The 101825-nt window shown below is 46.6% G+C and overlaps 2 protein-coding genes and 1 pseudogene across 2 annotated transcripts; all 3 read left to right on the forward strand.

The window, feature by feature from the left end:
* The first annotated feature begins 20336 nt into the window (after positions 1-20336).
* Positions 20337-50483, forward strand: LOC142576003 (Na(+)/citrate cotransporter-like). The gene is made up of 14 exons (XM_075685873.1): positions 20337-20686; positions 26097-26215; positions 27630-27779; positions 29203-29318; positions 33037-33167; positions 34849-34951; positions 39091-39222; positions 39312-39431; positions 42935-43015; positions 43742-43849; positions 45953-46133; positions 46918-47079; positions 48307-48444; positions 50032-50483. Exons 2-14 carry the CDS (start codon positions 26117-26119, stop codon positions 50248-50250), a joined length of 1740 nt encoding a protein of 579 aa, XP_075541988.1. The 5' UTR covers positions 20337-20686; positions 26097-26116; the 3' UTR covers positions 50251-50483.
* A 48-nt stretch (positions 50484-50531) lies between these two features.
* LOC142574597 (Na(+)/H(+) exchange regulatory cofactor NHE-RF2-like) lies at positions 50532-81747 on the forward strand. The gene is made up of 3 exons (XM_075683643.1): positions 50532-51409; positions 71957-72229; positions 81502-81747. The coding sequence occupies exons 1-3, from the start codon at positions 51380-51382 to the stop codon at positions 81745-81747; spliced, it is 549 nt and encodes a 182-aa protein (XP_075539758.1). The 5' UTR covers positions 50532-51379.
* LOC142576956 (U2 spliceosomal RNA) lies at positions 76282-76461 on the forward strand (annotated as a pseudogene).
* Positions 81748-101825: the final 20078 nt, after the last annotated feature.

The following is a 101825-nucleotide window of genomic DNA, read 5'->3' on the forward strand; positions in this document are numbered from 1 at the left end:
TCATTTCCCTAACACAGATTGATAAAAAGAAGACACATGACATCGTTTTTCGCGTGCCTTCTCATTGTCATTGTTAGCGCTGTGTTAGGGAAATACGAAAGACGGGTTAGCAAGGCACGGTGCCTTCTTACGAAAGTTTATGTGCAACAACGTTTCAGTTATCTGTGAGTGGCCTCGTTCACTTATATGTGAACATTTTAACGGCACAGCACGTATGCCAACAACGCAAACAAAAATTTGGAGGACGCTTAAGCTTCACCTTCAAGAGTGGAACGCGATAGCAAAGATCCCTGACTGCTTCTCACGCTTTCCTGCAACTGCAGCTTCATCATCATCATCATCATCAGCCTGGTTACGCCCACTGCAGGGCAAAGGCCTCTCCCATACTTCTCCAACAACCCCGGTCATGTACTAATTGTGGCCATGCCGTCCCTGCAAACTTCTTAATCTGATCCGCCCACCTAACTTTCTGCCGCCCCCTGCTACGCTTCCCTTCCCTTGGGATCCAGTCCGTAACCCTTAATGACCATCGGTTATCTTCCCTCCTCATTACATGTCCTGCCCATGCCCATTTCTTTTTCTTGATTTCAACTAAGATGTCATTAACTCGCGTTTGTTCCCTCACCCAATCAGCTCTTTTCTTATCCCTTAACGTTACACCTATCATTCTTCTTTCCATAGCTCGTTGTGTCGTCCTCAATTTGAGCAGAACCCTTTTCGTAAGCCTCCAGGTTTCTGCCCCGTAGGTGAGTACTGGTAAGACACAGCTATTATATACTTTTCTCTTGAGGGATAACGGCAACCTGCTGTTCATGATTTGGGAATGCCTGCCAAACGCACTCCAGCCCATTTTTATTCTTCTGATTATTTCCGTCTCATGATCCGGATCCGCCGTCACTACCTGCCCTAAGTAGATGTATTCCCTTACGACTTCCAGTTCCTCGCTGCCTATTGTAAATTGCTGTTCTCTCCCGAGACTGTTAAGCATTACTTTAGTTTTCTGCATATTAATTTTTAGACCCACTCTTCTGCTTTGCCTCTCCAGGTCAGTGAGCATGCATTGCAATTGGTCCCCTGAGTTACTAAGCAAGGCAATATCATCAGCGAATCGCAAGTTACTAAGGTATTCTCCATTAACTTCTATCCCCAATTCTTCCCAATCCAGGTCTCTGAATACCTCCTGTAAACACGCTGTGAATAGCATTGGAGATATCGTATCTCCCTGCCTGACGCCTTTCTTTATTGGGATTTTGTTGCTTGCTTTATGGAGGACTACGGTGGCTGTGGAGCCGCTATAGATATCTTCCAGTATTTTTACATATGGCTCATCTACACCCTGATTCCGTAATGCCTCCATGACTGCTGAGGTTTCGACTGAATCAAACGCTTTCTCGTAATCAATGAAAGCTATATATAACGGTTGCTTATATTCTGCACATTTCTCTATCACTTGATTGATAGTGTGAATATGGTCTATTGTTGAGTAGCCTTTACGGAATCCTGCCTGGTCCTTTGGTTGACAGAAGTCTAAGGTGTTCCTGATTTTATTTGCAATTACCTTAGTAAATACTTTGTAGGCAACAGACAGTAAGCTGATCGGTCTATAATTTTTCAAGTCTTTGGCGTCCCCTTTCTTATGGATTAGGATTATGTTAGCGTTCTTCCAAGATTCCGGTACGCTCGAGGTCATGAGGCATTGCGTATACAGGGTGGCCAGTTTCTCTAGAACAATCTGTCCACCATCCTTCAACAAATCTGCTGTTACCTGATCCTCCCCAGCTGCCTTCCCCCTTTGCATATCTCCTAAGGCTTTCTTTACTTCTTCCGGCGTTACCTTCGGGATTTCGTATTCCTCTAGACTATTTTCTCTTCGATTATCGTCGTGGGTGCCACTGTTACTGTATAAATCTCTATAGAACTCCTCAGCCAGTTGAACTATCTCATCCATATTAGTAATGATATTGCCGGCTTTGTCTCTTAACGCATACATCTGATTCTTGCCAATTCCTAGTTTCTTCTTCACTGTTTTTAGGCTTCCTCCGTTCCTGAGAGCCTGTTCAATTCTATCCATATTATACTTCCTTATGTCAGCTGTCTTACGCTTGTTGATTAACTTCGAAAGTTCTGTCAGTTCTATTCTAGCTGTAGGGTTAGATGCCTTCATACATTGGCGTTTCTTGATCAGATCTTTCGTCTCCTGGGATAGTTTGCTGGTATCCTGCCTAACGGAGTTACCACCGACTTCCATTGCGCACTCCTTAATGATGCCCACAAGATTGTCGTTCATTGCTTCAACACTAAGGTCCTCTTCCTGAGTTAAATCTGAATACCTGTTCTGTAGCTTGATCTGGAATTCCTCTATTTTCCCTCTTACCGCTAACTCATTGATCGGCTTCTTATGTACCAGTTTCTTCCGTTCCCTCCTCAGGTCTAGGCTAATTCGAGTTCTTACCATCCTGTGGTCACTGCAGCGCACCTTGCCGAGCACGTCCACATCTTGTATGATGCCAGGGTTAGCGCAGAGTACGAAGTCTATTTCATTTCTAGTCTCGCCGTTCGGGCTCCTCCACGTCCACTTTCGGCTTTCGCGCTTGCGGAAGAAGGTATTCATTATCCTCATATTATTCTGTTCCGCAAACTCTACTAATAACTCTCCCCTGCTGTTCCTAGTGCCTATGCCATATTCCCCCACTGCCTTGTCTCCAGCCTGCTTCTTGCCTACTTTGGCATTAAAGTCGCCCATTAGTATAGTGTATTTAGTTTTCACTTTACCCACCGCCGATTCCACGTCTTCATAGAAGCTTTCGACTTCCTGGTCATCATGACTGGATGTAGGGGCGTAGACCTGTACAATCTTCATTTTGTACCTCTTATTAAGTTTCACAACAAGGCCTGCCACCCTCTCGTTAATGCTATAGAATTCCTGTATGTTACCAGCTATATTCTTATTAACCAGGAATCCGACTCCTAGTTCTCTTCTATCCGCTAAGCCCCGGTAGCACAGGACGTGCCCGCTATTTAGCACTGTATATGCTTCTTTTGGCCTCCTAACTTCACTGAGCCCTATTATATCCCATTTACTGCCCTCTAATTCCTCCAATAGCACTGCTAGACTCGCCTCACTAGATAACGTTCTAGCGTTAAACGTTGCCAGGTTCATATTCCAATGGCGGCCTGTCCGGCGGCCTGACCTCCTATGAACACAACAAACTGCAGCTTATGTAACCGTAATGTTTACCGGGAAACGCCGGCACCGGACGCTATGCACGAAGGCGAGCTTCCCGGTAGAAACGTGGTCTCCTACGTGGTAGCGCCACCTGGAGGTGTTGCAATGAACCGGGCGCCGCTCTGTGGCCTCCAAGATTTGCGTGCACTGGCGTGCGCATATGGCGGACGCCGTGGCCGGTCTATGCATCGTAGAAACGCTGGAAAAAGGGTTTGTTTTAGTTTCCGCGTAAGAGAATGGTGTTTTGTCGTATATTCAAATTACAATTCGACGCTATCATGCCTGTATGTTGTGTGTAAGTCGTACTTTACGATTTTTTTTACTTATTTTACTTTGAGAAACTTAATTAATTCAATAACTTATTTGCGCTACATGGAGGGTCTGCGTGGTTGGGTATGCGTGGCTTGGTTGGCATCGTTCGGAACGATTTCAGCCGAATCAACGGCCAGCGCTGGACGCCTACGCGGGACACCGACGCCGGATTTCCTGCAACATGGAGCCCTTAAGGCTAACGAGTTAATAACTCCTTCTCCACCAGCAGTCCAGAAAAAAAAAGTGTTCCACTCGTTACTGGCTCTCACATATTCTTGAAGTTACTGTATATCAATAGAACTTGTTGCTGCGCTGGTTGTCATTGTCTGTCGAATGAAAGATGCAATGCAATAGGTGGTGTCGAAAACATGGCAGCCATGACGTGTTTCCGCCTTCGCAATCACTTCTTAAACATGCTGTTTGCAAGTGCCTTCGATATAAGTTTTTGTTATTCAGAGGTAAGGAGTTCAACAGTCGGTGGGGCGTAGATTTGGACACCACCTTTATAGACAAGGAGAAATGAACAGACTTGGACTGGCGCCAATTTTCAGCTACGTTATTTCCTTCAGAAGCAGTAAAATAAAAAATTTTCGTACATGCTCAGCGATGCAGGATATAATCATTGCGGTGCGAACGAAAACAAGAAAATCAAAGTGAAATATGCATGATATCGATGCATCACTGCATCATGCCGTGCAAGAATCTCTCCTCGCCAATGTGCAACTATTTTTGAAGCAGAGGTTTCTTTACCTCTTCCTTCAACTTTTTCACTGCAGCGGTCGCTACCTTGTACAACGCGCCTGGAAATGGTTCATAGCGTGCTTACAACTTGCAAGACCATGGCAGCGAGGAAAGGCGACGCGAGAAACTTGTTTAAGCCTTCCCATCGCGTCGCTACAGTGCCTTCTCGAGCTCCCTGGGCGTCACTACAATACACTCTTGGCGGCTCTAACTATCCTTGAATGTCCGAAAAGCATTGCAGAAACTGCAACGTTTACCTTTCTACTAACGTGCGGCAGTCCAAAGTGGGGGTAGATGGAATGGCAGAGAGGAGGTAGGGAGAGGCGGCAGAGAATGGGTATAACCGACGCAGATACGAAACGAGTGAATACCTGCCTTACCATGCCACGTAAAGCAACCTTGCCACGTATCGCTCAACGCTCCCATACATGGGGAGAGTGCGAGAGAGGGAAAAGGAGACGTGAGAAGGCAAGGAAATGCTACTACTATAGATACGACAGCAGTTGTGGGCAACCTGAATGTGCGACCATGGTACGCTTCTGCTATTTCTCAAAAAATAAACGCCGTGCAGATTTGTCAAGTGGACAACTGACGCAAGGTGTGCAGACGCAACGCCGCATTAAAGCAGTGTAGGGTCCAGAAGACACTACGGAAGTGGTCGCCCGTCAAATCAACGCTTCTGCGCCCGCCGGGATGGCTTTGCCGCAGTGGCATTGCTCGAGGTCGCAGGTTCGATCCCGAACCGCGGATCCCGCCTTTCGGCGGGAATGACATAGAGAAATGCTCGTGCACTTATATTAAGGTACAGGTTAAAGAATCCAAGGGTGTCAAAAGTTAATCCGGAGTCCGCCGCTACGGCGTGCCTCATAATCCGATTGTAATTTCGGTAAGCACAGCCCCATAATTCAAAAGTTTCGCCCTACTGTCATGACGCGATGCATGATGCAATGTGCAATGTGAGGCAATGACAATTCCAACGTTATAGTAAATTACGAACAATGGCGCCTCGCTCAAACACGTCTCGCTGTGTGTTCTGTGTGCTACGCACACAAGTAGCAGGGGTGCACTTAGGTTAACGTTTACCATAAGCTCATCACTCTGGCATTGCACTAAACGCATAATTAATTAAACACTGGCCGTCAACATCACTGCTGATTATCGTCAATCAAAGCGGGCAGCCCAGAAAGCTTCGCTTACATTGATTCCCATAGTGCGTGGGGTCTTTATTGTTACTTTTTGTGAATAAATGGCCAGAAAACTCGGAAGCTAGCATTTAAAACTAAAAAATGTTCTTGCGTCGTTTCGATGAGCTGTAAAAGAAAACAACTGCCCGAAATAAGGAAATTATTTGGACGCTGAGAACTCAATGCATAAGAATAACGTGAGCACACGCGCCAGGCCCGTAGCAGTTTCATTCGTTCTCGCTTCGCCCATGAGCATTTTCAAGCAATCCATTGATTGCATCATCAGTTCTTTGTTGAATTAGATCCGCTTTTCTTTACTTAACGCATCATAAATACAAAGTTTAGTGTTACAACAATGATAAGTTGTCAAACATATAAACTAGGTGTTACAACAGTAGAGAGAGAGAGAATCAACTTTTGTGCTAAGCCCTTAGTGACGGTTAGTGCGCGCTGGCACCAGATGGGGTGGAACCTTCTTCTCAGGTCCCATATGCGTCCAGCAGTTCCTGGCCCCTAGCCGCCAGCGCGAGCTGGGTCGGTAGGTCGGGGCTGGACAACAAGGTCTCCCATCGCTCGGGGGGGTTGGGACTGGGGAGGGTGGGGGGTAGGGATGGTGGGGGGTTCTTGAGCTTAGTGCACTCTGCAAGGATGTGTGCTAGAGTGCCTTTTGACCGTCTGCAAAAAGGGCATGAAGTGTCATGCTCTGTTGGGAACATCTTGTGCAAGAGCACGGGATGCGCTAGCGACCCCGCTTGCGTGCGTCGCACGATCGTTTGCTGCATTCGGTTGAGTTGCGGATGCGGACGGGGAAGCCTACATCTGCCGCTTCTGTACATTTGCGTGATTTCTTTGTAGCTTGTCACGGGGTGCGGTAGCTCTGGCTCGTCCTCGGCCCGGATTGAAAGTTCTCGGGCATAGTGGTCGGCGAGTGCGTTGCCTTCCACGTGCGAGTGAGCCGAGACCCACACGAGCTCAATGGCCCGTCCCGGTGATTTGCATTTGGTGAGGATCGCTAGTGCCGCGGGAGAGATGTTCTCCTTGCGGTAGCTTGCGTAGGCGGTCTGGGAGTCTGTGACCATGGTCCTCACTCCCGGTTGTGCGAGTGCGAGGGTCACGGCCACTTCCTCTGCTTCGGCTGTATTCGTCGTCCGTATCGACGCGCCTGTGACCAGTTTATCAATGGTGGTGACGACCGCCGTTACTCTGGTTCCGTGCTTGGGAAGCGAGGCGTCCGCGTAGAGTACCTCGGGGTCCTCTTCCAGCTGTCGAGCCAGTGCCTTGCCCCGCGCAGAGCGTCTCTCGTTGTTCCTCCCCGGCTGCATGTTCCTGGGGAGTGGCTTGGTTTTAATAATGTCTCTCCACGTTGTGGGGAGCGGCTCCGTTGCCGGTAGCTGTTCAATTTGCCATCCTATCTTGCGTAGGACGGCCCGACCGTGCTCTGTCCGGCTCAGCCTTACTCTCTGCTGGGATAGGTGTGCTTCCACCAGCTCTTCCACCGTGTTGTGGGCACCCATTTCCAGCAGCTTCTGCGTTGACGAGTAGACTGGGATGCCCATGGCGAGTTTGACTGCTTTCCTTATCGTCGTGTTCAGCGTCTCCCGGTTCACCTTCGCAAGTTGGAGGTACGGGGCGGAGTACGTTACGCGTGACACGACGAATGCCTGCACCAGGCGCAGTGCGTCTTCTTCTTTGATTCCTCTGTTCCGGTTGGTGACTCTCCGGATCATGCTCAGGACTTGCTCAGATGTGGTCTTGATTTTGTTGACGGCTGCGTGCGCCTTGCCGTCGCTGCGCAACAGCAGGCCCAGTATCCGGATCTGCTGCGTTGGTTTGATCTCTGTGCCGTCGATGGTGATGATTATGTTCGGCGGCGGCTCTTTCTTTGGTCTTCCGGGCTGTACCATGAGCAGCTCCGATTTCTGTGGAGCGCAGCTCAGGCCGCAGGTCCTGGCATACTCGTGGACGGTCGTTGCCGCTCTCTGCAGGGCTTCCTCCGCCCAGGCATCGGATCCCGCGCGGTTCGTCCACACCGTTATATCGTCGGCATAGAACGCGTGGTCCATGCCCTCGATCTGATTGAGTAGTTCGGGCAGGGGCAGGAGTGCTAGGTTGAAAAGCAGAGGCGACAGGACAGACCCCTGTGGGGTACCTCTGTCTCCGAGCTCCACAGGCTCTGACCGTTCATTTCCTATCCGGATAGTTGCTGTTCTATTGGTTAGGAAATCTTTAATATAGCCGTAGGTCTTGCGGCCACACCCCGTCTTGCGCAAGTGCTCGAGCACGCTGCCGTGAGACACATTGTCGAAGGCCCCTTTGAGGTCCAAAGCCAGTATACCCCGGGGCGCGTGCCTCGTTGCTCTTTTAAACACTAGTTCGTGTAATTGGATCAGGACGTCTTGGGTGCTCAGGTGCTGGCGGAATCCATACATGGTCGCCGGCATCTGACTTGTCTCGTCCAAGTGTGCTTGAAGCCTTCTGAGAACCATGCGTTCCATGACCTTGCCCACACAGGACGTGAGCGAGATGGGGCGCATGTTCTCGATGGTCAGGAGTTTGCCGCGTTTAGGTATGAACCGTACCTCGGCCCCTTTCCATTCTGCGGGCAACTTCGAGCTTTCCCAGGTTCTGTTGATGTGACCCAGGAGCCCGCGTGCCGCCGCATCACTCATGTTATGGAGCAGCTTGTATGTAATGGCGTCCGTTCCGGGTGCGCTCGTCTTATTACTCTCGTCTATGGCTGTTAATAACTCCGTGATGGTGAACGGTTCATCCAATGCCGGATTTTCCGGTCCCCCGTACTCCTCCGGTATCGGAAATCGCCCTCTCTCCGTCTTGAGGTAGATCGCCTTGAGGTCTTCAATGAGCCTTTGGCCGTTGCCATCGTACGCATTCAGAACTTTGGTGAGGTTGCGGTTGGTTGCGGTCTTGCTGCTCAACGGGTCGATCAGGTGTCGGAGCAGGCACCAGGTCTTGCGCGCCGACAGCTTCCCCTGCAGCCCGTCGCACGTACTCATCCAGTTCTCTCGGCACAGCTTGGTTGCGTATTCAGCGATCTGTTTGTTGAGGAGCGCGATGCGTTTGACGAGCTTCTTGTTTCGTCGTTGACGCTTCCATCTTCGCGTGAGCGAGTGCCGCGCCTCCCACATGTGGGCTAGTTTGGCGTCGACGAAGGGCGTCGGCATCGTTGTCACAACTTCTTGAGTAAATCTGTCGAGCGCGATCTTTTGTTCTCGCGCCCAATCTGCGTACGTTTGATGTCTGCCATCCTCCGTGTTTTCTCCAGAGGTCTGGTTTTCTTCGTCCGTGTGCTTGCGCATTCGGTCCCAGTCGGTGATCCGGGCTTTGCCGAGGGCTGCCCGGTACCTTGGTCCCTTGATCGTTACACTTATGAAGCTGTGGTCGGAGCCCAGGTCTACGTCTTCGTTCCGCCAGGCCACTTCTAGGGAGCCCGCCATCCACGACAGGTCCGGGGTGGTGTCCCTGTTGACGCTGTTTCCCTTTCGGGTGACGACGCCCGGTTCATTAAGGAGCGCCATTTCTTGGTCCTCCATTGCCTTTGCCAGAGCCTTGCCTCGTTTAGATTGGTATTTGTAACCCCATGTAGTGTGAGGGGCGTTGAAGTCGCCTAGGACCAGGAGCGGCCTGTTCCCCGCCAACCTCTTCGCCTGGCTCACTGTTGTTTCAAAGTCGTACTGCCTTTGTGACGGCCTGCAGTATGCGCTCATCACAAACAGGTTTCCGGCACTGTCCTTGTGTGAACCTCGACCAGCGTGTGTTCGCAGCCCTTTTGCGCCGTGAGGTGCTGGGTGGCTGCTATGTTGGTGCGCACCAGTAACGCCGTTCCGCCTTCCGTCGGATCCGTGTAGGTCACGTAACCCGGGAGTCTGGGTCTGCCGTGTGTCTCTTGTAACGCGATCATATCCAGTTTCTGGTCGAGCCCATCTATGTGAAGTTGTAACTCGGCTTCCTTGGTGCGGATGCCCCTGCAATTCCATTGGTAAATGATCGTTGTTTCCCCCCCGCGGATTTGCTTTTTACTGTTCGGCGTCTGCGCCATCTTCCTTTGACGTTTTGATGCGACCGCGCCTGTACGCGATCGATTCCTTGACTTTATTGGCGCGTTCTTTCCTTAGCGCTGCGAACTTGTTCTTCACGGTTATCGTCGCTGTCTTCGCCGCCAGTCGTTCGTGCTTGACTGACAGGATCTTTATTTGACCCTCGAAGACCTCTAACCTGGCATTCATATTGTCGAGATTCTCGTTAATTTGATTGATGGCTGCGAGTATCGCTGCCAGTTTGCCCTCTTGCGGCGGTTGCTGTTGTTGTGACGTCTGCGGTGCCGCTGCTGCCGTCTTGCAGTCAGCTGTGGTTTCAGCGTCCATCGCTTCTTGAACATTCAATGCTTGTGGCATGGGCTGCGCCTCTCCTCTCCGCTCTTGGCGGGGCGAGAGGGGGTCCCTCCGCGGCACCTTGCGTTTCTCGTTGGCGTCCTCGCGCGCCGTGCTCGTTTTGGTTATTTTAGTCGCTGAGCTGCCGCTAGCTAGCGCATCTATTTTACTCATGAGTGCTCTTATCTGCACATTCTGTTCCTGAATCTGGGCGTTTTGCCTTTCGATTAGTCTTTTAAGCTCTGTACATTCGCCGCACTCTTGGCATGTTGCGGCGTTTTGGCTAGAGGGGGGAGGTGGGGTAGGGTTGAGGGGTGGGAACTCTCTGTCGTTCCCTAGAGCGACGGAAGACCTGTTGGTCCAGCCCACCTTTTTCTCGGCGAGTATCCCTCGTTGGTTGGACTCGACCCGGGTTCTTGACCTGGTCCGGGACCTCGAACGGGATCCCCGGCGTCTTCCGCTCGAGCTACGACTGCCTCCTTTTCCCATCGTCTCCCAGCGGCGGCCGTCCTTGGAGCCAGCCGATGGCGCCTGGTCGGCCCTGTTTGGGCCATCCCGGTAACGGGATCTCGATCGTTGGCGGCTTTGGTGGCTGCCCTTGCTGGCCGACGTTCTCGAACGGCTCCGCGAAGAGGTGCTGCGTTGGGCACGGCCTGCAGGACCTCTATCTTCTTTGCTACTGTCGTCGATTGCCCGGCGCCGCTCCCAGCGCCGGCGCCGCACCACGTACGGCGTCTTGAATTTTGCCTTACAGGCCCGGTCGGCGGTGAGATGCTTGCCGCCGCACAGGCCGCACTTGGGCACGCACGCGTGCTCTTTGTCCGGGTTGGCGATGCCGCACCCCCGGCAGATGCGATTTTGGGGATTGGGGCACACGTCCATTCGGTGTCCGACGCGGCCGCACTGGTAGCAGACGTCGATCTGCTTGCGGTGCAGTGAACATTCAACGAGCAGGTTCCCGTAACGCACGTAATTGGGAACCTTGGGTCCCTCGAAGGCGATCACCACGGATCTGGTCTTGCCAATTCGTTTCGCCTGCAACGCCGTCGGGTTGTGCTTGTGCACCACCAGGTCTTGAATTTCTTGGGCGGTGTCTTCTAGCGGGATGCCTCGTATCACTCCTTTAACTGTTCCGTGAGGCGCCGATTCGTAAGTGCTCACCTCGTGTGCCGTTCCTCGAATGTCGATGCTTTTCACCATGGCGTACTTGTCGGCGTGCTCCCTCTTCGAAGTACTCACGACGATTATGTTCTGTTGATGGTTTGGACAAATAATATCTTCTCTTGCTGCAATTGCATCGACTTGGGCCGCCCCAGTAATGGCTCGCCTGATTTCGACCCGGGCCACATCGCTCACTTGAAGCCCGCCGCGTGGCCGCATGATGATCTTCACGTCTTCGCGCGGGAGGTCCGGCATCCTCGCGCCCTTGAGCAGTTTGCCCTTGTTTACTCGCTTCATCCTGTGACTGAGGCTCTTGTCGGTGGTGCCATAGACGTCATCGCCACGTCTGTTGCTGACGTCAACTGTGGCTTCGGCGCCATCTTGGCTTGCGTGGCTCCTTTGCTTCAACTTCTCGCCGGCGGTTTTCCACCCCTCGGCTCTCGTGAGCTGATCCGGCGAACTTTCTTCGCCATCGACCTCAATTCTCATAGCGGTCGACATATTGGGTCACTGTCCGCTTGCCAAATTAGCGATTGGTCGGTAATTGGCTGCGGCTCGATGCGGCCTGAGAGTAGGCCTACCGCTTCCCTCGGCCGAAGCCGAGGCCGGTGGGCGCTCTTCGTGGGTCACAAAATCGGCTCTAATTACCGAAGAAATGGATGCCTACCTCGGAATTGGGTATCCCGGTGGTCCACGTAGGTTCATACATCCGATCGATGCACTTTCATGAAGATCCGAGTTGAATAATCGGCGCAATTAGAGAAAATTCAGAGAGCTGACGTGGAACACGTTCATTCAGCAACGCAATGGCTCATACCCCCCTTACAACAGTAAATTACATCAAATAAGTGTCGCTCATAGAAAACGGGTAAAAGTCATAATTTGAGCAGTAGTTAAAAATTACAGTTAAAAATTACGAACTGGGTGTTACAACAGTAAACTATATAATCGAAGTGCCACTCATAGAAAATAGACATACTAACAAATTTTACAATAGTAGAACAGTCCTCCAATTAATTTCGAAATTATATCAATTACGGCACAGTGATAGAAAACAGATGAACGAATAGTTTTAACACTAATATAGCACTTTGGCAATCAGTTTTCTAATCTATAAAGAAGGCTGGAATTCATAAAGCATACGATAGCTGGTATATGTACTAGTTGATAAAAAAATTTAAAATAATTTATATATGTTCAAGAATAGAAGCAAACATAAGTTTGTTCTTTTGTTCATTTATCTTCATTTTGCAGTTTTCACAAATTTCAATAGCAGCGAAAGCATCACTCAGCGAATTTCGATCACTTACGTCCTTAATTCCTCGATAAAGCAGACAATCTTCTTGTACGAACGTGATCTCTTCACTAATAACGGAACTAATATTATAAATGTATGCCAAAAATAAAACAGGACCTAAAACAGACCCCTGCGGTACGCCTGAGCTGACAGTTAGGGTTGTCTATTTCATGTCATTGACTTCCACATACTGCGTTCTACCGGACAGATATGCGTGGATCCATTCCATCAAATTGCGATTAATACCCATTTGTGCCAATTTACTGATTAATAGAGAGTGAACGACTCTGTCAAAGGCTTCAGAAAAGTCTAAAGAAATCGCGTCAAATTTTTTGTTATGCGAACCGTTAGAATAATTGTTCATGGTTTCCATCAGCTGCGTGGTGGTAGAAAGGCATTGACTAAAATCGTATTGATTCGGAAAAAAAAAGGTTTGTTATGTTCAAAATAAGTTTATATGGATTTCGATATAATATGTTCGAGTAGCTTGCAGCAAACGCAGGTCAAAGATATGGGACAATAATTTTCAATTTGCTGTATGTTACCTGTTTTATGTATTGGGATTAGTTTCACCACTGGCCAATTGTCTGGAAATGGCTTTTGAGCGATTGATGCGGTAAATATTATACCCAGGTATTGGGATACACATGCCGCGTATCTTCGTAAAAATGCGTTTCGTATTTTGTGCGGGCCAACAGATTTTTTTTATTCATGTCTAAAATAAGAGGCGGAATTCTTTGGTACGTTACTGTTATGTCAGGCATTGGTGCGCAGTGGTACTGATATCGAGGAAGGGGAAATGAACCAACTTCATCTGAAGCTGTAAAAACAGACCAAAAATATGAACTAAAGCATGACGATGTCGCCGCGGGGTCAGTCACAAGCGCATTGTTTACGATTACGCGGTAAGATTTGCTGTCACTTCCTGATAAGTAGCGCCAAAAACGTTGTGGGGAGGATTACATAAGGTTCGTCACAGTTTCTGGGTGATATTTATTTTTGGTTATGCTGGCATGTTTCGTAGTATAGTGCAGACATGTTTGATATTTTGTGACGATTCCTCTCTACTTTCTGTCTTTGGTGACTGATCGTTCGCTTACCGTGGATGATCTCGTGGGTAATCCGTGGGTTCCGTTTGTCTTTCTTATTGTAACTGGTATGAAGGTGTGAATGCAATGGAAGGTAATAGCTTTAAATTTAATCCCACATAACCTTGACGTCAGAATCAGTGCTGAAGTGATCTAAGGAGTATGAGAGATAATCATTTATAATAGTGTCATTTGCTTTACAGAAATTACGCACACATATGGCGTGTTCTTCGAGTTTGTTGCGCCCAGTATCGTGCTTTATTTGAAAGAATACTAATTTGTAACTCGTTATTCTCTTGTCAACTCTTATTTCGTAATGCTCGAAGTACCCGTCGAGAAGTACTAAACCTAGGATAGATTCCGCTGCGCCTGCCGTGCGCGTACTTTCCTGAACTATTTGCAATAAGTCTTGGGAACGAGCTATATCAATGAGTGAGACACACTCTGAGCGCTCTTGTGAACCTATAATCAGAGACCCCCAGTCGATATTTGGTAAATTAATATCCCCTGAAAGAATGATACGGCCATTATGCGGTTTTTATTCATCTAAGTAATTCTTGATATCCTTTAGATACGGAGCCCACTTATTAGGTGCTCTGTAAATTGCGCCGAGAAGGACTAAGGCATTGTGAATCCTAACGTTGCACCACACACTCTCGTGGTTATGGATACGCTGCAAACGTATGCATTCAACACCTTCTTTAAGAATTATGGCAACGCCACCTCCTCATGATTCACGGTCATTCTGCATTATTTTATAATCAGGCGGTAGTAACTCATTGTCTTGTATGTAAGGATGTAGCCTGTAATTGTCAGTAACTATGACAATGTGTGGGTCATAGCTGGCAAGAATGCATTCCAGGTCGCCAATATTATTTGCCAAGCTTTTACCGTTTACATTGACAAGCCGAAACTCGTCTTTTTTGTTGTGCGCACACCTTCTGTCCTGGCTTCCTTGCGCTGGTGGATGTGGACTACCATTAACCTTGACTCGGCGGTTTCTTGAGGGGTCCCAATAAAACGCCTCTTTATTGATGTCTAGCTTACCGTGTCAAGACGTACACGCTTTGAGGCGTTTATCGGAGCAACTTCTTTAACAGTGATAACATTTATGGGTGCAATTCTCTGGTCATGTGGTGTCCATCAGAGCGACTGGTGTCCCACTGGGAAGCATCATAAGAAACACGGAGAACTTTGAAAAAAACGTTCAGGACAAGAGCAAGTCGCAGTGCCCTGAAAATATTCTAACACAGTACCCACATATTGCCAGTCGCAGATTCCGCCTCTCGGCTTCACCGCCGATACTGCTGTAGAGAACTACAGCATCGCTTAGCGAACGTTAGCGTCGCTGAGCACACACCAGGACCCTAGAGAAAATGCGCTCGAGTCGCCACCTATTACGGTTGGCTGACAACCTATCGAATTATCTTCTCTCCGCTGGAGGTCGATGGCATCGGCGCTTTGCTGTTCCCGACCTAGGATGCCAGCGTGGCGGAGGCTGACATCGAAGCACCGTATCTCGACTGGCCCCGCAGTTCCACCTTTAGGCACCTTCTCACGTTCCTGTAGGGCATGGAGCTGTCGTGTAGCTTGGGAACGCGCCGCCTCGCTACCGCCCACAGCCAAGGACTCCGAACGCCTCGACCTTCTTTACCTTCTTACTTCTTTATGACCCCCTTCCTCTTCCCCAAGGTGCTGAGTTGGGCTGCCTAAAGGGTTGCTGGAAATGGCGCCCCTTCCTCTTCACAATCACTTTATGTCGTCCTCTTTTAGCTCGCTGTCGTCCCAGTTACGGAAGTCACCTTAAGTGGTTTTTTTTTTCTTTTATCGAAAATACATTGCTCAGGTGGATCTGCGAGTGTCTACTGCAAGCGATACCGCACGAAGTGCTGCGAGGCTTACCAGCTGTCGCATCATTGGTCCGCATTAAACAGTAAACTGCACTTTCTTTATATAGGTTGTGGCGGAATATGAAATTGAAAAAAAAAGGTTGCATACGTGCCATCAACAACTAACGTAATCTTCAAACAAGTTCACGTTCACTTGCGCATTGCTTTAAACGAACGTATACGTATTAAGGGTGTGCGAATATTCCAAATTTGAAATATGAGTCGAATAGGACATGTTATTCAATTCTTATTTGATTAAAGATTGTACTATTCGAAATTGTAGAATATCCTTTACTGTTCAATTATTAGGGGCAAACACGCGCATCGGAAGCTTGAGGAACAGCAAATCTGACAATTTTTACAGCTGATTCTATTGAAGGAGAGCCACTGTTCCTTGCACGCAGCGGCTCTCATTTCTAAGCGAAAGCACGGAGCCGATAATTTCTAGGCAACAATTAACAGTCATTCAATAGAAGAACGCCCTCGCATTTCGGCAGTCTATAACAAATTTTCTGTTGGCATTTATGGAAAACAATTTACTACTCAACCAGTAGCACCACAATCGCATCTGTTAATTTAAAGCAATCTACAAGAATATGGTGTGGCACTTTTCTTTTTCAACGAAGACAAGAAAGGCAGCTGGTGACATGCTCCCCGTTTTTTCATTGTCCTCCTAGCTGCGGTGTGCCTATATATCAAACGAGTTATTTCTCATTTACAACTCTTACATGCATATTTCAAGCAGGGTAAACAGCGCATCATTATTTTACCAAACAGACTTGCGAATAACCTCATATATTGCTGGAAAATTTGAAAATATTCAATATTCGACGGTGATATAACAAATATTCGCCTTCGATTTATTATTTTACGGTTCGAGCATCCATAACACGCATACACGTCTACGTTGAGGCAATATCGCTTCGTGACCACCTCCTAAATGCCACATGACCAGCACACAAACGTTTCCGACCATACTATACAACCAGAGTAGGCTCCATCCTTCAAGGAAAATTAAAAAAATTCAATGCGCTTACAAGAAACGCTACCATGCCCTGCCATTCTTGTTTTAATAAAACGGGCCTCCTTTTTACTTAGAAAATGTAGACATTCGTGTAGCTGAGCAAATCAGAAAGCTGCACTCTGTGTAGTACATCGCCAAATATACTTATAGTAAGTGGCTCGAGAGCTTACGGACCGAGCCTCGGTAAGCTCCGCCTCATCAACCGCCGACGAGTGGGATTGGGAAGATCGAATGACCACATTTCACGAAATCACACAACACCGCAGATTGCAGAGGCGCAAATGCCCACCGCTGCAGGCAAAATTAGGCAAAAAAAAAGTCTATCGAATGGTGGCAGTTACAAACCAGATCCTATCCGTGTACAGCTATCATGCACCTAATACACCCAGATTTATACAAGACGGACGAGTGCAGACAATGCGACTCTAGAGCCACCCTAGAGTATATGCTCTAGGAAATAATGTACGCGTATAATACGCAATAACGTTGATTCAGCCTCAAACAGCGACAGCCTCCGTGCACGCTGGTAGTCTGCGTTGCTCAGCTCGTACCTGCAACACCAACTCTGGGCCGTCCAGCGAGCCGAGGAAGCCGCCAAAGGCCAACAACCCTTGGCCGAAACCTAGGCGGGGTCCAGGTCCACCACGCCAAATTGCAGGGCATTCAATCAAGTTATCTGAATGAGTAACACTTCTTTAATAACATTGTTATGAGACTGCATTTTTTTTTCGAAAACCGTATGATCCGGGTAGACATAACAGCTGATTGCGCTTGCGGCAGTACTAATGATTATACAAAATATTACTGCCACGAAAAACATTACCTGATGTGCAATATATTAGGAAGCCATCAAAATGGTGAAAATTATTTCAGTATAACTTGTTCTCGCAGCGTGGCAGTTAGAAAATGACGTAGTCGGCGATCCAGCCGCTTGACATCTAACGCAGTGACAGCGTAGGTGAATGAAGGAGACTGGCCATGGATGTCGGGAGGCCATAGAAGCTGGGCAGTGACGAGATGCAGTTTTGGAAAGCTTACCAATTTCTTACATCATGAAGATCTGAACCGAGAAACGGCCAGTCCAATAAACGGCGGGACTGCCAACTAAACAGCTTTTGTATGCCCCCCAAATGCCTTTAAATCGCTAGACAGGGAACTCGCATTATCCTCGGGAGCTTCGTCCTTTCGATTGCACGTACGATGATACGGGCCAATGCCAGCTCAAGCAAAGTGGCGCACAACATCCAGCTGGGTGCAGGCAAGGTCCATCCTAAACGCTCAGGCCACTGGAAGCACTCATAATCATCGTCGTTGGGCGAGTCGTACCACCTCCAGCTGGGGCTGTCTAAGGCCACTCTTCCCGACTTGAAATGCCAGGTTGACCGGAATCACTTAATTTTAGTACAAATGTTGGGGCGACGAATGCACTTGGCTTTGTTCAACGTTGATGTCTTCACGGTTAGAGAAAGCCCGGAAAAGGACGCACTATGAATAAATTACTACAAACGTGCATCACGCATCCCAAGCGTTGTCATCAGCAATTAGGTGGAATCGCAACAAACCTTAAAAACATTTTTCCAGTGGTCGTAGACGTGAATAACGCAAATTAACCTCCTAATTTCCATCTGGCGCTTCTATCTGATCATCGACAATAACAAGTTGCTTTCGAGCACTCACAGCCTTGCTTTCCTTTCTTTTCTCTCTCTTTCTTTTTTTTTACTCTCTTCCGATATTCGGTGTACAAAGCAAAATAGGCAGCTAAGCGAACAGCGGCCATGTTAAGTACCGTTCTGATTCTCATGAAGCCGTCTAAGAAGACAGCTTTGCGAAGACAGCATCAATTAAAAACGATGCCGACTACTTTGCTGTCCAAACAAAATGGCGGCAGAGCAGAAGGCTTGAAAACACTGCGGCAAGCTGATCTGCTCACAGGAGAGAGTAGTCAGGTTTCCTTACGCGCCTAATATAAGCTACGTGTTGTTTTTCTCAGGTTCGCACACTCAATGATTTAAAATACAGAGATAATATGTTCTTCTTTGCTTTTTCTTCTCACCGCGAGGTGGCGCCAGGTCACCACACGGTTCCAGACGGTTCAAGATGCTTTCCATTAATTTGGCTCGTCTTGTCTGTCTCGTTAATCTGTCTACGCAAACTGTGTGCGACGCTTCGCAGAATTGGAACAGAACCTATGTTTCCGATCAACCTGCACAGCTCAAAGTTTCGAAAGTCACAAGGCCGCGTCCGCGAACGTGGGTTGCAAAGCGACCCTTTGTGCCTTCGCCCTCCTACTCTTGGCTTCCGACTTCGTAAGCCAGGCTGAGATCGGCGACCAGCCACAATCTGATCACGGTGAAGGGGATCCAACTGCGTTTCGGGACTAGTTTAGCGAAGTGACCATTTGCAGCGGCGACATGCCAGCTCAGCATACGTGCCACCACCTGCCGATGCCGTGCCATTGGTACACCATCGTAGTGTTTAGACCTAGCAAACGGGATTGGAAGCGAAACAGACTTACGCCACTACACATAACCCTATGGAAACTAAACAGAACCGGTGCTTCAGAGGGTCGTATCCGGAAAATCTTAACCATTAGGACCCTATTACCGATGTTCTACGGTATATTTGATTGAGTTTTACGATTGCTTAGCTGTGAGCATTGAATGAAAAAGAAAATGTCATACTTAACTTTTAACGAAAATTCAGAAATCTCACACAAAATATAAGACTGCCATCGGGGATCACTGCACTTTAGCTTTAAGTTTAAGTACAATATACGTCAATCTTTTAGCAGGGTAAGGTTGTAGGCCAGTTGGTGAGACATTGTGAATAAAACTGCTACAGACACGGGACGGAGAGAGACGGCAACACAGGGTGGTACTTGCAACTGAATGCAATTAGTTGCAAGTACTGCCCTCCGTTTTCCTCTCCCTTCGTCTCGTGTATTCAGCGGTTTTATTCACAATACGTCAACCTATATGCCAAGCGCAAGTGCATGGTAGGCGGCACGGAGCATGCTAGCTTAGACATTCCTACATCATTAGTGTACACGGGCAAAAGCTTTCGCCTGACAGCAGGAGTACACGTGCGTTGTCAAGGCAGCGAACAAAAGCCAACTGCCCCCGTAAAAGCGCAAGGACGCTCCCTGGTCGCTGGAGTAATTAGCCTCGATTAGCTGATTGTGAATGACATGTTTGACTGCTCTCTGCTTTTGCTCGGGTGTCCACGAGCTGTTTTCTGGGTCGTTTCGTTGCCTCTATATTTTCCCCTGCCCCATGAATCTGTATGAGAAGCAGGATGCGGAATCGAGAATGACCGTCCTTTTCGGACCTGGAAGTGGTTGATAATCATGAAAAACATTACAAGTTCAACATGAGCACTACGCAATGTTTTCTACTTTCTTCTAGAGCATAGCGGCCGAGATCGGCTATGATACGAGCTGAGATGTGCTGCGCTATAGCTGGGCACGGAAATTTTACCTTTAGTGGCATCTAACGATGTAATTGGCGAATGACTCTTGTTTATGAATGCCCGAAGCGTCAAGGAGAACATTACATCCGTACGACTCATGCATCAATTTAATTCCACAAAGAATTGCTTGCCGTTTCAAGGGAATGTGCCCGCATCAAGCTGTTGCGACTCGGAGGAGAAAGAGAGCCGACGGTCGGAGTCTGTTCAGTAGTCACTGCCATCGCATGTCGCGCTTGCACTTCGTCTTCGTCGCTCTTTACAACTTAGGTAAATCCTGTACCTTTCAGCTCGAATACGTTTCGAGTGTTGATGACGTGTGAATTTTTCGTTCATGTGTACTACTACCCGAGTCAATGAACTGCTGTGACTAACTGTATGAGCAAGAACAACCCTTTTCTTTAGGGGGGGGGGAGGGGGGGAGGTTGTACCTTATACAGAAGCAGCTTAAATCTCTGCTCAAGTTCACGCCAGTGTGGGTCGATAAGCGCACTATTCAAGCCTTTCATACTATCAGTACCTTTGCGTAGAAGCCATCTCTTTATTTCTATCGTTCGCTGGAGGCACTACAGCAGCCATCAGTGCCTTCCTACGATGTCCTACAACCTATGCAGGTCGGCTACGCTTCGTTTCCGACAAGGATATCACACCAACGCCCCCTTAACAGAACGCACTTGTCCTGTGCTTGAGCAGGCTGCGTCGACCAGGCTGTACAAGTGAGCGATAAGAAACGCGATCGCGAGAGAGAGAACATGTAAACGCTCGACAGCTAGGCAGCGTAAAGGCACTGTTTCCTTAGTGCAGTGTGACAGGTCTACTACAGAAGACACACGCTTCGCCAACTGACCGTCTAATCTTCGGTGGCCTCCGAGAGCGGCTCTCGCGGCAACTTTCAAGCGAGGTTTGGCGAGGTAAGTAGCAACCCCATCTCCGCGAATCAACCTTGAGATACGCATATGTCTCGTGCTTTCAGTGCTAATAATTTTTTGGAGTTAACTACTGATGACTCAATTGGCCAAGCATCAATGTGAGAGATAAAATGGAGGTGTGCAGCGGAATCTTGACGAGAGTTGCCATGCGGGCTTGTTGGTATGGCATCGTAGGGCGTTCTAGTGGCACGGGCAGGAAACCAAACTCAAGACGACACAAATTCACGCGCACTGCGCCATGTGTTTGTGTGTTTGTATCTTCTTGTTCGCGCGCTTCTGCTGGCGCTACTAGAACACCCTACGAAACTTTACGGATTTCTTTCGACATTAGGCAGAAGATTTCACTTGCTGCTCCTGTATAAAAGCGCGGGAACGGAAAACTTATTTTTTTTCTCAGCAACAACGTTATCAAATTTGATGAGCTTTGCTGCAATTGAAAGAAAACGTTCAGTTACGATGACTGTAGCAAGCAGATTTGTTTATTTAGGCTATCAAGTGTTTATTAAATTTGTTGAAAATTGCAAAATTTAAAAAAAAAACATAGAATTATGATGTTTACCACTCTGTAACTCACAAAAAAAAACGATATGACAAATTTGTAAACTGTTCCACATATCCCACCTGAAAGGGGATAAAATAGATGTATTATGAATACCTCTCATATGTGCTACTATAGTGTGAGTGGAGCTTTTTCACAACCCTTCTAAACTTCCTAACAAATCCACGGAAACTGTTAATTTATATATCATGTTTTCCCGCTTCAGATGCTCTTAACAGATGCTGTTTACAAAACTGCGATATCTGTTTGTTCTGCAGTGTCGTATTTGTTCACACTGTGCTAAAAAAATTCTTTGCTAACTAATTTTGGCAATATTCGTGAGAAAAGTCAAGGCGCTCAATCAAAATTTCTACTTCATAGAGTGAATCAAATTTAGCTTGTTCTCTAAAACGCAATCAACTTCATTCGAATGAGCCTGGCGGTTGTCTCATAAAAGGCATTCCTGCGTTTTACACGTACTTGAATAAGGAAATCCGAAATTAGAGTTGGCCCCGAGCTAAAGCTTCCTCCGTTGAGGAAAGATAAAGGACACTTAATAAAGAGAAAATTAGACATCCACACAATCGTCGAAATTCCTAAAAAGTAAACCCATACGGGTTCCTTAAAAGAGAAGCCTCGCAGTTGAAGAAAAATTCGTCCTGGTCCGCCACTCGAATCCGCGACCGCCTTTCCGGAGCACCCGTTCTACCATCTGAGCTAACTAAGGGGCTAGCATATGGCAGGGTGAAGTCGAATTCATCAACAATTCGAAGCAAAGGCAACAGTTTGGTGTAATAGTTCTGCTGAAAACCCGCCAAACTATTGCTTTCGTTGCCTGTATTTTCCCTTTATTAATTACTTCTCTCCCCCTTGCCGGTTTCCGCAGAACTATTACGCCATAAAGGAGAATCGGCACTCTAGGCCAATGCTATTCGCTTTAAAGCCAAGCTAAACGGGCCTCTTCCAAGGAAGAGAGCATTTGATCAAGAAACGTTGCGAGTCTCCGCCCACGCTTGCGACGGTGTTTGCGTAAATGTCACGTCAATTGACAGGAATAAAATAACAATGGAATTGTTTTATGTTATAACCCGCCGTGGTTGCTCAGTGGCTATGGTGTTGGGCTGCTGAGCACGAGGTCGCGGGATCGAATCCCGGCCACGGCGGCCGCATTTCGATGGGGGCGAAAACACCCGTGTACTTAGATTTAGGTGCACGTTAAAGAACCCCAGGTGGTCGAAATTTCCGGAGTCTTCCACTACGGCGTGCCTCATAATCAGAAAGCGGTTTTGGCACGTAAAACCTCATATTTCATTTTTTTGTTATGTTATAGCGCCCTTGTGGTCTTCTCAGGCGTCTTTCTTTTCTTATTTTTTTTTAGATCGGCTTGCTTCTACGCGTAGCCATCTAGGTGAACTGGGCGCTCAATTATTGACCATGTGCAGTTCTGTACAAATAAAAAAATAAAAAGGTGGCAATAAAAAAACGAAGGAAATCATTGCCTATTCTGCGGAACCAATAAAATATATCGCACCTTGTATGGTCGCAGAGGTGATGGCCTCTGTGCTTTCGAGGCCTTAAATTTATCTTGTCTAGATTAAAAATTTAAATTATCTAGATCCTACGTACTCTAGGAATCACGCCCATGCGAAGCAATTTGCAGGTAACCGCAGCTTATCCTGCCTTTGGAGCAATTTTGATTTGGGCTTACCCCAAATTGTTACCAGATGACGCAACTCGTCTGTGTCAGGCCCGATACAAAGGGCACATCCACATGTAGTAGTAGTACTAGTAGTAGTGGTAGTGGTAGTAGTGGTGGTGGTAGGGGTGGTAGTGGTGGTGGTGGTAGGGGTGGTAGTAGTGGTAGTGGTGGTAGTAATAATAATCAGCATCATGGTCACTATGCGAGAAATTGTATATATCTCTGACGCGAGTGTGAGCGTTTCTGATGATGATGATGGCATGATCACTGATTTATTGTGCTGAAAACTAAACGATGCAGCCCGTTCCGTTGCAACTTGGGCAGTCTCAGGACATAATGCAGGCAAGCTGGGCCCATATCGAAGCCGATTCAATGTCACAAAGCATCTCAAAACACTAGCTGCCACGAGGGAAATATGGTAGAACTGTAGCGCTCTGAAACGTAGAAAGTAAATTGTTGCTATGCGACGCGACACTTCTCCTGAACGGAAGGCTCTTGAACATTTAAGTCTGTGCAACAAACTGGCTGAAGAGGCAATGACAACCCAGCGTTCTGGCACAGACGTCAAGGGCGTCCCGGCCTGCATTGCATGGCAAGGAATATCCGCACTACCTGCCTCGTTTGCGGTCATGCCCTAACACAGTCATCGTATAATGAAAAGGTATCCTAACTACGCCCCGGGGGTCACACTTGGCCTGCGGAGACCTCTTGATGGTATAGCCGCCGGCCGCGCTTCTTCCAATGGCTTCTTTACAAATCATTTCGCTATGGGCTTCTTCCTGGAAGCACGCTTCTCTGCGGTTGCAAGATCCCACCCCCTCGTCTGACACACCAGCTATCAATCAGCAGGCTCATGCGACTGTCGCGTTGATGATAGCGCGACTATTCATTTGACCGGTTCCGGCCACCCCGTCACCAGACGCGCCTCAGCTCCCTCAACTTCAACAAGGCGCGCTGGGCCCCCGAAATGTCTTTGTCGGCTTTTTTCACCCGCCCAACTACGGTATGTAAATAGCTGTGCCAGTATAAAACCTCTTTTTTCTTTCGTCGTCGCCTCACTCCTGGGCCTGTGTCCTCGGTGCAGCAGTGAACGTGGTCAGCCCCGGTCACGCAGCCCGAAGTCCCGACACCAGCTAGAGCTCCTCGTTAGAGCAGAAACGGCGCAATACAGTCACGGAGGAACCTTTAATGCCTCATACGACGACATAATAGATGATCGCCATCCCGAAACAAGCCTCGTAGGCCTAAGTGCTTCGTTTCTAAAGCGAATATACGTACAACTTTGCGCCGCATTAGTGGTCTGCGGTTGATGGTGAACGCACTTTCACTGAGGTCACGTATAGGTGATATGCTCTCGCACAACCGAGTTGCAGTGCGCGCTATCTTTCATATGCCAGTGGCCGAAGGTGGCCGCTGAACAGCACTATATTACTGGGCGTGTTCATCGCCAAACGCCAACTATAATATGCGTCTCGCGTAAGTTGCGCTAAAATTTAAAAAAATGTGCATGTTCCACGTAGCTGGACAGAACCAAAGTATGTTGTTTTTTGCTGTAGGTTGGATCAAGTCAAATTATTTTTACAGAGAAGATGTTAAGGGCTAGTTCCCCCAGGATTGTGTCCGTGTGTAGACACAAAACTTTCCATACGTGGGCCGATGTCGAAGATAGTGCAATGCCGGCCCCATCCGCAGCGGAGGTGCAGTTCGCCATTAAAGGGCCAACATACACAGCTTCGATTGTTATCTTTCTTCACAGAGTGGAAGGGAACTGCGTTTTTTGTTGTATTTCGCGTAAGTATATCATTATTTATTATTTATTAAGAAACTTCTTGAATATTAGATTCACAGGAAAACTGTCAATGAGAAAAATGCAGACCATCTTGAAAAAGTCCCCATGCAGTTTTCTATTCTTCAATATATGCCACATAGAAGCTTTCTTTTTTTTCCGAAGCCTAAAAAAGTCTTCAAAATACGGAAAAGTTATGCGAGACTATCTACAATATGCCACTGAATATGTTTTCCTTCTACGATGACGAAAAAGATCTCTTGAATTTCTCCCACATAGAGCGCAATCGATCCGACTTCATAATGTTTCCACAAGGGCAGCAGCCCGATGTCTTTCGCGCCATCGCCTTAGCGAGCTGCGCTATGAATCCGCTGGGTATGTGCCGCTGTTAAATGAACCTCTCGCGAACTTCGGTCACACATAGTATCCGACAATGAGGGAGCGGCAAGCGAGGGAACAATTCTCGGCTTCGCCCGGCACCAGCGCGCCCCGCTTCTGGTATCGAAGGCCACGCGCGGACTTATCGGCAGCGCGACTGCATGGCACGGGGTGTCCGGAATGAAGTGCGAGAGAGGAGCCAGGGTGCCGCATGACGCATCTCAGTGCTCCCGAGCACTGGCTCGCCATGAATTTCGGAGGCCACGCACAGGCTTCGTGGCGGCGGTGCTATAAATGGCGCCGAGTGTTCTTATATAGAAAACATACCGGATCAAATATCCTACCGGATCAGCAAATCCTAGTGCAATGCGAAGGGATTCACCTAGTGAGAGCCGTAGGTAACTTACACCTTCCAGAAGCCGCTTGGATTAAAAGTGGGTGGAAGCGTCAGCCCGGCAGCAGCCGAGATAAGCAAGATGCGCTTGGAGTATTTGCCGGGGAAAGCAGGGAAGAGATTGATACGACCGGATCCGTTACAGGCATAGGTAGCGATACATGGTAAATGGAGAAGTTTTGATGAAGATAAATAAAATTAAGATGTACCCAAATTGTAGAATGAAAAGCCTGTAAGGCAAATCTGATTAACTTAAGCGGGCTAGATGCCTATTTTTCAGCACCCAGTTTTAAAGGCGATGCCAATAAATCATCGTCGTCGGCATCATCATCATCGACCCGCGAAAGAGAAATTTCGCTGCCGTACACGCCTCATGCGTAACTCTCTTCGACGGTGGCATTACGTTGCGTCAGTAAATTGCTTTATTCACAAACTCAACAACGTCGACAGTCATCGAGAGATGGGTTGTACCGCAATTTTCCTCTAATGGCGCAGATTTATATTTTTGGCTTTGTCGAACAGGAAAATTATGATAGCGCTTAGGAAGTGCTTATACACCGTGTGCCAATGATCGCGTATGCCTTTCACACGTTTCAGGTGCCGGTCTTCTTGGTGTCATGTCCGTCATCCAAACAGCTCGGTTTCGCTGGAGATTCTTCTCTATATTCGCAGCGCCCGTGCTCTTCCTTCCATTGGCATTCATCATCGGAGGGAAGGTATGCATCTGTAATCTAACCCTTAAACATTATGATTGCTGTTCAATGGAGCCTAGAACGCGGAGTCGGTACAGTCTTCTTGGTCTACCTATTAATGAAGGCGGAGCTATTACGTAAAGTAGCGCCCACCACTTTTTCGGCCCTCATCCCAGCATCTGCAAGAACGTGGCGCAACTCAACGCTTATTGACTTCGATCTTATGCTACCCTTTCCCTCACCTCCGGAGGAAAAATTGGAAACAAAACGCGTTCTATAAATCATCCACATAGTTGCAGGAAAAATTTTAACATAAAGGCATGCCGTTTTCCTGTACGCATATTTGTCTGAAGAAAGAGCGATAAAAGGGCAGGCTGTCGCCATTTTTCCGTGCGCTCCTGGATCACTGTCACGGCTAACGAACGGCCAGGAGTGACTGAGAGGTATGGACTCGATCGCCTCACCAGCAGTCGTGCAACCACGATGTGCGCCTATTATTTGATGTCTCTTACTTGCGATAGCTAATAAGAGTTACCCTTATAGTAGTAACAGTAGTAAGAGTTACAGTCAGCGCACACCTAGAGCGTGCGCTACCTGTAAGTAGGAGCCTTAGTAAGTTGATGTACTAAGCAGTAAATACCTTAGTGTTTGCACTATACCGTATGTGCCTGTGATATGTGTAGTGCTGCATAATTTCAGTTTTGCTCAAACTATGCGTAGTGTTCACACTGTTTAGCGTCGTTTGCCTAAAACGTCTTTTGTGTCATGTGATTATTTGCGATAAAGAAAAAAAAAGAACAGAAAAAGATACAAAGGAAGACGAACATGTACGCACCGCAATGTTTGAGACATCAGCCGTGACTCAACGAGTGCATGCTAGACGGCACCATCATAGCACATAGCAACAAACTCGCAGGCTTGACAGAAACAACAGCGCTTCAAGACAGGACACAAGGGAGGAACCGCACACACACACAGTGTTGACCCAAGCGCGTAGTATTATAAGTGCCGTGCGAATGCAACTTTGTCGTCTTCGGCTTATGCAGTCCTAGATGAAGAAGAGCGTGTAAGACGGCGGCGCCATGTGGAAGAAAGACGTGAACTGTGGCAAGTCCTTTCAGACACAGTTTTTGGGTGGATGTTTTTGTTTGTTTGTTTACATTCTTGTTCGTTTGTGCTAAAATAGAGCTTGCTGATTGTTGCGCTAAGTTACTATTCCGGTATACGTAGTGTCGCGCGACACTACATATACCGGAATACTAACTTAGCGCGATAAAAATCACGGAGGCTAGAAAAGTGGACAAAGACAAGCGCTAGTTGGAAAACCAACTGTAGCCCAACAATAAACTCTACATATACCGGCTCCCCGAAGATTTTCGCATGGGTACTGCGCAACCTTTCCGCATTTGTAATGATGCACTTATTCTTTTTCTTCAAGGCGGGTTGGTGTGCCTACGTAATCCTGTGGATGGCGTTCTACTGGACCGCAGAAGTTGTCCCTCTCGCAATCACGTCGCTCATGCCTATCGTGCTCTTTCCTCTGCTCGGCATTCTTTCATCGCAGCGGGTATCATCGTTCTATTTTAACGTAAGCTATTTACTTTTCCTTTACCCTTTCGTGTTCGACCAAATACCAGTGTTTGTCACACGTATACCTAGGAATCAAAAGGGCAGGGCGAGAGCTTGAGCGTGTGACGCTGTGCATAAAACATAGGCGTTGGTAGACGACCTTTTCGCTCGTGCCTTTTATTTATTCACATGTAGCGAGCACAGGGAGACTTGGCAGGAAAGTTTCCACATGTGTGCCGGCTACGGGAGTAAGCACGCTATCGGGCTAGAAAGACATTCGTTTACCGAACGTGCACGTGTTTCGTGCGGTAAACGTGCGGTAACATTCGTTTTTCGCACGTGCTTCGAACTGCACAGCCCAGGTCGGACGCCCTTCCCGGCAGACGAGGCTCCCGACGAACTCGTCACCTGCCAGTCGTCGCGGCTGTCCTTGTGAAGCTAAGGGGCAGAAAAGGGTCGCGTTTCTCAGCCGGGCTTGGTGTTATGCAGCAGCGAGCCGACCGTTTAATGAGCTATTACATGGCGCGTTCTCCTGTGTGCAGCTTGCTCGAGTGCACGAGGCGGGTAACGAAGAGGATTCTCAAACTCGAGTGGAAATGCTTTTCCTTGTTTTGTTTGTGTACTTTATTCTTGCTGTTTCTTTTTCATGGGTTGTCTATCTTTGGTTGTATTATTTGTGAAGCCAGCTTGTGAGGAGTAGCCAGTGGAAAACGCGAAAGAGCGAACGGAACCAATAGGGGGTGCAGAACGAAAACGTTTTGGTTGATATGTTCTATGCCATTGGTTCGGGTGATAGCTGTGTGCTTTTCAAAATAGCTAGTGAATGCTAGAGTTCTCCGGCTCTACGCTACCGAGGGGTGGAGAAGTGGAATTCTTGTGTGAATCGAATTCCTAAAAAACAGGTGATTCCTTCTTTATGAATGGGGAGTGCAGTGAGAGCTTTTGGAGCTCGGCAGCTCGGCTAGTCGCTGCTGGCACGCATATGTGTAAGTAAACCTGCACATACGGAGTAGTTGTTACGAGTGCTCTATGCAGCGTGCAGCCTGACAACGAACGGAAAATCGACACCCAGGAGCCCATATCAACAGTGGTACCATCGGAACGAATGGCCATGCAAAGACCCTTCAAATAATTACGTCATCTATATGAGACCTTATTCTGTTGCTCCTTCTCAATCGTGCTTTTTATTACGTTTTGTCTTGCAATTGCACGAACTAAATGGATATCGATTCTTCTTGCGGTGTCGTAAATATTGTAAGTGCATTATCATTTGCTTTCTTTTTTTACTTGCTCCAATTACAAGTCAGGTGCATAAGACGTGGCTTTTAAAGCCTTCGAAATGACATCTCATTCAGATATACTAACGAAAAAAAAAACACAGCTACGTCTAGTTATTATTCACTCGCAACTACATCATGCGATTGGAGTGCGCGTTTGTGCAGGAGGTTGGAATCATCTTGGTGTGCGCCATGATGCTGGGAGTTGCCGTCGAAACAAGCAACTTGCACAAAAGGATCGCGCTCAAGTCCTTACTCGCCATTGGGACAAGTAATCGCAGGTGAGCGTGCTCGCTGTCGGAAGTTCACGTGCCGAGTGAAATCGCACGCCGGTGAGCTGTCGACTGCAAGCGGTAAACACGGTCACGCGGTATTCTGTGTCTCCACCGTGCTGACATCGCACCGGTAGGCTGTGCGTATACGGGAGCTACCGACGAGGGTACTTTTGTTACGCTTACACCATAGTACGAAGCACTAAGGTTAGACGCCGTTATTATGTAGCATATGTCCTTGAATGCTCGCAAGAACCGATTGCTATTTGCCAAGGCTCCTTATTATTATTATTTTTCACTTGCGGTGACCTGTTGTAGACGCGATTCACTCAGTTCGCACTTGCACGCGCATGTTCCGCACACTCTGTGTGGAGAGTTTTCGTTTTCTCTTTCTGTTTCCTTATTCTAATATTTCGAGCTCTTATTTCTCGTGTGACTGTGCAATGGAAGACTGTTTAGAGGCCAAATTCGGCATTTTGCGTCAGCTTATTAACAACAACATCCTCTCAGGTATGTCAAGAAGAAAATTGGCATACCTCTTCGGTTACTATATATGTATATATATATATATATGACATCAAAGCAACAAAAACGCCGGCCTAATTCGAAACTGCATAGGTAGAGCCCAACATTAAACATTTATGAAAGGTGTTCACATTCCAGCGTCTAGGAGGTTTGTCCTTTGCGCGTTTACTATTCGCTTGCGACGATATCCCATCGATGCAATGGGTGCTGCAATAAAAAAAAGGAAGCATAGGGTTGACTGGGCGTAAGCTGCGTCCGTATGTCGAGTATATGTCAAGTTCTCAGTTTTAAAACGCCAAAACAGGCCCGAGAGCCGGCTCAACCAATTTCTCCGAGAATGCAGTCCCGAACCCCGCACTCTTAATGTGGTGCGCAACACTGGAAAAACAGTACATCGCTAAATACGACCTGAGCTTCTATGGCTGCATAATAAAGATTATCGGCGTGTAACGTCAGCAAACGCACTCTAACGTAGGCCGTCGTCTCACTGTCATCGTCAGTGATAACAGCGCACTGTCCCATACCGCCAGCACCCACGTTATGACCCGTTCTGCGCGATAAGAAATACGCTGATATCGTCGTTTTCTTATCGTGCCATGTTCTCGCAATGCGTGGTCACGCAAAACATCGGTATGCCTTCAGACTCTATATTGCCCGAGTGGCTTTCAAGCTGACCACCTTGTCTTGCTGCTTTAGTAGCAACGCCTTCAGAAAGTAGCAACTTTATTGGCCGAACCCGTAAACCTCCAGTCCTAAACTCTTGCTCATTCATTCTCCCATAAGGCAGTGCAGAGTAGCAAGGTGGATTTGACTCTCACTCGCAACAAGTTAACTTCCCTACCTTTCATCGCCGTGTCCCTCTCGCTCATGAATAACGGCATTCAGTGAAGAGCACACTGTTCGTGGCTCTCTGTCCTTAAGGCAAGGCCTTTTCCAAAATATATACCGGGCCTTCCTACGAAGACTTTAAGCAATACTTATAAATAGCCGTTTCGAAATGAAAAGACGGTTCCTTCGGAGACATGATGTTAGTGGTGGCGACCATGGGGTGGTGGCAAATGACACGTGATGATTAGCCGCTAATTAGCGCAAATAATTGATTAACTTTTCTCACATTTAGCGGCAGCGGGCTCATAGTAATTGGAAAGTTGAAGCGAGCTCTGCGTACAAGCCATATCAACTTTTGGAACTGAGTAAATGCCCTTACCCGCGGAATTGTGGCCCGACGAGTTTCGGCCGTCACGGCATGCGAAACCGAAACTGGGAGGCTGCAGCGAGCGGAAAGCCGCGCTCCTCGAAGCGACGGTCTGGTTACGTCATCCAGCAGGGCGCAGTGAGCGCGCTACCACAGCGAAGAGCACGGAACCGCAGCTTGTGGCTGCCCGTTGCTGGATGGCGTAAGTGTTGACGTAAGCACATACACGCGTCACCTCCGGACGAACGAAGAAGAAACAACATTTAAAAGGAAGCTTTAGGTCGCGGACTTCTATATATATATGTATATATATATATATCTATATATATATATATATATATATATATATATATGTATATATGGGAGACCAATCGTTTTCCTAGGCAACCACTGCTCCTGATTTGATGAGTTTTGTTGCATTTCCAAAAAATTTGAAAATATAGTGACTGTTGCATATGGATTTCCTATTTGGGCCATTGATTTCTGTTATATAAGGTACTCAAAATTGCACGTTTTCAGGAAATCAAACTTGGATGTTTATAACACTGGTAACTCAGCAACCAAAAATTATATCACAATTTTTCAAAATGCACCTGACAGTAAATCTAAAGTGGAAAAAAGAATTACTGCATTATGCATGGCTGTTAAATGCCCCACTAGTACGTGAGTCGCACATTTGCAGTAGCCTTTTAAAGAAAGTAACAAATCCAGGTAAGATGTAAATTATCAGATGAAATTTCGGAACTTTGAATGTTCTAACGGAAGCCGTTTACAGAACTTCGATATCTGTCTTTGGTGCAGAGTTACGGAGTTGCAAACATTGTGCTTCTATTTTTATAAAGCTTATCAATTCTCTGCAAGGTTTGTAAAACAATTCAGGGCCACACTCAAAATCCCGCTTCCAATAGGCACTATAATTTATCTTCCTCGCATAAATGCAACGAATTTCATTAAAAGCGGCCAAGGGTTATCTCAGAAAAGCGTTTCTGCGTTTTACATACATTTAAATAGGCGCGTCGGAGTTGTGGCCCAGCTAAAGCTTCCTCTCAATACAGTATGACAGTATAACTGTCACACTAAAGGGCAGACAAATAACTCGTACAAATGCAAATATGACCTAGAAACAAAAAAGTACGATGTAACAAATTACTAAACTAACGGTGTAAATAAATAAGTGCACTTCTCGTGCGCGATTTGGCAATACTAGTACAGTAAGAGCATCGTGCTGAATTACGTCTGAGTGAACGATGGAAACGACACAGGAGCGCGATGCAGAGGCAAGTATAATGAAAGTACCGTATAGATTGTGTAAGGGCCGCATCCCTGCAAGGGCCGCGCCCCTAACTTGGCAGCCCATAATTTAGGAAACAAATTTCTAGCGGAGATGCTATCGCGTACGTTGTCCTAATGACACGCGCGTGCATCGGCGAAGTTTCGCGCGCTGCGTACTTCCGCGTGCCACTACTAGATGGCGAGACGCATCTAGTAGCGACATATACTATCTAGAGCCATCTAGTGGCGAGCCATTTAGTAGCGACCCTTAGACGGGACAGAATCAAATGGTTCGCTCCCGCGTAAGGGTTGCACCTCGTCAAAATTGGGGGGTGAGTAGTGCGGCCCTTACACGAGTCTATACGGTATTGTTCTACGTGTTAAGAAAATTGGGTAAGTCAGTCTAGTTTGTATTGGCGCATTAACATAGAGCCATCTAGTGGCGAGCCATTTAGTAGCGACCCTTAGACGGGACAGAATCAAATGGTTCGCTCCCGCGTAAGGGTTGCACCTCGTCAAAATTGGGGGGTGAGTAGTGCGGCCCTTACACGAGTCTATACGGTATTGTTCTACGTGTTAAGAAAATTGGGTAAGTCAGTCTAGTTTGTATTGGCGCACTAACATACGGAAGTTAACGGGTGGTCTGATGGAATTAGCAAAGCTCTAACTTAAATACGCGGCTAGTCGTAGATATAGGGCGGCATTTTTGATGGGGAATATTTTTCTTTCATTTAGGCTACTGCTGGGATTAATGCTGGTGACGATGTTCCTGTCCATGTGGATCCCCAACATTGCCGCCGCATCCATCATGATTCCGATCGCCATGGCCGTTGTGGACCAGATAGGGGACCGCTCGGCGACAAAGAGTGCGTGGGGTGGGCCCAAATCTTCCGCAAGTATATACTATGTGCAAAAAATGGAACGGGATAGTCAGAGTGTGCCAACGCACCTTTTGGTAGCGCGACGAGAAGCTTTTCTAATCAAGCGAAGTTCGAAGCGAAAGTGGTGAGTGCGTATGCCTCACACGCGAGCATACTGCTGGTGCAAGTCTTATGTCTACTCTGCGTGGAAGCACAAATTGTGCCACTGCCTGTACGAGCTATAGACTGATCGCGTTCTTGTTTGCTTTCAAATGATCTTGCAAGGTCCAGTGACACTGTAGCACTGCTGCTGCATACCATACGCAGTCATTCTGCAGGAGTGATTGCGAGGAAGTAGAGAAGTGCCAAATAATGTCAAATGAAGCGTTTCTTCCCACCTAATTGCCGAAACAGGCTGCGTTAGGATCCGTTGACAGACTTATGCCGAGCCTAAATCAGGAAGTTCGATTGAAGCTACAGATGTACAGAAGCTACAGAACTCCAAAGAATACACTCCCTGGATTCCCGACATGGTTTTATGCAGGCAGGCGTTTTGTTCACATATCCATCAGAGAGGAAGAATGACTAGTCGAAAGCTACTTTTTTCAGACATTTCCGAAAATTGCCTACTTACTGCTGCTTAAGTATGCTCAAAGTACTCTGTCTTATTCTTTTTATTTTTTTTATTTTGTTGCTTCCGTAAGCCATCTCTTGTATGGAAAATTTTAATACTATGTGTCGTGTCCTATTTCAGGGAGTTCTGTGTTGCATATAATATAAGAACGAGCATGTCGCCGTTTCCCAGGTTAACAACTTCAGTAACGTTGCTCTACTCACACTGATGTCAGATTTTTATTTGTTCGTCACTTCACTCGTCCTTAAAAGTTGCAATTTATTTATGAGCCTTTCCCATGGCGCTGCTGTAGAATCAATATGAAAGATACTTTTTATGCTTCGTATGACGGGATTCGTAGGCCCCACTAACAAAGAGAACTGCTCACCTGCTGAACATTCTAATGAGCATCGACTAACAGGACTAGCTGCTAGACGCATAATGACATAGAAACATTGGAGGCTGCAGGCTGTGAATTGCCCATTATTTTAGTGATCCCCTCGTCCCTAAACGTCATCAAAACCTTTCGCCACAAAAGCGCACATGATGTATACAATGTTGAATGTCAATCAGTAGGGGACTGTCAATAAATATTTCTAGCGCTAAGTGCGATCAGTCAATGGAACTTCATTGCACCGATTTCAGCTGCAAAATATGCCTGTCTTTCGGAAAAAATAAATATAGCTCAACTGGGAACTACGTGGAAAGGTAAGTTGGTTCAAATCCGGACATCCGCTCGTGTAGTGTGTTTCCAGTATTTAATGAAATGCTCGGACATGCCGCACCTCGTGAGGACCTCACGTCCTCTTCGTGCCTCAATTTGCGCCTGCTGTACTTAGTTTGTGACCTTTTTATTCTGCCATTATGTTAATCTTCTTTCGCCGCCGAAAGAAAATAAGTAGCTCTGCGACTTTACCAATTTGTTTTCTTCAATTACACTTTAATAAAATGAACAATAGCTGTGCTTCTTTGAACATTGCGCTTGAGATTTTCAACGTGCATTTGCGTTCCGATGGCTCTGTTCACATGGCTACATACGTTAAAATAAAGTTATTTCTCTATTCTCTCCTTCAGTCCCCATCGGAGTACGTGGCCAGCAGATAGGTTCCGATGAAAAACGGCTAATAGAAGACCGCGAATGTACTGTTTCACTTGTGCAAGAAAATGAAACACCAAGGTACGACTGCTGATGTTTTGATTTTCTCACCTTATGCTATCCGGCTTGTTCTATTCGCATATCCCGTTCAGAGCACAAATGTGGCCATTTGAAGAATGAAAACAGAAACAAGAGCTTAACTACGGGGCACGGGGGAAATATATATATTTGAATTTAGAACACATATGCTTCAATTCGCCACATAGACACTTCGAAACTAATTATTACACTTAAGCGAAGATTTCTTTGCTTAGGAGGAGCTATTGTTGGCCTCGACCGCCAAGCTAAACCCACCTGTTGCTACAACTAACCAACCACTACCACCACCAAGATCTTTTTTCGCTTGCAAATGAAGCTGGCTCACTGCCCTAAAATTTCCATTGACAGGAAATAAAAAAGAACCACTCGTAATGTCGGACAAGGAACCAGATGTAATTGTAAAATGCTATTTACGTTGTAAGTATGCAACCTGATTCGTTTTTTCAGTTCCGCCTTCGCTTTCCGTCTAAGGCGCGCAGCTGAATTTTTAGGACTGAAGCTCTCATAGCTTGAGTTGTACCATGAGTGAAGGCGAAGCCGGACACCCGCGCGCGTCCCAGGCCTCATGATAACGAGGCGCCGCCCTCTTTTTTTTTTTTTTCCTCTTCTAAACCATTCCTCGAACGGTTTACAGGGATCGACGCTCATCTGCCCACGCACTTCCACCTACAAGAATTATTTTTCCCCTTCACACAATCAGTCATTGAAATCTGCTCCCAAGTGGTGCCACAGAAATCGCCGTTCGCCCTCGGTTTCCCGATGCTCTTAGGCATTATTTACAAGCCTGACCAGATCCAGTACTGGTTTGCTGTTTTATTTCCCTCTTAATTTCTTTCCTTTTTTTTTCTTTTTTTGCTGACGCCTTGTGATGTCAGCTTTCCTGACATCACCTTACTCTGGCGATATTGGCACTGCTACAGTCGTTGCTCCCACTGCTGCGAGCGTTATTTCCCGATGATGTCGTTCGCTACTGATGCTAGTGTTACTGAAATTGTTGTTAATCGCAGTCGTTGCTCATCGTTATTTTATTACGCTTTCAGTTATGTTTTTGGTTGTGTTCTTGTGCCATTACAGCGGAGACATTTGTTTCTGTGCTATTACGTACTTCTATATATTAGGCCTATCGAAACACTTTTGGTGTCACGTAATCTGGACCTGGTTGCGCTAAGTTACATTTTTGCTTGTTTCATTCTTGTCTTCTTTTTTGCATTTGTGCGTGCGCGCATAGGCAATGTACCTCGCAATGTTTTGATTCCCTCCCCCCTTAATGTAATGCACACCGGGCGATGCTTATGTATGTAAATAAATAAACAAATAAAAGTGTACTTCTTTGTATAGCTACTTATTTACGTGGAAAAGCTCAGAATTAGGCACGCCACACCCTTTGTTCCGGCTGCCTTATTTTATCGTTTTCCTTCCTGTTCTAACTAAATCTGGGGTGTGGGACTGCTATAATTTTTATGTATGGAACTTGTTCTCCAGCTGTCTGAAGCTTTAGCTCGGGAGCTCCGATCTGAATACATGGGAACGAATACATTGTTTTTCGTGCATCCATTGCACCGATTTTAAGGAGGCTGGTTGCATTCAAATGTAAAAGTCCGAGTCTAGTAAGTTTATACTTCTGTAATTCAGCAATAAAAAATTAAATCACAATTCTGTACACAGCAGCTAATAATACATCTAAATGGGACAAAATTGTACAGTATACCACTTCGAAAATAACGTTAATTTGTGAGCAGGAGCTTTGCGAAACCCTAACAAACATTGTAGCAATTTTATATAGACTGTTGACTCACATCTCAACTTTTCCCGCTTCGAATACTCTATGATATGCAGTTTAGAGAACTGCAACATCTGTAGTCGTTACGGAGTTACGAATCTCTGTACAGTGCGCTTCAACGTTTTTCTACTTACTAGCTTTCGATAATTTTTGTTCAGAAGTGCATTTCGTAAATAAGAATTTTGCTTCTTAGAGTCACTAAAATTTACTTTTATCTCTCAAGTGCAATAAAGTTCGTTTAAGTACATCCAGCGATTGCCTCAATAAAGGATTTCTGCGTTTTGTGTGTATTTGAATAGGCGGAATTGTGGTTCTCCTCGAACTAAAGCTTCCTCTTAATGGTAAATCAAATTGCATGACGTATCTCGGTATCTTATTTACATACATGTCGCAGAAACGTTTTCCTAAACCTCCTTGACGACGCACTACTTTTCGGTCGCGGATGCGAGCCGTAAGAGAAGTCTTTTTTGCTTTCGTAGCATTGCCTGCTATGTCGGAAACGGACCGTACTTTCTTTGACACATGGCATCGGTATAAAATTTCTAACGGCGCCACTGTACTGTTGCACAACTGACTGACAAACTCACTCACAACTCACTATTTATAGAAATGTAAGAACATTCAAGTACTGGAAGTAGTATTGTGGCCGGTGCAGCCAAGGCTATTTCGGTTCTACAGTGAAGATGTATATGGGGGGGGGAGGGGGGGGGGGGGGCTCGCCAATTCGTTCGTGCGTCCGTCCATCCATGTGTCGCCTGTATGCCGAAAACTCCTCCGGTGCAACCCCATGTGCATGTGCAAAAAAAAAAAAAAGTCGTGGCGGTGGCCCTGAATGTTATCAGCTTCTGCCTACGCATAAAGTGCATTACCATTTCCGCGTGATGTTCTCACGCGCCGCAGTTGCTCTGAATGTTATCATCTTATCCGTGTTATGACCGTCTTATGACGCGTAACCGTAATGGCCATATAGAAAACGTGGGATGGCAGCACTCCTTTGCTCCCATTGGATCGTCTAAATGCGTAATAAAACGCAATTGTGCGCCCACCAATCGTCGGCTTGAACGTCGACATAGCGAGCCCCGACGGCAAGTAGATTGTATCCTTCGTGTTGGAACAATTAGGAGTTGAGTGCTACATGGAAGTCAATGGGCTGACCACGCGACACCGGTCGTCTATAGATTTAACCTTTGGCAAGAACTTGTCTAGCATAGCAGTACAACCGATCGCGGCGTACGACAGCGACCACAAAGCTATGGTCACTGTGTTAACGAATGAGACAAAATAAAGACTATAAGTACCACGAAGTTATGTACCACACGTGTTTTCAATCAATCAATATAGCAATCCGATAGTGATCAACATAAATAAATGTAGTTGTCGATATAGTCATCCAAATACAGCTTCGCTGGTTATCTTTCTTCACAGAGTGGAAGAGCACTAATTTTTCTTTTTCGCTTCATTTCCTCAAGATTTCCTATTCTGCCATGAAACACATATTGGCTCTAGCCGTGGCCAATTAAAGCAAGGGTACTCCACTAGAGGTAGGACTCTCGCAACTGGAACTAAATATGTACTGAATCAATCACTGCTGCAAAACAATTTTTTTTACCTTACACAATGCCACGTGTAGTGCCCCATGCTTTCGCTCTGTCCTTTCCAGTCTGCACAGTCAATTGTGCCGCACCACGAAGCACAAGTTTCAGCCCCCGTGACAGGGATCGCCTTGTTCTTAAAATGAATTGCTAGAGGTTCCGAAGTGAGATACAGTGGCGTTACGAACTTGTGATCCGAGTAATCGGCTGCCTGCGTGTTCTCCACGCTTCATTTAAGCTCCCGATTCCACAGCACCTCTCCCACTGCGATGCAACCTTTTTTACGTCGCTTTTGGCTGAAATTTGGCATTCACAAAGACGTTTTCGTTCCTCATAAGGATGGGTGACACCGTTGCGCGTGTGATGATTCCATCAAATACCTGCGCGTCTTCCCCGATACGACGACCGGAACAATCTACGATGCATCCCATTAGATAACCTGTATTCACAATCATACACGGCGACAATGGTATTTGAAACCTGCCCACATACCTCACAAGTCCAGAAAGCGACATGTGCATTACGGCACGTATCCTGCAATTCTTGAAGTCCACAAGCCTCAGAGAGCGGCTGTTGTTTCTACGTGGATCTACAGACGAAGAGACACCCTCAGTACCTTCTTTACTTTCTTTCTGTGTCATAATGTAACACTCTTCCTACTGTGTAAGGCAGGGAACTAAACGTACGTCCCGTGGAACTCCCTGCGTGAAAGCGCTTTTTGCTTCGGTTTTCCTTCGTCCTCTTGCCAGAACTGAAGACAGGCGCACCAGGCTGCTCCGAACTACGCTGGTGCTCGGCGTGTCTTACGCAACCAGCATAGGTGGTACAGGTTCACTCATTGGAACTGGGCCCAACGTTCTCCTTAAGGGAATCATCGAAGAGTGAGTGCTAGCAGCTCTACATATTCCGACGATAAGATACACGATTTTTTTTGCGCTTTCGCTCACACTGCTTGTGCACAAAAATCTAGCATGTTTCCAGGTTCCACGGAAATCACTTTCGTCACGTGGATCCTGTACAACGGACCCACGATGCTCCTCTGCACTCTGCTGAGCTGGGCGTACATGCAGTGGAACGCCAGGGAGGCCATGTGAGTCATGAAAGCGAACATGTTCGCTCTCAAAGTCATTCAGCGGTTATGTTTCCTTGTCTCAAACAGATGCAATGTACGCAAGTTACTGTCGCGACAACCAGCAGTATGGGCATTAATACAGAACGCGACAAATTATTTCAGAATTACAGCCTCACGCGAAGTCGCAAGATGTTCTGCCTTGATTTGTCCCTATAGGGGCGCGGCTTGTGTTCACATTATTGAGGTATCCACTTTGACACGCTTGACCGAATGTTTGGACTCCGAAAGCGGGCCCGCGAGTGACATTTGCCGCCATTCTGTGCGGCGGAGCCCAGTCGGGCTCGGCACTAAAGACGAAGAACGCATTGCGTTCCAAACTGATGGCACTTGGCTCATAATGCTCTTCTGTAAGGCTGTGCTGCGTTCAACTGCGTATTCTCACGATAAAAATACCAAATAAAGAATTGAGGTGGCGCTTCACTGCCACAAAAGTTCGGTGAAGCCATCGTCACCTAAACGGAATATACAGTTCTATATAAAATAATACGTTGATAGGGCGCAAGAGTTCCTTCACGAGAAGTGGAAAGCTCTGCTCGAATATCGCGCCTAATTTACTTGTTGCGTTAGAGCCTTCGTCATAGCTGCCCCAATCACCTAAATGTTCGCGCTGGAATTGCCACTGTTTAATTGTCATTACGTTTCCACACAGTGCACAATAACGTGTCCAATGGTAAGGCCACGAAGCTCAATATCTTGCATTTAAATTTCGAAGCGTCAGTGTTGTTACATTGGGTAAAATTTTGGAACACTCACTTTCAACGTTTCAGGATATTGTTGTAAGTTTTTCCTTTATTTCATAGCGATAGCTGTTGTGAGTTCACTCCCCTAGTTGTGCTGATATCCACTGGTGTAGAATCCCCAAAATTCTTCGCGAGAAAATTGCTAAGAATGAAAAATTATTACTGTATCGCGAGTATCCGAATTTACACCCAAAAGATTAGCAGTCGAGGACCCTACCACTCGGCCACCCTGCCGATACTACAACAGTGGAGAATACTGACTCTGCAGAGCGTGATCTTGCAAGCAGCTACCACGATTGGCTAACGCCCGCTCAATATCTGCGTGCAAGATAGAGCTGGTGTCGGCGCCTTGTTCTTGTACTAGCACGTCGCCTTCCCAGTTGCGCAGGCGGTCCCAAATTAACTTTTCTGCTTTACACGCAATTGAAACGATAGAGAATGGGCCACGCATGTCATGGGCCATGGAACTTGAGACACGCGTGTCAACACGATTTGTGCGAAAGCTTCAAGGGCACTGGGATATCTGCGCCGGAACCTGCGGAATTCTCCTAACAATGTTCGAAAACTGGCCTGTCTAACACTTGTGCGGCCACAGCTAGAACATGCAGCATCTATATGGTCCGCATATCAAAACTACTTAATAAACTTGCTAGAATCCCCGTGCCACCGTTCTTTGGAATGATCTTCGCGATAATATTGCATCCATATGCAACCATCAATCATTCCATGATCAGCTGCGCGAATACTTTCAAGTCACATCGTGACGTTAAACCTTCTCTTGTATAAAATATCGCACTTTTTGGCTATTGTTTTTTTGTAAACCGCTGCTTTATTATTTTTTACTTGAGTCATGTGTCAGACATCTGTGCTGTATTTGTATACTTCAATTATTTCTTGTACATTGCTCTTATGTTTGTTGCTGCTTTTTAGTACTAGCCCTGTGCAATGCTTTCCCTTTCCCTTTTTTGAACTGTATATTTTGCATTTCTTATAATATCCTTTTTCGTCCCCCTTACTCAATGGCTTCTGGGCCCTGTAAAGTATTGTGAATAAGCACATCTGCTTTGTATTTATCAGCCTTCTCTTATTAGCCCTCGGCTTCTAATGTTTCCTGGGTGGCACTGACGTCCCCTTGTTATTATTAGTTTTCTTCCAAGAAAACCATGAAGTGCACTAATGGGGTAGACCAAACATTAATTTTAAGAAAGCTGAACAAATTCAGCAGCAAGAAGCTAAAGCGTCGTTTTAATAACGACCAGTGGCTAATTCAGGATAGGTACGAAAAGACGAGCCTTTCCACTTTCCCACTAGACGGCGCAGCTTCCACAAACGAATACACCTCGCACTTCTTAAAAGGAGATTGTGAACTCGAACCTGCGAATGTTTACTTCAACAAACACCATTAGCGAAACAGTCTATAACGCCTGACACGCGGCCACTCGAAAGTCTTTTGGACTTAGGAACATTTACCGGAAATGTGCTCACGTGGGGTGGCACACGGCAGGGGAGGCGCGAGAGCGTTAAGGAGCCTATGTCGCAGAAATTTCGGCGTCGGACATCATCTCGGCAAAAATATTTCTTGAACCACACATACCCAGGGCATTCATGAGACGCAAGAAATGCACTGAATTAATTGAATTTCTCAAGCTAAAATAAGTAGAAAAATCGTAAAGTGCGACTTACAGACAGCCTACAGACATGATAGCTCTCGGATTGTAATTCGAATGTACGAGAAAACATGATTTGGTTACTCAGAAACACAAACAAACTCCTTTCCAGCGTTTGTACAATGCACAGACCGGAGACGGCGTCCGCCATTTGCGCACGCCGGCGCGTAAATATCTCAGAGTCCACAGAGTGGCGCGTCCGCTTCCTTGAAACACTTGCAGATGGCGCTCGCCTTCGTCGCATCGCGGCCCATGCAAGAGGCCACGTTTCGGCCAGAAAGCCCGCCTTCGTGCGTGGCGTTCGCCGCGAGCGTTTACCGGTAAACATTACGGCTACATACCCTGCAGTTTCCGGGAAGCGTGAGGGGCAGCCAGGGATCTTTGAATGCTATCGTGTTCCACTCTTAAAGGCGAAGTTTGTGCGCCCTCCAAATTTTTCGGTGAAGGTCCTTTGCGGAAGAAGTGATATCCGCATTCCTTCAGGGTCCTAAAGAGGTAGCCTCCTGCGCAGTTCTTCAACAACATGAAACCTGACGAAGCACAGTGGTCACTTGTTAGGAATTGTCTTAGCAAGTGACGGAAATTTGACAGATACGCCTTTTTTTTACGTTTTGTGAAATTCAGTTTTGCGAAGCAGCGCCATGTGCTTTTCTGCATTGCTTGCTGACAGCATACAAAGAAGACCGTGCCGTGTCGTGTGTAAGCAGCGAAACTCCTGTTAATAAGGGGCCCTTCAGCGTGAAACAAAGTTTACTTGAAAGTACAATAGTTGGCCCGTGTGTCGTGAGCATAAGGCTTCCAGGGCAATACATTTCACCAGCCATCACGTCACTGGTTCGCGTTACGTGCAAAACTGTAATCTTTTCCTTGTAAACTGTGTCACATGGGGCACGGTGGGGCAGTTCAGAGTGCTAAATTGATCGCGGAATATTTTGTGACGGAAGTAACGCAATCTTATCCCTGCTGGGGCTCATCTTTCACAACGTGACGCGTCTTTGACGCTATTCATGGTTTAATAAAAATACTACACTTACCTTTATGTTGACCTCAACAGGAGAAGCGAAGCGGACGAGTCTACAAAAGAAAAAGTCCGGGAAGAGATTGCCTGGCGGTATAAAGAGCTGGGAAAGATCAGGCGAGTGCTAGAGTTTTGTGTCAATATTTCCTGCGAACCTGCTTAGGTGACGGGAGCTTGCTTCTTTTTTGCCTCACATAGCCTTAATAGTAATAGACAGGCTCAAAGTGGGCGGATCTAAATTCCTCAGTGGAGGATCGAGTATCGGTGCGCGCGCATTACTCTCCTGGCTGTAAATGCCTAAAGCGGAATTAAACGTAAGTGTGAAAATCTTTCGACCACCGGCATCGTGTTCTAAAGTAAGTTCTATATATACTTAGCAAAATTTCGAACAATATCGCAGTTTATTTGCTTTCAGCATGCCCTGGTTTATGGCCGCTTGAATAAACACACACGCCGTATTTGCCACAGCACCGCGAGCTAAAACACGGTCGACAAGCAGTCTGAATTGATAAAATTATCCAAGAGAGCTGTCTAGGGAGCGCCACTTGCGGTCTATAAAACTGTGACCGAAAATACGCACGACATGGACGTGCGTAAAAAATTCGCAAATAGCCACGTCACTAGTGTCCCGAATAGAAAATTACATCGAATAGTTTCATTATATTGATATAGCCTAAAGGTGCTGGCAATCCAGAGACAGGCATGTATATCGTGGCAGGGGTATCGGGCTGTTTGTGACTCGAAGCGTGTATCAAAGGAGTGGTAGTCATGCTGAGTAAAGTCAAAGTCGTTCTAATAAAATTCAGAACCATATATGTATATATGTTTTCGTTACTTTCACAGCTTTGCAGAGATCTGTGTCGCCGCATTGATCGGTACAATGATCATTGCCTGGTTCGCGATGAAGCCGCAAATGTTTCCGGGATGGGTCGACGCTATTCCTCACGGAGAGTAAGTACCACAGGAAGAATGTTGTCTTATCTCGACTGACTCAACAGTTGGTCGAATAACGAATAGAAGCATTTATTTATCAATTCTGATCGTACGTAGCTCGAAACGTAAGGTGATTTTGGCAGCATCTCGAGAAGAGCCAGCACTGACCGCGATGGCAATTTCACGCAGAGTTCCCAAAAGACGTTCGGTTAAGCCCTCTGGAACAATATAAATTATCATAGCCTATAAAGATATAAAAGACTCAAACTGACAGCTTAGCTTCAGGGTTGTAATGTTTCATAAATGAATTTTTACCGGAATGTACTTGTTGTATATTCCGGCAAAAATTCATTTATGAAACGTTACAACCCTGAAGCTAGGCCGCCAGTTTGAGTCTTCTATATCTTTATAGGCTATGGTAATTTGTATTGTAGAATGCTTAGCGATTGAAACGGGATACTTGGAGCACGTGCTGGCTGGCACTGTTGGCCATACTGCTGGGCGCTGAGGATACCGACCTCGAGCTTGTTCCGTATAACATGAAGGCGAGAGACTCTGCGATGCATTCTGAATGCATTTTGCCCCCTCAGGAATCCCTCAGCGCTGACGGCGGTGGCAAAGAAGTGCTCGCCCCCACGCGGTCTGAGTCTTGCGTTTCATTCACTGAGCACTCTAGCACATATACATGAGCTCCATGCATGGGCACGTTCCTTATGTTTGAGCACATCAAGAACACGTGCCTGTGGCCATGTACCAAATTACGGGACGGAATAGTTATTTTTCTTCGTCTAACTCGGCGGACAGACACGCATTACCGCAAGCTTTCTGGGGCCATGAGCACACTGCTGCCAGCGCGTGGATGAATGGGAGCGACATTCTGACGTGACGCTACAAGCAAATCAGGTCCTTCTAGGCAGAGAGAACAGCGTCCTTCTGGCAGCTACCAGGCGGCTCACGACGTTCGCGTGATTGGAGCGGCCAGTGACAGGCGTCGCACCTCGATGCTGGCGCACGATATGGGACCGACGGGAGACCGTCAGCGTTCGTCAGCGCAAGGTGAAATATTAAATGAAGTTAGCTCGACGTCTTCTGCTCATGGCCCATCATACACTGGGCAGCTCAGCAGGAAGGCTATATAGCGTGCTTATAGCCTGTGCGCGCAAAATGCTCGTGGCAACAGCAGAAGGCCCAACGCTGCGCTGGCTCCGCCACCAAGGCGATTTAGCTTATCGACGGTGCGCCCATTTCGCTTAGTTGTGTTTGCAGCTAAACGCTTTCATTGTCTACGAAGACTAACCTCGCGCGAATCGAGCACGAACCGTGCACGCGCTGTCTCGGAGACAGCACGACAATGGCGGTGGCAGTGCCGATGGTGCGAATGCGTCTCGAGCTTCCGCGTAATTGCCGTCGCAGTAAAACATATGCTATTACAAGTGACGAAAGTGCGTGAAGTACGGGGAACAATGCGGCTCACAAAATATATTCTCTATCATTATGATAATGACTACTGTTTTCTTTAAAGAAGCATTTGAGAAGTGTGTAAGAATAAAAATAAAACCTATGGAGGCGCTGTGTTGTCACCTGATTGTTGAAATATTTACTTATCCTCCCGGCATTTGCATTCTAGAAAGTTCAGAGAGTTCAGAACGAACGCGTTGCAGTCGTTGAATGTAGCTTGGCAGAACATTGGCAATGTCTATGTTGGTACTCCATATTGCAGACCAGCGCACTATACAAGGACAGCGCAATTATTGATCCGAACACATCGCGTTTCTGCTAACCCTTTGTTGGAAGACGCGTAAATCTTTCAATTATGCACGCAAAAGTGCACGTAAATATTTGTGCATGCAAATGTACACGTAAATCTTTGGGCACGTAAATATGTACGTAAATCATCTTTCGCGTAAATGTACACATAAGTTTCGTACGTAAGTCCTTCGCGGTGCTTATACTATTGTGCGCTCCTCTGCGACAATGACGAGGAAACAAAAAGTCCCGCTTTCTGCCGTAGGATACATTCAACAGAACTCCCGTTCATGCTGTGATTTGGACGATGCGCGTGGATCATCTGCAAGCATATTCTTGACCTTGTGTCAGCCATCGTTGGTTTTCTGCTTGCAGGCTCGTGAAGCCCAGCGCCTTGGTCGCCTTCATGGCGCTGCTGCTATTTGTAATACCGAAGGATCCCGGAAACCCGTGGCAGTCGCAGCCACTTCTCACGTGGGAGGAGGCGGTCCACGGCGTCAAGTGGGGCGTCATGATCCTCGTGGGAGGAGGCATGACTCTGTCGGAGGCCTGCAAGGTTTCGTAAAATCGAAGAGAGAGTCTCTTTGACGGACAGTGCTGATGTATCATTGTTGAGCTGAGACATAGTCGGAGCCGGGAACCCCAATGATGACTCAAAGAGAGTTTAGCTTTAATAACAAGCCGAAAAGAAGAACAATAACTAACACTTGAAGTCAGGCGACATAGATGAAAGCAGTTCACGAAGGAGACCTAAAAAAAAATACACACGAACATTAAGTCAGTTCGCGTAAATGGAGAAAAGACAACTCACAAAAAATGTGACCTAATGTAAGCTAGCATATAAACTAAGGATGCATAAATACGCAAAAGAGGTCGAATAAAAAATCCTGGAACGTTACGTAAGGTCACATAGATACACAAAACACAAAAAAAAGCCTATGAGCTCTTCTGTGATACGGACTGGAATGGTCACCCATGTATATGCTGAAAAAACAATAGAATAAAAAGATCACGCTATAAGTAAAGAAATGCCAGCGCGAACAGGGAAAACAGGGCAAAAGCAGATGCACAGAGGTCAAATGAAACGCACTCCGTGACCAGCATTCGCGATTTCTTTTTCAAGATAAGTCAAGTAACAGACAGCTCAAGGGAATATAGTCCTACACTATAACCAAGGCAATGACAAGTACGAACGGTTCCTGCGAAGGAGAGGCTTCGTTAATGGAGTCTCTTATTCCTGTTCTAAGAGCGAGCTAAAATCATCCAGTAACTTTGGGCGCCATGTTGTTCACAGCATCTGTAATCATGAGAGTGACGCATTTGATCATTGTAATCTTCAGCAATCTGGACTTTCTTCAATGCTGGTGGACAACGTAAAGGGCATGAACGTGCTGCCACCGGCTCTCACCGCCTTGCTCTTCTGCTTCGCTGCGTCCATGTTTACGGAGATAACAAGCAACACGGCCACGAGCTCCCTGCTACTGCCCCTTGTCTGCGACATGGTAAACGGCTGATCCCTATGATTAACGAATTATTACTCTGATAGCGTACCCTCGCCCTGAGGCTGATAAAGCATTAGAACGTCGACGACCTTCACATTTGGCGTCACCACAATTACGATTCGACTAGTTCGAGCTGCTTCGCTTGCTCTTCTGCATACATCTACATTCATATTTTTCGTACGAGGGCCGCGAGAGATGAATAAGTAACAAGCTAGGAAAAGGCGACCCGCAAGGCCACAGAGGCTCGTGTTGCACACAAACGTTTGCGCGAGTGCGTGGCACGCACGAAATTTCTGTGATGGACTCGCCTGTTATACTTTGCTATTTGGAACCGCGCGAATTTGATTCAGTGTCCACGGAGTCCTCCTGTTGAGCACGGGGTCACGATCGAGTTTACTTTCCGGCAGCCGCGGCACTATCGTCATGTGTACGTGATTCAAATAAATAACAACGAAAGAAAGAAAGAAAGAAAGAAAGAAAGAAAGAAAGAAAGAAAGAAAGAAAGAAAGAAAGAAAGAAAGAAAGAAAGAAAGAAAGAAAGAAAGATCAGGCCGACTCGAGCATGGTTGACATCTACGTAATGCGGAGCATCGGGCGAATCGTCGTAGCACGAGGCCCCCACGCGCTGCCGATGCACGTCGAGCTGATGCTGCCCTACAGCAGCACGAAACGCGCTTTGTCGTTTTGCTTGACGCTTGTTTGCGTCCCCCTCGTGGCCATCACGCTCGCACACCTGGCAGAACGAGTGACCCCGACGGGGTGCAATATAACCTGGGTCGCGGCAATGTTGATCAGCCCAAATGTCTGTGTTTGGCGGATGAGGGAAGCGTCGTCGCACGTGCGCTATCAGTTCGCTATCAAACGCATCCAAAACGCTTGGCTAGTTCTCCTAAACACCGTTCCCAGCGGTCCCGGCCACCAACGGAAGCCTCAGCTACTTGCCACCCTTGACTGCAGATGGCGGAAGTTGGGTGCTCGTTGACCCACGAAAACGGTGAGATAAAGAGAGGCACCACAAGAACTGGCGTGATTCGGAGAAGAATGCTTCGCAATGAAAATACCATCGTGTTCCGAGTCCGAGGTTTCTGTGCACTGTAACGTGCAAAACGCCAAGGTTAATCTAGACCGCACCACCTGATAGTTCCAATTGTAGCTTCGGGTAGTTGAACCTCGTCAATCATTAACTATGACGTGTTTTAGTATATTGCAATGCTGTCCATGGCGCAGGCTGTCGCGCTGAGGCTGCACCCCATCTACCTGGGCATGCCTGTAGCAGTCGCCTGCTCATTCTCCTTCATCATACCCGCCGGTACACCACCGAACGCCATCGCCTACGACCTGGCCAAGCTCCGCATACCTGATATGGTAAGAGCCGAGCACACATGTATAGCCTAGGTTTGTTGTTGTTGTTGTTGTTGTTGTTGTTGTCCTGAGTGGCTGTGGCACATACCCACAGTGGGGGATTGGCCATGAATCAGGCGATTAAATTAGGTGTATAAAAATAAAACAAGGGAGTTAGCCTAGGGTAGCGGCATGTTGGGACAAGCGCTGACCCGTCTTTCTTCTGTGTCGTCTTTTAATGTGCCCTGTTATCATGGGTAAGACCGATTCTCTCCTGCACGTGGCTTTTCGATGAGTTTATGCCAGCGAAAAATTTATCGTCGTCGTATTTAGCAGTGTGCCGGCAAACGAGCCATTATTATGAGCGACTGTACTTAGCGAAAGTGTTCATAAGAGGAAAGAAAGTGAATTGTGTTGACTTCCAGTGATCCTTGATGGAGACCGAGACAGGCTTTCTTCTTGTCGCCTTGAGTCGACGGCTCAGGGATAAGTTCCAGGCATGCACATAGCATGACATCACGTTGAGAGAGACGATGACACCTTTCGTGCAAACGTCGCTGTGTAAAAAAGATGAACACACCAAGCTTAAACACACCAAAGCACCACTTTGAATACATGGGCAGCCAATGTTTCTGATGCGAGGTCATGTTACAGGATGAGGAGGAGAGTAACTTATATAACATATTGGACTAGTATACCACATAGCCAGTGAAGTAATTGAAGTAATTCTACTGGCGTTTGAACAGACTGAGGACTCCTAAACAAACAAAAATCTACATATGACAGCAAGCCACTTCCTTCATGGCAAGTATACGTGGACTCGTTCTCGAATGTTTATGCAACATGACCGTCATTTTGTCGCACGCTGCTTCTCCACTTAACAGCAGCTTGTTCCCGTGGCGAAATCAGTAGCGCAAAAGTCGCCTACGTGCGCAATAGTGATTGCGCTTAGGAAGCATATTTTATGACCTTGGGGTTCTAGTATGCGGGATCTGGTATTATTTGGCTTTCTTGTGGGCATATGATCCCTGATGAAATTTCGTCCCTGTGATTTATGCTGGAACAGTAATGCTAGCATTCTTTATATCAGTCCCAATAAGCCAATGGAGAAATTTTTATGAAATTGACTCAATTCTTATTAAAAGAACTCAGGAAACACGCAATCAAAGACTGAGAATAGCTAAAAATACGTCAAGAATGTATCGCCCGCAACAATTTATGGGATGCTATTTCCAAGCTTATCTGCGAAATCAATCCTTTTCTCGGTGATTCTTTCTGCGTTCTTAAATGTTCACGTTGTAGTCTCACATTGTATTTTACATTATTGCGCACATATAGCAGATTACCACACTCTACTTTTACAATATATGTTATCGAACAGCCAGCTCAGCACAAACTATTTAGGTCACCTTCTAAAGGAAGAGGCATTTAGTTCAAATATGTTCGGCAACTATGTTTACGGTCGAGTTTCGCAACTATAGTGATGTCGTTTTCTTTTACGGCCCATCATGTTACTTAACCTTATCCTGCTTCTCCTCCTCCATGCAATCCTCATGCAATCTAAACATAAAAGAACTAATGACTATTTATTATAATTTATTTTTGTTACAGGCGAAACCAGGATTTTTCGTCAACTTAATATGCGTGGCGATCGAAGTGGTCATGATACACACCTTGGGTTTTCCCATCTTTGGCCTTTCAACCTTCCCGGAATGGGCGGAACCCTACAGGCACTCTCTAAATGGAAGCATACTCATCGATGCCACTTCGGGATCACCCACAGAAAACACGACGATCACTATAAGTGCAGGCAGGGCGACTTCCTGGTGAACTTCGGCTACTTGGAAGGCGACAATATGGACAGCTGCACTATGTCCGTGGACTGCAATGCATTGCGTGAAGGACGGCTACGCTTGCCAATGGCCAACGTGCAAAAAAGCAAAAAGAAGAGGGAATATTTGTATACTGTTGCTTTTGCCTGCAAATGCAGTGCGATTGCCCCTTTAGTCATTTAGTCAACACTACTAGCTCATAAGCTCTCGTGGTGCTTGTAGTAAGTAGCTTCGACGTGGGGGGGGGGGGGGGGGGGGTTGAGGGGTCCGACGCGGGATTTCCGGCTTGAGGCCTAACGGCCTGGCGCGAAGCGCCGCAAGGAAGAGCCTGACTGCTCGACTCGGGGACCAGACAAAGAATGACTTTATTCCAGCGAGGGGAAACGCAGTAGGTATACTTACAGCGTTTGGCGCTGAGTGGCGCACTGACGTAAACGATTCGAAACCGAAACTGGAAGCCGACACAATATATTACAGTGCTGCCACAGGACCATGACAGCTTTTTTTAAACACGCCGGATAATATACCAAATGCGTTTAACGACGCCCTGCTTGCGTATACAAGTTTTGCGCCACAGTTGGTTGACCAAAGTTGGTTTGAAGTTTCACCGAACAACCCGTGTATCGTACCACGTCCATTATAAAGTTTCGGGAAGTAAAAAAATTGTGGTGTGTCAGTGTTCGTGAACATTCAAAGACGACTCGGGAACATGGATACTTCAAGTGATCAACGAAAGTCGAAAAACGGGCGTATTTGGAGTTAACGTTTCAAAGAGGGGCCTTTTCTTCGTCAGATTTGTCTTCACATTGACGAAGACAATCTCTGCTTGTCAAAACGTTGGCTTCAAAGACATTCCTTGTTCGACCCCTGTTGACCCACTACGCATGTTGTATTGATTTGAAAACACAACTTCGTTCAAAAACATTTTTTTTGTACAATTGGCTTGCTGAGTAACAACACTTTGCGGTTATCCTAAAGGATGGCCTTCCCATTCGAAGCCGCGTGGTCTCCCACCGGCGTCAGAGAAAGGTGAAGACGAAGTTCCATCGTTTTTCTCCAAGCGAGTTTTGTACTTTCCATTGCTCTACGTGTTTTGAAGCAACAACAGCAGCGTCCACATCTGCGTCATGGAACCGCCTTCTGTGCTCCCAGATAAGGTAAGGATCACACTGATCGCGACAGCTGTAACGCCATGGCGCCTTGCCAAAATTTTTTTTTTATATTGAGCAACTGCAGGCAATGAGTTCAGAAGATAACGCCAGCGGTTTTGATGCTGCTACGCTAAACTGCGACTTAGTTGTACCTCATGTATATGCGAATGTAATAGACACGAAGAGAAGGGACAACATTAGCGGTTTCTTCCAACCAAGGTTGTAATACAGACACGTGGCACTATATACAAAACGAAACACGCCAAAACACGCCAAACGGAAAAAAAACACCAAACACTTTTCAAATAGCATATATACACGAAACGCGTGTGAATAAATGAAGCTGATATTTTTTTACGTGACATTAAAAACATAACTTGTAGGACAGGCACGCTTGGGCAGCAGCAATCTTAATGCATTCCCTTTAGTTTTGTTGTGTTTTGAGTTGACACTTGCATTTCAATCTGGTCTTTACCCTCTATATACACGTGGCACTAATAAACCAGTTGCGAGTTTGCACATGGTTCGTTTGCGCGTTTTTTTTTGTTTGTATGCGTCTGTTCGTCTTTTAAGTTTGTACATGGCCGTAAGAAGACAGTAAGAATAAATATAGTTCAGACACACATATATATGATTCCTTGGTGTTTGGTGTAGAGACATTATTGTAAACTTCTTTATTGTTTTTATCTACATATATTTGTCGCGTGTCTGTATCAAGCATTTACATGAGAGACAGCACTCGTGTCATGTACTTATTTTAGCGTCCGTGCCCGGTCTTTTCGGGCTGATGCGTAATGTACGCAATCCCTCTCTCTACTTATTATCGTACGTCGCGATCTCGATACGAAAAAAAAAAAATTCCGGTACATCTAGGTTCCAAATGAACGCAGTTGGAGTGTACGAATATTCGAAATTTCCAATACGCGCTTAATCATCTTTTGCTGCGAGATTGAACTATGCGAAATTTTTGAGCACTCATTAAAAGCTGGACAGCAAGTAAGAATTACGATTACTGGAACCTTTAGGATGAGGCCCCTCTGCAAGCCATGACGGAACAGCCACCGACTCGGATGTTCTTTCGCTATGCCGAACTCGACTTTAGTTCTTGTGAAATTCTGAAATGTTATGCTGCGAATGCAATTGGTGCAGCGCCAAAAAAAACTTTGCTGAACGCGCATAGAAAGGGCAGCTGAGAAGACTGTGTTTAGCGTCCTCATTGCATGTGTTAGCACCATAGTCTCAACGACGACGCTAGATTGTTCACTGTTCTCGGCTATAGCGCATACGTCGTAATGAAGAGCTACAGCAGTCAATCCATAATGTAAGCTGCATGTACACAAACTAAATCTCATGAAGTGAAGATAAATTACAAAATGTTGAATAATATATATATATATATATATATATATATATATATATATATATATATATATATTTCATCCTAAGGGCCCGAGCGCATTACATAAGGGATGGGCGTACATTCGTGGTTGACTTGGCATACAACAGTAATAAAAGAAAGAAAGAAAAACAGATGGATCAATGGCAAACGATAGACACTGAGGTCTGACATGATAATCAGCAATAAAGTAAAAAAAAAGGTAAAAGAAGAAACATAACTGTAGCATAGCCACGGCACTCGGCCCAAACAGTTAGGAGGCGCAGACCGCTCGAACATAGAAGACATTTATTTAGGGGCGCGTGATAGCTTTTATTCCCTGAAGTGGGAAGGGAAGTGGGAGCGGAAAGAAGGAACAGAAGTATACTGCGCATGCGCAGAACTCTAGCATGCGGAAGACACAACAATAACCGATAAAGAAAATAACATAGAAAGTAAAATCACTGTTTGTTGGCCATTTTTTGCGCGCCGGTTGGTTATCAATGGCTATGAAAAATAAGCTGTCGGTTTTTCGCGAGAAATTCTGCGATCAGTGCACGAGGCTATGTAATCTAGGCAAAGCGTTCCGGTGTTTTATTGCTTGTGGAAGAAAGGAAGGGCTAAATGTTGAAGTGTAAACGCCTATGTTTGCAATCGGATGACTACGATATAAGCGGGAAGACACCTTCTGAGGAACTTTGACCAATGCCTGTCATGATATGGGACTAACGTAAAAGGAATGCCGAAAACAGAGGCGCGATATTATGCGGCGAGATGTCCGAGCTTGCACACTCGTTCGTTTTCAGTATGGCGAAGGGATAAATCGCGCAACGCGGTTCTGGATGGCTTCGGCATCCTCCGCGAGATATGTTTGTGAGGGGATGCCAGATCGAAGATGCGTACTTGAGTTTCGGCCTGACGTATGTCTGATACGCCAGTTTTTCAACGTCGGATGAGGCACATCTTTAAAGTGCGTTTAAGATACCCAAGTATTCTATAGAGGCATCTGCACGAATGGTTTCCATATGCGTAGCCCGTGATAGCGACGGTGTTGGGTGCAAGCCGAGATGTCTATAGGTAAGAGTTCTGCTAATCGAAGTTGAATCTGTGCAGTAGGTATGAGGGATAATAGTGTATCTTCAGGTAAATGAGGTGCACTTGCATTTGCTTAGATTAAGCGGCATGTACCATTTTCGGCACCACGTTTTGATAGTGTTAATGTCGTTTTGTTGGGTGATGCAGTCGTCCCGGTTACAGTCCTCGCGATGTGGTTGTAGATGACGCAGTCGTCAGCAAAAAAGTTTCAGTTTGTTCTTAGATCATTAACGTAAATTAAAAATAACAGGGTAGACAATCCAGCCCCTTGAGGAACTCCAGAAGTCAGGCTGCTGAAGTTAGAGTTGTGGTTGGTAATATAGAGGCATAAACTGTACGTGCCCTGTAAGAAAATATTTGATCCACCGGATTAGACCAGAGGGCAGACCGAGTGCGGACAGTTTCATTAGTGGGTGATTATGCGATTCATGGTCGAAAGCTTTTGAGAAACATAAAAACACTCCATCGATCTGCTGGTTAGTTTCCGTGCACATCGGTATGTCGTGGGTAAATTAGGTCAGCTGGCTCTCGCACGAAAGGCGTTTACGAAAGCCGTGTTGATGGGGATAGAAGAAGTTCAGTGATTCTTAGATGAGTCCTTATGTTCTTTGATATGATTCCCCCGAGTAGTTTAGAAGGGATGCTGCTGAGGTAAATTACAGGCAAGTGTTCGGTTACCTGGTCTAAAGATAGGGATAAATTGGGCTTTTTTTCCAAATGAAAGGAACGAATTCCGTTGCCAAGGGCTGCGTGATTGTAAGGTATATTATCCGGCTGGGCAATGAGATCGTGTCTTTGAGCAACATAGCGTTAATTACGTCGTAACCAGCTGATGTCGAAAGCCTGAGAGAAGTCATTGAATTGTATATGCTTTCATTGCTTATCTGGATTTTGGCACTCATGGCCATTGCGGAAACTTCCGGTAAAGAATAAATATTCTAATCATTAATCATTCGAACTAATGTCAAGCAGTCGTTTAATGCAGTCACGCATTCCTGCGTGCCGATCGCTTAACCCTCGGTTTTAGTAAGCTCTATTTGATTGGATTGATTGGAGAGACAGTTGCCAAAATTTGCTAGGGTTTGCTTTAAGGACGGCTAGAAGGTCACAAGAAAATTATTTATCTTTGGCTTCAGATAGTTCTTTAGAGTATTCTTCTACGCAAGTATTTTCTAGATGTATCGGGGTTGTTAGTTTCGCTTTTCTGTATAGATGCTTCTTTTTAATTACAAGATAGTTAAGGCGCTTGGTGAAACACAGGTTATTCTAATCCGATTTGACGATGATGCGAGGAACGTACCTTTTAAGTTTAGCGATTCGCTTTTAAGTATCTCCCAGTTTGCGTTCACTCAGTCGGTATTATAAAAAATTGTAAAGCTTTCGTAGAAACGTATTGGTTCTTTATTTTTTTTTTATTCCACTCTCGTTTAATGTCTAATTATTTAGCTTTCGGTACCTTGGCAGCAAGAAATAAATACACGCATACCGCATGGATAAATACTGGCCTTTCTCTAAATCTAGTATCGATTCGAGGTGGTTTTATGACTTGCATAATTTAGAGGCACCAGCCAGCGACTGCTCCATAATGAGAAGGAGAACATGTGTTGGAAAGACGACAAGACATTCTTTTTCAGTACATCATCAACATAAGATGAAAGGTAGCCTATCCAATGCCTTTATTATTGTGGGCGTTAGATGAGATAAATGCGAAAACTCTACGAAAAACGAGATAAGAGAGACACGCAGTATGGCGTCTGTCTCACTTGTACGATTGTCTGCGCTGTTTTCGTTTTTAACACCACGTACTCAATAGCCCAACACCAAACTCTCCTGGAGTTAAATGCCTACAGTGGTTCAAGCTATTCCCTTTGAACATTAACCCTCCTCTTTTCACCTTGTCCAATGCAAAGCTGAAGCTCTGCTTTTTACAGAGCGTGAACGCGAAATAACAAAACTGTATTGCCAAACTGCGTCACGGGACTCCCCGTCACGTGTGGACAACTGTTGCGAGCTCCTCTTCCACGAATGCGAAATTAAGCACCCAAATGACGAGCTATTTCTCGCATCGGCATTCTGCAGGTCGAGCCCCACTCATTTAAGCTAAACTACTTCGTGCGTCTGTAACAACACGCGGGCTCATTTTGCGAATAGGACTTGAGTGCTTTGAACCGGCACTAAACAGAAAAATATTGTTTTGCTGCGCGGTGAAGCCGAAGATGAACAGACGGAAGAACTGCGCGTGGGGTAGAAAATGGTCGACTGCCTGCGATCTCGTCTCTACACCCCCTAGATCATATTGTAAATAGATCCATCCCATCTGTGACAACTTTGATGGGCGGTGCGGGTAATCGCTCTGGACAACCTTCTTCTATGCACTCTCCGATGAAGCCGGCGCTTGCTCAGACTGCCACCTGAAGACATAGACATGAATGAATCCCAAGCAGCTGGCGGCAGCCATGACACAAGCATGCAAGATGAGAGTGAGCGCCCAAGGCAACTCATCTGGTGTATCCCTCCGAAAGAACCGCGTACCTTTTCTGGCAAGGCTGATGAGGATGTCGACGATTGGCTGAAGTATTATCAAAGGGTAAGCGGTCGCAATGGTTGGAACTCAACGGCGCGAATTGCTAACGTCGTTTTCTTTCTCACCGGGACCGCACTTGTCTGGTTCGATAATAACTAAAGCACGATGACAACGTGGGACAGGTTCTCTAAGGAAATCAAGAGCTAACTGCTTCGGAGACTCACTATCAAAAAGAAGGCTGAGTATACACTTTCGCGTAGAGAATATTTGCCTGGAGAAACATGCACAACCTACACTGAAGAAGTATTGAAACTGTGCAGAATTGTGAAATATCTTGAATTGTGTTACTAAGTCACTCTTCCACAATACTAAAGAAAATGAAAATGCCCTCACCTTGACAACAGGCGTGGTAAGCCAGAAGAGACCTAGAAATTAGAAACGGGGGGTTAGGGAGGGGGCCACGCCACCTTGAAGTTCCCGCATCAACTTGCCATGGTGATGGAATTTGACGACGTGGGCTCGGGCCTAGTTAACTTATTATCAGTAAACATGTACTTCGTTGTATTATAAAAGAGCCAAAAGATTGAACCTAGCTTGTAAGAACAGTTACGAAACCATAATAACCCCCCAACCCCCAAGAAAAAAAAATTTGACATCCCAATGGCGTACCGACGCTGGGGTTTACCTGCGAAACTTAAGAACAAATGGAATATACCCCCATTTTCTCTTTTCAATGTCAACCTCTTACCGCGAAATATAGGAATGTATAATTTTGAATGGACACCGTATGAGACTGAACTGACTTAATTTTTCCTCTTTAGTGTGCCTTTAACAAGACTGCGTGCGAGGAAAAAACTGTCGTCGTCGTCCAACTAAATAACGATCGCGGCCAACCGTCGTTTGTTTGGGACATCCCTCTTGACGCAAGACCCTGGTTTTAAAGAAGGCGGCCGCCAGGAGATGGAAGAAGCGACCATAAAAAAAGTCGGTTCCCTTACACTCTGTGGAGAACGATGACCAGGGAACCTACGTATGTGGGCCCCTTAATGGCGAACTGCACCTCCACCGCGTGTCGGCCCGGCATTGCTCTACCTTCGGGATCGTCCCATGTATTAAATATTGTTGGTATACGTGCTAAAGCGATCCGCCAGATCCTAGCCATAGACAGCGTTGCTGTGAAAAAACAAGAAAGGTTGAACGCGGTTAAACCAAGTTTGTCGAACCATAGCACGGTTTTGCTTGCTTTGGGAAAGGGGACAGACGCTACTCCGCTCCGTCATCAACTACCGCATCTGCGATTGCACCCACAGACCACACACAGGCGCTGCTCGGCGCGGCAGCCGCAGTGAGCGAATTGACTTTCATGCTGCGTCTAGATTCAACGCGAACTGAGTGTCGAAAGCACAGTGCACACGAAGCTACCAGCCCTCGGGGCACTTTTTACACATCGCAGATGGCTTTTAAGATGTGGGCACCCACACGGCGTGCGCTGCAGCTGTGCAGTAGTGGCAGGCTAAGACCCAGTTTGACCTTCCTTAGCTGAGCGTGAAGGTCAGATTTACGGAACCAGTTGGTTTCCGGGTTTGTTCCTGGAGTGGTATTGCTATTGCTCTAACAGTTGGAAGGAGATTCAACTATTCATTGAGAGGCTTATTATACTCTGCGAATTTCTCGATTACCTGATTAATGACATGGATGCGATCCATTGTAGAGTATCGCTTCCTGAAGCCAGCCTGTTCCCTTGGTTGACTAAAGTCCAGTGTTTCCCTTATTCTATTAGAGATCATTTGGTAAATATTTTATATAATACTGCGGGTAAGCTAATGAGCCTATAATTGTTCATTTCTTTAACGTCTCCCTTTTTGTGAATTAGTATAATGTTTGCATTCTTCCAGTTTTCTGGAACCCTTGCAGTCGATAGACGCTTCGTATAAAGAGTCGCCAGTTTTCCAAGCGTTATGTCTCCTCCATCTTTGACTAAGTCGACTGTTATTCCATCTTCTCCTGCCGCTCTCCCTCGTTTCATGTCTTGTAGGGCCCTTCTGACCTCATTGCTAGTTATAGGAAAAGGAGTTTCCTTATCCTGTTCATTACTGTTTGAAATTGAGGTATCCTGACTCATCTGGCTACTGTACAGGTTAGTATAAAATTCTTCCGCTGCTTTTACTATATCTTCGAGATTAATGATGATATTGTTACGTAGGAAGACACCGACGAAAAGCTATTTACAAGTATATTTACAAGGCAATACGCTGCGCTTGGCCAAGAGGCAAGAGCCCGCGCTAGCTTCTAATCGTCGTCGTCGTCTTCACAATGCTCGCCTTTCGTGATCGCACATATTGTGCCGTAGCACGACCCCCGGCGGCAAAAGCGCCGTCCCGGAGCGACTAAAGATCGGACTCGGAAGCAGTGTAGTAGGCCTTGAGCCTACTGACGTGTACGACATCACTAGATGCCAGAGGAGAGGACGAGGTTGAACCCACAGGAGCAATTTCGTAAGTCACAGGCGTCACCTGGCGCAGCACGCGGTAGGGCCCTGTGTATCGCGAAAGGAGCTTCTCGGAAAGTCCGACGTGACGAGTGGGCGACCACAGGAGTACGAGCGCACCAGGCGAAAACTGTACGTCACGATGGCGGGCGTTGTACTGGCACTGCTGAGTGGTTTGTGAGGCCGTTAGTCGAGCACGGGCAAGCTGGCGTGCATGGTCGGCGAGGGCGATGGCGTCGCGCGCATACTCGCTTGTTGAGACCGCAGCAGGAGGAAGTGCCGTGTCTAAGGGCAAGGTAGGTTCGCGACCGTACAGTAGATAAAAGGGAGAAAATCCAGCGGTGTCGTGCCGGGAAGAATTGTACGCGAATGTTACGTAAGGAAGGGCAATGTCCCAGTCGTGGTGGTCCTTGGAAACGTATTTGGCCAGCATATCGGTAAGAGTACTGTTTAACCGCTCTGTCAGGCCATCGGTTTGAGGATGGTATGAGGTAGTCAGTTTGTGTTGAATGGAGCAGGAACGCACAATGTCAGCGATAACTTTCGAGAGAAAGTTTCGACCACGGTCAGTAAGCAGCTGTCGCGGGGCGCCATGAAGCAAGATAATGTCCCGCAAGAGAAAGTTCGCGACGTCAGTGGCACAACTGGTAGGGAGAGCCCGAGTGATAGCGTATCGGGTGGCGTAATCAATCGCGACGGCTACCCATTTGTTCCCAGAGGATGACGTGGGAAACGGACCGAGCAGGTCTAATCCAACACGAAAGAACGGTTCCACAGGGACGGTGATCGGCTGGAGATGACTGGCAGGTAGCACCTGAGGTGTTTTCCGACGCTGGCAGGGATCACAGGCAGCAACATAGCGTCGAACGGAGCGAGTGAGACCAGGCCAATAGAAGGGGCGGCGGACGCGGTCGTACGTGCGGGTTACCCCAAGATGTCCTGCAGTGGGTGCGTCATGCATCTCAAAGAGCACAGTCTGCCGTAGCTGTTTTGGCACGACAAGAAGAAGGTCAGAGCCGTCAGGGAGGAAGTTCCTTCGATACAGAATGCCGCCCTGGAGGACATATCGGCAAACGGATGCGTCGGTAGGTGTAGAGCGCAGACGCTCGATAAGTGCTCGCAGCGATAGGTCTCGGTACTGCTCATCGGCGATGCTAGCGAAGGCAGACACAGAGAAAATGCCATTGGCGCTACTACTGTCGGCGTCGTCAGGCTCGTCGACGGGGTAGCGAGACAGGCAGTCAGCGTCCTTGTGTCGTCGGCCAGATTTATAGGTGACAGTATACGAATATTCTTGGAGACGTAAGGCCCAGCGACCAAGTCTTCCTGTAGGATCTTTCAGTGAGCATAACCAGCAAAGCGCGTGATGGTCTGTGACAACCGAAAAAGATCGGCCATATAAGTATGGGCGGAATTTCGCAACCGCCCAAACTAGGGCCAGACACTCACGCTCAGTGATGGAATAGTTGCGTTCCGAGGAGCCTGCTGGCGTAAGCGATAACACGGTCGTGGCCACGCTGGCGTTGTGCCAGTACCGCGCCAATTCCGTGACCGCTGGCATCAGTACGGACTTCGGTAGGCGCAGAAGGATCGAAATGGGCCAGAACGGGAGGCGTTCTGAGAATGTCGATTAGATGTAAGTATGCAGAGGCCTCGTTATCGCCCCACTGGAAAGGAGCGTCTTTTTTCAAAAGCTCGGTTAGTGGTCGTGCTATGGCGGCGAAATTTCTCATGAAACGGCGGAAGTACGAACAAAGGCCGATGAAGCTGCGCACATCCTTGACACACTTCGGAACAGGGAAGTGCGCAACAGCATGGATCTTGCCTGGGTCCGGTTGCACTCCGTTCGCGTCAACGAGATGTCCAAGGGCGGTAATCTGGCGACGGCCGAATTGGCACTTGGATGCGTTGAGTTGCAGACCGGCTCGACGAAAAACGTCCAGGACTGTTGAGAGGCGCTCGAGGTGCGTAGCGAACGTTAGGGAGAATGCGATAACGTCGTCCAGGTAGCACAGGCACGTGGACCATTTGAATCCGTGAAGAAGGGAGTCCATCATGCGTTCAAAAGTGGCAGGGGCGTTACATAGACCGAACGGCATCACTTTGAATTGATAAAGACCGTCGGGTGTGACAAAAGCAGTCTTCTCGCGGTCGAGATCGTCCACGGCAATCTGCCAGTAGCCGGAGCGAAGGTCAATAGAGGTGAAATAGCGAGCACCGTGGAGGCAGTCAAGGGCGTCATCAATCCGAGGTAGGGGATACACGTCCTTTTGGTAACCCTGTTAAGGTGCCGATAATCCACGCAAAAGCGCCCGAGCCATCCTTCTTTTTGACCAGTACTACAGGTGACGCCCATGGACTATATGATGGTTCAATAATGTTCTTGGCAAGCATTTTGCGAACTTCTGCGTGAATAACTTGACGCTCAGCTGGTGACACTCGATACGGGCGGCGATGAATAGGAGGGGCATCGCCGGTATTAATGCGAAATTTGACAGCTGTAGTTTGGGCCAAAGGACGATCGTTAAAGTAAAGAATATCGCGGTAGGAAAAGAGAACGCGGTAGAGTTCACGAGCGTTACTGGGCGTGAACTTGCGATTTCGCCGTGGACGCGTGCTCCGAGGAGGCACATGACGTCACACCGCGTTCCTTGTCGTTGGGTTCGCCTCCGCTCGCTTCGCCAGCTGCGTCGCATGCCTGATAACATGTCGGAGGATTGAAAAGGAGAGCGCCCCTGCGCCGCAACCACAGTTGAGGCGGCAGTATGGGCGGCGACAATTCTGATAAGCAGGAGGGGCCCCTTGAATTGACATCAGAACGAGATGAAGAGGAAACGAATCGCCCAGGAAACAGACGAACAGCGCGCCGAACGACTGGATAAACGCCGCAACATAGCTAGACAACCAGGCTAACCTGTACTTGTAATCAAGATTAACCAAGGCTAACCATGCTATGTCTTAGCTTTCGCTACGTATATCCTGGCATAGCCGAGCTAAGCCACTGCCAATTTTCACCCTGCTTATCTTTCAGTGCATATATCTTGGTTTGCCCTATGCCAAGTTTCTTTCTCACTGATTTCAGGCTGCGTCCACTTTTTTATGGCTTCTTCAGTCTTTCTCACGTTATAGTTTCCAATATCACTCATTTTCGCCTTGTTGAACAGTTTTTACAGTTCCGTGAATTCTATGTTATCTCTTAAGTTGGACACTTTCATTTTTTGTCGTTTCTTTATTAGGTCGTTTGTTACTTGCGAGAGCTTGCCTACTCGTTGCCTTGCTGCCTTGCCTCCCACTTCACTTGCTACTCTGAAGCCAAACTAGTTACGGTTTCATTCATTAGCTCTACGTCGTCATCATCATTCTGTTCTAAGGCTGCATATTTGTTTGCAAGTACCAACATGAGTTTGTCTGCTTTTACCCTTACAGCCTCAAGGTTGACCTGTTTCTTCTTGATCAATTTTGCTGTTTCTCTATTCAAATTGAGGCGAATCCTAGCCGTCACTAACCTACTGCACTTTACCCTGCCTATCACTTCAACATCCTGCACTATGCTGGGATCAGCAGAAAGTATGAAGTCAATTTCATTTCTTGTTTCACCATTAGGGCTTTCCAGGTCCACTTTCTACTGCTACGCTTCTAGAAAAAGGTGTTCATTATTCCAAGCTTATCCCTTTATGCGAATAGTACCAGCCTCTCTCCTCTAGCGTTCCTAGAATCGACGCCGTAGTTGCCAATTGCTTGTTCTCCAGCCTGCTTTCCCCCCACTTCTGCATTGAAATCGCCCATTACTATAGTATGCTGAGTTTGCACTTTTCTCATCGCTAATTCAACATCTTCATAAAACTGATCTACTTCCTCATCATCGCGACTGGATGTTGGTGCGTAGGCTTGCACTACCTTTAATCTATGCCTCTTATTAGGCTTGATTACGTCTACAGCTAGCCTCTCAATGAAGCTGCAGAATTCCTCAATGTTGCCCGCTATGTCGTTATGAATTAAAAATTCAACCCCGCATTGCTTCTTATCCAGGAGACCTCTATAGCAGAGGTCCCAACAGTATACATCACGCCCCTTTTGTCACATTACAATCCAAAATGTGACAGTGACACGTCTACACTGGACGTGCCTAGGACTTCCCCTAAATCGTTTCCGCGACCTCCGGGCAACAGGCCTGAGGCCTGGCCACCCACCAGGCGCTGAATGTTGGATTAATGCCCCATGTCATCGTTCACTTCTAGATTTTTTGGATGAATAAAGTCTGCTCGTGTACTGTTAAAATTCTCTGTATTATACCTAAGGGCAAGCTTTCGAAAAAAAAAAGACGCACTAGTGGCAGAAATCTGAACAGGTTGCAATCAGTGGTTGAGAAAATATTGGAAGTCGGCCGCTCTTAGCATTGCGGTAAGATCTCCGATTAATATGCTGGGCAGCTGGGTTAGATACCAGTTTATTACATCTTCTTTAATTTCCTTTCTTCCTTCTTATTTTTTGTCTGCAGCCGTTCACCTGACTTGGTGAAAACCTTCTTCGCTGCTGCACCAGCCCACACTCCCAAGGATCATTGAAAGCTTCGTAATTCCTAGAATTGCAAATTACTCACGTAGTGTTTAGCCGACTACTTGCTTCATACAGAGTTTCATTTTCATGCATTTTCTTTAAAATGCGTAAGCATTTCTATGCCTACTAAACGAGGAAGCCTGTCCGTCACGTAAGACGAATCATATTAAAGGAAAAATTTATAAAACATTACTTCTATTGGGGCTTTCTGCAAATATTTGTTGATGTTGGAATAAAAGCCATCCCATAAACCACACTTAGAGCCGACTTGGTGCTTTCTAGACATCAGGAAAATTCTGATTTTAAGAAAATTGAATTCCAAATACGCCACGTCCTCGTTGCGTATTGGGGGTCGCGGGATTGGCCTTCCGCTGGGGCGTTCCTTCACCAATCAAAGTGTCACCGATCTATAATGAGTGCTCATGCGCTTCAACACAACGAGATAAGCAGTCAATTACTTGATGGGTTGATAAGGCGTGATGACGCCTAGTCGTCACCGTGTAAGTCTGTAAAGGCGCGATCACAGCAAGCAGTGCATTCTTCCTGCTGCCGGATAAACACATCCCTCGTACCCTCGGGTCACGCGTTTACGTTCGCTGCGCTGTTTTTACGTGCGCTAGAGCACGTATTGGGAAAACACACCAGAATAAACGTAAGCCACGCCGTAAATGCGTCTATATGCATGGCCCGCGAATTCAATAAAGGTGACTGTCGAGCGGTAATGAGGACGCATTGCGTGCTGTCATTTGTCATTGCCAGTTCAAAGTGTCGAAAAGGTTTCTGCCACGTCAGGCAAATGCCACAAAAAAGCGATAGAATATTGAACCCGAGACCACAGCGCGGCAGTTAGAGACTATACCACCACGCCATTGCTGGAGCTTGCCTATAGCTGTTCCTATAGCGGTATTATTAGCCAGTGCCTGCAGACTGTTTGCGTTTCATGTGCATGGCTATTGCTTAGTTCGTGTTTCGAATGGCGATTGTTCTGCCCTTTGCGTACATTCTGCTGTAACCTTTTATCTACGCCCTGTTCAACACATGCAGACACTTTCAAACGCGTGTTCTGTTAGAAAAAAGGGCCTTCAACCACAGTCGCACTGATTGAAATTGAAGTGCGCTACAACACGTAGATTCTCCCTCTTGTTTGCGCATGCAGAATCCCATCTAGTGCGTGTGATGACGGGGAAAATATGCACATATGATGAACAGGTGTGTGCATATTCTAGCCACTATAATCTAAAGGTAGTGTGGAGCTTCATGGAATGCGTATGTGGCGTATATTTAGGCACTTCGTATAACGAGGACGCAGGTTTTACTACTCCGGCTGTGTCGTCAGTACGCCGCGTCCGTCGGACAAACCGCGCGGCGCTTGAGCAATCGTTGTACTTGCTGTCCACTTTGGGCAAAGTTCTCGTGGTTCTTCTGTTGTTTCTGTCTGTTTTGTGCTTACTCGACACCATCATCCGAATTCACTAACACCTTATTTTGCACGGACGGATGTATTCAGGTATTCTTTTTCCCCCGAACTATAACAGACTGGAATAACTCGTTGTTGCCTGTTTAAATTGATTGACTCATTGTATTACTGTTGTGTCTTACCACCTTACTTTATTGAATAATGCATTGTAATATGTTGTGTTTAACCACCCTGCTTGGACCTGTTTTAGGTCTGCAGTATGAAATAAATAAAAAAAGTGAAAGTAGGCTAAAAGATATGTGCTGCTAACCAAATATTGCGAAATTTTATTCGCAATATCTGCTCGGTAAACTATAACAAGAAATAAACGTTGCATTACTTAAAGCTTTGCCAGAGCAAGTACTGCGGTTGTATAAGGTGGCAAAGCCTAGCAAATGCTGTTTTGAATCGTAGCTGCCATTAAATATTATGGTTGTAAAATCAACAGAACACAGAAAACAAATCCTATGTAGAATGTACAGAAAACAGCCTCAGCTGTCATTCGCAAACACCTGTAAGCGGTCAACACCTCAAACTAAATGTTTAGGTGATGTTGAATTCCTCGTAGAAATGATTCAAGTTTGCGTTCCATGTCAATATAATTACTTAATAGATGTTTATAGGGCTCGTAGCTCACCGCCGCTGCACCAGCTCACCTTCCCAAGGATCATTGAAAGCTTCGTAATTACTAGATTTTCAAGTTCGATACGTAGTGGTTAGCGGTGTACTTGCTTCATACAAAGCTTCATTTTCATGCATTTTCTTTGAAATGCGTGAGCATTTCCATGCCTACCAAACGAGGAAGCCTGCCTGTCAGGTAATGCGAATCACTATAAGGAAAATAATGCATAAAACGTTATTTCTGTTGAGGCTTTGTCAAAATATTTGTCAATGTTGTAATAAAAGCCATCTTTATAACCACATTTAGAGCCGACTTGGTGCATTGTAGGCATCAGGAAAATTGCGATTTTAAGAAAATTGAATGCCAAACCCGCTACATCAACGTTGCGTTTCGGTGGTCGCGGCATGCACATGCCACTGGGGCGCTTTAAGTCGCCCAACGCGAAGAGATGAGCAGTCAGTTACTTTATAGGGTGATAAGGAGTGATGAAGCCTGGTCGTGACCGAGTAATAAGGTCTTACTGCCGATCCCCCCTGGTTAGCAGAAAATAACCAAAGACAAGAATTCAAGCAGAAACTCCTCTTGAAGTTGTCTGTAGTCGGATACAACTTTAGAAAAAAGGGGTGCTTACTCCTCCAACGCGGATGCACACAAGCCTTCACCAATGGGCGCGCACTCTAGACTGACGTCACGAGCGGGACGGCCGGTGACCCCGCCGATGGAGAAGATGGCTACCCGCGCTGGGCCGAATCGCGTCAGTCGAGTGCGTCTGCCCCTCGTCCGGCTGATTACCCAAACTGTTTGTGGTCGTCTATCATGCCGGAAATATTATTGCGAGATTACGATGCACCACTTGTGCCGTGAGGGTTTATTCTGAGCCGTGATCCGGCGACGAATGATTGCAGCGAGAACCGCTGACGTTACGCTACGCGAACTGTTGAGACTGCAGGCTTGTAGAAAAAAAAAAAAGATCGAGAAGGAACAAAAAAGGACAAGGCGCTCACATTCATGAAAATAAGTTTGTGAAAACACAAAACCTAAAAAAAATATCAATCTTATGCTATTTGAAACCAAGCGTACCTGTTTAAAACGATGGATGAAGTATTTTTGTATCTTTCCTGCCTCGATTGTCTTCTCGCCCCAGGTTTGTAATGGTTTCGATAAATGCATTGTTTTTTTAAGCACTTGTTAAATGTCAACAGATTCATTTTTAGCTCGGAAAAATAACAGTAACTGTGCCGTGTACATGTAGACCAGCGCAAAGGCCATGCACCTGCCAAAGGGCTGCTCTTTCTCCTGTTGTATCTTGCAATGCAGCTAAAAAGCAGACGACGCGCAGCATTCTAGAAGGCACGGGGTTATTTTTCTCTCGCGATCCGGCACGTGCTGTAGCATTCCAATCACAAGAGCTCTACCAAACGAGTCATCAAAATACAGAAGTCCTTATTTATACCGAGAATTACGCGTTTTAGAAGTACAGTTTCTTGACCGGGGCTATTTTAGTCGCAGAGGCAATCGGCTGTCGCGCTTCGGCCATCTGGGCGGGGCCTCACCTTTTTTCTAAAGGTGTAGTGGACTGTAAGTATGCGTAAGCATTATGCCGCTTGATCATCCACATGCAGTCACTAAATGGGTCTCATCACGGTTCATAGCGGTTCGACGCGAATGGATTAGGTGCTACAGAGCGATAAGGGCTGATAATGGTCGGATCAATTCTGGTAATGTTAATCAGCGCTGATAACTGTTGATAATCTTCGGATCAAGCCCGATTAGGTTCACAAGGACAGATAAGAGTTGATAAGGATCGGATCAGGTCTGATAAGGTTGATAAAGACTGGTAAGGGTTGGTAATAATCGGGCCAATTGCGTCAAGTTTAATACCAACCCAAAAGGGTCGATAAGCTTCAGATTGAGTCCGATAAAGCTGATAACATTCGATAATGGTTGATAAGGGTCGGATGTAGTCCGATAAGGTTGATAAATACTGATAAGGGTTCATAAGCTTCACACTGGCCAGATCAAGTTTTATAACACTGATTATGGTACCGGGCTGTATGGAGAGGATCAAGTGGCACAATGCTTACGCATACTTAGTCAACTCCCATAGAAGTTTCTGCGTAATTTTTTTATTACAATGGCAATTATATGGGCACTCCATGCGTATTTCTGCCGTCGCCGTCGCTCTGGGGTTCCGTATAAAGTTCCAGGGCGATAGAACGGTCGCCTCGCGTATGTGCGGCGACGGTTTATGGTATATGCTGCATGAGTGAGTCAAAGCGTGTGAGGGTGAGGTGGCGAACGCTGTTCAATCTCGCGTGCGCGGGCGAGGAATGCGGTCCGGATGCGTGCTCTCTCCTGTCGCGCGCGAGGCGGGGGCACGGTGAGGCAGGGGAGGAGGGTCGTTCTTCTCTGGCGGCTGCTAGGGTTCGGCACAGAGTGGCGACAACCGCGGCGTCTACTACGGCGCTGGCCGCGCGAACCGCGTACGCCGTAGTAGACGCCTTGGCGGACGCCGTAGGGACGCGTTGCCGGCGCTCGTGTGTCTTGGAAGCGATCTCCGACGTGGCCAAAGTGCGCGCCCACGCGGGCTTCATCTTCAAACCGATCTGCGATGTTTGCAATAGTGCGCGTAGTGCCTGTAGCTTCCTATGGGCTGTGCTTTCGACGTTTCGTTCGCGTTGAGGCGAGAGATGCATGAAGGTCAATTCGCTTGCTGCTACCGCGATTCCTCACTCCAGAATTTTGACAGCGGGTTTCCGCGCTCGTCGAGCGAGGTGTGTTCATGTTTAGCTGTGCGCGCGTGACACCGTGATGGTTAATTTATTTAAATCACGTTGACGGGCTAGTTGGTTTGAATCCATGGTGTAATGTGCAAGCGCGACTGAGCAAGGACGTGCGAAGCAGCCCCACAGTGACATCACTGTTTGTGTGTGTCTGTTTCTTCCTACGTCCCAATTCAGCCACGCTTACACGTTCTAACATTGTTAATTTAGTTAACAAGGGAATGTTTATACGGCCACTAAAACTACTATCCTTACTTCCTACAGCTATCCACTGATTTGCTAGCGGAATTGGTGCTTCGCCTTTTGGTCGAAACTGCTAGTGTTTTTTTTTTTGCTCTCTTTGCCTACCAGTGGGGATGGATAGTAAAATCTAATTACACTGTGACGACAAGGACGGATTCTGTGTCCTCTTTTCAACATGCTGGTATTTTTACCATGGACTCGTACTAATTGTCAAGTTTTGTCTCCTCTGCTACTGCAGGTATATTAACAGAACCTGCGCTTGTCGGGCTGCCGCAGCACCCAGCTGCGCTTTCAGAGTTATTGGCAATTTGCTTAATTACTGGCTTTGAGATTTTATTAGGCCACATTTAGGAGACTCACTACTGTCTCCATAGCCTCTATTTACTATCTGCAAAGTGTGACCCCGAAACCTGTACTCTCCTGATGTGAGAATTTATTGCAAATACGTTTGTGAACTTAGCCTTCCTTGACTATAGCAGCGAAGGTTGTGTTTATTCAGTAAACAAGCGGAATTACGAAAGAGGGCGACAAGTTGGATGAACTGCTAACAGCTGACGCTGCAAATGCTTCTTGAGATGTTCGACTTGACTCGCGTGTTAGCATCCAGCACTTCGCCTTTTGCCATAGTGTAAAATTTCTAGCCTGTGTGGAGGGGGGGTAGGGGTGTAGCTGATCCGGATGAGTACGAATGAGGTGATGCTCACTGTAAAAATTCGTATACGAAGCGCAAGGCTGCTTGAGTGTGGCTTCGTCCTGAACATTGTAAATAGGACTAAAGACTGAATAAAACAGGAGAGCCTACTCATGCGTTTCTATCCGTTGCCGCTTATTCGGAAACTAAATTGTACAGTAATCAGCAGGCATAATAACACAAAATGTCTCTCAGATTTCATTTCGATCCACGAATTAGTTTTACTGCTGCAGCAGTTTGCAGTTGCGGCAGAAAGTGGGTGTAATTGGTTTTAGCATTTCGACATATTTACAGCGCAGCAAAACGGAAAACACAGCATGAAGAAGACGGGACGCCTTGCCTTCTTCATGTGGTCTGTGTGTGTGTTTTGTCGCTGTAAATACGTGAAAAGAACTGTTTGAAATTTCTAATTCCCTTTATATTGTCTGTACCTCCGTTCCGTCACGCTGGCAAAGACAGCCATCGCCTCCAAGCTGTCGCCGTTATCGTGTCGTCGTCCGACGACCACATGGCAACTGCACCCTCACCTTACGGCGACGGAGAAGAAAACTTTGTCCTAAGCACAATTTCAACACTCGCGCTGCAGATGCTGAAAGCGCAAGCAAACTAAGTTATGTGGAACGGAGTTTTGAACCACAATGTAGTGTCAGTGAACGCATCTCTGTCCTATGTGACCATACAAAATAAAGTCAAAACACACGCGTATACATAGTGTGCTCGCAGGTATCTCAAAAGAATGCGGAATTGCTAGTATAAAAGCGCTCGATATAGGGTGTAACACCTAAGATGTCTCAAAATGTTACGTGTTACATTACGAACATCGGCTAGACGCGCTAATGGTAGTCAAATAAGCGCTTTTGCCCAGAGACACAAACTGTCCACCAGCGGCGCGTTTGTTTGGATTCATGTGCCTGCGGCAACGTTTATCTTGGATATGGGCGCAAAATTCACTCGGATATTGGGCAACATTTGCGCTTGGTAATCAGTGCAACATTCAGGACGTCACATTGACTCTGAGAGCTGTGGTGTTTCGGGGGCCACCACAGAAAATGCTGTATCGGATAAGCACAACATTGCGTGCGTCGCAGAGAAGTTATCCTTGAAAGCGGTGTCCGCTATAAGAGCCTGTACTGTTTTAGAAATAAATGGGTTCGGACGAATCGCTAAAGCATGCTGACACTTTTCCGGACAGGTGATTGAGTTGGGCTCTCCAGTAATATGTGCGGCGCGCTCCTATTGGTGCAACCTCGAGAATTTGTTGCGACTTCTACAATACATCTAGATATGCGTTTCTCGTACCGTATATTACAGAAAGTTCTACTCTATTCCTTGAACACTTTATTCTGTGCGGAGTTAATCTTGCATCAATCGTTTCGATCGTCCCGGTGAGTGTTATTTGCACAAGCGAGACCCAAAATAATTCATTAGCACTCCCGTAATTAACATATATGTGTTTTAACCTGGCCATATCAGGCAGTTCACGTAGCATGGCAAAAGGGATGCACTTTATTAATTTCTTCTCGCCTTATAGCCAGTTCTTACTGTTCTTATTTTTCGACATTGGGCGTTCGGCCAAGCCCATGTCGCAACATCTCCTCTGATTTGATCTACATAGGGAAAAAACGACAACCTTGACCTCTTGTTATAGATGATCCGCGCAGAAAAACATGGAGGGTTATCGGAGTCAGCTGTTCACGCTCGCGCAAAAAATTGGTGCTAAGAACCAGTTCCTTTGTTAATTGTAGGTGTCAATGCCGCTATGCCGCAGACAAGTGCCGCCCAAGCCGATCGCTTCAACGGCGAATCGTCTGCGCGTCGCAAGTGCAAGAGCGGCGTAGCAGCGCGTGAAAGTGCTGAAGGTCACGCAGATGTCCCCAAATTTTAAAGCTAGGTTTTCAAGCCGCGCCCTCCTGGACTTGGCTGACAGTGACAGCGGAGGTTGCCAAATTTGCCACACACACAGAGGAGCACTCGAACGACGAACCTGCTAACGTGCAGTCCCATCTGTCCTACCGGTAGCAATGTTCAGGTGGCCAACTCTCTTCTGTGCGTAACCACACAATAAAACAACAAACGGTAGCGAAATGTGCTCGGTTCAGTAAATATACGCCTTCAGCGAATAATTCCTATGCTTACCCAGTATCGCCTTTTTTTTTTTCGTGTTGTGGCGTGTCTTCTCGACGGGCTCGGTTTCTTGCCGAGTGAGGTAATGCGGGCCGGTCCTGGAGATGGTGTGGAGAAAAGTGTGTCAATCATGTAGACAGTGCAGTCCGCGATCGCGTGGATCACGCGGGCATGGGGGTGGTGTTTCCGCGGCTTCGTATTTTGCGAGATGCTGAAGGAATACATCTATAAACCAGCCTCGCCTTCATCCATGTCCCCATATCCCTCCTCAGCCTCCAGATGCTAAAAACTAGGAGGAGGCACCATATCCCATTCCTAGAACTTCAATAAAGACATGCTTTGTCTCTCTCTCTCTCTCTCTCTCTCTCTTCGCGTCTTGCTGACTGGCCGGAAATAAGCCCGCAATCACCATGCTGCAGAACGCGTTGTAGCAGATGAAGAGTCGAACAGAATCTGTAACTAAAGTTTCGCAACCTAGGCTCCAAAGCGTGCGTTCGTGCTGTGAAATTTCTTCACAACCTCTTCGCGTAGCATAAGGCTTGCATTTGCCGTCACAAACAATAATTCTGCGGAATTTCATTTTGCTCACAAGCAGAACAAGCACGACATGGCTGCACAGCAGGACGTTCCGCCTGCAACCGAGACCCCGCCCGCAGCCGCGGTAGCCACTGTCACTTCGGACAAGGTGGCGTCACCGGAGGTCGGGCCGACGGAACGACTGTGCCACATGGTGCTCAGTCCAGGATTCGTAGGTTACGGTTTCAAGCTGCATGAGGACACCGAACGTAAGCAGGAGTTCGTCGTCTCCGTGGAGCCGGGAAGTCCAGCCGAAGCTGCAGGACTTCGAGTCAAGGACGTCGTTATTGGGGTTAGTTTGCTTAAATACTTCACGAGGTGCCACGTGAGAGGCATTCGGTGTAAGGGTGGCGACACTTGGGCCTTCCGGCCCATTCGGTGTCGGGAGTTCCACAGTAGACACGTAATACCATATACTGAGTATCAACTTCTGCAACGTCTACGATATACACAATCGTGGAGATATAGCATTTCATACGCGAGGAACAACAACTAATGGTACCAGCGCTTCAACCAGCTAGAACCACAGCCGATAGAAGGCAAGGAAAATAACAAATTTATATGCACATCCGATAGTCACTGCACGTTAGGATGAGAAAAAAATTAAAATACGAGGAAATAAGAAAATCAGCAGCACTCCAGAAAGATAACCGTGAACAACTGTGGTCAACGAAGATAGAAATTATAGAGTTCGAAGGCGTTCATCTTGTGCAGCACGCATGCGAAGGGGCACAAGACGAAAGTGCTGAACTGAAACACGTGTCGGTCGCCTCCCAGCAGGCTCATCGCTGTTCTCGAAACGGTGCGTTAAGGTTTCGTCCGCGAACGCAGCATCTGAGTTTTGGTTTAGGCCCAGCCTATACACGTGCCGCCAGAGCTCCGAAAGACCACAATACGACCATTAGCCCCATTCGCCACGTCCTTTAATTATTATATTCCTCTCTTCTAACCACAGTGTAAGACCAGTAAACAAACGTGTGCGGATGTACTTTAGCCAAACACGAACTAAGCGGGATTTTTTTATTGTGGAATAGTAGAGCCAACTTGAAAAGCGTTTAGAGCACAGACACTGCTGAAAAAAAAAAGAAAGGTTAGGCTTTCTTGTGCTTTGCAAGAAAGGTTTGAATTCAGAGATACGGTGCAGTAGTCGAGCGAAGAAATATGCGCCGGATTATTTTGCGAAGGCTGCAAAATTTTCGTCGCGTCTGGCAAGTAGCACATTTCAAATCCTTGAGCTGTATTAAACCAAGAGGCGTACCTCAATTGCACGAAAAAAGGAAAATGCGTTGTCGAGTGTTACCGAAATTTTACAAATTACGTTTTCAATTAAATATTTACGGCGTATTTTGAAATTTATGAATTGTAGGCTGTGTTATTGCAATATTCCCTCTAAAGAATTCTCAGGATGGCATCAGTTTCAGGACATGCGCCGTCAAAGTTACCATAAAAATGCTCTGTCCTTCAACTTATTTTTTTTTCCTTAGCAAAGGTGGTTTTAAGCAATAAAGTAAAAAAAGGCGATCGCAGACGTATAGAATCACAACCCAATTTCCAATTAGGCTGTTTATTTCGGACAGTCGAAATAAGAGTTTCAGACGCCTGTTACCAAATCACATCAAAACATTGCCCGCATTGGTTTCATCCGTCTGAAACGTTGCCTGTATATAACGCAGCCGAACACTTGTCTCCTCCCCCCCCCCCCCGCCTCTTCTTTTGCTTCCCTATATTTCATCTCAAAAGTGCCCGTAGTTCTCGCAGGTCAGCAGGATAATTTCAGCATTATTCGTAAAGCACTCCGGAGTGCTTGTACACGTAAAGTATTGTAAAGGCCTCAATTACCACACCTAACCTTAATCATACATAAACACGCTAGCTGCCACTTTTAGTTCACCGAGAAAACCGGGCGAACCTAATATAACTCCCATAGAAACACCGCAAAAACTAAGGCTCGAAAATTATCTGTAGCGCTCCTAACTATAAACCAGAAATTTTTCGACAGACTGAGCTTAAGATGCCCCCCGTATCCACTAATTAAAACATTTATGTAAGACAGAGCTCTATTGGGACATCGAGAAACGTAGCTAACAACGGCCGCGTAACATTTTCGAGCACTCATCTAAACTTCTTTCTTTTTTACGAAGGTTGTGCTCGATTTACATGCATTTAACTTCGCACACATACATGCCTTAGGGCTACAGCTCCGTATTCGCTAAATTTTCTCGCGGTGGCTTTTGTACTGCACGCCACAGCAGCGGGCTAAATTTTGCGCCTCTTGTGAAACACACTGCAAACGCTTCGGAGCCCCTGCATACGTAATTTATCAGCAAACGCCACAATTGGCCCACACCCGTCGAACTTTGCTTATATATTATCTATATTCTTTCCATTAAGTTTGACAAATGTAAACAAGGTGACTAGCCTATTTCACCGAGGACACCTGAGAAAGCAAAAACAAACCTCGTACAACACAACAAAAAATACAAAGAAGAACAGAGAATGAATAAATTAAAGGCTTAAGTAATTATTTGCAACGCTCCTATGAACATGGAAGTTTCGCAACAGATTATATATAGCAGTTTCCATATCTTCACAAAATTTGAAGTTGGTGTCTGCTGCAGTTGTTTCAAGACTTCGGTAAGTATATCGAAAAATGACAGTGTCACCCTCTGAAACGCTTGAATAAATACCTATCTACGAAGACTCTAATCAACGCACACACATTAAACAATTATCCTTCGATAAACAAGATACTTCCTAGTTCAGCGAAATATAAACACAGTACCTCACATAGTTCTGCGAGGAAACAGGCGAAAAGCGACTATATGTCTCGCATGACGCGCAAAAATTGGGCGACGAATATTCAGTAACAACTTTTAAACAACCAAATTAATCTAGGCACTTCAAACTTTAGATACCGGTCACTCATACTATGACACACATATAATCTAAATAGGAAATCTCTGCCGCTTTGGCTCTCTTAAAGAAAGGGGAAACACCCTAAAACGTTTCCTTTAACGCCAATTCTTCCTAGCTTTTGCACGGGCCGGGAACAAGGGTCTAGCAATTTCCACTTTATTGCTTATCGACGCACACATACCTCAAAAGTTGCCCGCACATTGTCCTTCACGTTCACCGCATTTTCTGCAAAGTATAGATTTCCTGGGGGACATATAGTTTCACTGGAAAATCGTGAAAATTGCCTAACAACGTTTTCGAGCACTTCCATGAGTCGCATTAACAAATTTGCTGTAAAAATGACTTAGTGTCTTGCCTCTCGGGTATACTCGTCCATAAAGGGCAAAGATTCTAGCGCGAAACACGGTTCCTCGTGATCTAGGTTTCATCTATTGATAAACATAAAACAAAAGATGTACGCTCATGACGAAATAACTGGCAGGTTTTCGGGCAAATCCGCGCGTCTGGCAATCCTCACTAAATGGTTAAGCAAAAGCCACAGTGGGAAAGGCAACAGCGGCGAAGGTTATTGAACAAAGCATGTACCGTGGTAGTCGCAGTCACGCACCTCATTGCAACGCTATATTGCCTATGATCCACCTGGCTCATTCTAAAAAATATATCCATGGAAACAATTAAAAGGCGAAGAATCGGTTTTTTATTTAACGACTACGTAACGCACAAAAGTCATCGCGATCACTTACAAATATTTGATACCCAGGAACCCGAGTTGGTGTCAAGAAGGTTCATTGAAGAGCGGCCCATACCCAATGACAATTACCCAGTGCACACTGGCGCGCAGATCGAATCGTAGACATCCAGTGACACATGCGCAAGTGTGCGTCAAAGATGTTCATTCAAGAGCCCACATACGCACCCATCGGGGCCTCCCTGGGGCGCAAACTGTGTGGTACATACCCAATGGCACATGCCCAGTAGTTCCAGTGGCACAAACACAAGTTCACGTCAAGGTCGTTCACAGAAGAACCGCACATTAAATGGCACACACACAGGAAACCACCCACATTTTTCATGCTGCGCTTTCTTCGGGATTGGTCCAAAAAATCAGCTCGAGGCCAGATACCGGCTGGAAGTTCGTTACGGAAAGAAAAATCCCGAGTCATTCCACTCTGTGAAGGTGGATGACCAGCGCAGCTGTTTAGCACACGACATAGAGGTCACACAGAATTTTGAACAAAGGTACGAACTCATTTAGCGTAATTTTTATAAACATTCGCGTGGACGATGGGCCTGCCGCCCAGAGGAGTCGGAGGAAACTAGACACGCATGACGTTTCGACGGGACCGCCAGCAGGAGAGCGGTAGGAAAGGAAAGTAGACACACAAGCACTTGGAACGCCGACAAAGAGAGGGAGGTGCGAACGTAGACATGGCCAACGCGGGTCAAAGTGTGGTATCTGTTCTTATCAGCCTAATATCTGATACGAGTTCTATTTGGACCTAAGATAATAAACTTGTTTTTGCAAGTTGAAGGAGTGCTTGATGCCTCCTTCCCCTCCACCGCGGGTAGGCCCGGTGTTGAGCGATCTTCGGGATCGGCCCATGGTTTTTTGCGCACGCAGAACAAAAATACATAGAACCCTAGTCATAAACAGCTTCACTGTAAAAGGGGTTGAAATGCACGTGGAGCCTTCGCATTAATAACGGGAACGCCAGTGTATTTTCTCCCACACTTTTTCGGCCATTTGTCCAAATCTTCAGAACTGCATACATGTGTACATTGATTCACTTCAGAAATGCACACCGATCCCTGTCTCACCTTCAAAAAAGTAAAGGAGCGTATTGACAGCTGTACTTATTTATCATTTTCTCAGATACAGTATTTCAACCATTAACAACTTAAAGTTACCGCTCAGGGCAAAATGTGCCTGCATGAGTGGAACTTACTGGAATGTTAGCGAGGACTCTATGTGTTGTCTGTTCTGGCCGAAGCTTGTGTAATCTGATTGTATGCGCGAAGCGAGTTCTGTAGTACTTCCTGGGAGACACGCGGGCACCAGCGATTACTCTGGAAACTTCGACGACTAATGTGTAAAAGCTGGCGCGCTTGACCAGGAGATCAGATTTTCGACAATCGTTTTGTGTGTTCGCCGCTATCGCCGTTATTTTAGTGTAGCCTGTTTTTTGAGGGCACTGGTTCGCGCAATAAAACACTAGTTTCGCCATTCACAGTTTTGCTGCAAGGTTGGAGAAATCGAGTCGGGTGCCACACTCACCCAACTACATCGCATAAAAATAGACGCACAGAAGCTCCTCCCTCACAGCCTTTGATTCATCACCAAGAAATGTTGTCAGCAATGTATGGCGAAACCTCGTTATATTGAGACGGGAAATAACAAAATAAATATAGCGAATTAAGACAAATGCCTCTTGAGGTCCTCATAAAGGTTTATATTTACTACTTGGCAAATTGCAGTCTTATGGTATACGTGGTAATTCTTTAAATTACAATCATACCTCAGTAAACGGCTACAGTGCACAGGTATAAATGGCGAAACCTCAACCCTCTTACACAATAAATTTGGAGTACCGCAAGGGAGAGTGGCTGGGACCACTTTTGTTTACCATCTATATTAATGATATCGTAGATTTAGACAGAAGGGCAAAATTTATTATATATGCAGACGACAGCACCATTTTAATGGAAGGATCTGGTATAAACCAGTTATCATCACAATGTAACGATCTGCTAAAGAAGCTATCTATATGGTCTAAGGAAAATCAACTTAAGATTAATGCAACAAAGACAAAGGTTATGATATCTCATGCGAAAAACAAAAAAGCAACATTAAACCATAACATTATTTTTGAGGATCGAGAAATAGGGATTGTTGACAGTTACAAAATTCTTGGTGTTCATTTTTCATCTACTTTAACTTGGGATACACATGTAAGCTATCTATGTAAAAAACTATCCTCCGTGACAGGTTTACTATGCAGTTGTCGCGGCATGCTGCCAGCCTCCGTCAAACTAGATATATTATGGCCTTTTCAATTCACTCCTAAACTATTGTGCATTGGTCTGGTGCACGGCAACTAAAGCCAATATAAACAGACTTTTGATATTGGAGAAAAAAATTATTCGTCACATCGGAAACCTAGAACCTTTAACTACGACTAGAGATGCATATAAATTGTTTAATATTGTCAGAGTGGATCACCTTTACACATACCGATTATTATATGTGATGCAATTTTCTGAGACATCAGTAAGGAACTTCATTGAACGTCTAGCATGCTTGGAACACCGTCAGCCTAGGATAAACAAAAGAAAATCTGACAGATGGATTAGTCCACATTTCCGTACATGCTGCTACAAACACCAATCGCTAGCCTGCAACTTACCGTTTATTCTCAACAAATATGTAGATATTGCAGGTTACAATAGGAAGCAACTCAGACAATATTTTGTTCAGTTATGATATGCTGTTTCAGTGATAACATGCCGTTTCCATTGTCTTGTTTTTCTTATTTTTCTCCTGCATATATGTATTTCGCTGTTATTACTACGGTGCACTATGACATAGTTATTTATAATGCTGTCATGACTATTATGTTTTCTGCCTCACATATATGTATATGTCTACTACAGTGTTTGATCGTGTGCCAAGGTGATGTTGCCATGTAAGGTCTTTTGGGCCCCGTCAAGCTACTCTCGTAGCTTTTAGCCCAAAATGACCATCCAGCTTCTATTTCTTTTACTGGAAAATAAAGATTGATTTGATTTTGGTTTGAGTACATGCAACGTTGCATGTAACGAAGTAATTATAGCTACCCTTCCAAGTTCATTATAACGAGATTTTACCTTTGTCATTGCGACAGCAGTTATATGGAAGCGCCGTAGTGGGTTGCGTGGTGTGGGTTGCCGCATCTCGCTTATTCGCCTGGTAGGCACGTAATCGCTATTCTGCCAAAATGCGTTAGAAAATTTGGATGGTTATGCAGCGTATATACTTAACTGCTTGACGAGCGCTTTGCTTCTCACAGATTTCAAAATGCACGTTAAATCTGCTCAATTTTATGCCTGATTTCAAAAGATAGACATTCGGATATCGCGAAGAAAATGAAAATGCGCAGTATTACGAAAGAACTGCACCACATAGAGTCAAGCCTTTTCAAAGTCTTGGTTATAGGTTTCGGGCAGCGGCAGAACCAACGACTAGAACTCGAAATTGAAGGGCGCAAGAACTCCCTCACACAACTTTGTTGCCCTTGGTGTGAGAGTTGCTCGGATTGGCAAACATGTCTAGTAAGATATATATATATATATATATATATATATATATATATATATATATCTGAACATGGCTACGAAGTGTTTTTTTTTCTTGAAAAGTAGACTATTACAAAAATATACTCACTCTTGCTGTTCCTCTTCACTCGCTATTTTTGCGTGCCAGAGTTTATCAGAAGCGGTACAGATGGCACATCAATAGGGATAAAGTGTCTCTTCTGAAGGCATTTTGTCCCTAGTTTTGTAACTTCTATACCACGGTGTGCTACTTCATCTGTCGGCCCCTTTTTGAGTTGAGCGTTTATCAAAAAGGGTCGGTTGCATATGCTAGTTGCGTATACAGACGGACAGGCCGCCATTGGAATATGAACCTGGCAACGTATAACGCTAGAACGTTATCTAGTGAGGCGAGTCTAGCAGTGCTATAGGAGGAATTAGAGGGCAGCAAACGAGATCTAATGGGGCTTAGTGAAGTTAGGAGGGCTAAAGAAGCATATACAGTGCTAAAAAGCGGGCACGTCCTGTGCTACCAGAGCTTAGCGGGGAGACGAGAACTAGGAGTCGGATTCCGGATTAATAAGAATATAGCTGGTAACATACAGGAATTCTATAGCATTAACGAGAGGGTGGCAGGCCTTGTTGTGAAACTCAATAAGAGGTACAAAATGAAGGTTGTACAGGTCTACACCCCTACATACAGTCATGATGACCAGGAAGTCGAAAGCTTCTATGAAGACGTGGAATCGGCGATGGGTAAAGTCAAAACAAAATACGCTATACTGATGGGCGACTTCAATGCCAAGGTAGGCAAGAAGCAGGCTGGATACAGACGCATGTGTGGGTTCATATCTGCCTGTATGTACAACGCGTGCCTGTGTATGATGTATTTATTGTTCTCAACAGTGTATCAGCTTGTAATTTTTTTTCCTTAGCCGCCGTTATGCCTACGTGTCTGTAAGGTGGTCCGGACGCCGCAATTTGCTTATTCAGCTTTCGGCCTCATCCCCCGCAGCATTTTTTGCAAATAACTTTGGGTTCAGTTCAGTTCAGTAGAGCTCCGTCAAAAAAGCGCAACAAGATATCCACACACGTTTATGGGTGCCAAATACAGGCGAAGAGTGGAGTCCATGTTAAAATTTGTTTTGGGGGAGGCTTTGCTGCTTTCCACAAAATGCGAGAAACTGAATAATGACTGTATTCGAGCAAGTGTATCGTCGTTCTTGTTGAGGGGTAAAGCTTAACGTATTCAGCACACTTCGTGCTCTCGTGAATATGTAGTAAAAGGCAGCCTGCTAACTTGTAGAGAATGCTACTACTATAAGTGGTGTTCTGGAAAGCGGACCTCGATGTCTGGCTCATTGTGTATACGGGCCGCTTGAGGCAGTGCATCGACGCGAAGTCCAGCGCTAATACGTAGCTCCGGAGAGGCCCTTTACAGTGCATTCCAGAAGGGCCCGCTCACCGTATGCTCCACCCAGACACGAAATACCATATAACCTTCAAATGTATATGTCACACCTAATTAATCTGTAAATAGCAACGTGTCAGAGCCAAGGCAACCTTCGTTTCAGGCCCCGTGGGGAAGCATAGAAAAATAAAGAGAGAAAGCACGCTTACAGCAGAAACTAAAGAGGAAACGTGACTTACAGATATATGGGTATAGGGAAGGGGGGTGCGTCTCCGTCGCCGGATGACACTGGTCTAAGCGGACCATTAATACGCCGAGTACTCTGCAAAAGTAGGGACCGAGTACAAAAGTAGGGACAAAGTGCCCGAACGAGAGATACTTTATCCCTATACAAGTAGCTTCTATACCCCTTCTGATAAACACTTTAACTCAAAATTAGCGAACCCGCCGTGGTTGCTCAGTGGCTATGGTGTTGGGCTGCTGAGCACGAGGTCGCAGGATCGAATCCCGGCCACGGCGGCCGCATTTCGATGGGGGCGAAATGCGAAAACACCCGTGTGCTTAGATTTAGGTGCACGTTAAAGAACCCCAGGTGGTCAAAATTTCCGGAGTCCTCCACTACGGCATGCCTCGTAATCAGAAAGTGGTTTTGGCACGTAAAACCCCGTAACTTAATTTTTTTTTCAAAATTAGTGAGTGAGGACAAACAGCAAGCGTGAGTATATTTATTGTAATAGTGTACTTTTCAAGACAAGAAAACTTCGTAGCCATGTTAATATATAAAAAAATGACTGCACGTGTTTGCCAATCTGAGCGACTACAACGTACTGTAAACACCATTTTCCAGCACAGCTTCTGGTTCGAGCTGCCGAGCTTCAGCCGCGGGCCACGTTGGGCTTTTGCGGCTCGTCACAGGCACCTGTTTCAGAGCCGCACTCGTAACGCAGGTAAACGGGGCCAAAGTGGAGGGTGCCAGCCACCAAGATGTTCTCCGTCTTATCACGTCGATTCCCAATGAGGCACATCTACTGGTGGTGAACGAAGCCACCCGTCGTGGGAACCGGGAGCGGGGCGTCACCGACAGTGACACACTGCCGAGTGTCGTCGAGTTAAGCGGTGCCGAGGCTGCCAGCAAGCCTGGCAGCCGAGAGGCCGGCGTTGCTTCGGCGAGTTTGACTCCTGGCGTGAGTTGATTGAATTGACTTGCAAACATTTACTGCAGTTGACTTGCAACCCCTGACGGAGCCCTCCCACATGTAACAACAATTGCACACACGCTGTGGCGGCAGAACGGAAATGAGTAATCTGTCGTACATTTGAACTTAATATAAAAAATGCACAATGGCGAACAGATAAAACTACAAGCGCGCACACACTTGGGAGAACGTATGCAAAGTCTGTAAAGAAAAGCTTTCTGCACTACATATCCTTACAGGGTTATACTAGATTCTGAAATTTTACGTCTCAAAACCCCGAAAACATTACGAGGCACGCCGTGGTGAGGGACTCCCGATAAATTTAGACCGCCTGGAGTTCAACGTGCACATAAAGCAGGAGTATTTCTTTTTGTTCATTTCGTCGCCATCGAAACATAGCCTCCATGACTAGGAATCGAACCCATGACCTCGTGCTTAGCAGCTCAACTCCATAGCCAATAGGCCATCGAGGCGGCTGTCATTGCGCTTAAAGATATAATAATAAACCAAACACAGCTACATTTAAATAGAGATGGATGGTTTTCCAGGAGATACGCGAGGTTAGAATTTAAGCGAGGATAGCGAACATGCGTTCGCGTTGCTCCTGTTTGTTGTTATCGTTGCAGGTTATCGTTATCGTTGTTGTTATCGGTGCTGCTGATCTCTAGACCGATGGTCCGACTATTAGCCGCAGCGATGGTCATTTCGGTGGAGGCTAAAGGTGCGAACAATCGTGTACTTAGAGTTGGGTGGGCGTGAAAGTCCCCCGTGGTGGTCAACATTAATTAAAAAATTAAATTACAGGGTTTTACGTGCCAAAGCCACTTTCTGATTATGAGGCACGCCGTAGTGGAGGACTCCGGAAATTTTGACCACCTGGGGTTCCTTAACGTGCACCTAAATCTAAGTACACGGGTGTTTTCGCATTTCGCCCCCATCGAAATGCGGCCGCGGTGGCCGGGATTCGATCCCACGACCTCGTGCTCAGCAGCCCAACACCATAGCCACTGAGGGTTAACATTAATCCGGAGCCCATCACTGTACGGTATGCCTCATATAGCCCCAGAGTTACATTCGGGCGCTAGACCCCAAGAATGAGTCAAATCAATGAAATCAATCACCTTTACGGTGGAACAGCACTGAAATATGACAAATAGAGCCACGAAGAAGAGACGCACACAAGGCTATTATTTCAAGCAAAGGTTTAGTTGTCGGTAGAAAAATGTGTATACTCTTTTTCTAGGCAGGAAAAAGACCTGAAGCTTTTTTTTTAAAACGCAGAGTCTCTGCACGCTAGCGACATGGGAAAGGGCGTGGTTTTACTTGCTTTGTTGCGGCGTTCAGTATAAAAATTACCGACGATTACGTTACTTCCTAATGCGAAATTTGAGCGCAGCAAATAAGCTGTTTCACCTTTTGGATAGATTGAGGCAAAGAAATCGAGCAACACATGTATGCGCTATCACAGAATTTTTTTTTTATTTTTCACACGTATTCCTTTAACAAAGACTCCACTAACAGTTCTTGACAACCATGAAGGAAGCTTTGTGGTCGGAGAAATAGACTGATATATGTTCGACTTGGTACACCAATGCCTGATTCTCAAAGACGAGATCTATAAAAGTGCCTCGCGAGGTTGTCACAGCCGTGGGGGAAGCAGAGGCTAAGCGCCGCCGCCGAGAAGACCCTGCCGTTCGCGCCGCCGAAGCGGAGGCTCATTGCCGCCGTCGAGAGCAACCAGCAGTAAGCGAGGCTGAAGCAGAAGCTCATCGCCGCCGCCGAGAAGACCCTGCAGTTCGCGCCGCCGAAGCGGAGGCTCATCGCCGCCGTCGAGAGCAACCAGCAGTAAGCGGAAGCGGAGGGGGGCGGCGTGTACACCCAGCGGCAAACGATGGGGGCAGAAGCGCGCGCAGCAAGCGGACAACACGATAAAGGGAGGAGGGAAGAGATAGCAGCGACTGACTGATGCCTTTGACTGATACTCTTTCTGCATGGCGGCGACGGTGTTCTATGCAGTCACGTTATCTTGACTCTCTAGCGGCGTCAGCGGCATCCAGCGGTATCAGTCGGTCGCTGCTAGCGCTGGGGGGATGAAAGGGGGGCGGAGCTGGTTACGAGGCCGACGACAACGCCGACGACAACGCCGACGACGACGCGAAACCCAGGAACGGACGCCAAAGAGCTGCGCTCTAAAACATGTCTACCGGCGATGTAAACGTTACGTTGAAAGTATGCGGCGCTGTGCGTCTCTTCCTCACTTTCGTTTTTCCTAACTCACTGGCGTGTACGCGGACGTTCTCACCCAGCCGAATTTCTCTTCGCTGTAGCGTCTATAATTCTAAATACGCAATCTAATTTGCAGTATATACGGCTGTAGAGAGCGGCGGATACCGTGTGTGTGTGTGTGTGTGTGTGTGTGTGTGTGTGTGTGTGTGTGTGTGTGTGTGTGTGTGTGTGTGTGTGTGTGTGTGTGTGTGTGTGTGTGTGTGTGTGTGTGTGTGTGTGTGTGTGTGTGTGTGTGTGTGTGTGTGTGTGTGTGTGTGTGTGTGTGTGTGTGTGTGTGTGTGTGTGTGTGTGTGTGTGTGTGTGTGTGTGTGTGTGTGTGTGTGTGTGTGTGTGTGTGTGTGTGTGTGTGTGTGTGTGTGTGTGTGTGTGTGTGTGTGTGTGTGTGTGTGTGTGTGTGTGTGTGTGTGTGTGTGTGTGTGTGTGTGTGTGTGTGTGTGTGTGTGTGTGTGTGTGTGTGTGTGTGTGTGTGTGTGTGTGTGTGTGTGTGTGTGTGTGTGTGTGTGTGTGTGTGTGTGTGTGTGTGTGTGTGTGTGTGTGTGTGTGTGTGTGTGTGTGTGTGTGTGTGTGTGTGTGTGTGTGTGTGTGTGTGTGTGTGTGTGTGTGTGTGTGTGTGTGTGTGTGTGTGTGTGTGTGTGTGTGTGTGTGTGTGTGTGTGTGTGTGTGTGTGTGTGTGTGTGTGTGTGTGTGTGTGTGTGTGTGTGTGTGTGTGTGTGTGTGTGTGTGTGTGTGTGTGTGTGTGTGTGTGTGTGTGTGTGTGTGTGTGTGTGTGTGTGTGTGTGTGTGTGTGTGTGTGTGTGTGTGTGTGTGTGTGTGTGTGTGTGTGTGTGTGTGTGTGTGTGTGTGTGTGTGTGTGTGTGTGTGTGTGTGTGTGTGTGTGTGTGTGTGTGTGTGTGTGTGTGTGTGTGTGTGTGTGTGTGTGTGTGTGTGTGTGTGTGTGTGTGTGTGTGTGTGTGTGTGTGTGTGTGTGTGTGTGTGTGTGTGTGTGTGTGTGTGTGTGTGTGTGTGTGTGTGTGTGTGTGTGTGTGTGTGTGTGTGTGTGTGTGTGTGTGTGTGTGTGTGTGTGTGTGTGTGTGTGTGTGTGTGTGTGTGTGTGTGTGTGTGTGTGTGTGTGTGTGTGTGTGTGTGTGTGTGTGTGTGTGTGTGTGTGTGTGTGTGTGTGTGTGTGTGTGTGTGTGTGTGTGTGTGTGTGTGTGTGTGTGTGTGTGTGTGTGTGTGTGTGTGTGTGTGTGTGTGTGTGTGTGTGTGTGTGTGTGTGTGTGTGTGTGTGTGTGTGTGTGTGTGTGAGTACCCACGCGACCTACGGAGCTGCGCAGGGTAAAACAGCCTATAAATATAGTGATATCTAGCTGGCAACAGGTTTGCTGTAAGCTTAAGATGTTTGGTAAACTTTACTGCTAAATATTTATTTATTTATTTAAGTACCCTCAATCGATGAAGACTTAAGGAGGAGAGTGAGGTTACAATTGAAAAAGCAATTCTGAATTCAGAGAAGAAAATATAATAAGAAATGCAGTATAACAAGACAGTTGCGTACTTTAGCTGGATGAGGAAAGGGGCACGTTACTTACACATAAACACATTAAGAACATGCGCCTATAGCATACTATGGGACACAATACTTACATTTACTTGGCTAACTAGGCTGTCAAAAATGCGCGACTGGCAGTTTTCTGGGATCATGAACACACTACTGCCACAGCGCGGATTAAATCAGAAATTTCAATTTTTCTATAGCTCAGCTGAGTAGTATCAGGTAGGTTGTTTCTGCGGCTAAAGCATATCACATATCTGATAATCCCCAAACGTTCCCAAAACACCTCGACTAACATTATTCGCACCAACAAATTCTGAGTTCCTTTTTTCTTAGCTCGTCGCGCTTCTAGCGTACCACGTATTTTACTCCTACCTAGGAGAACGACCTATTAACAGTGGTCTTCGTCGTACTGTATGCCCCAGCTTAGCCATCACCGCACAATAGGATTCAACTTCTACGAAGTGACATTTTGTGGTCGTATATATGGGGAGTAATATTACAATGAAGATAACGATGACGGCGAAGACGATGATGACGGTATATTGAGTTCTCTAATAGGCCGCAGTCGTTTCGATTGCACCGCGAGAACAAGAGCGAAACATTTATTTCCAAAGCACCATCAGCTTTCAGAGAGCACCGAATTCTCATCAGTGACACAAAGTTAGTCGAACTTAATGGGAAGGGAGACCTGGAGACTGGCAAATCGGAGGACTATATACTCGGTGTTACATTGATATCGTATCGACGCTGTATTACGCGTATGTCGTGCAATTACCCGTTCTTGTACGCTCAATTGGCCAACGCCGACGTCCGGAAGCAGTCGAGAGTGCCCACCGAGCCGGACTCGAGTATGGCGAACCTGCCCAACAGCCCATCCCAGAAGGACGAACCGTTGTCCAGGAACCGCCAGAAGGATCCTGGCAGCATGACAGAGAGCACACTGCGACGACGGACTGCCGCCGAAGGGGTCCAGCCAAAGACTGATGGCACCGAACACCAGGTATACTCTAGAAAAAAAAATAGCATTTGTGATAATATTTGAATATCAATGGAAATTCCATTGAGGGCAACAAAACGTCGTCAGCGAAACAGCAGAATTTTGACATTGGCTGTGCTATTTTAGATAACTTTTCGACATATCTAGCTGATCTTTCCTTTTATTTCATTTGATCTTATCGGGGCAATCACGCATTTCTAAGATAGGAAGTTCTTTTATCGCCTTCCATGTTAACCTTTGTTTTTTTCTAGCCGTTAATTAGCGGAATCGTACTGGCTCATTCACGCTGGCGATTGAAAGCGGTCGCGTGACCAAGTTGGTCGCAAAGCGACCAGTCGCAAATGGTCGCAAATGGTCGCTTTATCGAAAAGCGACTATTTTGGGCCAGTCGCTTGGTGCGAAATTTTCCAGTCGCGCGACCATGGTACCAATACTGCTAAACCAATCAGCGGCGTGCCGAAAGTTATGTTAGCATGTATTTTCATCCACGTCCTCCTGCGTCGCATCAAATACAAAGTCCAAGCCACTGTGTCAGACTACAGGAATGTAACTACAATGTGCACACCACCATGGCACATTATGTAACTATAGCGTCTTGCCTCGTGATGCTGGGGTGCAGCACTCCTAGCAACGTGTCTAATGTACGCGGTAGTATTCGCAGGAAGCTAAACATCAGCAAAAGAATGCACAAAGAATTATGCACCGATGACTATGTGCAGCGCGAACTACAAATTACAAATTTACTCTCGATAATGGTCCTCGGCATGCGCGTGGAGTTCAAGCCGGAGGCGGCTAGCGCGGCCAATCATATCGCGAACGTAGGCACGGGCGCACGCTCTGGCGTCGCTTTTTTCTTCAGAGGCTTCAGCGCTGCCACAACTGACACGGCTAGCGTGGCAGGGCACATCAGGACCGGCGCATTGTCAGGCATTCAGTTGCCTTTTCGCCACCCCTTCCCGCTGTACCACTGGATGTGTATGCTTGAACTGATGATGAAATAAACCATTTACAATGAGCGCGTCTTCCTCTTCGATCGAATTAAAATCCATGGCTGTCGCGGGAACGTGAAACCAGCAAAGTAGATCGCTACAGAGTTGTCGCTGACAACGATAATCTCCGGGAATGCGACTTGCCGGTGTGAGCATCGGTTGCCTGCAGTCGATTTTTGGCCGCCACTAGCAAATGGTCGCGCGACCTTCTCAAGTCGACGGTGAGATTGAGCCTTACGCCTTAGCAATGTTTAACAAGTATTTGCGGTTCCTGTCCTTGAAAATACCCGCCGTGGTTGCTCAGTGGCTATGGTGTTAGGCTGCTGAGCACGAAGTCGCGGGATCGAATCCCGGCCACGGCGGCCGCATTTCGATGGGGGCGAAAACGCCCGTGTATTTAGATTTAGGTGCACGTTAAAGAACCCCAGGTGGCCTAAATTTCCGGTGTCCTCCACTACGGCGTGCCTCATAATCAGAAAGTGGTTTTGCCACGTAAAACCCCATAATTTTATCTTTTGTCCTTGAAAATGTTGATGTTGCATTGAAATGACGATGCACGCGCATCAAGGCGCGCTTAGCATCGCATAACAAAAATAATCTTTACGAAACGTCAACATAAGCGAGTATATTGAGCCTCCCCTTTTCGCTCCACTAATGTATAGACGTGTCTGTTATCCAGATCTAATATTGCTCGTTGAAATCCACATATTGGAATTTTAAAGAGCTCTAGCACATCTTCGGTCTTGTTTTTGAGTAGCTTTATTCGCATTTTGCAAACAAAAAAAATCGAGCTAAGGAATAGGAGAGGAAAGAATTGCCGCAAATTCCATAAACGGTCACGCATCATCCGCGAACCATCGCATTTATCAATTATCTAAAAACGGCGAACTTAAGCTAATTCGATCTCTCATCCTGGCCCCGGCGCCATCGCAATGCGCACGGTGTTAAGCCTTTGCGAGAAGACACCATAGTTTCTGTTTTAATTTCTGTTCCTTCGGTTAGGTTTTCGCTTTGTACCATAGAGAAAAGACACACTAAGGCTCAGCTGAAGTAAAGCTTGGTGAAGTATACGGAGCTTCTGAATTTAACGAGCTATATTTCCGTACAGGAGCACCTTTATCTAGGTCTGTTCCTTACAACTGTCCCTTTTTGCGGATGAAGTGGGTTGAATAATAAACAAAAATGAAAGTCACACCCCTCTGTTTATCTCTTTCAAGTTTGGCGTCCAAGTTACAATGTCGGTAATGTTCCCACGACTTCTCTAGTTGCTTTCACTGCAATAGAAAAGTCCGAAGAAGTCAGTCTGACAACTTGTCGAAATTTTGCCTGCTTTCGAATGATGTGGTTTTTTCTTTGTTAATAAACAATTATTTAGCGTCGAGCAGACCTTGACGAAATTCTCACGTCCCGGGAAGCGGGTGCAGGAGTTCGAAGACACGTCGCCGCACGCGTCATTCGCTGCGGGGAAGCTTTCTGGTCCAACTCCAGCTCCAACTAAGAGCTGATCCAACGGCAATTCTATAATTATCGAAACAGATGTCGCTGGACTTCCTATTTCTCCTTAGCATCCATAATGCTTGTAGCAGCTCCTCTGGTTTCCTGTGGCAAGGAACTTTCAAGTCTACAGTTTTCAAATCCGTCGCATTTTCTTTACTGTGTAGTTCTCGTGCGTTAATAATTACGTGTTTTTGTCACTTTCTTACTCCTGGGTCATATATTTGAAACACACATTTACCGTTGTGTGTCACTGGCTTATTCATCCAAACGAAACTTATGGAATTTGAGATGAATGTTTAGAATATGATGGTCTGGACTATTATGACGCAAGCAGCCATCTCGCTTGATCTCAGATATCTATTTCGTTATCATTTATTGCTTAGAACCGGCCGATCGCAATGATACGTAGGTGGAGAAGCGCTCGCGCCGCTGGGAAAGCACGAAAAATAAAACAGTTGGAATGGAATTACGCCTTTATCCCGCCCGTGGTCTCTCTTTCAAAAATGGCAGCACTCATATAAGCACAACGAAGTGCTATCCTTCAAATCTGTCAAGTTTAAGATGAACAAAAACTTATTATCAAGACAAAACACGTATGAAGCGTCTTTACAATTGCCTCCTTCGTAGTGGACTCAGTTTTTGTTTTTGTCAGCTTTGTGATGGCTACGTCAACTTTCTTCGTATATTTGAACGTAGACAATAAAGTTGCTTTCTACGAAGCTGTTTCACTTACAAGTGCATATTGTAGGTAGCTAGAAAGAACCATCGCTCTCGTAACTGTTGTGAGAAGATATAAAAGCCCGAGCTAACAAATTTGCGTAGAACGACAACCCGAGAAACCTTAGCGCTAGTGCCGTTCATGTATACGCGAATTTCCCAGTTCCCGCAAGTTATTGTTCCCTACATCTGAATAAATATCCCCGTAATTTTTTTTTAAACCATGAACGCTCACTTGCTCCAATTTCGCAAATATCGCATATAAAGTTTCTATCGCAGAAGAGTCGATTGATCAGAATCATTATATTCTCTCCGATATCGTTAAATCAAATGACTTTGTGGTTAATTCCGTGATCCCATTTGTTTTTATTCTCATGCCTGTGACGTTGTCGTTTCTTTTGGTTTCTTTTTTTATTTATACCTACGTTAACTTCTTATAGTCATCCGTCATTTTGTCATGTATACCTTGCGGCTTGGGCAACTGCAAATAAATAACTATTTATTGATCTAGTTCGATGCGTTTATGGTCCGAAGAAGCTACATAAACAAGTGGGTTTTAACCCAGCAACGCGCACGGAGGCTAACGAGGGACTCCGTATACCGAAAGACTCCGGATTTGTTTTGCCCTCCGATGTTTATTTGGCGCGCAACCCAAGCAGCAGCAGGCGAACGTCCTTGCGTTTGAGCCCACGACCTCACGCTCAGCAGCCCAACGCATGCGATTACACCGAATAGAAATATTCTGCGATAGTATTATTTGAAATAAAAATGCAAGACACAATGTCGTCTACTTGAAATAATAATAATAGTCTTCGCGAAACAGAAACGAACAGCGAAGGACTACGAACACTGTTATTTGATTGCACTTGACGTCAATTTTCTTTGACAGCAGAGTAGCAATAAATGAATGACCCAATTTGCATAAACGCAGGACACCAGCATGCGCGAGCCGGCAGCGGAACCGGCTTTAGCTGTCGCGCTGCCTCCCGTCAGCAGCGAGCCGCAGTCCGTGCAGCTCCCGCCGCTCCATCTCCTGGAGTTTACGGTGCGCATGCTGATTCCGCTGCACTTGCCACTGACGCTGCTCCTGGCGCTGACGGCTACGTCCCTGCTCGCGCTGTGCTATTTCTACGCCTACATCAACCGAGCGCACGAAGACTAGCCACACAGCGTCACATCCCCGAAGGAGTCTTTCTGGACTGGTGGAGGCCTTCCGTCTCCTCCTGGGGATGTTCCCATTCACTGGAGAGGTGACACTCGCTGCGATAACCTCGACAAGGCACGCAACTTCTGAGCTACGATGTCCCCCGAGGCAATGCCGAGGGCGGCGGTTGCTGTACTCGTGCCTAACAGAGCACTGATTTTGCTTGCGAAATTACTGAACGTGACTTTCGCGAGCAATATAATAAAAGTGTGCACTTCTGCTTTGTCGCTCTTAGAATCTGACCTCAGTGGTGCTCTCGAGATCATTTCAGCACGAAACCGGTACCTAGTATCGTTTTAGAAATATAACTGATTGGTCTGAGATGAAAAACCAAATTTAGGTAGTTACGTAAGAAAACGAAGCTGCGATCTCACTGAATTGGTCGGCTCCGTTCCTATTTAGGCAAATCTACCAAGCTTAGCCTAGACTCCAACTGAGCGTAATCATTTTTGCTGCGCAAAGTACATATGAGCTGTGCATCAGGATATTTGTTTCCTCCTCGGAAACGAAAACGCGATTGGACCAAGAACACATATGCTTTGAAGATATCTATTCTGCCACTACGCTACAAACGCATATACAATATATATATATATCTTAAACCATTCGCATTAAAGACAACTTCTGAAAACATTTCTTTATTAGTAGTTCGAATTAGGACGTAAACATACCCAAGGCAAAGCCGAGCAAGGAACGGCGTTCCTTGTCTTTTTCTCCAATCTAACAAAGCAAAGCAGTTCATATTATAACGTTTCTGCGCTCTACGAAATGCCTTTAATAGCCCAGATGAAAAGTAGCATAAAAATATGAAACCCCTCCTTTATTCATATACGACAGCGCAGCTCATTTTCTTTTTCGCCAGGTCATCTCTCGCTTAAGATCACGTGACTATGAGGTCGGCAAAGAATCGACGACAGAACAGGCGGCACGTGTCAATGACCTCCACACCTCTGTAAGGTAGAACATCGGAATGACGTCAGTCTGTGCGCGGGACTAACTGAAGGTCAGGAACAATTGCTCAACGGCTTGCATCTATGAGCTCTCGTGCACTTGTCTATCACGTCATAGCTGGGACATAAAAAAAAGTGGAGCTGGAGGAGGGTCCTTGAAGGTCTCAACTCCAAGTGAGCTATCTTTTATGTAATATAGTGGCCTCCCTGCTGCATGCAGCAGTACCTTGCTCGCAACTCCCTGCTCCAGCAGAACCACCGTGTTCGCAACTCATGCCAGCATTGTCACAATGTCGTGAACGTTTTGCTACAGTGTTCGAAAGCGTCAAGTGCCTTTTTTTTTACCTCTTGCGCAATTGCCGCGTCTTCGCTTGCTTTCTACTTTAAGCTTTTACATGGTAAACCAGATTTAACCGCCAGCTTCTTTATCAATCTCCCGTAGAGTGTCAATCAGAAAAGACGGATGGGATGACAAAGAATTAGGTATAACGCTGATGGAAGGATGAAAGCGGTATAACGACGACGCCATGACGACAATGGGATGAAGAATCAGAAATAATGACCATGGTATAATTACGGCAGTGTAACGACGACGGCATTAGGACATCGGGTTGACGACGAGTTTATGACGACTGTGGCGTGACAATGGTATAACAACGGCATAAAAACTACAGGATGACAAAGCTGGATTGATGACGATCGACCAGGACCGCATGACGACGACGGCATGACAACGAATGCACGACGACGGCTGCGTGAAGATGCAATGACTACAATGGCATGACAACGGCGTCGTAATTACGTCTGAATGACGACAGCACGATTAGGATAGAACAACGAAGAAGAAATGACGCCGCTGGAACGACGAAGGCGGCATGATGGCGATGGCATGAAGACAATGGGATGAAGTTGCTGAAGGGTCGGTGGTGGCAAGACCAGAAGTACGTACATGTCGGGCTAGTCGGCTCATATTGACAAGAAGACCATAAATATGATCGCTTGGCGCTGAGCGCGCGCGGCAACGTGAGCTGTCGCTGAAAGGTGAAGATGAAGCACATTTGCCTAAACACTGCACTTCACATCCGTGTGAGCCACGACTGGACAAGATATTGGACTGGATTGGATTGGAGAAACTTTATTTATGCCTGCAGTTGGGCGCTCGCGCGCCACGACGAGGGCCTACGTCATCCTCGAAGTTGCCGTTACTCGGCGCGGGTCTCCGCTCGCCGTTGCCGGCTCGCTGGGGCCGTGCCTTTCGAGCGCCTCGAGGACCTGCTGGACGGCCCAGAGCTGATCGTCTCGGTCGTAGCTCTTCGCGGCTGCCTCGAGCCGCGGTGGGAGTGTTCTTGATTTAGCGTCTTCTGGATACTTAATGCAGTCCCACAAGATGTGCGTGTAGTCTGCGGTCTCCCTCCGGCAGACTCTGCACATATCTGTCGGATATGTCTCGGGGTACATGCGATTCATCAGTTTCGGGCTCGGTAGCGATCCGGTCTGGAGCTGTCTCAGTACTACCGCCTCCGCTCGACTCAGTCTCGGGTGCGGGGGTGGGAGAGTCCTGCGAGCCAGGCGGTAGGCCTTCGTGATTTCACTGTAATCCGTCATGCGGTCCTTGGTTCCGAACCACGTCGGACGGTCTGTCGCCGGGGCGCGGTTGGTTAGCGCTCGCGCCGCTGCGTGTGCCGTCTCATTATGGTTCTCAGTGCGTTCCAACGCGTCGCCCGCGTGCGCCGGGAACCACTTGAGTCGTACTTTTCCTTCTTCTAGTTTTACCGCTCGCAGTACGCGCTCAGCCTCCCTGCAGATTTGCCCTTTGGCGAAGTTTCGCACCGCCTGTCTCGAGTCACTCAGCACCGTGTGGCAGTCTGCGTCGGCGATGGCCAGGGCGATGGCTACCTCCTCCGCTTGTTCCGCTCCGGCGCTTCTCACGCTCGCTGCCGTCCTCGTGGAGCCGGTTCACGCCTCTATGACGACCGCTGCGAAGGCGTTCCGTTGGTATTCGGCCGCGTCCACGTACCACGCGTGTTAGTCGTTGGCATGCTGGTCGGTGAGAGCCTTGGCCCTCGCCGCTCTTCTTCCCTTGTTGAACTCGGGATTCATGTTCTTCGGTATGGGGTCGATTCTGGTCTGGCGTCAGACCTCTTCGGGGACGGGGAGCTTCATCTCCACCTCGTTCGAGCGTCTAATTCCCAGATCGTCCAGTATCTTCCTCCCGGCTTTGGTCATGGACAGCCGCTGCAGTTGAGAGGTCCGTTGCGCTTCGGCTATTTCTTCGAGCGTATTGTGTAGCCCGAGTTGTAACAAGCGGGTCATGCTTGTGGACTCGAACAGGCCCAGCGCTGTCTTGTACGCTCTTCTGATGAGCACGTTGATTTTGTTTCGTTCGAGTTGCAGCCATCTGTGGTAGGCTGCAACGTACGCGACGTGGCTGATGACGAAGGATAGGACGAGCCTAATTAGGCTCTGCTCTCTCATGCCAGCCTTACGGGAAGTGACTCGTTTGAGGAGTCGAATCGCGTTGGCTGCTTTTGCCTTGAGACGGGTGATGGTTTCGCCGTTTCTTCCGTGCTTTTCGATGACCATGCCTAGGATCCTAATTTTGCCGATCTCGGGGATCACGTTGCCGGATTTGGTGACGATTCTGATTTTTTCGTTTTCGCGTTGTCTGGTCTTGCCTCAAGATACGGATTCTTGGCAAAAGCAGGGACACCACGGCACGTGAATTGTTAGAGGCGTTTCATATTAAAGGGCGAGGTTCATCTTGTATTAGCGACACACCAGGGGTGCTATGCAGGATGCGCCGAGTTTCTCGTTCACCCGAGTTTTACCCGAGTTTGCTCGACGGCAGTCAGTGAACGGAGATAGCGTGGAACGCGCAAAAGCTACAGGCAAGAAATTATGTAGACAAAAAGCCGCGTATGACAACATGAGCGCACCCTGCGCGGCACGCTGCTTCCACGTTTCAAGCGCAGAAGGCTGCACAACGAAGCGCGCCAGCGCCGCGTATTGTTATCAACGGATTATCGCAACTTAGCAATACTGTGACTGTGCCGCTGTCTGTCTGCACACTTGCCGTGAGCCGCTTGCCACGCCTTTCCCGGGCGCATCAAGGGCGTGCCTCCTCTTTCGGCGACTATCTTTCTATCCTCGATCGAATGCGAACAGGGTACATGCGGCGCATTCTTGCACCTACGCTTTCGCTCAAACGAATACGTTAAAATACAACAAATAAAATAACGAACATTTTTATTTCTTTAAGTGTCTGTTTTTCGTTTTGAATGCTAGAAATTTGTGATGACAAACGGAGATCGAGCAAATTATTAAATTTTGCACTTCTTGCCGCGAGTGGCGACAGTGAGGCGAAAGCTTAGAAGCGGATACATTGAAGCGGGTCGCACGCACGAGGCAGTTCATACGGTGAGAAGTCGCCTAGGGGCGCTACAGTGCTATTCTCAATAATGTCAGTCATCACCGCTCTTTCTCTATTAGGGGAATAGAAACGCAGCGCCGTAGTACGGCTGTTCATCGCAGGCGCCTTAAGGCCTCCACTTTACCAACTAAAAACGACACACTAGTCATAAATGCGTGAGCAACGGCTGTCGATGCAAAATGGCGGTCCGTAGTGCCCGTAGTGACGCAGTTTAGTGAAAATGTACCAGTTTATTTTTGTGCGCGAAGCCTCGGCGATGCATTGCGAAGAAGTGCGTGCTTCCCATCGACACAATTCATCGCTTGTCATCGCTTGCCCAGTGAAAGTGCCTCTGAGCGCATGTACGCAGTAGTTGAGTGTTTTGTGCGCACCAAGGTGCTTGCGGATTACTTATGCTGGAGCCAGCAGCGATCGCAGAAGAATATCGTAACGACACCGCAGCAATCGCATTTTGGCAGGTGAGGGCTCTTGTGTGCGGTTATGAAATGAGACTTCGAACTGAGGAAGGTGTTGGAACTGTTGAGTGCGCAGTGCTTGTGATGAAGAAATGCCATTGCACTGGTTCTAGAAGAGCGAGCGATTCTCGGACGCTGATCGTGTTTACGACGTTGTGGCTCCGATACATCACCGATGACAGAGCAGCCATCTCTAACGTCTGCTGCGATACGCACTCCTCAGCATCGTCGTCACCCTCGGCACATCGACGCCTTGCAAGCAGCTACAGTGACGTGCCGATAATTGGTTACTGTGCGCTACGTCGCCACAATGTAGGCAATGAAACCGTGCTGTGGGGCCCTCTCAGCCCGAGGAGATATATGCATAAGCCAGCGACAGTCAACGCTTTGTTTTTGATAGTAGTGCGCAGTACATCACCGATGACAGTGTGTTGTGCGTGTTTTATGTCGGTGGTGAATATTGTTGATGCCTCCCAGCTCGGCACCGCGTCGCTGTTGCCGAAAGATAAGTTGGGCGTGGCCCAACCGTGGTGGGTGCGCGCACAGGAGTTACGTGCCTCGCGCGGGGCGTGACCTCTGGCTTTGATTGACAGGCGAACTCGTGCTAAACTCGTACATCGCGAAACCCCCTCCGAGTTCAACTCGGGAACATGGCGGCGGCAGCAGCAGCCTGTGTTATTGCAGCCAGCGGCAGCAAGAGTCAGTATGACCGTCTGGACCCGTTCGCGTATATGACCGCCGTGGAGTTTCAGCGTGATTTCGGCCTGTCGAAGACATCAGTGTGCTGGCTGTGTGACGAGCTAGGCGAAGACCCTCGTCTGTGGAGACAGCGTGGCGGGCTTCATTCGCTCACCGTTGAAGAGCAAGTCCTCTGCGCCCTCCGTTTCTACGGGACTGGGAGTTTTCAGGGAAGCGTCGGCGCCGAGCGTTACATTGGACGTCATCAAACTACTGTGAGCCTCTGTGTCACCGATGTCTGATGCGCTTATTGATGCGGCAGTGCTGAAGCGGTGGCTGGCTTTCCCGAAGACTGCGGCTGAGCGGGCATTTATAAAAGAACGCTTCTTACTTCGCGGAAACATTACGAACGTAGTCGGGTATGTCGACGGAACGTACGTAGGAATTAAGGTGCCTTCAATGTCAGCGTTACTGTGATTAGCATTGAAGCAATGTCTAGGCGCACCATATTGCCAAATTTGTCACTTCTGTGTAGCCGACTTAAATTTTGTGTTACCGACGTCACACATGCGGCAGCCTATGATACTGACTTTTTCGCTGGTTGCTGACATTTTACCGATTGTTCTACTTGTCTATCAGGGTGCCTTCCATATGGCTCACTTATTGGGGAAGGAGGTTAATGAAGTATAAATAGATAAATGGATATCACAAATTGTGTGAAGTACCCTGTGAATGCTAATCTCACAATGAACTTGGTTTTTTTTATGAGATTACTTAGTACGTAGCACAAATTACTTAGTATGCATAATTCTGAATTTTGGTCATGCGTCATGTATTGGCCGCACTATGAAACAGCAAAGCATTGCACAATTCGTTGCAGTGCGAGATGTGGATGTCGCGCCAAGCCTGTTGTGCCTATGCATTTATGGCAAAATGAAAATGCATTGAGAATCTTAGTGTGCTGGCTTGCATGAAAAAAATACTTCAGAGTGTTTGCTGTGTTCACTGTTGGTGCATGTGCCAGTGGTTCAGTGTATATTCTTTCTTTTTTGGGGGGGGGGGGGGGGGGGGGTCAGCGTTATTCTGTATGGACAAATAATATATTTTCGTCTCATAATGGGGCTCTAATTCTTCAGCAGTAGAACAATGCAGATCCAATGCTCTGCAGAACTCAGTGTGCGTGAAGATGTCGTGAACCACCAAGGCAGAATTACATATCGGGAGAAATGTGGTGCAGATGCCAATGAAAAGTGGGTCTTTAACCCACCATGATAAAAATAAAGATTGCAGAGCGAATAGACCTTTTGTACAGCTTTAGAGCAATGATTACACAAACTTTGACATGCTCAAATGTGTAAAAGCTTGCCGCAATGCCAAAGTAGGATGAGCGATATGCAGCATATTTTGGCATTGAACATGTCTTGTAAATGCTATTTTTATTGTAAGCCTCAAGCCTCGCTATCACGCCTTTCCCTCCGGCACTCCCTTTACTGAAACGCAGCACTGTCTTTCTATTGGTGTCATGATGATGATGGTAACGGCAGCAGTAAGGCTGGTTAATGCTTGCCCCTTTGATTCTTGCGAGTTAAGTGGTACAGAATATGGCACGTGCATACACCTGTGCAGCAAAATTTTATGCTTGTGGTGATTTGTTGGAGAGTTAATTCGTGTTGGGACATATCAAAGATGTGCGCCATTGTGGCTTAATAACTAGATCATTGGTGAGGTTGAAGACTCGTTGTATCGGTATAGAAGCTTGAAGCTGAATTGCACCACAATTCGACGGGACACAAAGAAGAGAAATACACACAGCAGAACGCTCTGCTGTGTGTGTTACTCTTCTTTGTGTGCCGTCGAATTGTTGCGCGATCCAACTTCAAATAGAGCATTGGGCCTCTTTGGTGCAGGACCGAGGAAGGGAAATACACACAGCAGAACGCTCTGCTGTGTGTGTTACTCTTCTTTGTGTGCCGTCGAATTGTGGCGCGATCCAACTTCAAATAGAGCATTGGGCCTCTTTGGAGCAGGACCGAGGAAGTGTGAGCTATTCGACACCATGCCAGTGCCTTGCTACACAATTATGGAAGTCTGAAGGTTTGCAAACAAAGCTTTGCTTTCAAATCCACCTGCTCATGTAATACAAGCGCTAATTGATAGAACCAACGTACAAAAATAATGGTGAAATGAATGGCCTTTGAAAATTTGTATGTTGACACTAATGACATAATAGGTGCTACAGCGAACTCGACAATTGTACTGGACAGAGCCTTTTGTTTCCTATGTGAAGCACATGCTTTCATTACATGCTGTGCAGATAACCAAGCTCAGTTTGTTTTAATGAGGTACACAACATTCACTGTAATCTGTTTTTGATTCTAAAGTGCCAAACACCACCTCTTTTTCAAGGATGTCATGGGAATATTTGGCGAGAACTGTTTACAGCCCCTCATAATGGAAGTGTGGCCAGCCAGCTTTACTTGGGTGCCTTTATAGATTTCTGTTCCTGATCATTGTGTGCTATCAAGTTGCTAAAGTCTATGCAACCAGTGCAAGGCATTACGTGATTCTATAGTCGGATACAACTTTAGGAGGCCGCAGAATCTGCACTTCAACGGCAGGTGAACACAAGCCTGCACCAATGGGCACACACTCTACGCTGACGTCGTGCCGCTGGATGCACTAATACCCGCTCATTGGAGAGGAACTATTTCTTTAGACGTGGAGGCAATCGGCTGCTGCGCTTTGGTCATCTGGGTGGGGCCTCTCCCGTCTTGTGAAGTTGTATCCGACTAGAGGATGCCGCTTTTCATACAACACACAAGGACAAAGTGTACAATTATTTGGCCTATGAAATGGATACATCACAAGTGAGCTATGCATGGGCTTAAGCTGTGTGAAAATTAGTACATGCAAATATATGACATTGTTAAAGAATATGTGGTATCGAACATGCATGTAATGGCATGTTTAAATCGGGGAGTGTTGCATTCATGTGCACAGTCTATAGGTGATAGCATTATTAAGGTCATGCCGTTTCCTGTCGTTTCAGTGCGAAATACACACACCGTTCATCTTGTGGCTGATCAACACCCACTCTATTCTTGCACATAGAAAGAACAAACAGCACAATGACGTATATGCTGCATTATTGTCTTTTTCATTTACATGGTCCAGGTTTTTACGTGTTTGCCCATTTTGAAGAGACATCAAGTGCATGTTACAAGTGTCCCAATATGCACAGCACAATGTTTACTGCAATAATTTTATTCATGTTCTTGAATAATAAACAAAATAATAAACTGAAAGCTCCTTTATAAGGTGTGTTCTGGGGTCTCGACTGGAAAGCAGTGAGTGCACTGATCCTACTGTTGCAGAGCAGCCCTCTGGACCTTGCCACACTCTCAAGAGCACGTGCCTGGCGCTCGCCTACTGCCACCAGGCGGTTGAGTGCCTCCAGCAACAGAATGTTTTGCTGCAAAAAAAGTGGATTGTTGGAATGAATCAACCGCATATAAATTATTATTTACAAATAAAAATGCTCATTGCACTATGGGTACTAACTGCCCTTAACTGTGGAGGCCTTTAGTGTATGCATAATAAAACAATTTGTCGGGACAACATTGCTTTATTTTTCATAACGGGTTGTTTTTTTCAGAGCCAATTGTAATGTTTATTAGTGTGCCAACAGCTGAGGTGTCCTCGAACCTTCACGAGTCTCTACTGTCAGCACCACAAAACCTATTTTTGTTCGCTGCAAAATCAATGGCGCTCCCTACGATCCCGTCTTATGCGAGCTGATTGCATCCTATGCATATAAACATCATATTTTTGTCCCATTACATAATTTTCTACCATCCTCGGCTGCAGTTGTCTCTCCTTGACATCCATTCTGTCACGCTTATGTAATCACCTGTTATAAATTGGCAACAAGTGATTGAAGACGTGCATGGCCTGCCCACCGATTCCATTTTTTTTTCTTAATCTCAACTAGCATATCAGTTGCCATGGTTTACTACGCCACTGTCTTCCTGCCTTAATGCTATCTCCAACAATTTTTGTTACTTCACTTTCTGCACAGTCCTCGACTTCTCAAGTTTCTTTGTTAACCTTCAGGTTTATGTCCCATATTGCATAACCGGTAGAATGCAACGATTCTAAACATTTTTCAAGGATATCGGTAACGTGGCGATCACGATGCGGGAATGCCTCCCATGTGTTGTTCAACCCATGAAATTTTTGTATAAGTTTCCTGCTTTATATCAGTACCTGCCTGCTATTGATATTTTACCTGGATAAAGATACTCTTCCATAGATTCTGCGGGTTGAATGTCACTGATGAATTTCTGTTATATCACTGAGTTAGTGAAGGTTACCTTTATCTTTTCCATATTTTCGCGGGCCCACGTACATGTAAAAGCACAAACACTCATTGGCTCTCAATGCCTTTTTTAAACTGCTGGACATTTAGTTCGTTACTACGAAAGTGACTTAATCCGTGCTCTATTATTATGCTAAATATGAAACAGTAGAAATATACTTATCCGCAGTTTGTCGATGCCTCCGTCACTGTGTTGGTTGCGAGATCCATCGTCGGCACCACCTCCTTGTCGCATCGTAGCTATATCGGCTGTCTTCCTTTTGCACACACTATGCAATATTCGTGACGCTCGCAGTCACGCAGAGTGGAGGAACTCAGCGCACTCACAGAAGCAGCACCGGATAAGTTGTTTGTTCAGGATTGTGCCGTGAACAGTAGGTACGCGTTGCGATCTGTAAAATCGCCTAAGCTATTCGCAGTCTTTCGGGGTGCACGGAAAGATTGCTCACGGAAGAACAGAACTATCCAAGAAATAGTGGTCATTGTCGAGCCTGATCACTACGTCGCGCACTGCAAGCTCGTTGTACGAGTTTGTTTACACTGGGCCTCTTCGATGTTTAGCCGCCATGCTCGCCCGATGAATGTATGTGATGACGCCACCACAGCGTTCCCTCGTGGTATAATGCGAAGCGTACTAAATTACAAATTAGTCGAATACACATTCAGTGTACATCTTGTAAGCTTTAAAATGCTTTTAAACCACGTCAAACTAACTAATAATATTGTATTAAATGCATTTGTTTTATAACTCGCTTGTGCGTGTATTGCACTCGGTGGAACGACAAACAAGTGAAAGAAGGCGCGACCATGCACCGACGGTATGATCACGTGAGCCCCAGTTTGTCGACCGCCCAGAAGGCAACGCCCAAGGAATGATAGCCACCCAGAGTGAATCTAGATAAACCAATGAAACTGGAGGCTTGTCGAAAGATAAACTGTGTCTCGGTACCATTTGTGCTT

This window comes from Dermacentor variabilis, chromosome 3, assembly GCF_050947875.1.
Source record: "Dermacentor variabilis isolate Ectoservices chromosome 3, ASM5094787v1, whole genome shotgun sequence".
Lineage (NCBI taxonomy): Eukaryota > Metazoa > Arthropoda > Arachnida > Ixodida > Ixodidae > Dermacentor > Dermacentor variabilis.

Excerpts from the sequence above, each read along its gene's own strand:
- LOC142576003 (XM_075685873.1), top strand. The coding sequence starts at position 26,117 with ATGTCCGTCATCCAAACAGCTCGGTTTCGCTGGAGATTCTTCTCTATA. Across the intron at positions 26,216-27,629 it reads CATTCATCATCGGAGGGAAG|GCGGGTTGGTGTGCCTACGT; the intron begins GTATGCATCTGT and ends TTTTTCTTCAAG. Across the intron at positions 34,952-39,090 it reads CAAGAAAATGAAACACCAAG|AACTGAAGACAGGCGCACCA; the intron begins GTACGACTGCTG and ends TCCTCTTGCCAG.
- LOC142574597 (XM_075683643.1), top strand. The coding sequence starts at position 51,380 with ATGGAACCGCCTTCTGTGCTCCCAGATAAG. Across the intron at positions 51,410-71,956 it reads CTTCTGTGCTCCCAGATAAG|AACAAGCACGACATGGCTGC; the intron begins GTAAGGATCACA and ends GCTCACAAGCAG. Across the intron at positions 72,230-81,501 it reads TCAAGGACGTCGTTATTGGG|GTAAACGGGGCCAAAGTGGA; the intron begins GTTAGTTTGCTT and ends CTCGTAACGCAG.